Genomic DNA, 102259 nt, shown 5'->3' with positions numbered 1-102259 from the left:
CACCCAGTTGTGACACATCCACACGGGTTCTTGCTTATAAACGCGGTATCTAACGAATCACATCCCGGCCAGCGTTACCTGGACGTCCATGACACTAGCCACGTTGGCCCAATTAGAGGGTGCATGGTGAGGATGCGGCTACCTGGGAGGAACGTTGCTAGTAATAAGGTCTACAGTATGATGCTATTGGAACGCACCTACGTAGCTTGGTCTTATCTATAGCTTCGGTGATGTATGATGCTGGCTGGGTAGCTGCGCGGAAAGCAGCAGCGTAAGTTTTCTTGTATGTATTCTGTAGCGTACCTAGGTAGGTAGTATCGTTTGTAAGAGTTTAATGATCATACAACAAACCGAATGAGCAACATAGGAATAAACATACCTAGGAATAAAATATTACAGTAACGATCATAATAGATGAACATGTTCTTAGGGCACCACGAGATAGTCTAATGCAGTTTTCAATATCATAGACAATGCCGGTCTGATGAATACATATTATCTTTTCATCTTTTTCATAATATATAGGAACTAGATTCTGATAGCTATCTACAAATATTATAGACTGGGTAGCTGAGTATATTTTGCAATTCGATCAAATACGGCAAGTTCTATTACACAGGCAGAGAGTTATAGGTACACCAAGTAGAGGGAACGGACAGTATGTAATATTAAAGATAAATAACGCAGATCATAAGTACTGTTTTCGAAAAGCCAACGTCTTAGCATATATATAACATTACTCACATGCATCTCATTAAAATCGTATTCATCCACCTACCCCTCGACGCCGCCTAATGCACATGCCTTTCTCTCTCTCACCCTCTGTCTATCTATCGATCTATCAAGGTAGGTTATCCAGCTACCCACGACTCGTCTCGTCATGAGGAAACACAAAGTCTCGCTTCTAAAGTAGAGTACCTAGACATGCTGCCGTTCGCGTAATACAGGTATTATAATGTAGTAGGGGTGAATATTATTTATAATGATACAGCGCTCCCGTAGTGAACCGTGCTTATGCCCACGATCCTTTTGACCGTAAGCCACAGCTCGAAGACCTCGAGCTTTAGCTCCACACGCAGGTATCCCACCCACGCGGCCATAAACCGTAGCGCATTGCCAGGCCATAGCAAGGTACCGGGCCGCTCCCGGATTTCCTCGACTTGCTCGCGGAATACCGTGCGTGCGCAGTACCGGGCTAGGATCATAAAGCTCCGCATCGGGCCTTGGCGGGTGTGTAGATTTTCGTCGAGACTGCGTGTTAGGTCGTTGGTTTTTAGGATGAGTAGGATGATTCGAGGCACTTGTCCGAGCATAGTCACGAGATCTGATAGTAGGCCTTCTTGCAGCGCATCACCCATGGTCTTCTTTTCCTCGTCGGATCGTGACTTTAAGATAGATGACTTGACCACTGTATAATCGCGGCCTGTAATAGCGCTGGCAAACAGAGGAAATTGCTCATCCGTGATCCCGGCTACTTCGTGTGCGTATCGCTTCATGGCAGGCATGTTTCCATCGATGACTGCCAGCCACATCTTGGCATAAGATCGTTGCAAGCTCTCGGGAATATCCCGATACAGTCCGTGGTCATATATAATAATTTCGAAGTTGGCACCTCCTCGTCTCTTCGGGGTTGCCTTCCGGATAGCGAGGTTGCCACCATGGGGGTCGCAGTGTAGCGGCGCACCCTTACCAAAGATCATTTCATTGAAGATGTGGGCCAGCGTGGCAGAGACTTCGTCACGATCGATATGATTCGAGTCTAGGTATTCGAGGTCATCAAGACGATGGCCCGATTCATTCGCCATAACCAATATCCGCTTCTTCGCCCAAAGGACATCGGGAATCACGAGTGGTAGTTCAGTATGCTGCGCAAAGTACTTTTGCGTTCGAATCGCATTCGCGGCCTCGAGCTGAAAGTCAAGTTCTTGGGGTAGAGAGACTTCCATCTCAGAAGCTAACCACTCCAGATCGTACTCGGGGAACCACTTCTTCAAGGTTGAGAAAGTAAACTTGGTTAGGGCCAAATCGAGAGGTGCCCATTGCGCCAAACCTGGATGTTGGACTTTTACGGCAACTTTTTGACCATTTTCTTTCACCGTCGCTAGATGGACCTGAGCAAGAGAGGCAGCCCCTATTGGCTGCTCTGAAAATTCGGAGAAATAGTCTTTGAGCTCTTCACCTGTATCGGCGCGGAACATTTCTTCGATCGATTGGAACGAAGATACTGGGCATTTGTCTTGTAGCGGTATAAACGTATCGGTCCATTCGCGTGGGAGTAGATAAGTCATAGCACTCTATCTCGGAAGTCAGCTAACACTCTTATGTCGTGTGCAACTATGTATGAGGAATTACCAAGTGCTGTCCTAATTTAATAAATATCCCTCCATTTTTTTCGAGCACTTTGAGTGTCCGTTCTGCACACCTCTTGTGGCATGCTCTTAGTATATGGTCCTTTTCATCGAAATCCTCTGTATGGTCACGTTGGTTTAAGGAAGTTCGGTAACTAAGACGAGTTAGTTTTCCGCCCCCTTTTCTTCTTTTGGTATATTTATAATTGGTCATACTCATTGATGCATAATGCCAGTGTTGCAGCAACTCTTCCCGAACGTTCTGTAGCATCGTATCCAGCTTTAATGTCATCTGTGAATGCTAAGACACCTACTCCAGCCGCAGCCGTAGTAGCAGCAGTCAATACGGTAACTCTTGTCTTCGGTTGCTTATGTGTTTTCCCCGAGTATCCAGAAGAGTTGGTCGTATATTGTCTTGCGATAGATCGTTGTGTCGTCCTGACATGGGCTACGAGTAACTGGGTGCGGCAATTCGTACATGTCCATGACCTGTTGCTGGCAAGACGGCCGAGGGAATTGATCGAGGGGCATTTCATGGTGGCGTGGTTCTAGTCATTTGAAAAGGCGTGTTAATTAAATAGAATAATAAAATTAATACTATGAATAAGAAGACAATGAAGACATGTTGTTCTTCTCGTCTCAATCGGTGGAGAACTTGACCGCCCGCGATTGATTGTTGAACCTTCAATTAGGTGGTCGGTATGTTGGGATAGCGGACTAATAAAATTTCACTATCGTTTTTTTTTCTGTCGGACATACAATCCCGGGCTCGTGGAAGACCTCGGCGTCATAGGGACAGGGGTAAAAGAATGTTCTTTCTCCTATCGGTCGACGATCTGGATCGTGCCATGCAAGGTTCTATTTCTATGGGTTTCTATGGCTTGTCACACCTTCTTTTAAGTTACGTAGGTACCATGTATCTGCATACCTAAGTACAATATCACTAATCAGGGGGGTTTATATATATTGTTCATTAGCATATTACATAATGATAACTCAAAAGCGCGAACTATTCTAATATCTGCTAATTTATATTTCCCGCAATGCTCTTTACGCGTTAAGCCCCGCTTATGTACATTTGAAAGGACCGCGTTGCTTTCAAACCCGCGTTTGTCTTTGTTAAACTACTCGCATTGAAATAATCTAAGCTGTCACTTGACTCTGGCTTCGTCACATCATCTTACCAAAACATTTAATCTGCTCATCGTCCCGTTCAAATTCAACATCATATAATATTATAACGGACGAAATGTTAGCCACAATGCCAATTTAATATCGACTTCTCGACGCCACACCGCCTACACATTCATCGCCGCTTTCTGTCTTCTTCTCTCCCCATCAGGCCGAGCTCTCCACCATTATGTCACCGGGATCCTAACACGCTCCCTAGACTCGATACTCAGCTACTCATCTTCGCCTATACAAGCACCGCCCTCTAATTCAAATTTGCTTCGCGTATGCAACCAAACCGCTAAGACAGAACCGAGAAAATGCGCAAGAGAGCAGGCGGAATTTGTTTTTTGCGAATGTACGGAAGCGAGCGGACGATAGGAAGTGGGAAAGAAGAGGAGCGATCAAGAGGTACGTGGCCCTGCTGACTAGTTGAAACAGTATTATCGATATTAACAGACTTTGTAGGCCTTGAAGCTTGAGTGGTCCATGTTAGATAGGCAGCGACGAGACCAAAAGACGCCGATCTTGACGGTATGGTATTCGAAGATGAGATATCGAAGATATCGCAGAACTCCAACACGAAACAAGGACAACCCTGATGATATGATGATCGACGCCATAGCGCAAGAAGAAAAGAGGAACTAGACGCAATGCTATCCATGTTCGAGGCCCAGACCCAATCGTCTCAACCACCCATAGGAGCGGCATCGCCGGCGATTTCCGATGATGAAGACTATGACCACCTCTTCATGGATTTCTTATCGCAACAAGAGCAGAATAGTCAGGGCTTTATATCTTCAGGACAAATGGATATGTCTTGAAATTTCATTTGATTTTAATGGGTTTAATGGGTTGCATCAATCCACACACAGGAGTTCTTCGGCAAGGATAGGTTTATCGTTGCGGCGTATTAGTATTAGGGACTCTATGACAGGGTATGGTAGGGGTATGATATCACATCGTTTGTGTACATGCCAGTTTTGGTTTTTGGCCTCGAGAAGGTCATGTATAAACAGTTGAAGAATTAAATTCCTTGTATATTATCACTGAGGCGCGCACGACTCATCAGGCGCATCCAATACTTCTTTGGCTGATGGCATATCTCCAACTAGATCATGAGGAGGAGAGCCTGCTGCTTGCATCTATTGCTCTCTAGTTAGTAAATAGCATAATGACACAATCAGACAACTCACCTTTTGCATCCTGTCCACGATGTATTCCCGGTCCGCCGCGTTCGAATCACCATACGTGGGTTGCTCGAATCTGGCTACCATCTCTGCGACCAGGACTTGCTGTTCCTGGAAGCGCTTTAGATCATCCTTTGGTAAGGTGTCCTTGTTCTTCTCCATCCATGCGGGAAATTTGTCATTCAATTCCTTCATAGGTTCGTATAGAATCTCCTTGTTAGTGAGTTGTTCCATCATCCCCATCAATACTTTGGAGAAATCCTCCTCGTTACCTCCCTCATTAGGAAGATCTTTCATTGCCTTGATCATCTCAGCAATAAAATCATCCTCGGAGCCTTCAGCAGTAGCTGCTGCTGTTGCCTGCTCACCAGACTCTTGCATTCTGGCCATCGTTCGCCGGATTGTCTCCTGGAACGAGGCATCCTGACTTATGTCTGAGGCTGCTTTATCGGATGATTGTGGAATCGACTCCGATCCGCTCCCTGAGCTTTCTAGGCCATCTCCTCTGAGCCCCTTGAATATGTTCTCAAACTGGGCTTGCATGTCTGGCTGTGTCATGTTAGGCTTAACATGCTCTTCCCGTGGTTGGAGAGCGACTAACCGAATTGTCCAATCCGTTCATTAGTTCTGCCATCCCAGCCTGAAGATGTTTCTGGAATTCCTCCTCAGATAAATCATCGAGCCCATCTAGTGGATTCTCCGTGTCTGACGATGCGCCCGCTGGAGCAGATGTTGACGGCTTCACAGCAGCTTTCTCGGGGACACCAGATGCTAGGGTTGCTTGATTTGCGCCCAGTTTCACACTGGAAAACTCGTCCAGCATGTCATCGAGGTCATCGAGGTCATCCTCATCGGGATCTGGGACGTCTTCCAGGTCGGGCACTGAAGCTATGGGTTGGTCTACCTTTTCTGGTGCATTTTGCCCATCCGGGTTGGTACCCGCGGCCGCCTTTTCCGCCTCCATGCCGCCGTATCCTGCGCTTTTTGCAACCTAGACTTGTCTCCCAGATTACAAAACAAAGCTTAATGCTAAATCAACTTTTGTAGTTATTAGCTTAAAGGGATGGGCGCATAGGATGCCCAAGTCAGACACACAATAAGGTACCTTAGTCAATGATACGAAATGCCAATAATAGTAACAGATGATTAACCCTGACGGGAATAATGACGAAAGGGTACCATATACTTTAAGAAACAAACCTACTTAGGTGATAGATGAACAAAGTCGCAAGTAAAGAAGATCGATAGTTCGGGCAATGCGCTTTGCGACTTGGATCAACGAAGGTGCACGAGTTGCCGAGGCCTTTAAGTTGTGAGATGCTTGGCGGCAGCATCCAGAGTTTTGAATAAATATCAGTTTTAAAAACGTATTATAGCTTAGTTATACCTAGCTTATTTGGTTGTACCTATTTTGACACGAACCGTTTTAAAAGGTAGGTACCCACCTAGGTAATCTATCCGTTTCAAATCTCAGTTTCTTTCGGTGACTTCTAGGTGGGGTGTCTGATAAGATAAGAATACCTATACATAACCCCACTAGGTAGAGGCATTGCCTCACTCGGAGTTTAGGTAGAGGTAGGCAGGTATGTACCTAACCTATAACAGAGCGTTATTATGGGAGACTAGCCCCTAGGACCCCTGTAAGAAGGAAGGCTCGATTAACATCTATTCACGTTCACGCATCATCTTTACCCTTGGGGTCTTGCAACGCACTTGCCATTCTTTTCATCTTTTTCTCTTCTTCTTTTTCATTCTCGGGCTTGGTCCATCACCTCCTTACAGGCCATCAGAGCATTTCTCAGCTTCCTGCTCGTAGCGAAGTCCTGAAACTGATAAATTCCGTGGGCAGCCTAAGCAACTGTCTGGCCGATTCAACACTGAATTCTCACTCTCTTCTTTTTTTCGGCACTTTGCGCAGCCTCAGACGAAGGAACACCTACAACTTCACCTCGAAACTCCATCTCCCACTTACGAGGCAAGAAATTCGGCTGCTATAGAGACTACAAGATCCACGCAATCATCAGGAGGCTATCTATCCCATAAATATGTCTCTATGCCAATTACGCCTTGGAGAGGAGAGGTACGTCAAGCATAAGATCGCAAGTCTCTTATACGCCATATAAGAAGATTAGCCACTCATTTTACTAATGTATTTGTAATGTCATAGAAAGCAATGGAGAAAGGATCATCCTTTCGGATTTTGGGCACGACCAGTCAAGAATTCTCAAGGCGTTCTTGATCTAAAGATCTGGGAATGCGGTATTCCTGGAAAGGAAAAGACAATGTGGGAAGGCGGTCTCTTTAAACTGACAATGACATTCCCTGACGGTAGGTTTTGAGTGGGGATATGGAACACCGCGAAAACGAGTTGTGCTGACCGATACTGTTTCAGAGTACCCTACGAAGCCTCCGAAATGTAGGTTTATTATATGGTCCATATACAAACTTGTCAATCCAATACTAACTATCATACAGGAAAATTTACGCCGCCTTTGTTCCATCCCAACGTCTACCCATCGGGAACCGTCTGTCTTTCGATCCTAAACGAGGACGAAGGATGGAAGCCGGCGATCACGGTCAAGCAGATCGCACTCGGCATCCAAGATCTCCTAGACAATCCTAATCCGGAGTCTCCCGCACAAGCTGAAGCATACAACCTCTTTAAGCGAGACAAGGCCGAGTACGAGCGACGTGTGAGGCGAACGGTGAAGGAGAACCCCGCCTCTTAGAGCGCTCGACCGGTGCTGGTGGGGTGGTGTCTTGGGGAGGAAAATTCTTACTTGGTGTACTTTCGGCATCGGAGTTCAGGGTCACGGATACCAAATACGGATGGCTGCTTTCAGCATTTGGGCCCTTCGGAGTTAGCACAGGAGGGCTATGTGAAGATGTCAAGCAGCATTTAGCATTGCGGCTACGACAGTTAACTGGTTTTCTTAGCTGGGGTATTGATCTAGCCTTTGCCGTGAAGAATTGGTGCTACATGGATGCGAAGCAGTTATGTAAGTATAGATTTACAATCTATGCAATCGATGATTTTTATAACGACTATTATTATGCCTTACCTACCGTATGTTCATATCCAGTTGCCTTCATATTGGTATTCTACTTTTATAAGGCTATTAGTCGTAAAGCAACTCCACGGTTGGCTACTTGTCCAAATGGCATAGGCCGGTTCAGATCCTTACCCACCCGCCTGATGCGAAATATGGTTCATCCCGGCCTATTAGGAAGGGGTTTGATATCCTCTTGCAGATTTCGGGGGTTACGAAGAGTGATAAGGCATCCGATAGCACGTGGTTATCCGAATATGATGCAAACGTTACGTAGAGTTCCTACCTTTACCCTATAGTTTTTAATTGTTTTGATATTTGAATAATATTAATCCCGTTTCTTCTGATTCGTAGGGAATTAGAAATAGATGACATAAGATGAGCAGTAAGTCTAACTAAGGTAACATAGAATAAATACCACCTTTTGGGGCTTATATACCGTTTATAGTAGTATAAATATCTACACCCCCGTTTGTCATCTCATGTCTTGATAACGTGAATGTCACGACTCAATAGACACCTCGTGGTTGGTCAGTAATAGTATTTTTAGTCGTTTTTAAAGCTCCCGTCCGAAATCGGCTTTTTTTTCCGGCGTGACAGTTTTAACTAGCAAAAGATTGCCGTCAGGCTAAGATCCATTACCCCCCTACCTTTAGGTACCTGGGTTTTAAGTATAACGGGCCAAATTTAGCATTAGAAGGCGAATGTGATAATAAAAAGTACATCAAAAGTACAAACTGATAGCTACCTCCTAAATAAATTTTTGTGACTCAAAATCTCCGGGTCGCTCTTGCCTCTCCACGTTTCTCTAAGTTTTAGTCGCGAGGCCCGTCTTTTTTTATTCTGACAGAAATACCTTCTTCTTCTTTAGTTATTCTTTCCAAAAGCCCTTCGGTCATATCCTGCGTCCTACCAACTACACTTTGAGGCTGATAAGATGTGTGGAATATTTGCGTGTCACTGGCAAGTTTACCTTTTTCCCTGCATGGATTAAGCAATCAATGTCATGGAGGGGCAATTGGCAATTGCTAAAACCCCACCAAAAATAATTATCGATTGGATTTACTTGTGATGCCATTGGAAGATCGCCATATATACTAATAAGACGTTTGCGCCTAGTCATCCCGACGTCCAGAAATTCAAGCCGACGGCCTTGAAATTGGCAAAGCAGTACGTATAATATGTGCTCAAGCTCTATGACTTTAATTGACATGTTCTACGCAGAATTCGGCACAGAGGCCCCGACTGGAGTGAGTTGTCTCATAGCGAGCCGGTATAGTATCGTATTTCTAACCACTTCCGTATGTTACAGGTGGAAGCGTTATCTGCAAAAACACAAGTAAGATCTGAGATCTATCTATTAGAGGAAATTAGTATTGGGATGACCTCTAATTGAAGCGTTTCTAGTCTTGTGCCATGAAAGGTTGAGCATCGTCGGCGTCGGTATGTCTTATCAATTTTTCAACTTACCAAAACCTCTTTACTTACAAGGCCGCAGAGTCCGGTGCACAACCACTGACCAATGCGGACGAAACCATAATACTTGCCGTCAATGGCGAGATCTACAACCATCGGTTAATTCGAAAAAGCCTCAAGACCCCCTATCACTTCAAGACTGCTTCTGACTGCGAGGTTATCATTCCCTTGGTGAGAATGTCTTTAATATGTATTGTGTCTTATGATATTACATTATCTAATGTACGTGTAGTATATGGAATATGGACTCGACGCTCCTAAGTACTTAGATGGTATGTTCTCATTTGTGCTATACGACAAAAACCTCGACCGAACTATCGCGGCCCGTGATCCCATTGGTATCACTACGCTATACCAAGGTTGGTCCTCCAAGGAGCCGGGTACTACCTACTTCGCTTCGGAGCTGAAATGTCTGCACTCCGTCTGCGATGAAATTCGCTCCTTTCCCCCGGGACACATCTACGATACCAAAACCAACGAGACCACTCGATATTTCCAACCGACTTGGTGGGACGAGTCAAAAATCCCAGATACTCCCCTGGACCTGAAGCTCGTTCGAGAATCACTAGAACGGTCTGTGAGGAAACGGCTCATGGCCGAAGTTCCTTATGGTGTACTATTGTCAGGCGGTCTTGACTCAAGTTTGGTTGCATCAATTGCCCAAAGAGAAACACTGAGGCTCAAGAAGGCGGCATTGGCCGCCGCTAATGGCACCGCTACCGAGCCGACTGAAGACCCTGACAAGGGTGAGGGCTTAGTCGGTATTGACGACGAGAATGAGCTCTCCACCGTAACATACCTCCCACAGCTCAACTCTTTCTCTATCGGGTTACCTGGCTCCCCCGATAATGAAGCTGCTGTCAAGGTAGCTAAGTTCCTCGGCACGAAACATCACGTCATGACCTTCACTATTGAGGATGGTCTTAACGCATTATCTGATGTCATTTACCATCTCGAGACGTACGATGTGACCACAATCCGTGCCTCGACACCTATGTACCTGCTGTCGCGAAAGATCAAGGCCATGGGGATTAAGATGGTACTTAGTGGTGAAGGAAGTGATGAAATTTTTGGAGGATACCTCTACTTCCATGCAGCGCCGGATAAGAGGCTTTTCATGAAGAGACCGTCCGCCGAGTCAAGAACCTCCATCTTGCAGATTGCCTACGAGCTAACAAGTCTACTTCGGCTTGGGGTCTCGAGGCTCGTGTCCCCTTCCTCGACAAGCAGGTATGTTTATTATGGCCGTCCGTCTATCACTAATGTATGTGCTTTTATTAACATACTTAATAGTTCCTCGAAGTCTGCATGAACATCGACCCCCAGGAGAAGATGATTACCAAGGAACGAATTGAGAAATGGATTCTGAGAAAAGCGTTCGATACTTCTGACGATCCCAGCGCCGAGCCATACTTACCGGACGAGATCCTTTGGAGACAGAAGGAACAATTCTCTGATGGTGTTGGCTATGGTTGGATTGATGCTCTAAAGGATAACGCTGAACATCATGTCACCGATGAGATGATGAAGAACCCCAAGCCTGAGTGGGGCAACGATATCCCCGATACCAAGGAGGCGTATGTTTTCTTTATCCTGTTTAACTTTGGATCTTGCTAATTTTCCGATGAAGTTACTGGTACCGTACGATGTTTGACGAGCATTTTCCCTCCTCACTGCGCATCTACTGTGATGCGATGGACCCCGACATGGTCAAAACAGACCGATCCTAGCGGACGGTAAGTTGTTATGATTCTATATCAATCAAAGCTGTTAGGTACTAACATAAAATGTAGAGCTATCGCGACGCACGTAGCTAAGTACAATGAATCCGCGTAAATATGTTGGGTAAATGGCATGAAACAAAGGAGAGACGCATAGTTTGAGGCTTCAATAGTCTAGATAAGAGGGGCAACTTACCGGGGATAGAATCGCATGACTAGCGATGTTGAATTGCACCATTATGGGGAATCTCAAGCAAGTATGATGAGACTAATCTTTTTGTACTGGTGTGATGTTAGACTTTGGCTGTGACAATACCAATGGAAATTTGCCTTGCCAGCAACATATTCGTCTTACTAAATCCTGTAATTTGTGAAATAGGTTCTTCACTTGAATGTGCATAAGAACAACTGAGCCATTATTTTGCTTCGGGACGAAAATAAATCAAACCAATTCTTGCTATTGTGATGTAGTATGACAGCTCAAAGAAACTACTGCAACTTATAGAGCATTGAACCGACCCTAGGTAGTTATAATCTCACCGTTATGGTGCTTTAAAAAACCACTCCTGGTGTAGACAGTTCCCACGTGCACAGGGGTTGATTGGGTAGTAAATCTGATAATAAATGTAAAAGCCAATGTTTACTGGGACCGCCAGGTGTCACATTTTATCATTTGCATTCTGCCAGCTGTAACTTCTCCAATTAGCTTCCTCATCTAGTTGGAATTTACTGAGTTTGGGTGCCGATAAGAACCCGGCAAGGAAAGAGCCAAAGAAAACAAATTTGTACCTCGCTGCTGTCCTACGAAGTTGTTGAGGCTTGCGTTCTTCCAATCCGAATTTATCTTGTACCAATTCCACATCCACAAAACTTTTTCTTTCTTTCTCACCACCCAACCTTTCACTCAACCACGAATACTCGCACTGCGAACCGATCTGCCCAAGATGTCTATCCCCGCCTTCGCAGATATTTCCAAGTCGGCAAATGACGTGAGTTAAAAAAAAAAAAAAAAGTTAACAAACGACTCCGACGCCGAAGCTGTCCCACTTTGGCTGTTGCCGCTGAATATTCAATAAATTTCCCGCAGCTCGAGTTTCTGTTTTGTTGCGCAGACGTTCTAACCATGATAATTACAGTTGCTAAACAAGGACTTCTACCACCTCTCCGCGGGAACCATCGAGGTTAAAAGCAACACCCCCAACAATGTCGCCTTCAAGGTCACTGGCAAGAGCAGCCACGAGAAGGCTACCAGCGGTGCCGTACGTATCCTCAGTCCAACCTCTCCTCATCAGCTAGCTACCGACAGAAGACAATTCCTACGTGCAAGCCATGGGGTGAATCTCGCGACAAAGTACACTTAAGACTAACAAACGCGCTTGTAGATCGAGGGCAAATACGCAGACAAGTCTCTCGGTAATTCAACCACTATTTTTCCCACTCAGACCATCAAGTCGCACACCAAAAGACGCCAAGCGAGTTCGCTTACAGCATCGGTGTGGGGAATACAAGCCCCAAGCTGGCCTCTCGATTTCTCTATCTTCCTAAGTCAACATGGCTCACAATTACTAATACTATACCGACGCGCAGGCCTCACTCTGACTCAGACCTGGAACACTGCCAACGCCCTCGACACCAAGGTTGAACTTGCCGATACTCTCGCCAAGGGATTAAAGGCCGAGTCTATCTTCTCCTTCCTACCTGCCACCCAAAGAAGGGCGTTAAGCTCAACCTTACATTCAAGCAATCCGCTTTCCACGGCCGCGCCTTCTTCGACCTTCTCAAGGGCCCCACTGCCAATGTCGACGCCGTTATCGGTCACGAAGGTTTCCTTGCTGGTGCCTCGGCTGGATATGATGTCCAGAAGGCTGCTGTTACCGGCTACAGCGCCGCCGTCGGCTACATTGCTCCTCAGTACAGCGCTGCCATCACTGCCACCGATAATCTGAGCGTCTTTGCGGCTAGCTACCACAAAGTGAACAGCCAGGTCGAGGCTGGTGCCAAGGCTACCTGGAACTCTAAGAGCGGAAGTGCTGTTGGTCTCGAGGTTGCTAGCAAGTACCGTCTTGACCCCGTCTCCTTCGCCAAGGTCTGTTCAATTCCCAGTCTAACTGGGCTCTGTAACTTAAGAAATTGCTAATGAAATAAATTTAGGCCAAGATTAACGACCGTGGCGTTGCTGCTGTCTCCTACAACGTTCTTCTCCGCCCTGGCGTTACTCTAGGTCTCGGTGCTTCTTTCGATACCCAGAAGCTCGAGCAGGCTACCCACAAGGTTCGTATCTCTGACACTTGATTCTAGTTCTCAAAATCTAACAGAGAAACAGGTCGGCGCTAGCTTCACATTCGAGAGCTAAATTAGTTAGCATAAAGCTAAAGGAGTGTTTCGGACTTTTGTAGACGAATTCCCGGGAATCATGCCCAATACCCTCTCGTCATTATTTGTAAGCTTTACAAAACAAGCAGGATTCTTTGCATACGAGTCAAAATATCTCAATTGTAGACATTAGACCGCTTGGACGTTCGATGCCGTCCAAATGCTAATACTTGCATCGTTCTGAATATACAGAATTCTTTGCGCTTTTGTAATTGCTAGAGATTTCTTTGTCTCTGCATACAGCCTCAAAAATTTGCTTCCTGTGATGTATAGTAAATGCCGGTAGTTGATTCTACTGCGCCGCCGAACTAACGAATCCTATTTCCCCTTCCTCTCTAGCTTTTGTCCCCGCCCCGCTACCCCGATTCCATATCCTGCTGATCACGAATGGGCCCAGTACGCTCAGCACCAGTACACCGCCAATCAGGAAGAACATGCCGGTGGTGCTCCGCTCCGGCTCAATGTTGATGTGCTGACTATCGAGATGCGCGCGCCGCACTGCTCGCCGACTATCGATATGCCGGCCCGTGCGCTCATGCGATACCCGGTCGAAGTGCGGGACGTCGTCTTCGGCGCCACGGCCAAAGGGCGTTTGTCCTGGTCCCATGCCCCCTGCGCCGAAGGAGCCTGTACCTCCTCCGGAGGTATGAGAAGTGGAAGAAGATGAGGCATAGGACGTAGAGGAAGCGGACCCAGTACTCTCATCATGCGCGGCGCGACGCTTGGCGCCGTGGGCACCCCATCCGCCGCTGCGGAAGAAACTCGGTGGCGGGCCCTGGAAAGTGCCACGGCGGCGGCTTAGGCCCGAGGCGGGGCGACCGCCGGCGGGGTTGGTGCTGCTGTAGGAGCCGCGGTGGTGGGGGTGGGAGGGGGAGGAGGGGTGGTGTAGGCGCAATGTGTCCCGGTCGTAGGCGGCGCGCTTGGCGGGGATCGAGAGTATGGAGTAGGCCTCGCTGATGCGCATGAAGCGCCGCGAGGCGTGCGGGTTGGAGGGATTGTGGTCGGGGTGGTGGGATTTGGAGAGGGCGTAGAAGGACCTGTGTTTATGTTAGAGAGTTAAGGGGTAGGTGCTAGGTAGATATGGGAGGGGGTAAAGTAGTAGGTAGAATGGTAAGCTTATAGTGCTTATTCTAGCTTACAATGGGATATATGTAGGTAGCTAGTAGGGACGAGAATTGGAAATGCTCACTTTTTAATATCAGCAGGCGTTGCGCCCGGCTGCAGTTTCAGCGTCTCATAGTGGTTCCGGGAGTTGTCGATCTGCTCATCTCGGAGGCCTGCGGTGCTGTGGAACGGCTTTGCTGGTGCTGGTGCTCTTGACTGTCGAACTGGCAGTCGGTGCGACGAGAAAAGAAGCGTATAGCAGATATCGGCGCGGGCGAACTGCGTGAGCGGCCAAAGTGGTCCCGGACACTGCGCAGCGGAATGGCATGCCTCATCCCGAACCAATGCCGCTCTAATCCTGAGAGGGGCGTCCGGAGTGTTTCTAGGTATGAGGTGCTGAAAAGGTTGGGTGGTTTGGAGAATTGGGGAGGAGAATTGAGTGTACGAAATGAAAAACGTATAAACTTGATGCTGTGAAGCGACGCCACCGATAGTCGGCAACGAGCAAGTGACGACATCAATTGATGGGATTTTAGCGCGTTTAGTTCCGCTTTTATTGAGATCTTATCAGATGTGGCGGTGCGAATGTGGCTTATTTGTTGGAGTTTATGGTTTGATATAAGCTCGTAAGGTGACTATTATTATAAATAGTTTCATTATGAAAATAGTTATGAGACATGAGTTTTATTTAGATTTTCTCGATGCTCCTATTTACTTTACGTATATGAGGGTATGAGAAACCTATTATTATTGTTCATTTTTCTAAATACAACGCGACCTGGTATTATAACTTCCGTCCTTTGCTGACATAGTTACACACACTCAAAACATTACTATACAACTATATTCAAACTGCCTCCCAACTCCAACCGTATCCTCTAATAAACGATCGTCGCAGTCTTGTTAAGATATTTCTGGTTCCTCTCTATTACCAGATTCTGTGCTATCCACTTGCCCGCATCCTCCCTCGAGATGCTATATCCGATAGCTTTGGATTCAATCCCGGTTTTCGGGTCTTCGATGCCAACACGGATTGGCTGATCTGTTTCGCCATCGATAAGGAGCATAGCCGCCCGCACGATGGTGAAGTCCTCACTACTCGTGGCGAGCTTATTTTCCATGATTTTCTTGTCCGCGCCAGGGACCTTGAGAAGGAGGAAGCATAATGGGACGTAGGCGACAGGTATGTCTCGCCCGAACTTGGACATACCGGCACTACTACATACGATGATATGTGGTCTGCCGATGACACCTTGCTCTCTGAGTGTGATGATGGAATTAAGGATAGCTATAATTCCCTTCTCACAGACATGTGGGTCGTCAATAGTCATTTTTGACGGGATAGGCTTTCCTCCGATAGTGAAAACTATCTCATCAACAAGTTTACCGTCTGGGGTTTCGAGACAGCGAGTCACAACCGCCGAATCATGCGCGTTCCCTTGTATGACTTTAAGATTGGGCGTGTTCTCACTTGTAAATATTGAGGTAAGTTTGGACGGGTTCCTGCAAAGCGCGACGCATTGATAACCGGCAGCGAGAGAATGCTTCAGCGCCGAAAGACCTATACCCGTGCTTGCGCCGAAAAAAGCAACTGTCTTGGAAGCCATTGGTCCGGGTTGGTGAACAATGAGTAAAATATTAGGTTTAAAATGTAGTAGTAGTTTTAGCTGTACGGGTAGTGACTTTGTATAAGAGTGGTTAATACGTTGCTGTTACTGATATTTGCTATTGGACGAGTCTATCATATACATTTTATCTTCATCATACCTATATCTGAACCACTCCTAGAATTGCTCATACGCTTACGTGTTCATTCCATAAGAAGAGGTTATTCAGGCGCTAGGAAGTTCTCGCGAAGTTCTCGGAGCAGGTGCGAGTAACTCGGGGTGCAATTGCCCCGGCTTGGCACACTTGCGCCCGGGTGCTAGCCTCTATTCGGTGTGCTGACGCTGACGGAAGCCACCCTTATTTGGTTTCATGACAGGTAATTCGTTTGCATGAACTATATACTCAATTTTATAGACACGTCAGAAAAGACCACATGAAATTCAGGCGGAAAAGCTGATTAGTTGTAGCGTAATTTGTAGTAAAATAGACACCTATGTCGCACGTCCCGATTATCAAATATGCGACAGCTACCCCGGAAACTCCAGGGGAATTAGCGTTAACTAGCCATGGTACGGGTCCATCCTCCGAAATAAACGCGAACGCTTCCCGACCCGGCACCTCTCTAGGAACGTCCGCGACACCTGGACCAAGGGCACGCAGTTGTGTCACATGCCGCACACGAAAGGTGCGATGTGACAAGACGTCACCATGTTCAAATTGCCGCCGCGCAAGAATTCCCTGCGTTTTTCCTTCCTCCGACAAGCCCCCGCGATGGGCTCGTCGGCTGGAGCGCATTGCGAACAATGCTAAGGCTGAGCAAGAAGCCGGTTCGGATGTCAGTCAAGTTATGGACAGGCTTCGAAACCTCGAAGGCCTTGTGAAAGAACTTAGTAGTCAGTTAGAGCAAGCTCACAGCGCTGCAAATACGAATAGCCATGGCTCACCTTCAGCAAACTCACCGGGGAGTTCTAGCCATGATCACGATGCGGATAACCATACGATTTCGCTACCTATAACAAATTCTTCTAATCTATCGAAGCAGTTTGGTAGGCTTGTTCTCGGGGATGCTGGTCAGAGTCACTACGTAAGCAACGGCTTCTGGTCGCGTGTTAACGATGAGGTAAGTTAAGATAGACCATACCAACTATTGAGGCTCTACAAGTTTGAGTTGCTGATGGCTGAAATAGCTCGATGGCCTTAAAATGGAAACTGAGGGTCTGGCTAGTGGAGACTACGATAGTTCCGAGGACGAAGATTCACTTAGCAAGACCCCGTCTACCCAGGAACTAGATAGGACGCCCTCACAACGACACGCATTTCTGTTCGGCCACAATCTTAGCTCTCATGGACCTAATATCCGCGAGTTTCACCCACCACTATCCCAGATCCCCTTTATCGTGGATGTCTTCTATCGAAACGTCAATCTTCTAACTCAGGTGGTCCATATGCCTACATTGAATAAGATGGTGCAGAGTCTGCAAGACAGTGGCCCCTCGATTCTCACACCGGCCAACGAGGCTCTAATGTTTGCTATATATTATTCTGCGATAACCTCCATGGAGGAGGAAGATGTAAGTTTCCCATCAAACTATTTGCTTGTAATAAATACTTATCTATTATGTGTTCTATAGGTCGTAGCTAATCTCGGCCCTTCTAAATCTGAACTGAACCTAAAGTACCGTCTGGGCTTAGAGTACGCACTTGCGAAAGCAGACTTTCTAAATGTGCCTGACATAGTTCTTATACAGGCGTTTGCTATATTCTTATGTTTAGCTCGCCGATATGATAGCCCGAGGTTTGTGTACATGATGACAGGGCTTGTCATCAGGATGGCTCTGGCTCTAGGATTGCATCGTGATGGTAGCCATTTCCCTCACCTTACGCCCTTTGAAGCTGAAATGCGACGAAGACTATGGTGGCACATTTGCCTCCTTGATGTGAGGGCCTCTGAGGACCAAGGCATGGACCTCACCATCACGCCCGGCAGCTTCGACACGCGACAGCCTCTGAATATTAACAATGATGACATCGACCCCGAAACAAAGGAAATGCCGAAGGAACGAGAGGGTATAACTGATATGACCTTCTCTCTCATGACCAGTACTCAGTGCGAAGTAACGAGGGAAATGATGGCTGTGAGTCTTAAAAATGGGACACCGCAGATAGATGTCCAGGACCGCCTACTGAACGAGTACTACGGGAGGCTAGAGAAAGCATATCTTCAATACTCTAGCGCAGAGGGAAACGTCACATACTGGGTGGTTGTCGTCATAGCAGGACTTGTAATGGCTAAGATGAGTCTAATAGTCTACTTCCCCTTGCTCTTCTCACCCCAAAGTGAGTATGCTTCAGACGAGATGCGTAATAGGCTGTTTATAGCTGCGATCGAGGTAGCTGAGTATAACCACGCGCTCAACGCCGAACAGGCCTGCCGCCAATGGCGCTGGATTTACCAGACGTACACGCATTGGTATGCCGTCGTCTACCTCCTAATCGAGGTGACACGGCGCCCCTGGTCGCCTCTCGTCGAACGCGCATGGGTCGCGCTCCATAGCAACTGGCTTATCCCCACCCGCAGCAATACGGATAAAAACCTGCGCTTCTGGTTCCCTCTCCGAAAGCTCATGGCTAAGGCTCGACGGCACCGCGAAGCTGAGATTGAGCGGCTTCGGTCTGACCCGCAGGCAGCGCGGCAGTTGGAAACGGAGGACAGGGGTGCTACTCAACCGAGTAGCTCAGGCCCATTTCCGGGCCCCGATAGCGCCGAGACTTTCCGTGAGCGCTGGCGCCAGCTCGTAACCGTATCACAAAGCCTGGGGGATTATACCCAGACGGTTGCTCAGCTCACTAGAGGGGTTCTAGTGCCACCTAGTATTACCTATTCTGCTGAAACTAACGGGCCGGGCTTCGGCTCTATACCTTCATATGATTCAAGCGCCTCAGTACCCCAACCCGGATTCGCGTATCCCCAGTCTAGATTACCGCAGGGGAGCGGATTTTTTCCGCCAAACATTTCTAGCGGGAGTTTCTCCGAGCCGAACTTTGGGTTTCAACAGAATCCTCATAACGAAGCTGTACCGGGGACTCTATCAGCTGGTCCAGCTTGCGGATTATCTTCGGCGTCTATGGACTTGGGACCAGGCTTCGGAGCTTGGCTATGGGCTGATGCGGACCCGTCGGTTGACGTATTTGCTGATATGGATTTAGAAGCAGTAGATCTGAATTTAGATTTGGACGGCGAGGTCGATTGGAATAATTGGGTGGCGTCGGCGAATGGGATGAATTGGACGGGTGATTCAGCAGATGGAAATCAGAGATATCAATCTTAAATTGTAACTAACAAGTATAATGCATTGTGCCTTGGACTAACTCAATTGTAGATATATACTGTAAAAATATATACTGACTGGTCTACATGATTATGGCTCAGGTAAAAGCTATAAAGAGAACGTATTAAACATGGATAATGGTGATATCTCATGTGGTGTCGTATTAAAGAACTATATTACGGGTTTTAGTTACGGAGACGAACTCCTAAGTTTGCGGTTTACGACCTTTATACCGACTGATATGATCCAGTTATATTAGGTACCCTTCCACGTAGCTACTAAAACCCACAACCCGGAATCCGATGGCTGTGTCCCATCTTCAAAGTGAAATCCCGGGCTTGCCGTCTCAAACAGGTTGCCAAATCGACTATCTCGCGATCACCCGCGTTAAACATCATCATCATCATATTAAGATCACCAGTTCTTACAGCCGGCGCCAAGCTCGCTGGCAGTTCCTCGGGTCCAGGTACCATCGGATGATGTCATTAAGGATTACACGCGCGCCGTATTTTAACGCCGGAATGAGCGCCCGAAGCATACGCACGGCATACTTGTCGGACAAGTTGTAAAAATAGGCCCGGAACAGATACACATCGGCTCCGTGCACGGGCTACTCAGTAAAGAAATCGTACTTCATGAATCGCACGCACTCGTCAACATCAGCTGGCTTACGTGCATCCGCATCCCGAATAGTCTGCTCATCAATATCCTGTATGACCAAGTTGAGCGATGGAAAGGCGCATGCTAACGCTATGGCTGCCTCGCTGTGAGGTCCCCCACGTTCAACAGTCGACGAGATAACGCACGTGAAGATCTGGACGCGCAGCGTATAATTGCATACCTGCAGCGAAAAGGACGGCGCGGTCCGGGTGCGCCGCGAGGAGGTCGAACATCGCAATGTTAGCATTATTGGCTACAGTAAAACCAGTTTCGTTGGGCTCTTTAGACTTGGGCCAGCGAGCCATAGATTCGCAGGTGTGGTAGGCTGCGAGCCAGCAGTCATCTGCACATTAGCGGGCTTATGTGGCTAGGTCAGCATCTTCGGCGAGCAAATGCGAGGCGGCGCTGTGAGCGATCACGCCTGGGTGAGGCTCGTAGAATATGTGTCGCATTATTGCGTAGCGGATGATTTTATTTACGCACATGTGTCTCGCCTAGACCGGTGACGGCGGAGATTTGGGCGAAAGTTGTCTCACTGTTGATGGGAACATGATGTGATATCCTAAATTGCATGATAATTAGTTGACTAAGGAGGTGGGTAGAACTGTAGCTAAGTAGGTGCTCTCGCGGGCCGAGCATGAGTTGGTGTAGCTCAAGAGTGTCCTATAAGGCACCTTGGCGAGCAACTATAATGTCTGGCTCGTTAGAACGTAAATAAAATTATTGCGGTTGGCATATGAGTATTAAGAGGAAAACGTAAATAGACCTATTAGACTCTGGACGGATTAAGGGAGGCATATCTCGTATAACCCCTCATGTAAAGTATGAAGCTCCAATTATCGCAATCCATGCCGTTGATATAATAGATGAACATAGAGGAATCTTGTGAATATACCAATAAAATGCGATTGCGTTCATATACTTTGAATTTTAGCAGAATTGCTAGCTTTTAGCTGACGACAACGCTGGTTGTGTACCGACTTACAGTTACATAAACAGGTTATCACTCATATCTTCTTGACAAAACCAAACATTGAAAGCACAACTTACTCTATAAATACAGTTATTTTAAGCTATCAGATACTAACGTAAACATGAGTACCTAGTCACTGTTAGGTTGGGTACTTTAGGTATCTAATAAACTTACGAAATGTGCCCATGGCATCAGGCCCTTTTATGATATTGTTTTAGCTCTTGTCTTATTAGTTTAAGTATCTCTCATTATAGAAATTCAACGCCTTAAATAGACATAATGGTGTTTAAGTAACATATGAAAAGAAATATGAAGTTAATTAGATGAACCTTTGTTTTCATATGACCAAATGAAAATGCCTCTATTGCTATAAGTTGCAAATAGGCTTCCAGCTTGACTTGCAATTATCTTCATATCAAAAGTCAAGCCGCTAACTTCAAGTCTTAAGTAAGAATTGCCAGTTTTTACATCTCGGACCTGCACGCCACCGTTTATGCATTCGAATAAAACATCATTGCAGTCTGATCCGAAAACATAAGATTTGCCACCCGGCTATAAGATTTCAGCTTCTTGTACACCAAGTTTGGCTTTCGTAACAATAGACTTACGCTCTCGACATCAGAGGTTATGCTACGAAGGTGTTGACCCCTTATCGTCCGGACCTCAAATCCAGTTGTCGTAGTACAACAAATTATGTCCTCGTCGTAAGGAGAGAAGGAAATATCGGTTATAGCACCGTGGACATTTACCTCATGACGTTGGATGAGAAATCCTGTTTGTATATCCCAAACCCTGACTTCACCATCTGAGGATCCCACAACTAGGTCATTATCGTTCGGAGATATAGTAACTCCAGAGGTGTAATCTTCGGGCTTCATATTGAAGGTATTTCCTTTAATACCGTTATCAACATCCCAAATTTTAATTTCATTTGACCGGAGGATGAGGGCTAGTGTACGTCCGTCTCTAGTGAAATGGGTTGGCCTAATATAAGGGGATACAGTATTGAATATACGTCGAATCTGCTTGCTTGAAATATCCCAAACCTAGTAAAATTAGTACTTCAAGTACATAAATTTATAGGGGGTGAACTATCTTACGTAAATTTGAGACTCGTTGACGGCAGCTAACCATTTACTATCCGGACTGAATGTCTGAAGGATCATATTTCTGCTGTTATGTTCATTATACAACGTGTAGGACTGTCTCGTTATAATATCATAGAGCTTGACAGTCGCCTCATGGACTGAAGCGATATATCTACCACAATTACTGAATATGGCTGATATAGGTGAGATGATTTGGGGTATATGGTGCAGATCGACATCAAATAGGCGGGGACTATGCTGATTGAATATTACGAACCAGTTGGGTCCTAGATGTACGCAATCAGGAGGAAAGCCACACTCGTACGGGTCGTTTTGTGTGTTGTCTTGAGGCGAAGCTGCAATTGCCGACAGCAATTCTTGGATGAGAGATTCGTAGCCCTGAAAAACAGCAATGGCTAATATCTCTCTAGTAACTGGACGGACCTGCGCCTTCTGTATAAGATATCGGATGACAGGAGCATGTCCTTTCTGAACAGCATGTCCAAGTGGCGTTAATACATGTTCTGGTTTAGGATGGCTGTCAAATGCACGTCGATTAACTTGTATCTTCCCCGTCTCATATAGTAGCTTGACGATGGGCAAATTGCCGATTCGACACGCACTTATAAATGGCGAGGGTCCATATTCGTCAGGCTTATCTGGTAGGCATTCCTTTTGAGCAAGAAAAAAGTGAACAATTTCAATATTCTCCTTGCGTACCGCAGCATGCAGCGGCGTCATTCCGGGGGAGTCGCTGCGTACTATATTCATATCGAAACCATTCTTGAATAACAGCTTGCAAACTTCTAAGCGACCATTCTCTGCTGCTATTAATAGTGGATTATTTGGACTGCAGATGAAGAATGTCTTTTGGAGATTTCAGAAATGTCTGAACCGCAGCTGCGTCGCCGCACCTAATAGCTTGTAGAAATGATGGGCTCTTTTTGAGACGGATTTGAGGGAACTCTAGTTTAGCATCAGTCTCCTGGTGGTAAATTTTCATATGTCGGTCCAGTTTCGGCTTAGTATCAAATCCAAGTGTATATATAGGACATTCCTCAGAAGTACAGCGAAAGGGAAGGTCATGGAGATCATAATGCTGCTCGCGTTCTTCAATGCTTTCAAATCCAGTAGCAAAACGCCCACACCATGGTTTAGAACATTTATAGACAATTATTGCTCCATATAGGTTCATCAATATCCGCTGATTTGTGGAATTTAGATTGTCGTCTCTGAGTGTCTCTATAGTCTTCCGAATGTGGACTGTCTGTTGTTCGATAGTGAAATATGTGTTCCTCTCCTTTCCATCATTAGGAAGGTCCTTGAGGATTTTGACAATTTCTTCGTTATAGATCGTATCATGCTCATCCAGCATCAATAAAGAGCTGTAAGACGTGAGAAGAGTCCCGATCGCTCTTGTTACCACCTGAAATGTACTTGGGTCTAGTTTTCCGATAACTTCGACACATTCCCTAGCATGGTAGAACCAATACTGGACAGCATAGTCTTGAAGGCCATAGTATCCATTGATAGCGTGGCTATAAACTCTCTTCTCATCAATCCCACGCTTGAATGGTTCAGATGTAAGATACTTCGAGAAAAAGCAAGTAAGTCTAGCATGCTCAAGACTGGTGTCGAGCAATTTCCTTCGAACGAGATATCTTTCAAAGTTAGTTACGGCCTTAGAATTGCGTATACCGACTTACTCTCGAGCGGTTTCATGAACCATACTGACGATATGCTCTGGGCTGTCTCTTCCATCATTGGTAGGATGTACATCGACAAGGGATCCACAGAGTTCCTTGCATGTAACCCTAAGCCTCTGTTCTTCATATTCAACGACTCCATTATCCGGGATAATACAAAAGCTACACTGAATCTCGCGCCACCGGAGCGGCCGTGCGGCACAAGTTATCCAGCCCAGTATCTTCTTGACATCTTCACGTTCAGAAGGAGAAGACTCTTCAAAAATGCGCACTGCCACTCTTTCATATCTATAGCAAGAATATGAATTAGCTAGATTCTTTATTTGATCTTAAGAGCCAATGTCATTACGCTTTCTCAATCCCTTCTGGGAATGTGTCTGGTTGCATTCTCTCTTCAAGCTGGAGAGCTTCGTTTGACTTAGTAAGTTCTCTAAGACCACATGGGCGTAGAGGAACATGCCTAACATTTTGTCAACCTTAGTCAAGAGTCTGCTTTATTCAATGTATGTTACCCTTTGCGCTATTCGCAACACGGAGAGCAATGCTCTTTTGATCCTCATGGGAAATATCGAACTTTTCTCTTATTCGTTTGCAGAAATATGAGCAATATTCTTCGATATCCTTGGTATGGGCGGTATTCTCTAAAGTTATGGATGGTATATTGACAAGAAGGCTGTCCAGGACACCATCCCGTTGGCCGCAAAGCAAAATACGCAATGAGGTGGTAGTGTTCTCTGAGCGTCCTTTTATGAGTGATAAGAACCATTGTACCGATCGCTCCGATTCTTTAGGGGCGCTTTCATCAAGGCCGTCAATTACGATATATGAAATTTGATGACTTTCCAGTGCCTCCTTAACAAGTGCTTCCAGTGTTCTTGTTAGTCGTAGCGATGTTGGATCCATTGCCGATATTTTGCTGAACAAATGGTCCGACATGGCGTGGTCCTGGATGATGAGTTGATCTAAAATACTGCGAAGAAGACTATTGTGTGACTCTTTGCTAGGCTGCCGATACTTGAAATAAAAATAGGCGACAAAATAACTAACCGTCGAATCCCTACTCCTACTGTCTAGGAGCTTCCTAATCACTGCCGATACCAAAGTTGTTTTGCCTGGGATATGATCAGTCCTAATACCCTTGTACCGGGACTAGATTGAGATTGTATTTACCTGCACCTGGGATCCCGTTGATATATAGGATGCTATGTCCCGAAGCATGGCTATCCCAAGCTTGGAACTCCTTGTTTTCCAAAATCCATTTTCCCGAACTGTCGATAAACCTATTTTCCGCAGCCATCTCTTGGTCAATTGCATAGTTTGGAGCATCTAACTTTTCTCTTATGTGGGATACCCGACCCTTGTGCTTCTCTTGGCGTTCTTCATCCATTTTCTGTTGGTATTTCGTATATATAGACGAAATGTCTTTGCGCACTTGGTGAATCTCGTAGAGAGTTGCCGAGCTTTTCTCACTTTCCAAGAGATCCCGTCGCCTGTTCAAGCTATGCAAGATTGGGCTGAACTTGCTATCAAATGTTTTCCATATTGAGTGGTACATGTCTTTCCATGCTGCAGAACTTTAGTACTTATATTTTACTTGAAATATGATTCTCTGAGAGAAGAGAGGTATACATACTAGGTCGCTTGAAGACGGAAATGGCTATGCGATGGAACTCTAGAATATCTGAATAATAGTCTTCGAGTACCGTAGCTAAAGGGTGGTGTTCCGCAAAGGTCTTCTCGTAGCGTTCAAGGCCGGGGATAGCAGCTCCTATTTGCTCATACGCATCAAGTAGTTTATCGAAAGAACTAAGATGTGTGCTAGCGGTCTTAATTTAATAATAATGTCAGGTACCTCTTATTGTATTATAAAGATGTGGAAGTGTGTTTTCTGATACTCACGAGAAGCATAAATTTGATCGGCCCCTTTGCAAGTTAGAAATCGCCGAGTTGAAGGGCTTATAGAAATGACAACAATTACTTACCCATATGAAGCAAACGAATTCACTTGCATTCACAAATATGTCAATTACTTTACCAAACTGTTCCATTGCTTCAATAAAACCCCTCAGACGTCCCATGTATCGTAATTTCCTCTCGCTTCCATGTCTCTGTTGAATTTCCTTACAGACTTGTTGTACATCTGACAAGGAGCATATGGAGAATTCGTTTGTGAGATCCGGAGACAGGGATTGTTTGAATCGATTGAGCGCTCGCTGGAAGTTGTCTCTGTTTGGCCCTGTCATCTTTGATAAGGATGTTTCATAACGCTTCTTGACATACAACGAGATACGATTTCCAATGTTTCTAGTTGGGAGTGATTGGGATGGATCCAAAGTAAGACGGCTTTTGAGAATAAATACCTTATTCAGGAGAAAAAAAGCCTCGGTGCCTCGTTTTCCTCCCCCACCACATTACGAAGTTACATCAACCATCTGAGCCACCTCATCTCTCCTAGCCAATCAGTATATCCCTTATCATGCATATATGGTGTGAGTTGGGGCTGAGTTGCATTATATAATTAAATAATCCGTTTTTCACCGGTTCTATGGTACAGAGCCTTGCGCAAAGCCCTATGCAAAGCCCTGCGGGTCTTTCCGCCCCCTTCCCTGTGATTCGAAATTTTCATTTTATATGTATTAGGTACTTACCTAGGTACCTATTTGTGTGATATAATACTTCAAGACAGGACCCATCATCTCGCTGTTTAATATATGGGGTTGAAGGATAGATATAGCTTAATGTAAAATGATACTGGAATATTAAGGCTATATCTTGATACTAAGATGGATGAATATGAGATCTGTTATGGCTCTGTAGGTTGCAATGTTCATATCAGTCTTGGACCCTCGCACATCGTAGTAACTTATGTTTCTCTCTAGTTGTACGATGCGGTTGCAAAGGTGCTTATCAGCGCCGAGATGCCCCGCGAAATCGCCGGAGTATTCAAAAGATTTCCCTTACAGCGAAAGAACCATTACTATGCTCTCTACTCTGAAGCTGGTACCGAGTTCGGCATCTTGGATACGCGAACCAGCTCCAGTTTAGACGCTCTAAAAGACTATCCAAAAGCGCGGTTTGAAGCCGTATTCTTAGCTCAAGCCTTCACCAAGCGTCGACACAAAGGGAAGCCTGGTTCACAATTGTTTCCGGTGTCAATAAATATTTTTGGATTAAAATCAACAGCAAACGAGGCTGCATATCGACTGTCGAAAGCCTCTGCTTTTCTCCAACACCCCCAGTCATTGAATAAAGAGGCGATATATAACAATCCGCAGTTTCTAACCTTTGATGAAAATCTGAATATGAGTATCTTTATTGGCCAAGGTAGTGGAAATATGTTAAATTCAAAAACAAAGATTTCAGAAGAGATCAACGACATACTGGAGTCATTGACATATGTAGCCGCAGACGAGGACTTAGAGCCGCCTGTCGGGTTATCCTCAAAACTGAAAAGGTATTACCCTAGTTCAACAAAAGCTTACCAAAAAAACAAACGAACTCTACTAAGCACCTAGGTATAGACATCAAGAGGATAGCTTGCGTTTTATATATCAACGCGAAAATGAAACAGTTGCCCAAAACCTCTCGGTAACACTATGTCGTGAAGCTTCAATCGAGTGCGCGCGTAGCTAGTTTCCTAAGTTAATATGATGGCTAACTATAATCCAGGATGAATACATTACCATTCATATCTTTCGGGGGGCTCATCGCGGAGTATGCAATATTTTGGTTACCCAATATGTATCCCCTTTACCCTATACAAGATGTTACACCTACACCTTCGAGCTCTTTGAAGAATATTTCGAATCTACATTATTCAAAATCCTTTATATTTATGACTTGTTATTTATACTAATTTTGTCGTTGTGTAGTACGATGGGACTCGGGAAGACCCTTACCATGCTTGCGGCCATTTTGCGTTCAGTCCCAGCCGCGGAGCTTTTCAGCAGTTTCTACGATAAACCTGAAAACGAACGTCCACAGAAACTTCGTATAAAGGCGACTTTGGTAATCGTACCATCTTCTCGTTAGTAAAAGCAGTCATATGTAAAGTTATAGACTAATTACTCATAGAACTTCTTGAGAGCTGGCAATCTGAGATACAGACGTAAGCATGACTGGCATACATGGTATTTGTTGAATTCAACCGCTAATTCTCAAAGTCATATTTTACCAGGAGCTCTTAGCTTCGTTTGCTTCCATGGGAAGAAACGGCCTCGGAATAATGAGCTTTTGAGTTCATTTGATGTGGTGTTGACTACATATGCAACACTTGCCGCTGACTACGCCCATCAAGGGATACTCCACCAAATGGAGTGGTATCGTGTGGTATTAGATGAAGGTGGAGCCCAAGTCTCTCGTTGATTACACTTTACTTTTTACTATCTAGAATCAGTAACTGACGAAGAATAGCCCATTGGATAAAGAACTCCGGTACTCGACAATTCCGGGCATCAGCAGCACTATGCACCAAGAGGAGATGGTGCCTTACAGGCACTCCTATTCAAAATAGGCTAGAAGATCTAGCCTCTTTGGCTCAGTTCCTACAGCTTCCAAACATAGCCACTAAAGTGGTTTTCCAAAAACATATCCTGAGTCCGCTCTCTGAAGGCGGTGCGGATTTCGCAAAACCTCTTCGAGCGTATCTTGAGGCCTATTGTCTTCGCAGAAGTGAGAAGTGTCTAAACTTACCTACCTCTTCCGAGGTAAATGTAACGCTTAGCCTTTCACCAGAAGAACAGTGCCTCTACAAGTGTCTACTTGACGAGACAAGACGAGAAATTGACTCTCTAGTTAGCAAGGGAATTGAAACTCGATCTAACAAACTATTCACAGCTATGCTAAAGCTACGCATGCTTTGCAACTTAGGGACATTCTTCTCGGCCCGTAGTAACACCTCTACCCTGGGACGATCTTATCCCGAGACTGAGTGCGAGCACTGCCAACCTTCTAGCGAGGAGGCACGTTTGCTTCAAGACGACTATTCAGTATGCTCGTACTGTGGGAAACCGTTATACCGCTCAAGTCCCAGTCCCATTCAAAATTCAATACAGGGGAGCGATGCTGGAAATATTAGTGATGATTCGAATACACCCTCTAGTGGAGAAACTCAAGCCATGATAGAGCAAAAGAACCCTACCCTATCAGTTGGTTACTCTACAAAGCTTTCTGCCGTGGTTCAAAAAGTAACAGAAGGTGGGACGGATAACAAGAGGTATAAACTTCCCTTATCTGGAAACCCTTCTGTACTAACCTTCCCAGTATTGTATTTTCCTACTGGACATCGACTCTAGATATCCTACGCTGGCTATTCGAGCAGGCTGGGATTTCGTGTCGTCAAGTAGACGGCAAAGTAGGCCCGATAGAAAGATCTATACGTCTCAGAGCGTTCAAAGAAGACCCCCGAGTCCATGTCCTCCTCATGTCCATCGGTACTGGTGCAGTCGGGTACGTTCATCTAGGCTTGACACTCATTAGCGTCAATACTTATAGGGGTGTAGATTAAATCTCGCCGTTGCAAACCAAGTACACATAGTCGAACCCCAATGGAACCCTTCTGTGGAAGAACAGGCGATCGCACGAGCGTTGCGTATGGGGCAGACTAGAGAGGTGACGATTTTTCGATATATCATGGAGAAGACTGTAGAGCAGGTAGTTCATTCGAGCATTCATTTTAAGATCAGCACCTAGCTAACAAAAGGCAGAATATCGTCAGTCTTCAAAGGAAGAAGAAACATATTGCAAAGTTTACTTTCGACGCGGAGACACAAGAAACCCAATCCGGAGCACTTGAAGTGAGTGTCACATGAGTATAGCTAAAAAATCTATCACTAGCTAACAAACACACAGGATCTCAAATTTGTGTTAGACATGGGCTCCGTCTAGACAGGGGGATAATAGTCAGTAGTATTTGCTAGGGCTGTTGACCGCTCAATTTCATCACAAGAATTCTTGGCCATTTCGTGTTACTTGGGCCTCGTAAAGATACTTCTCATTCTTTGCATGTTTCTGAATTCTAAGTTTTCTCCATACTATCCCTTAATTTTCACTATAATTTTAGAGCACTGAAATGGGGTGATGAAAGATACTGAAGACCCCTTTTCCCCAATGATGTATGGCCATTGAGAACATTAGTTCTTCCATATGTAGGTACCAAGTTATAGCCTATTACCAAACTCTTCTCCTTTTCTTAAAAATTTCTGATTTGTTTGACCTGATCTATATGCCGCATTCGGACCCTGGCATACTCTTAGGCACCCCTAGCGTGTATACAAAGGTAGCTTGAAAGTTTCCACCGCCTTTCTAGGGTAATTCTCGCCTATGAATATCTCAAGCCAGTTTTGACTTCTCCTTGCTTTAATGACGCACTCTTGATAGAAGGAATGAAACCCCCAGTTCCATTTAGAGGGCCCCTAACCGTCTATCAAATGGGGGTGGCATTTTGTTACGATACCATGATCGACTTAACAAGCACAATACAGAATTATAGACCAAACCCCAGTATCCTTGCCAGGTATTCGTGGGGTCTTAAAAGCAATATGGGAACATCATTATTTTCCGCGTATCGGGAAATTCCTTAGTCCTTAGGATCCGTCTTTTTTTCAGCTAGATAAATCCCCATTAAAGATATTAAGTTGTCCTACTAACTACCGGTGATCCACAGCATATTTGAGGGGAACAACCAACCTTACCTAATGTATCTGTCCCGGCCTGTTGGAAATGTTTGCCAGCAGGGCAAGGGTTCTTCGGGATTTCCGTGCTAACTCTCATCAAGTAAACGACTTTCTCCCTATTCAATATCAATTAGCTATCTTAGGTAGGGTTACTGAATGCTTGACATTAGCTAGCGTTGGCGGAATTCGTAACCGATAATCAACCCCTGAACCATTGCACCTTTGCGTATAGAAACTTCCACATCTAGAAGCTCCAACATCTATTAACCCTATATAATCAAATTTCAACATTATGAGATATTTCTTATTTAGTTAGCAATCAAAGAAGAGGGCTATTTTGATACACATTTTCAGTAATGTTATTGGTTGTTGAGGGGATGCTGGATGAAAGGATGTGTGGCTGATAATGACTGTGGCTTGATTAAAATATGGCTTCATAGGGGTTTATAGGTTCTACGAGATATCTACCTAACCTTAGGTGTTGTTTGCTGTACCTAATAACCGTTCCCCAACTTCCGTTGTTTACAGTTCAGTATATTTTAGCAGTTATCAGAATTGTAGCAACGGAAAAGCTATCATTGATGATTTTCAAATCTTACCTATTCCGGCGACACCTAACAGTGTCGTTTTACTTTGTCCTGCATCTCCAGTATAATCTCACAAACCCAGCATATTCAACAATGTCTAAAGTTATTGCACGGACAGAAATCTATACCCTCAAGGGTTCGTATGCAGGAAAGTTCCAGCCCCCGGACCCATCCATAATTGGGGATAATTTGGTTCGGGAATATTGGGACGTCGCTTAATCGACCCGAATCAAGGGCCTGGGAGACGATCTGTAATGATTAGCACCTGATTGTTCGTTTAACAATTGTTTGAAATTTTTATGAGTTCATCTAACAGATTCACTATAAACTAGAACATATCCTCATGTCAATAATAGTAATCACTAGAACTTCAACTTTCGATAGAGAACACAGAAAACGTCAAGATGGCCGAAGTTGGTATTATGCCGCCTCCGGAAGGAGTGACTCCTGACTTCTATACTCAAACCTCTCTTCAGAGTACTCTAATCATCCTTTACGGTACCACCTTTGCATTAGCAACTATATCTGTAATTCTTCGATTATATACAGCTTTGGGGATCGTCAAGAAGCTAGATTGGGATATTCGTAAGTGCATCACTATCGGTTTCTAACAGTCTCCAAGTCGCTAACGCTGACTTGAATAGTATTCATTGTTGCAGCCTGGGGAACCTCTCTAGCATTCTATATTGGAACAATAATAGGTACGTTGCTATTTTGAAATAGTGTGGGATTTTGTTAACCGCTGTGATAGCCATACCAGCTGGTTTTGGGCGGCATCTTTGGGACGTTACGCCAACACAGTTGCTTGGATACTATAATGTAAGTTACCCCCATGTCGAGGAAAGCGCATAGTAAAAGCTGGTCTGCTAATATTGGTATAGGTCTTATCACTACTCGCTATCACGTATATTTGGCCGCCTTCCCTAACCAAACTCGCACTCCTCGTTCTCTACATCCGACTCAACCCCTCAAAACCTTTCCGCGCGTGTGTTTTCATTAGCGGATTCCTCATTTTTGCGTTCACCACCGTATTCACAGTTCTATTCGTCGGGCCTTGCAACCCATTATCTGTCGGCAGTGGTGTTTGCTTGAACAACGTAGCCATAGCACAGGCTGTTTTAAATATTGTATTGATGTTGTTATCATAGTACTTCCTATTCCTATGATACATAAGTTACAATTACCTCTGAAGCAAAAGGTAGTCATTGGCTTTTTGATCGGATTAGGGTCGGCGTAAGTATTTAGGCATAGCCAAAGTCCTGCTAAGTCGCTAACAGAGCTTCAGGGTCGTCATTGTTCTATTGCGCGAGTTGCCTACGTAAGAGCTATGGTATCGAACCCCGACGTAACTTGGACACAGGCGTCTGCTGCAGTCTTGTCAACATTAGAGTTGAATATCGGAATCGTAGGCAATTGCATATCACGTCTGAAACCTATGATTCAAAAGCATGCTCCTTCGTGGCTATCCTCCGTAGGCAGTTCGGCTGCACCTGGGAGTTACGCTCGGAACCAAAGTGGAATATTCCGCGGTCATGGGGAACAAGTAAAGGGAACCAGGGGTACAAATTAGAGAGTATTGATCGCGGAAACAAGTCTGGTGATGGAGAGCGAGGTGTCGACAAAGATATTTATGTCATAAATGACTACAGCGTCGAATACGACACGAAAGAATCGAACCAGACTAGGCCAGTTAGAACAGGAAGTACAGAGAGCATTCTCGCACCGGAGAGGGATGCTCGGCGTGTAGTATAGGTTCATGTTGTACTCGGGACATAGAAAATATGTTACACTTCAAGATAAGAAACATCTATTTGTACTTTTCAACCTATATATGTATTAGTAGAGGAGTCTAAAAAGTGGTTTGCGGATCTAATATACACAAGAAGCTTTATTTTTTCTGTTTGCTTCTCTAATTGATGACTACTTCTTCCGACCAGACCGTTTCTATTCATTGTTATCTTGCGATAAGCTACCTAATATTGCAAGATCGGCATTCAGAGAATAATGATTGGAAATATTAGTTTGCTCTGAATCACTAACTTTAGCCGTAGGTAAATGACTAGCATCATGAACATATTCAGCCATAGTTTCTTCTACTAACAGAAGTGCCTAATATCTAGGTAGGTATTAAACGCCTAGATTATTTCCACTAGTACCTAAATGTACTCAAATGTACGACAAACAAAGCTACCTCCTTGCATAGGTACTTAGAGTATCTACAACAACTTCAATGAGTTAAGGCTGAGAGATGTGTTATGCCAACATTAGATTATGTATCTAAGCTCTCTATGGTAACATCTAATACATTAAGAATAATTGCTAGTAGAAAGTCGGTGAGAAAATCTAGACTACTCTTTTACATACTCAGGGAGCGACTCCAACAACTCCAATGTTTTGTGATCTTCCACTGCTGCCGAGTGACGTTCCGTCATAGCGAAAACATTTTCGTCTGGCTGCATCCCTGGCCCCGTGAGTGCCCACGCTAACCCATGCAACGTGTGCTTCCTGTAGTCATCCCATATATCTTCCAAATCGAACTTGGGGCCACCCCCTTCGTGAAGTACCTTTAGATAGTGCTTGATCAGGTCGGTCTCATGCTTTCGACGCTCTTCGATAGTCATGACACCAGTAATGAAGTACGACACATCATGTAAGTTGACACCCGCGTAAGGTGCCTGCCAGTCAATGAATCCAGGTTGGCCATCAGGCCTGATGAAAGTATTTCCGATGTGTGAGTCGCCATGGACAATGCATTTAAGCTTCGGATTTTCTGTTGCCCACATGGTCTTGAAGGCTCTCTCCAATCGCTCCCGATTCGCCACAGCTTTCGGCAAGGGCGGAGGCGCAGAAGCATTGAATCGTAAGTCCCATGCTGCTGGGCTAATCAAAGAGAGAATCATCCCCTGAAGTGGGCTCCCACCCATAGCCTTGTCCCCGGAAAGCCAGGGGAATCGCTCCTCAGAAGCACCCCATGTCTCTGAGTGTAATGCTGCGAGCTGCTCAACCGCAGCGCGGACTCTGTCGACTGGCCATGGCTTCAATGGCTCGCCAAACTCACAGCCTTCAGTAGCCAGGTTAGCCATGACAACAAGGCCTTGTCCACTAGCTTTGTCGGTACCACAGTACCAGACTTTCGGTAGGTCCATGGTGAGGATAGGGCGGAGATGGTAATAAAACTCGGCCTCTCGGCGATATGTCCAGGATAGGCCAGGGTGAAGAGCTATCATAGGGGCGTTGAAGCCTCCCTTGACACAAGCCTGAGTCGGTACATCGGTGGTGTTTACATCATCTTCGTAAACCAGGTCGATAAGGATTTTGCTTGATGTCGAGTGGATTTCCTTTACAATTGCAACAGATTTGACTTTTTGTCCTATGATTTTAGAGCACCATTCTGCGGTAATCTCCTCGGTCTTCACAGGTAATGGGTCGTTCGAATTCAGTGCGCTCTGCGCGCTGTGGAGTGCCTGGTGAGTAGTTGACGACATTGTGTAGACTTGTTGATGAGGTGGGATGGGAATTATTGTGCTTGGCTTTGGTTTCTTTGCTTTAGCAGAGGGAGAAATGGCTTTGATAAATACTGGCAAATGAGAGAAGCGGTGAACAGTAGTATCGTGGCGTTAAGATGGAATAGTATTCCTCGCTTAGAGGACACTGACCGATCGCCACGAAGCAGTTGCACTGCATACAATATATCATACGTATACATATTATACCTCTAAACTAGAATATCACCTCGACACCTGTACCCTAGAAAATTATATCCCTTACCGTGCGGGACGTTCTTATGCGAAATGCCATTATGGACGGCTCATCACTTCTTGAGGTTGTACCTACCTAGGTACAGGAGCCTATTGAAGAAGTAAGCAGCAAACACGACGGTCCATTTAGGACATGGATAAGTTAGTATTCAGGTCCAACATGCATTCAGTGTCAAGTCACTACTCGTTCTATGGAGCAACATCCCTCTTGGGGAACCCCCTTTTTAATACGTGACACTACCTAACCTAGTACGCTCCATTTTCCGGAATCTCTCCCCACTTAATTGTTGACAATTGTTACCATCCATAACTACCTACATAATAGTGGAAATACAGAAGGTATTTTGCAAGGTCTTATCATATCATACATAGGCTAGGCTAGGCATGGAGGGTACCTACCTATATAACAAATAAGGAGAGGGGGATCTGGCTGGGTCTACGTAATTATTGTGGTAGCGGTGAAATCATAGTACATATTGATAAACTAACATCTTCTGGCGTTCTTCTAGCGCGCAGTTATGCAAGCCATTCTGAAATGGTTCAAATTGGGAGAAGGCCTTCTCCCCATGATTTTATTTATTCTTTCTCCAGAAAGAAATCACGAGAATGTCACTCTGAACGATTGTTTGACCTAGTTTACATGCAGGCTTATATTGTGGGTTAACTATCCCTTTTCATAACAAGTCACACCGAACCAGACACCTTATTATATTGGCGTCTAATCACCAGGGGGGAGGGGAGTTGAAACATGAAACGCTCAAAACACGATGGAGAGAGTCAATTGACTCGTATTACGATCAATATGGAAATAGCTCATCTAATAGTAGCTGGGAAGTACTATAAGTGAATACTAGATGTAGTAATGGCGAAGCTGGTGACTAGATTCTTGTAGAGCTTACGATCACATTTCAAGCGTCACGTCGAAGCCAAGTGGCACTTATTTACCAACATAATGGGGTATCCTGCGGAACAGGAATGTTGGTTGGAGCCTGCAGAAATTTGCATGCCTGTATCACTCTTAATGCTGTATCTGTGCTAAGTAGATCGTAAAGAGGGATAGCGAAAATGTCCCTGATTGGTCTGCTTCAACTGACTAGGAATCCCAAGGTCGATCGAACGTTCCGCTCGGGCCGCTCCACTCGATATTCAGCGATATGGTCCTTCGACTACGGTGGACTCTTATACGAGCACGTTCCATGACCACATCCCAATTAAGCAAACACAGCAAACAAATGCATATTCCACCCGGGTAGCACCAGTATTATCGAGCCTCGAATGTGTACTGGAGACACTACACAAGCTACAATTATAATAATATTCGAGAGAGAGAATGCACGCACATCATATTCTGGGAACATCTCAATGTCTCTACTAGAATTTGTTTGACCTAAGCTCTTACTATCGGTATAGGCTATCTGAAGTCTAAGGGTTAAAGTTCCCACATCATGTCACAATCCCATGACCATGATGGATTCACCAACTCCAAGATCCAGTTGCGCTATGGTCTATACCCTGGGCATTTGTGAGTTGACTATTTCAAATACTTATCGACGATCAGAATGGATCTTGAAAACATTGAAGCTATTCAGACGTACGTTGTTTCGAAACCGGAAAATGACCCGGGCGATCGCGTCCCCCTGTACTCAACCAAACAATCGTAATCTTGGCAAAGCTTCAAAGACTTGAACGTACGAATCTATGATTAGTCAGTTACTTTACCCCAGAAGGTCCTAATATGTAATAAGTGACCCATAACGTTGGGATTGCTTACCAAAAGAAGAAGCTTTTAAGACAATAGGCAGGGATAATTTGTTATTTCAGGGGCTAATTCGGGATCCATTTGGGTGGATATCGGTTAATTCAAGCTTAAAAAATGGTCAGACTTGAATTACGCTTAATTGAACCCACCTGAATGGGCGGAAACATTGGTTAGGATATCTCTGATCACTTCCTGGACTGTGTTATATCGTAGCTAAACGCATTCAAGACCAAGAACTGTACGGGAAATTACTATACGGTGAATACATAGGACCCTTAATCTAAAAGTGGATCTACACGAATTGCCCAGGCCCGAATATATACCAGAGCCGTGTCAATTAACATCTGGTTGAGATATAAAAGGAGGACGCCAAGTAACCTTATTGTAAACTTATAAGTTGAACGTATAAAAAAAGAGATAAATTTTAGCCCCTAACTACCTAACGTTAGTACTCGCTGGTTGGTGATTATTTCTACCGAGCGACTAAGCTCTATCACTCTAGAACATTCATTAGTCCCGGTAGTGAAAGAGCTTGGTATAACTTTAATTCTAGCTCCATTTATATAGTGTAGGTTCCATGACGTTATACATGGTATAGCATACTAGCTTAGCGGTATTACGGAATTAGCCTCACTCGTTAGTTCCTTGAGCTGTCATCCCCCTCGACCTCTTCCACTTACATAAGGTACCTAGGTAGGTAGGGTAGGTAGGGTAGGTAGATAACAGCACTAACTTGAATAAGCGGTACTAAGCTCCCGATTGCGTTGAACTTCAATGTCATAAGATTCATTCATGTTCGACTGTTGTCTTATTTTATCAAGACTTGACGCCAACGCAAACGTAATAGCCCACCCAGAGTTGTGAGCAGTCCAACTGTGGGGGAACAACACTTTATCAGCTATAGTCCTCATCTACATAGTATAGAGAAAAATTGACTTACACCGACAGCAGGATTCCAATTGTAGAACTGCTTCAATGTGAACATATCACCGTAATTATCGACGATTTTCTGGCAAGAGTCCCCAGACTGGACGAGATAATAGGAGTTGCCTAAGATTGAGTTGTTATCAACGAATAATCCATTGAAAAGGGGGGTTGTATAGTTGATAGGGGCCATTGTAACACGATAGATGAACTTAAATGCTTACAGTTTGCCGCGATACCTGTCTGTGTCGGTGTAGGCCCAGTCGCAGTGCTAGTCGTAGTCGTACTCGTTGCTGCGGGCCGGCTTGTGGGCGTCCCGGGGAACCGACGCACACATAATAACCGATGAAGAGTTGGGAGCAGTCCGAACCGACAGCCGGGTTCCACGAGAGGCTATATCATTTTGCACATTAGACGTATTCTCAAATAGTTACGAAGTTCTTATATTATATCTCGACAGGTATAGAAACTTACAAGTCTTTGAGGGTAAATGTGCCATAATTGTCAACGATCTGCGAACAAGTGTCTCCTGACTCGACCTTGTAGTAAGATGTACCTAAAATATTTATCAGCATATATTCCTTAGCGAGATGATTGGGCCGTTAGGTTTAGCTATTATATGTTCCTCGAGGAAGCTTACAGGTTGAAATGATTCCAGTTTGTTCCGGTTGAGGTGGACCCGTAGTGGTAGAACTAATCGTAGTCGTAGTCACGCTCCCACTCGAGGTTGTTCCCACGCAATAATAAAATCCAAGAAAAAGCTGGGAGCAGTCTGAACCGACAGCCGGATTCCAGCTATAGCTATAAAATGAGAGTTAGCTTTGGTAGACTCGACTAGTTCTGTGAACAAGATAGAATTTACAAGTCCGTAAGAGTGAAATTTCCGAAATCTTTGACGATTTTTTGGCAAGTATCGCCTGACACAGCCTTGTAGTATGCGTCACCTTTGAGATTCTCAATTAGCTTCTGTAAATACAGTGACAATATATACATAAACTTACAGTTGGAAGCAATGCCAGTCTGGGTAGGGGATGGCCCAGATGGTGCTGTAGAAGCCGTTGAGGTGGCAGTACTAGACGTCGTGGTGGTGCTAGTGGGTGGTGGTCTACCATCATCCCACTCAATACAGTAATTGGTATCGACTGTGAGATCCTTGGTGCAGTCGACACCTGGGTTGTAGCTTTGAAACTGGGTTAAGGTGATCCCCCAATAACTAGCAAGAGATGAGCAAGTATCACCAGTAGATGCAGCGACAGAAAATGTGCAGTCTTTCCGGATAAGATAACGACACTGTGCCGCGGACACTAAGAATACTCCCAAAAGGAAGGTAGTGAGCATCATCGTGATCACTGCAAAGATATAATATTTAGGCTGTAGGATCGACGCAAAGAAATACCAATATATATGTAGTTCGGTTATTGTGGAATAATAGGCCCGGCTCAAGTTCAACAGGACAACTGAAGTCAGGGGAACTTCTGGGAACTATCCCAGAGGTTTTATTAGTCTATGCCCTCAAATAAGATAGTCTTATAAGTACTTGAGATTATTCATCTAAATATACAAGTTAAATTCTTTGAGATTCTTAGAACAACTAACACATTATTGAAGACATGATACCACCCTTGAGTTAGCCCCTTTCCTAATGTTAACTCGGTGAGGTGAGACTAGAAGTTAAAAGCCTCAATGACGGACTAATAATCTACCAACATGGATGACTGAACTAATTCAACATAACCACACGACAACCATGAGTTAAATTAATTAAGCAGCTGACGTTGTTCACTTATTCAGCCGCCTGGTATTCACGTTGTTGGGGGAAGGCTAGCTGGCCTGTTTTCGAAAGAGACATTTTTAATCAAGCTTCTTGCCATAACAATAGCCCCTGGTTGCTTTACCATTACTGTTGCAGTGCATATATCAGTATTACCAACAAGCAAGCTCACTATCTGACCAATCTCCGGCTAGTTAACCGCAAATGGCTTATTTGTTGGGAGCACTGGTATAATGTGTAAGCGCTATCGGGCCATCCTAACTGGTATGCGGTAGAGAATCTATAATATGCGTTTATGCGACTTTCCTATATCGCGGTATCACGTATAGAAGGAAGTTGTTTCTATTGTCTCAATATCTAATTCGACATCTCTAGCTTGGAAGCTACACACTTGTCTTACACATCTTACACTCCACAGTCGGTATCTTAACGCTAGACATCGATGTAATGGCAGAGAACCTTCAAAACATCCAACCTGGGACGGACATATCCCCTCTATGGGGAGCTTTCCCCGCGGAACAGTATCTCATTGTGAGTAGTTCTCACCTATCTCTATCTAATTAGGTTCTAACATGTGCTTTTCCCCTTTTAAGCGTCATTGGGATTTCTCATCAACGCTATCCGCAGCTGACCAACGACGTGATCTGGTCCGAGCCTATCTCCAGCTTGATTCAATCCCCAAAGATTGGGACGCAACGGGTCGGGTCTACCTAACTACTACAATCGCGCGTATTCCCACAGAACATGAGATTCGCGAGATTCTTGTACCTTGGAGATCTCTTCGCTGGCGCGAGGTAGCCCTACACCTATGGAGGGACCGTAATGATGAAGAGATCTGGCTACGCACGTATTATAGTCAAGGCTCGGATGAAAAGTTTCACGAATTCCGAGAAACTGATGAGGATTATGACCCCGCATTTGAGGAGGATTGTCGTACGTGGACAATTCTTGATGATCAGGCTTTGTTCGAGGGCGATTGGTCTACTGCATTTGATGTACTACCTGAGCTGGCAGGCCCAACACCAAACTATGATCCATATGTCCACCGCCATCTAGGAAATCCCGAGGAGCTCGAAACATTGCGCCAAAAGTTGCGTGAGTCAGTGGCCTCGGCTCTTCGACTTGAAGGAGAGGGCAACACAGCCGAGCAGCTGAAGATTGACGATATTGAAGCTGGTGCCGCAGGTATGGCGCTACAAGCAAATGTTGTCACAAGTTTCCTCTTTGTTGTTGATGCTAAGGCTTTTGAGACGGAGAAGCTTGCGGCTGTTGTATCTTGATGTACGAGGTAATATTGTGCGCGAAACACGGGTGCCGTGCACAGAAACGTGGGAGATGCGGGACGCGTGGAGCGCAAAGAAGTTTCGGGATAGTCCGTTCTGGAATGACCGGGATAGGAGTGAATGGGGCGTGGCAAACGACCCTGGAAGCGTTCTGGGTGAGAAGTACAAGTTCTCGGGAGAGATTGGGCGTGTACTTTACAAGCTGGACTAAGTTCAAATTTTGAACTCTCGTCTGTCGTAAATAAGAGGTAGTTAGTAGGCATACATAGAGCGTTTACAATTGATTATCCACAGCGTAGATCTGCTGGGGTCTGTGCACTCTCTCGGATTATCCTTTCAGGTGTTAGAAAACCTCAATATTAGACCATGTGAGGTAGCTATAGTAGTTAAATACTTGAAATCTTAGATAAATAAAGCAAATATAGGTATGATAAGTATGTCTTTGTCTCGATATTCCTATCAATATTATAATGTTTTCTAGTAGGTAAGATGACACTGAACTACCCAACATATCGCCAAGGAAAAAGTCCATATCGTTTAATTACATAATCGGATGAACGGGGTTCTCCCCTTTTCCCCTTTACCCCTTTTCAGTCCGACAGACTATCACTTAGGCGCCAACACAAACATAGTAGCCAAGAAATAACGATTCGCAACTATCACCCACGGCAGGATTCCATCCATAAAACTGTATCATTCTTTCATCAGCGGGTACGACACGTATGAGGGATAGAAAAGTAGCAAGCGACAAAATAAGAGCACAATTGAAGACACCAGTATATCTTACCTGGGTCAAGGTAATCGAAAAGACATCAGAAATCTTCTGGCAGGTATCCCCGCTCAAGACTTTATAGAATTGTCTGCAGCCGGCAATCATACCGGGTTGATATGGTGTCGGCGTGGCGCCGGGCGCGCTACTGCTGGTCGGTGTCCCCGTGATATATGTGCTACGGTCCGGGGTACACTGGGAGGGGATGCGACTGGGCGAGGGCGGCACTGGGGCACCGGGCGTTGGAAAACAATACTCGTCCATCAGGCTTTGGCAGCCCTCGGTATACTCCTCTTCGTCAAGATAATCAAAGTCGTCGTCGGTAAGCCAACAGTACTTCGTCTGCTGGGCTACTTCAGACGCAAGTGTCTCGTTGTTAGAGGCTGTACTTGTTATGGAGGCTGTGGCAGTCGAGTTGAATACCGATGAATACCATGATGTGGTAAAGTTGGTGGTCGGAATCATGCCTGTAGCGGGGATCCAATTGGTGATGAAGGACGAATTACTAAGTGACAAAGTATGTTAGATGGTACCAATAGACTAAAAGGCTTTCTTTTTTAGTTACTTACAGTGTTGGCAGAGGCGCATGGCTAATGGAAGAATTATATTCGAACGTCCCACCTCCTGGTGGCCTTGATGCAGAACAGTCGTCAGTTTCTATTGATCATCACGATATAATACCATGACTACCGAGGTCTTGAGCTTTCATATTTGGATGGAGATTAATAACTTACGAGAGACAGATGCTGCGTCCTTCCATAGATGCAAGGTTGTCACAATTGGTATGAATTGTGCTGCCAGAATGTCAGCATGCGAATAAAGTGAGTGGCTTTGTAGGGTAAATACGGGTTCCAAGAGACTAGCTGAATAATCGTGAACGATTTACCCTTTAGTATTCCATCGCAGGTCTCATTGCCCCCCAGAGTGTAAATCGTGCAGGTATCCTGTAAGCACAGGGACATGCCCGTCGAAAGCGCGCTGCAGTTGTAGTCCAAATGGTTGCGATTTATCATGAGATCAGTGCCTACTCCATTCCCCTTGGAAACAGATTGGCACGTATCAGAAGACTGCACGGTGTACGTTTTCCCGGTACAGGTCGGAGTAGATGTTGCCGTCGTTGTGCTATTGTCCGTCTGTTAGTTTTCTATTTCAATTTGTGCGGGTAGAAATCCATGATATACGGAATAACGAGGGGAAATTTAACTAGGCTACTTACGTTCTAGTTGATGTCGATGTTGTTGTCGAAGAATACGTATAAGTATAGCTTTTCGGATCTGCACTGCAAGATGAGAGTGTAGAAGAAAACTTGTCCGGACTGAGTTTCGCTCTCCCATAATCTGAGCTTAGCATTGCGGCTCCATACTTGAGGGCACAGTCAGAACACGCCGTTTCATTCCCAGCGTATAAGTCCCAAAGACAAAAGCCCGATCTATTGCTATTAGTGGAGATAACTATAGAAATTCCGAGTATAAAGGATTACTTACGCATCTTTAATACAGGTTAGATTATATGCCCAGCTCAAACCGTCGGCAAGAGCTGCAGCAGACTGAGTATAACTGCTGTTGAGATACAGCGCATACTCCGTGCTGCCACACTTAGCATCGACGCTAGTCTGGAATGTCTTCAAAGACTGATAACAATTTGTTGTGCAATACGTGTTGGCTTCGCTGCTGATGAGTGCTAATCCACTGGCCGCCTGCTCAGCTGTGACGAGATTATTCTCGCCACTATAACCCCGAAATTTAGTAAATTCTTCTTTGGAATTTTTCTGAGGAAAAGCCATCCTCATCAAAGTTACCTGGAAAGGTAGGTAGTAGGTAGTAAGTATAAGAGGTGCTCACTAGTTACACGTGATGTTCTGCACAAGTGCCGCACGGCACGCTGCCGGCACGGCTGTAGGAATAGCAGCTGGTGCGGTCCAAAGTTGAACTGCTTTCGCCGCCGGAAAGAGAAGATTCCCTATAAAGACTACTTCGGTAACGAGGCCCATGATGTTGCCGATATCAATCGAGACTAAGTTAGAGTAATGGATGGATGGCAGGGCATCAAGGAACAAGAGACAGATGTGTGAAAAGCATACCTCAGGTACCTAAGGTACTCCATTCTGAGACCTAAGCACGGAGTATGTTCTTGTGTTGTGACAGATATAGTGATATATCTCATTTTCCGTTAATACTTACTCCCAGCGCTGCTTACGTCCGTTTCGGTCAAAGCATTGAAGATCGTACAAGCCGTTGTGGTCAGCATGCAATGTGATGAATAATATTACCAACAAGAATGTAACCAACAAAAAACGTCCAAAGTCATCTACAACAGCCTGTGACCAATTGACGCCCTGGCAATACCGTGTTGGGCTTACTTCTATAGTCTTCCTTATAAACCCTAGCTATCTAGTTGATATAGGTATAGGTATAGCTACCTTCTAGTCAGACACACGTAACATCTAACCGGACCTCGTTATACTAGTAATAAAGGATTAAACACTAGAAAACGCATATGAGCATTGCTAATTTAGCGAACTCTACGGCGATATGACATTGCACGGTATTTGATCCTTCTAGGTGTGAAGATAATTAATCTCACCGTGAGATTTCGGATCACTCCGAATATGGTTCAAGAGGGACGTGAGATTTGTAAATGTGTAATGTGATGAAGATAGATATCGTTTATACCAACCGAGGTAGGGGTATGTTCACCATTGGATACGTTCTATACCTAGTAGATTGGAATACCCGCCGGAGGTCGACATATATCAAATTATGGCTAAAATTCCCAGTTACGGCTCTTCGCTTTCTTCTTCTCATTTCTACTTATTATGTCCTTCAGTTTTATCTGCTAAGTTTATACTAGGACGGAAGTACGCCCAATATGCCCTTGAAGATGGCACGGCATGATATAAGTCTTTTCTTCATAGACTTGCAGAAGTCCTTTAGTCTAAATTTACTGCTTATGATAGTCATTCTAGCAGCCTTTTCCCTTTCACAAGATGCACCGCCTGCTTCAGGAGGTACATGCTCAGACGCTGTGCCGTGTGTGTCTGGGTGCTGTAATTCCAATAACGCATGTGGATTCGGCCCCAAATACTGCAGTCCTGAAGCTGGGTGCAAAAGTAACTGCAATGCCACGGCAGAGTGCGGTCAATATGCTGCAGAAGCCCCTGGAGATTGTCCTATAAACGTCTGTTGCAGGTATATATAATCCAGTGTCTCGGAAAAGGGGTCTTTGCTTAAGTGCCTAACCTAACCAACCCTAAGGAAAGGAGGTCGGTAATGGCGTGTGATGAATTATCGTCAGCTAACATGTGCTCCCTTTATAGTCAGTATGGATTCTGTGGTGTGACAGATGAATTCTGTGGCGATGGCTGTCAGCCAAATTCGGATGGTAGTGGATGTGGTGCTGCTCCGTAAGTACGATGCTTCGAGAGAAAAGCATGATATCTACCTGGTAGTTTACCTGCTGATGGAATCCTAGGCGGCCAAAGGACTGTACAACGAATACCGATGCGCTTTCCTATGAGCGCCGCATTGGGTACTATGAGCTATTCGCTACCCAGCATGACTGCAATGTCTTTGAGCCTGAAGATATAGTAGTTGCTGGTCTAACACATCTGAACTTGGCTTTTGTTAATTTTGGGGACGACTTTAAATTGCAAACGGGCGATGGGAGCCTGATTTATCGCTCATCGCTTCTAAAGGTCAACAATCCAGGGTTACACGTCTGCATATCAGTTGGGGGCTGGGATTTTAATAACCCTCCCGACCAGACTCTTTGGTCAGATAGTGAGTTTCAAGAATGAGATCCGTCTCCATAGATTTGTTGTACGTGAGAGGCCTAACTGACTATATCAGTGGCTAACGACTACACGAACCGACAGACGTTCATTAGCTCTGTCGTGGACTTTCTTAAAAAGTATGGGTTAGATGGCATCGACCTTGGTAAGATTATCATCTTCTAAATATGTCGTATCTTCTAATAGTATAACTCGTGAGCAGACTGGGAATACCCCTCTGCGAGTGATCGTGGCGGTATCCCCTCGGATGCAGACGCCTTCGTGCTGTTGGTGTCGGATCTACGCGATGCATTCGACTCGGAAAACCCCGGATGGACTATTTCGGCAACGCTGCCAACCAGTTACTGGTATCTACGAGGGTTCAACGTTGAGAGTATGCAAAAATATGTATCATGGTTCAACTTGATGTCATACGACCTAGTAAGTAGCTCACTACGCTAGTATTCATTCCGAGCATCTTGAAAATGTAGAAAAAGGAAGGTCGTCAAAATTTTATCCTAATATGAGGTTAATTTTTTATTAGCATGGTACTTGGGATCATGACAATAAGTGGACTGGGCCATATCTCAAGGGACATACAGACATCACCGAGATTGACTTAGGGCTCGATCTTCTATGGCGCAATGGCGTCGATCCCGCTAAGGTAGTGTTCGGTATGGGCTTCTATGGGCGTTCATTTACTATGGCTGACCCTAATTGTTACGAACCTAACGGCGTTTGTGAGTTTACTACGGGTGGCCGAGCCGGTACCTGTTCCGACACGGTGGGTATTCTCACGTATCAGGAGATTGCGGCACGCAATAGCAGCTGTAAGTTACTTCTGGACTCATCCTGAACCTATATATTCAGATAATAGCATAAGAGATTGGCTATGAGAAGATATTACTGACAGCACCTTTTGCTAGTGGATGTACAAACATTCTATAACTCTACCACTACGGTCAAGTTCAACGTATATGACGGTGATCAGTGGATCTCGTATGACGATGAGGAGTCATGGAATGATAAAAAGGCATTTCTCCAAGAGATGCTTGAGTGGCCTAATGATTTGGGCCTTGGACCAGGATAATTCAACATTTGAAGCCTATGATGGCGTAATGGGAGACACGTCATTGCTAGAACTTGAGGGCAGTGGCCTAAGCCCCGAGGCGACGGCTCAACTTGCCGACCAGTTTGCTGCATATACTGGACAGAACTGCTTCGTGACGCCACGTTGTACGGATGGGAGTCCCAAAGAGCAAGGCCCTCAGCAGGTCTGCCCAGGCGGATATCAAGTCAGTATTTAGAAGCTTATTTCCCCCTTCCGACTTATTTTCTCTGTTTTATTTGCCATAACTACCTACCTACACTATTTATATGACATTGAAATGTCCGAAACAGCTAAATAACACTGCAAAGAGAAATTGCTAATACTCTATTTCTTCCATGTACAGTCCGTCTCTACAGCCCATACACCCAGACAAGCCCAAGGTCATGACTACTTTGGAGAGTGTAGTGAGGGCTGGTGGCGGAATATTTGCTGCCCGAAAGATGCCCTTCCTAAGAACTGCCGCTGGGTAGGTGCCCCAGAGCGTAGTGAGATTGGTTGCTCGGGATCCTGCGGCAGTACCCAATTTGAACTTAATGCGGACAGCTACTTGGATGCCAAAGGCGAGGACAGCTGCTATTATGGCACACGCTCTCTCTGTGTGACTCCACCGATTTGGTCCGGACTGCTATTGGAGTCCATGCCAGGGACCGATCCTGACCAACCCAGAATGTAACGACGGCTATACGTTCGAAGGGTATCGATTAGACAAACCCGATGGCACGCCGTGGTGCTCGGATACGTACGTTTCCCCTGTTGGTGGGACTAAAGGAAGTCCAGTCCACGGTAGTTTCCGAAGTGCGTTGTGCTGCCCAGAAAAGCAAGCCTGGACTAATTGTGAATGGTCTAATAATGTCGGAATATTAGACCCTGAGCATGTATGTATACCTTCGCCCTGTGGAAAGAACAAAATCCAGATCGGAACTGCCCTTGATCCACCCCCATCGCCTGCGCTTGATTCAACATTTCCGTTTTCCTGTGATGGCGTTGTTGCCCCTCCAGGGAGAGATATGCACTATCCTCTGTGTTGTGACTTGCAAAGTAAATACAACAAGAAGTGGCCTGTTGACCCCGAGAAGGTCTTTCAGACATACTATAACAACCCTGGAGATTCGGATGTGATGTGGCAATATAGCGACGAGTACACCAACAATGACAAGGATGACGGCCAGTCAAACTCCGAAGATGGGACCGACGCCTACGGTTTCCTAATGCTCGATGGACCGGAAGGCTCTATCGACAGCAGTTTCTCTACTACAAACACTATTGTCCGCAAGGAGGCGGCAATACCGCGTGTCAAGCGGTCACTTGTGACTTATAACCAGACCGTCATGGATACCGTCTTTGATCATACCGAGGAAACGTTTCAGATCTACTGCAACTTCCCCGTGGGATCAGCCGAGTGCAATCGTCTTTGGATCGACGGAGCTGAGGATACCATTATCCGGATGCCAGATATGTAGGAGAGGGGCCTTTTGCTCGTGTTGTTTCCATTAAGGAACTTGTGGCGGACAAAAAAGACTTCGGTCTTCCTGCTCACCATATCGAACATCGGACTCTGCAAGGAATCCACAACACGAATCCTGTTTATGAGGTCAAGGTTGATTACAACTTCTTGGCCATAACTCCTAAGCGCGATGATGAGCCTGTCTACCTTCGCGTCGATTACACGAATTTGCTGGGGTACTGGGACGAAGTCGAAGCCGCTGACCCTGGAAAGAAAAGGAGTAATATGCCAAACTGGCAGTCACGCGTCAAGCGAGCAGCTGAAAGGGATAGGGCCATAAGGAAGAGGTCGGCTCCGATTAATGTCACAGTTCCTATGGATCCCATTGCCGCTCGTTGTAGTAATGGTAGTGCGGATATTATTACCCGTTCTGTTGATAAAAGGTTGGTGATCTTCTGAAGCCAGTTTCTATATTCTAGCCTTTATCCCTCCCCCCTTTTTTATAAATCTCCACTTTAAATTTTTATCATTAACCTCTTGGCAAACTTGACTTTAAAAGAGTTAACAAGATCGTCTTTATAGGTGGTGGGGAGTAATTGGAGACTGGATTAAGAAGTTGACCACCGTGGAGAAGTCTGATCTGGGCGTAATCCCGTTAGCCTGGGGAGATACTATCAATCTATTCTCAGCTCAATGGGGATGTCCAGGCCAGACCTTCTCAGCAAATCTTAGGATGGACCTTGAAGCTAATATCCAGATGGACGCCACGTATGCATATTACTTCCAGGGCCAATTTATTCCTCCCAAGAGCCCTGAAGTTTATGCGTATCTAGGCATGGAGCCTTCAGCATATGTCGGCCTTCACTTGGTGGGCAATGCCATGATGCAATATACCTCGGGCAGAAAGAAGATTATTGATACGCTTGCATACCCTGGATTAGCTGTTAAAGGCATTGCCGCCGTTGGGCCAACATTGGATGTTTACGGAGAGGTGAGTCAAGTTTGCTTAGTATCTGGTGAAGCTCTCAGGTTGTCATTGTATAGAATCTGACATAATTTTTTTTAGATTCGAGGAAAGATCACTATACATGGCGAAGCAAATGCTGGAGCAACTCTCAACTTTGGCAAAGCCGAAGTATATTGGCCCTCGGATGCCGCAGAGAGCGAGAGTGCCCAACAGTTGCTCGGTCTCGATAGTACGGCCAGAAAGCCTGCCCCCGACACAATCGCGCCGACATTTGAGGCGGGCGTGGAGCTCGATGCACAACTGGATGTAATTGTCACGCCCGAAGCTAATGTAGGGATAAAAATTGGCGGTGGAAGTCTAGTGAGCGCGACTATTATGGATGCGCAGCTTACAGGATATGTCATGGGTGACCTTTCATTCCAGGCCTCGGGCCAGGCGGACACCAACACGGGAGTTTTCCAGTACAGCTATGGCGTTTACGCTTTCTACAACATAGGGTATAAGGCCACGGCCGCTATCTTGGGCCTTATTAATTGGGTAGGTCATTTTTCTCTTGCCTTTATTTGAAAACGCAAATATTAACATCCCGTTCTTCAAAGGCAACAGGTCCCCAACAAGCATATACGCCAGATAAGCGCATTAATATATATGGTCCTATAAGTGGTGAGATCCCACTTCATTCAAAGAGGGGACTTGAAGAGCCGCACGACACCAGCGAAAACATAACCACGGGGTCTCGTCTCAACTTAGTGCCACGAGCCGATGGTGATGATGACGGTCTGTCCCCCAATACCCCTGACTTCACCCAGCAGCTTAGCTGTCCTCTGGGATCATCGGCAGACGTGAAACTGCCAGAACTCCGCTTCAATTGTGACCTCTTCGGCCCCGTGCAGGTATTGCCATTCGGGTCCGGACTGTCGTATCTACAGCGAGGCATGTGCGATGGTTGGAAGACCATGTCGCCGCGCCCCACGGTGCTAACCTACTCGACCGACGGTCCTCGCAACATGGCACGGCGGAACCAACAGTGCCCTCAAGGATACTGTGAAAACGCTCAGAAGCAACTAAGTGATACTACAGGACGTGACGGTAGTTCCATAGGAAGGTTAAAACCTTTACTCGAATGCGACGAAGCGCCTTGGGCGTCAAGCGAGGAAGGGGGAGACTACTTACCAAGTAACGAGCGCTCGGCTACTTGTGTTCCTGGATATCAAAATGGAGGATGGGGTGGAAGTTCGTGCCAGAGTAAGCTGAGTAATTCTCATAATTACTACCTAACATGTCGTGTGAGCGTATGACACGGTGGGCATATCGCTAACGTACGAAATATAGAGATGGTAGGCGATTTATCAACCAACTGGGGCCAGTTGGACCCAACCCTCGGCCTTGATGATTCACAGAAAGTCGACAATTGGCTCAAATGGAGGGCCGATTCTGATTCGTGGACTACAGTCAAAGCAGTGGGTGCTAACACACAGAGACCGGTAACGTATCCCAACAACCAACCCAACCCTGACGGCATGGCCACTCGGCCAGATTCTCAGACATCATGGTTGTTTCGCCGTAACTATACTTGGTCGCTCGCTGAGGACACAGCCGATGCAAGCCAGTGGTGGGGTGCAACTGGCCGTGCGTTTGTTACCAAATCCTACACTGGGCCTGCTGGATGGGACTCCGTTTGTAAGTTAAACTTCTGTTACTCCCCTTTACTAAAGATTATCTACCTCTAGGTTAGGTAGTTATAGAAGTTTTAGGGGATGCTTACAAAATTGTAGTGTGCGCCCTCAACACTTTTGGTCAGGATAATCTTTTTAAGATAGATGTAACTTCTGGTTACAACGGTTACTGTCTCCGCGGACCCCAGTACACCACCAAAGGCTGGCAATATGTTTACCACGCCGCGCAGTGTAAAATCACATTCGGCACGGTGACAAAAAGGAGTATCAACGGCAGCGAGGCAGTGGATGTTGAAGACGAATGGGGTGTTCGGGGTAAGTTCATCCTGATCTATTTAGGACCTACCCTTTGTCTTCCTTATTTATTCCTTATTATTTTATTGTCTCGGGACGACCGCTACTGATATGGAAAATAGATATTAAATTTGTAGACACGCCCGAGGATGAGAAGCTCTCCTTTGCGGTCCCGGTCGCTGAGCCCAACCCGTTAAACGACATAGACAACCCCGTTATGGAAAGAGGGAGATCGCGATTATAACAGACGATTTTCATGGAGAGGACGTTGCAGATTTCTAATTTTAAAAATATATCAACTATAAAAATTAAATAAGTTTTGATCCTGTTGGATTTATAGGGTAATTGTATAGTTACCTATATAGGTATGTTACGTGTCTTCACTGGGTCTTAATTTACGCCTGGCAAACGAAATGGAGGGGTCGGTATATCGCATATAGTTCTTAAATGGGGAATGAAGATACCTATTCCCCCCTATGTTAACATGCGTCAGTTACATGGAACTCGTAGGACAGATACAAAGCCCATAGATTCTTACCGTAAATAGGCACATTAAGCGACCTCTCCTATAGTATAATTATCTGCTCTAGATCGTTCCAACACACTAGAAGGTCAAGTCGCCCGCGATAGATCCACTTCACAATTCCCATGCCTCCGCACGCCCCCCCAATCGATCCCGTCGAAGAAGATCTAGAATCTATAGCAGAGCAAGCTAACCACTAGGAACAGGGTCCAAGCAACACCCATGTGTGAGCCTCAGCAACGGGACATTTCGCAACATTTAATACGTTAGGTAAGTGTACGTACGTGTAGTGGACGCGCGCCAAGACGTTGCAATCCTGCGGATAACACAATACCGGGTCAAGCTTATTTACCTAGACTCGCATCGTCTGGGCCAGCCAACCAGCGCGGGCGACAGTGCCCGGAATGGTAAAAACCCTTAGTTAGGAACATTTTCGTCCACATTGGGGGGTCCGTGGGGCAATAGGGGTAGCATTCAAGGTAACTGACCATACCGCTAGTCTAGATTATTTGGATAGCTGTCTTCCATAGTTACAAGAGCGGAAACTCTACCTTCTGCTATGATGGAGAATTAAGAATCAATTCTATTCGATTGTCAATACCTTACGTATTCAATATCAACTAAAGACGATGGATAGTAGCCTTTTTTTAGTCCTCTACCAGGGTCTCCACTACAGAAAAGCCTGGATAAACGAAAACGACGCTGTTCCAGCAGCTGTTGATCGGTCCGAGATAATGCAAATGTCCTCATTGATAATACGAACTATGCTAACCTAAGCAAAAGCTCATATCATCCTAAACCCCGCGAATTCTATAATGGGTTGCTCCCCGAGCCCCCGCCCGCGAAATGCCAAGAACGCCGTATTGTGATATCCTCACTGAGACCTGACCGCCGGAAACCGTCCATGTTTTACAAATATAGGCCGTGATGAAATCTCTCCGGTTCCCCCGGTCCGATATTTCTTCTATTAGTTTCGTCATATTGCAAAGGTGTAGAAAACGTTACTCGTCTTTCCGGTGCCAAGAGTTGTCTCCAAGCGAAACCGATCAAGAGTCGGGCGTCTTCCAGGCAGGCTTTTTGCACTCCCCCATTGCGTCAATCCAGTCGTTGATGCCCTTCAAGTGCCAACCACTGACCCATTTGGCTTTAGCATCGCCATTATCAGGCGGCATCTTAGGCGCACCCAATTTAAAGCTCTTTGCCGTACAGCATACATCCTCGTGCCAGCGGTACTGGAAGCAGGATCGATTCCGCTTCTTCTCGTTCATGGTCTTCTTCCACTCTTCCCGGGCTGCAGCGTCGCTAGGTGAAGTGTCCTCAGCAACCTCCGTGTCGTTAGCAGTGCTAGGGGCGTTATCTTCGCGTTCTATGATTCCTCGTATATCCCATTCTTCTTCATCTGGGACATCCTGGGACTCGCAGACCTTCGCACAGTTCTCCCATGATTTCCATGCCTCCTTTTCAACATCATTCATCTCTTCCTCTTTCTTCTGTCGGTCGCGTGAATGCCCATCCGCATGTTGTTGAGCCTCGGGATCTGGATTGAGGTAGCACACATCATCTGAGAGGTTATCCCAGTTTTCTCGCGATACCTGCATTTTTGGTCGGATCAGGCCATCGTATATGTCCTTGATCAGAAGAACGCGCTATCAAGCGGTTAATTTTGAGACTCACGCGTGATTTACCCGAGATTGGACAGGAAAAGAATCAAGGCGATCATGGAAGAGGGGAGATAAAACCACACTTACATCAGTCTTGCGCGTCTGCTCAAATTGCCACACGTTACTGATTTCCTCCGCATTCATATGATGCATAGTAAAAATCGGCTCACACCAATGGCCGGGTCCATAAGGGAGTGTACTCGGCTTTTCACCGTTGATCATGGGCCAAACCTGCCGGATTTTAACCTTCTCATACTCTTCTAAGGCCTGCGCCAGCATCAAGTCACCACAGCATTCATGAGCCCCCTTAACATTATACTGCTTGACCACACCTGGGTGATATTCAATCAAATGCTTCAATAGCGTCCCGCTAAGTATATACCCGGAACCTCCATGGGCAAATGGAGTTCCCCCAATAAAGCTTCGGCTGCCGAGATAGAGTTTCTCACGAGGGTTTAAGCCGGACTCGGTCTTCAGCCAATGTACAATATTGGCCCAGAAGATATAGGTATCAGCCTCAGCGAATATATACCAGTCTCGGCCTGGACGCATCCTCCAAGTCTGTTCCATCATTGGGAGAAATTTGTACTTGTCCAAATTCCACGCCTTTTGTCCGTCCCTCTTCGCATCAACGCATGACTTCTGCGATACGGGGCATTCCTTTTGGTCGCGGTAAAGGTCGAAATCAGCATTGTGGGCCTTGGCAGATTCGTCAACCTCGGCGAGAGCATCGTGAATATGGTAAGGTCCAACTTGTTGTTCCTATGATCCGGTTAGCATCCCTGAATATCTTGAGCTGTAATGTCGTTTCGATGCCGATATTAAAAAGAAAAATAGGATATAAGGCATCGCACCATGTCAGAAAAGATGAGAAAGTCGGGAAGACAGTTCATAGTTGTTAGAAGATGAACGGGCATTTTATCGAAGGTTTCTGTTGCGCCCGTCTTCATTACCAGGAGTATGCCGTCGGTATCGGGAAAACTGGCGCAAGGGTTGCTAGCATTGTAATATTGGTTGACCGTTTCCTCATTCCCTTCGGAATACAATGTGTTGTTGTATACTGAGCTACCAAAGTAGCTCGTGACGCTCTTGTAATAATCACGAGCATATCCGAACGAGGATTCATCCCATTGCGAACGAATATGGACGTAAGTCGCGATTAAGGTCAGGATGGCAACGCTGCCAAAGACCCTTAGCCGGCGAGAACTGGGTGGGACAATCATGATGATAGCAGGCGCCTTGATTGTTGTAAGGCGGGTGGCATTAAGAGGGGAATTATCGAAGCGAGCGACAGGGCGAAAACATTGATAAGGCAATCCCACTTAAACAGGCCTGCGGACTTGTGAGAATTAACGTAGGATCTAGGTAACTGCTACGTAGAATGAAGAATAATGGGGTCGAAAAATCCCAAAAAGAAGTCCCAGGTGGGATGGAAGTAACCTAGAAATCATAACCACAAGTCAAAGGAGAGGTTTGAAAGAGACTTGCGCAAAAAAATAAAATAAAATACGATCTGGACCTTTTGGATAGGCAAGTGGAGGTTTGCGCTTACCTACATGTACAGAATATACATGCCATACATCTAGGTACCTAGATTGACCTGACTGGGTAAGAGGTACGAAGGCACTTTAGATATGTAGTACAGCAAGTGCTAACAAGTGTTAGGTAGAGAATACTGCAGGCATAGCTTGTACCTAGCTTAGCGTCCTGGCGTGTTAAAAAAATAATAATATCTAGGCCTGCTAGGAAGACCTTGCGACGAGTATTGATTAGGCCGGGTTACCCGGTCTGGATCTGCGGTCGTACTTTCAAAGTGGAGATATACGGATGGTTAATGCCTGAGTAGGTTAGTTATTTCTATTGTCATCAGCTCGTATCGTCCTACAAATGACAAGAAATTAGGAATACATCAGCAAACCCCCCATTACATATGTAGGTGGTATGCATGTAAAAAAAAAAAAAAAAAAAGTATTTAAGATTTTCTGTACTTGATTGATACATGTAAGTCTATTGTACGCGTATGTCAAATTGATCTGCCTATATACTTTCCATTCCTATTATTCAAAATGCTAATTAAAGAAGTGATGAGGCGGCAGGGCGGGTAGCAGTTTATTACACTAATGCCGTGCTACCCACGGTCTCAGTTGTCCCCGGCCATCCCCGTATCATCAGCTCCAACCGCCAGTCGCACCCCTTGCCGATGTTGCTAGATTATGTCATATGTTTTTATTCGCGTCTTTGAGGTCTCACAATCGGATCACCTATATGAATGAGTAACGAGGTTCATACGGATAAAGTATACTATTAAATATTTCTCGCTACATCCTAAATACCTATAATTAACCAAATCCCAATTTCTCAAAAGTAGAGTAACCCTTAATAGCCCCTAACTAACCTTCAAAAGCTGCACGTCATAATCATACACAACATCGAAAAACTCAACACCACCCGTCACCAAACATTAAGTTCGACATTGTTAAGGTTTGACATTTAAACCCTAACTACATGTAGATATGCTTATTATTTAGTTTTTAATATGCTTCGTAAAAGCTGGGGAGAAAATACCTGTGCGTCATGATTCTTTCAACGCCAAGCGCTTAGTTTAATGATATACCCTATCATATACGAGATAGGAGGGATGACTATAACATTTCTAACCTACAAGAGCCTATCCATATTTCTAGTTTTATTAAAGCTGAGATGATTTTTATACGACGTCGCATTGCGTAACTTTTATAAGAGGTATCTAAAATGTCAATAGAACGAAAACGAAGCTGTTAACCTAAGGATTGCCAGGGTTTCAATCACGAATCCTGATGGTTTCAAAATGCGCCGTTTCTCTACCGAATTTCGTAAGATCTGTCTTGATCTAAATCTGAAAGCTGGTAATATCACGTGAATCAAGATATTAGATCTCTACAGTATCTGAAATTAGTATATACTGTAAGGTAGATACGGATCTAACTTGGCTTAGATAAGTGCTACATATATGCATATATGAGGTAAGCAGTTAATATGTATGGTCCAAGCTTTGCGGAGCCCCGTCTACCCGTAACTTGACGCGGTTCACGCCGTAGCTTCTATCTTCGCAGCTTGTGGGCAGGTCTGCATGCGGTAATCGCGTCACTCTCCCGCACCTCACGGTCCTCACCCACAGGTCCTCACCTACCACACCACCAGAGAAAAATCACAATTACACCTGACCTTACCTTTTCACTCCATTCGCATCTATAGGCGCAAATATCAACCACTATATTCTAGATCGTGTTATCACCTATACCTAGCCCATACCCTTATAATTGGTAGGACACTATCGTATAAGCTCTCCATTTCGCGATATCTCCAATTCCGACAAGCTCCATCATAACAATTACAATCCAATAACAATTCCATACAACTACTATCACAATGGCAGAGCCAACTCCAACTGATACTACTATATTATCAGCCATCCCATCTGCTGTCGCATCAGCGGTCGCATCAGCTGCCGGTACTCCCCAGTCTCTACCTCCTATGGATCCTGATGAGCGCGCCAAGTCCTTGCATGTGTCGCTGGCCGACCTGACGGCGAGGGCGAACGCGCTGTATGCGCAGAAGAAGTATGAAGATGCAGCCGAAGTCTTCTCCCAGGCTACCGAAATGCAGGCCGAGATCAATGGCGAGATGGCCCCCGAAAATGCGGATATTCTATTTCTTTACGGTCGCAGCCTCTTCAAGGTTGGCCAGAGCAAGAGCGACGTCTTAGGTGGAAAGCCCACTGGCGAAAAGAAGTCTAATGGTGCCGCGGACAAGAAATCGAAGGGGAAAAAATCTCAGACCGAAGTGTCGACTACCAATACGACCAAAAACGAGAAGACCGAGGCGGAGGGAAGGGCTTGCTAAGAATGGAAGTGAGAGCGAAAAGGTACCTGATGCTAAGAAACCGCTTTTCCAATTTACAGGTGACGAGGAGTTTGAGGACTCGGACGAGGAAGAGGAGGCTGAAGGCGAGGAAGAAGAAGACGATGATGATCTGGCTGTCGCGTTTGAGATTCTAGACTTAGCACGTGTGCTTTTCGAGAAGTCTTTGGAACGAGAAGAGGAAGACACTTCAGAAGGGAAGGGAAAGGAAAAGGTTGAAGAGGATAGCCCTGCCGTCAAGCATATCAAGGAACGACTTGCAGATACCCATGATCTTCTAGCAGAGATCTCCCTCGAAAATGAGAAGTACGATAACTCTCACTTGTCACCTCTATTCGCCTACTTGTACTAACAGTAGCATAGGTATCCACTAGCAATTAACGATTGCCGTGCCTCTCTAAAGTACAAAGAGGGTCTCTATTCTCAAGAGTCAGAGGTGATAGCCGAAGCACACTTTAAACTTTCGTTGGCTCTCGAATTTGCATCCGTTACTACAAACGCTGAAGACGAAGCCGGTGCGGGACCAAAACCAGTCGACGAAGACTTGCGGAAAGAAGCGGCTGAAGAGTTGGAGAAGGCTATCGCGAGCACAAAACTCAAGCTTGACGCCAAAGAGGTCGATCTCGCGATGCTCCACGCGCCTGAGGATAACGACGCTACACGGAAGCAGATCGCCGAGGTTAAGGAGTTGATCGTGGACATGGAGCAACGGGTGAGTTTTTCACTTCCCCGTACACTCCCTAGTGTCGCGGTATGAGAACGGTGTGACAAATAAGACTAACTGCTATCAATAAAGCTTGTCGAGCTCCGAAAACCCCCCATGGACGTCAACTCGGTTCTCGCATCTGACGACACCATGCTCGGAGTACTCGGTACGGCGCTGGGCGAGTCGACCGCGAATAAGGAAGCGAGACTTGAGGAAGCGAAGAAGGGTGCCAAGGATGTATCCGGCCTAGTGCGCAAGAAGGCTAAAGATGATACCAAATCCGAAACCGAGCAAGCGAAGGGGACGAACGGAAAGCGCAAGGCTGAGGACACCGCGCCAGGTGAGGAAGAGACCAAGAAAACTAAGGTCGAAGAACCCACACAGTCCTAACGGCCGAGGTGAAGCAAGCGGAAGGAGTGAGGAAAAAATCGCAAGCTTGGACACCAGAACACACTCTAGCCGTTACTCTCCTGAGTTCTAGGTGGGCTCTCTGGGATCGTAAATAGTCGCTAAAAGGGCAGTCAAAGGGGAGTTGTACATTATTATGTAAAACAAAAGGGCTTCAACGAAGAAGTACCATGGGGTAGGCATATCAAGATCTATACTATCAGACGTCAAAGGCTATGGCAGAAGAAGAAAAGGGGAAGATACGTATGAGGAATAGTGATCCCTGTTCTTAGCTTCCTTAGGTAGGAAGGCGAATCGCATTCTGTGCTATATAATATATTTGCTTTATGGTGCAGTGATACAAGTATTAAGCATTCCCTTCTATAACTTCTATAGGATGTATTGCTACTGACGCTGTGGCTACGAAGGAGTTATTTGCTTACACCTCCAACTACATATCTCACACATAGAGGTATAGATAGATAGTCACCGTAACTAAAAAAAAATTGATGGTAAATATCCTCTAATGATTTTCATTTCTACCAAGCACCCATAGAAACCGCTAAGTAGGTACCTTAACGAACACGCAACTCAGTTGTATCAGCCAGGGGTGTCAACATCAAATCAAAAGAATACAAATAAAAAAAAACCAGCAAAAACCGCAACCAGAAACGCCGCAGAACTCCCAGACAGTGCTTGCTGTTTTGCTATGTGCTGACCGCCCATTGGAAAACGGTGGCGGTAGCAGCATGCTGGACGTACTCATACAAATAGGCTAGGTAGGAAAGGCATTGTCTCCATATCTATGCCTATCCCCCAAAATATTGTAGAAAATGGAAGAGAGGTAAAGAGAAACAAGTGATGTAAACCCATGTCATGCCCGTCGTGCTTTCTTCCTAGAGATGAGACCTTTTTCATCTTGAAATCCGTTCTGCCCCTATTCGAGAGGATTCGCCAACCGTCTCGCCACCGTATATCCGCCGGTATCGCGACGTTGAAAGATAGGGTGACAGGAACCCGGATTCCCCTGATCTAGTCTCGCCTCTTGGAGAGGTATCAGGTTCAGACGTCAGTACAGACAACTCCGTCGACGACTCCTGCGCCACTTCCATAGCTAAATCATTCCGACTCTGCCATCCCGTGCTCCCAACAGGCGTCAGCCCGCGCAAATTCGTCCCCTACGACAGATCGCGACCGGTCGCCATACCTATCGTTGGGCCGGACGCCTTGCCTTTGCCCTTCGCGGCCGCGGAGGATGGGGCGTTGTTCCACGATAGATAGGTGTGGTCACCGAGCTTCCGGGGCTTGATAAGATTCGTGACGAGGAACACTAACGCTAATACGATACAGAAGCCACCGACAACGAGCCACAGAATACCTAGGAAGTTGTTTTTGCCGCCCATGACGGACAGCGTTGTAATGACAATACTCTTCCTGCCCTGGTACTGATCCGTACGGAAATCTGTTTTGGTGTGTTAGTGGGTTCATGCAAAGCTACGGTCAAAATATGCAGGGATAACTTACTATCAATAATATCCATAGAATAGATACCTATTCTCATAGGGCTCGTATCGTTCCGCATATACAGTTTGCTGAAAGTCGGCAAACCCGCTGTACGCATCCACACAATGAAGTGTTCGTCTTCGTGCAAGTTGGGCGGAGGATTTTCAGTAGAATAGTTGCCATCGGGATACCGGATCTGCCAGTTAGGGGGCGGGACGATTCCGGTATAGTCGGTGCTCACCCTGGGCTTATATAGCTCTTTATCCGATTCCCAGGCGATCGAAGTGTTCTTCATAACATAAGTCTCGTTACCCTCTGGACCATTTGAACCTGGTGGGTTCAAAAATATGGGGCTTTGGAACGTGTCGTTGAATAACGAGTTGGCAATCAGGCCACAAGGATAATAAGCTCTCGAGTTCGGATGTGTACCATTAGTTGTAGCTAGGGGCTCGCAATTGGAATCAAAAACATCGACAAGTGAGACATCATCGCCGGCAAGCTGTTTATCAAAGAAGGACTGGACGTAGCGGCGATGATTTTGGTAAAAATTTTCAAGGCGGTAGTAGAGAAGAACTGGAGGGGCCATCTCTTCAGGTATCGCAAATGTCAGAGTGCACTTGGTGAGATTCTGAACAAGGTGGTTGCCATAACTTTGGTTAGTTAAAGAATGTTGCCACATGGCGTTGATTGTATTGTTATCTCTGAAAGATGGAAAGACCAAACTCGTGTCCATTAGTTTGGCTTCGTTGGTAGGAGAATTCCGAAAGCAGTCGGTGTAATCGATGCGAAGTTCTTTAACCTTGAAGACAAGCTGTCAGCAGTGATCCAGACGTTCGCGAAAGAAGGCATATCATACTGTAGAGCTAGCATAAATCAATAGTCCACCAATAGGTGCGCATATAATTCCTATGACGAAGAAGAGCGGAATGACCGTCTTAGGCGTGAGGATTGGCTGCCATGCCTTCAATCGTTGCTGGCGAAACGCGGTATTCGCGGGTCTTCTGCTCTTCTTCTTCTCCTTGGTGTTGTCGATACTCTCGGGGGGCGACGAGTCGTCCATTGTGGACTATTGAGATATGAAATACTTTAGTTCTATGAAATATCGAGGAGAATGATGGTGGGGACAAGGCGTCAGGTAGTTCGCGATAGAGCTGTGATCGGGGGGGGCCTGGAGTTTACGTCGCCCGTCTAATGAGGGACTCGGGACCCGGGGCAGCCGGGAAGTTCGTCGCTCGGTCTCGGAAATTAACACTCAATCGGACATGGAAGCACTAAGTTTCAATATCGTATACACCAGTGCGACGACGAGAATATCGATTGTTGATAACAAGGTAATGTCCCAACGGTACGTTCGAAACAGAAAAGATTGATGTCGCAGACAAGAATCAGCCATGAATCTCCAGGGCTGATTGTCAGTGCGATTGCGTGGCTTAGCCAATGCCAGATACGAACTCCACTCTCCTTAATAAAGCACAGCCACCCTGCACAATTACAAAAGATGGACCCACTTGTAGCCAAGATGTGAGGTACCTATGTAGATCCACACGTGATTACCCCTGAGGCCACAGGAGACATTGTTCGAAGTGTAAACAACGTATTAGGCCAGAAGATTATAACAAACTGAATACCTCGTACTCATACTAGGTGTTATTTGAATATTCTAGGATTCCACTAATATACTAGCTATTTACAATATGAAACTTCATACAAAACATCGAAGGTCCCTACTGCCGCTTCTGGGACTCAATATTCTCTCCACCTTAAGTGATATAGGAAGTCTTAAAATAAGATGTTGTTAGTTTAACGTAGAACTTTCTATATCCCGGAAATTACAAAAACCAAAGGAACAAATACCTAAAACATTGAAGGATATACTTCCCCCCTAAGGTATGTTAAATATAAGAGGTAGCCCGTGTTATAACCGGTAGATACAAGTTTATACGTAATACAACTAACCGAAAAGCCCCAAGCCCTGAGTCATGACACGGTAGCATCAACCCCACTTGCTCAAAGTCGATAGGGGCTAGGAGGCTACGGGGTTTGACTTGGGTAGCCATATTCTATGGTTGATTACTATGTTAGATCATTGTACAACACCTAGGTAGGTAAGTATATTTAAAGGGCTTTGTTCTCACAGATCCAGTAGTTGGTTCTCGAAATTCGTTATGCCCTCAGTTTTCGCTTTTTAGGCATCTTACACCGTGTAAAAAAGAATGGCTTCAGAAATCCTTCTCAAAATTGAGGCTTTTCACTACAAGCTTGAATCCGTGACGGATGAGGCATTCGAAAACTATGTCTGTGAGGTTTTAATTCCTAAATGGGTCAGCATTATGAAGAGGCACAACGTGGTTCGCTATACATCCGTACGTCTTTCTTCCACAATCGTGTTTATAATGGATAGGAGTTCCAACTGACTCAGCACATAGACCATCACTCCCTCGTCCTTTGCCGAGCAATTTGGCCCAGCGCTTGCTAAAATCCGTCCGGATTGGTCAATGTTGGAGGCTCATTTCACTCGTACATATTATGTCCGCAACTTCGACGAAATGAAAGCAATCATAGGCGATCCTGACTACCAGGGGAAGGGGGGCAATATAGAAGTTGGATGGATTGATCCTTCCAAAGGATATGTTAAAGTCGGTTGGGAGACTGTGTATATAGAAAACGGCAAGGTTGTGAATATAGTTCTAGAGGAATGAAGTCTGCTTGGTGAAACTGGCATTTATAGCTCGATCAACATGTCGAAGAGGGGAATATAGGTTCCTATCATTACGGACAAACTACTGTTCCTCTATGATACCTGCGTCCACCTAAGTGTAAGATGATGCATATAGTCTCACGAAGTATATAAAGCCCGAAATGTACATGAGGACCTGCGAGATTGTCGAGCAAGAAACCCTTTAGCTACCGCGATATTTACCTACCTGATAGGTCTTGCTATTTTCGAAAAAGGGAAAGAGAAATTTAACGCGATTATTTCTCGGAATCTTGCAGTAGTGCTTATACGTTACGTCGGTATCAAGAAATGATATATGATAGATTAAATACTATAAGTTACTGCGGTTTCTGCAACGATGTAATTATACCATAACCCCTCGGTGGTATCCAGTCAAGTCATCATCTAGAAATTACCATTTAGTAACATTGGATACCCAGGTACCTACCTGTCTAAGATGCAGGATCCGGCAATTTACAACCCTATAATTGAGATGTATAAGAGTGCTCAGTAATCCATTTCTAGGTACATGACGCATATACGTCTCGCATATTTCAGGTAGGCTGATGATGGCTCCACAGCCGTATTTCCCTCTTATTTGCCCTATACTATTACTAGAGCAATTAGACGCGGAATCACAAATCGTGTATATTATCCCTTCTATTAAAGGGACTCCAAGCCTTATCACATTGCATCAAGCGACAAAGACGTTAAAGGGAGGGGAACATCAAATTGCTATACCAAATGGCGTTAACCTAAATATGAATATTAGGCCGTTTTAGACTATGTCCGCGCGGACCAACTGAATGCCCCTCGTTTCGTATACCGCAATTATCTCAATATTGATGCAGGACTACATGATAGAGGTATTTAGCGATGAGAATGTGGCAATGCTAGATCTATAAAAAAACACACACACAGGGATAGCATAATAGACATCTGGTCGCATTTAGATCAGCGAAGTGTGCTGGTATAACTCTGACCTACAACATTATCAACTCCTTCGCCGGAATCTGTTATTGCGGTATAAGACTTCATATAGATGCATCGCCGTCATGCCTTGACGCCAGCGTTTGTCTTAGGCGCGCCGTGACTTTTTGATATACCAGCCTTGGCACTAATCCACAATCATGTCCCGGCACAGGCCAGCTAGGTCGTGGGAGATTGATATCAGCGCCACTGTCAAGCAACAATTCAACAATTTCCTCATGCCCCAACTCCATGGCTAACTCGACGGGCCGACCGCATGAAAACCAGATCGGGTCTTTCCCTATGTTATACTCATATAGATCCCAAAGCAGACCATGGTAGCTGGCATTGACATCTGCCCCGGATGAGAGCAGCAGCCGAACTAGGTCCGTATTGCCTTTCTACCGCACGGACGAGTGGCGGTATAAATTCCTCCGATTCCGTCCGGTCGAAGAAATAGCAGCCGTTATCTTGGGGGTCCCAAGGAAGAGGCCGATCTGCTTCTTCGAATTCGCAACGGACGTTATTTTCCAGTAGAAGTTTGACCATTGGGATATCCTGCTGATATACGGCGAGGCCCAAAGCTCTCGTTGAGGCTACCCGATCAGTAGCTCGCACCAGGGCTTGGACGATTTCTCGATTCCCTTTTTCCACTGCCCTAACTAATGCAGGCCCTCCTTTATGCATTCCGCGGACGGCAAAATTCGGAAAATTCGCATCGGCCCCCTTTTCGAGGAAGAGCCTTACCAGAGGGAGGTTTCCTTCCTCCGCGGTCCATTCTAGTGGACTTACTCGCTTGGCACCAATCCTTATGTTCAAATCCATTCCATATTCCAACAGTTGTAAAACAGCACGATCGTGTCCGGCTTGCAATGCTACCTCGAGTACGTCTTGCTTATGGGTTTGACTAGGAATAGTGGGGTTTGCGCTCTCATCAATCACTGCACTGTCATGCTTTAGGGGTTCCACGTGTCGAAGAGGGACTGGCTTTTGTGCCTTAGTGAGGCGATTGTATAAGTCGAATTCACAGCGATCTTCGTCCTCTCGCACAATTGCTTGATGGGACCCCTGAGATGGAGAATTGCTAGTCCTAGGGGCCTTGGTAGATTCAAGTGAAGTTATCCAGTGAGATACAAAATCGTCCTTCTTCTCAGGAGGGTCGTTAACTCCATATTGCTTGAAGGAGCTGGAAACAAGTTTAGGGCGGAAAGTAGGCGTGTACTTCCGTTGAATGAGTTTATTCCAATCCATGCCGTCAAAAAAGGGATGAGATTTGACCTCTGAGGCACCTTCATTAGCCCCTAAACGCTGCTCGGGGTCGCGGTCAAGAAGCTTGGTTATCACATCCTTGGAAATAGGAGAGAAGGACTCGGGAAACCAGATACGTTGAGAGAGAATATTTTGGTGTATCTTATTGTAGTCCTCGTCATAGAATGGGGGTAGCCCTGTCAATATTTCGTAGAGGAAAACTCCTAATGTCCACCAGTCTGCTGTCCTGGATACAGATTGGCCAAGAAGTAATTCCGGTGCTGGATATTCAGGTGCCCCATGGTTTCCGCTCTTGATATCAGAATTGAAAAGACCGAAGCCGCATAGAACAATATGACCCAATAAATCAAGAAGAACATTTTTAGGCTTCAACCAGGAGAATACCTTACGAGTATCGTGTAGATATTCCAATGCACAGATAATCTCGGCAGCGTAGAGCCGTGATATATCGACATCGAAACATCTGACCTTCTGAAGTTGACTGAAAAGGGGCCCGCCGCCAATGTATGGGGAAAGGAGGATTAAACCCTCCGATGATTCGAAAGCAAACGAAAGCGGCGCTATAAAAGGATGGCTGACCTGGTAATCCCAAATGCTTTCCAATTTAGGTTGAGAATTAAACTGGGTTGTTCTAATCTTTGATTCGGCATATACCCGCTGGGTATCTTTCTTAATAATACCGGAGGTCCATACACCGAAGACGGGTCTTCCACGCTCGAAATCCCTCTCTTCTAACGCTCTATTTCCAGGGTTCGTATATTCAAAGCTAATGCGTAGCTTCCCCCTACCATCTTGTAGTTCCAGCCAACGTGCTTCGGACTGGTCAAGTGTGTCAAAGGGGTTTACCCGTGCTACACCCAGACAAATATCCTGACTCTTCAAAGAGTGACTAGGATCTCGAATGTAAAGATATATTGTCAACTCAGAAATGCTCGAAGCGTCAAATTTACATATCGCAAACTGGGACACCCATACGGGATTTTCAGTTGTCCCCCAGTAGCATTCGAGAGTCGCCTGAGATTTTTCATAATCTAAAAGCGCATACGGATAGCATCGCCCAGACACGAGGGCGGCGCCCCGCATGATGATTATGTTCCTCGCCGTTAAAGCGTTCCTTGTAATTATCCGCTACGGAAAGGCCGACGCCTTCATAAAGTGTTACTGTCAAAATGCCCCCTGGGCTTGGTGTAAAAGTTGATGGGCTACTCAACTTGATAGGACCGATGTCCGTCTCACTGATTTCTATGGAAGGGCATCAGCCACATAATAGGTACGTAGAATTGACAGGAGTTAACGTAGTGATAGTACCTACTTCTAGATAGTTTATAATTCATCTTGATGCTCACGTTCAACCATGTTGTGAAGCAAGAAAAATCTAGGGGGCTGGGGTCAATGGCATGTTCGGCTGTACGCAGCGAAAACATACCCCTGTAATTATGCAGGGTCTTGGCAGATTTAACGCAAGGTATGCATATTTTATAACAAGAATAAAAGGGCACGATATCATGAATACTTAGACTCGGAATATCCGAGTTGAATATACGTGCTGCAATTTCCTTCCATCCCGAAATCCAAGAAGCGCAGTCCAGTAAAAACTTCTGGAGATATTAATTGTAAGGCTAATGCCTTGTGCATATTTTAAGTAAACCTATTGACAACAACGTAACCTATAATGATCTGTTACCCGGGATGATAGCATTTGGGTAGTATGGCACGAGTCCCCAGAAAGACGACTGCCACAATTTATATCAAAGCCCAGGAAGTAAATAGCGGCAATATATCTTGATGCTCGTAAGAATCTAAACGTTAATGCTTTGACTTACAGATTCTTTTCTCTTATTAGAGTCGTAAGTATCATCAATACTACGAGCTCTTGGAAGCGTGAAAGACTCAACGATATCTCATGATAAGGTTCATAATAGATACCTGACTCGAATAGGAAGTATATTAGACTTTGAGTCGAATGAATAATCGTTCATTTAGACCGTGATATCTATCTACCTATTATATGATTCGACAAATCTACGTCAAGTATTCTCGTCTGAAGTATTCATGATATATTCTAGAACGTAATTGAGTACCCCGACTATGGGGTGGGATGTTTTAGAGACGAAAATAGGTATTTTTAATTCTTGAAGATGTTGTTTAGTAAATTTATCAGTGTAGCGAAGACTATGAGCTACTATAGCCTTACGACTTCAATAACAGGTAGGTAGTTAGTCATTTTCATATACTGGTATAACACTTGAATCGAGATGAATAGTTTCAAAGATGCGAACAGTCTATCTCTTAAAGCCATACGGTGTATGTTTATTGAATGTATATAGGATTCATCACCACAAGGCTTCCGTATTAGGTATGGGTTGCTTTCAACTAGAGAGATAAGCGATAACCTATGGAGTATGTAACTGCAGAGTTACAACGCATTACTACCGACGGCAATGAAGTTTCTGATGCATTTCGTACCTACCCACTTAGGCATGTCCATATGATCTATCTCGATCTCCAACACTTTCGGCAATACTCTCCCACGCTGTGATGTCAAGCCCGAAATCCCATATAGGAAGAAATGTGGGCAAGCCGTAGTAGGCACAGGTCCACATCATCAATCTCCACCTAATCCCGAAAACAAGCAAACCATTAAAGTGGACACTCCGCTGAGATACCCTTGTGATAGGAAGTTCTTAACTGATATAGGCATGTATGAAGTAAATGATCTTAAGGGGTCTATAAATGATCTTAAATCTAGATCTTAAATACCCTACTATACTTCAAATAGTCCAATCATGTATACATAGTACCATAGTTAGATTAAATACATATGTAGAAGCGTGAGTAGATCTGTGTGACGTCAGATAGCACGATCCATGTGACCCCCCATTGGGCGCAGCGGGTGCCAGCGGCATGCGCAGGTTGCAAGCGGGTACATACGAATTAGGCAATAAAATATCCCAACTCTGCAACTCTATTGGCTAACCACTCGTACCACCCTTGGTCGTTTTGTACCCCGTCCACCTCAGTGACAGACATCATTCAATTGAAGAAAAAAAAACCCCCTTTAATATTATCCTAAACCTTCAAGGGATATGCTTGATTACCTATGTGCTTAACCGTCCAATATTAAAGCTTCTGCTATTAACTTACGTTTTCATTTACTCTTCATGTACATATTATGACGTCTTAAAGTGATTTAAGTACTATCGTGAATCAATATTGCTGTAAGATATTAAGTACCTTGAGACACTATGAGTGCTCAATTGCCAAGTAAGAAAATCAGGACTATGATCGGATTTTATTTTTCAAATTTGGGCACAAAGCAAAGTTGCTTATACACTGATCATTAATACGGCTAGTTAGGTAGACTTAGCAGTAAGGGGTTTTCGTATTGCGTCACCATCAAGCAGGCAAAGGTAGAGTAAAGTAGTTCATAGTGAAATCAATCAAGCAAGCAAGGACCGAAAACTAGGCAGACCAAGTTAAGGTGAGAAATTAAGTATATTCGTATCAATTCATGTCCTTAGAGACTCCGTTCTATGTCGAAATAAGGCTGCGCCTAAAAGTAAAATCATTACTACCAAAGGGGTATCCTCCTGCCTAGTTTGCTGCGCCGAAAATCGTCTCCATTATTATACCCGTAATTTGGTACGGGTCAGCGTTTGACGCCGGACGTCGGTCCTCAAAGTAACCGTAGCCTTTGGCAGCACATTCTCGGGGAATGCGGATCGAGGCACCTCGGTTGGCGATACCGTAGCTGAACTGGTCAATGGTGCCAGTCTCATGTCTGCCAGTTAGACGCATCTCGTTGCCTTCACCGTAGACGGCAATGTGTTCCTTGTGTCGGCCTTCAAGCTTCTTGATCGCCGCTTCGATGTGCTATATAGGTTATTAGTAAATGATATAAATGATAGGCAGGCGCTTTTAGTCATACCTTCATGCCGCCTTCGACGCGCATTTCCTTGGTGGAGAAGTTGCTGTGGAGACCGGCACCGTTCCAGTCACCAGGGATGGGCTTAGGCTGGACTGAGATCTTGGCACCGAATTCCTCGGCAACACGGTGAAGGAGGAAGCGAGCCATCCAGAGCTGATCACCCATCTCGATTCCCTCGCAGGGGCCGACCTGGAATTCCCACTGGGCAGGCATAACTTCGGCGTTGGTACCCGAGATCTTGATGCCGGCATAAAGGCAAGCCTTGTAGTGAGCATCGACAATATCACGGCACATGACCCTGCCAGCGCCAACACCGCAGTAGTACGGTCCCTGAGGAGCAGGGTAGCCGTTCTTGGGCCATCCGTAGGGCCTGTCCTCCATGTCGAAGAGAGTGTACTCTTGCTCAAGACCAAACCACGGAACGTGCTCCGCATGGGCTTCCATCAGCTTGGCGCACTCGTGGCGGTGGTTGAACTTGTTGGGCGTGCCATCGGCGTTCCAGCATTCAGCAAGAACCAAGATGTTGGGAACACCTCGCATGGGGTCGGGGTAGACCGCAACGGGTCGTAGGTAGACATCGCTGTTGTCACCCGGAGCTTGGTCGGTGGAGGAACCGTCGAAGTTCCATACGGGAAGATCCTCGGGTTTGAAGTTACCGTCCTTAGGAATCGAGGTGATGGTCTAGATACGTGAATGTACAGTTAGCGCATATCCGCAGCCACACGGTACTGAAACGTGAAATAAAATCCAGCCTAGGATACAAAAGAGGCGGTACAGTATAATTGAATAATGATAGTAGTCGCCACTGGGCGCTGGATACGAATTATGACGCCGGTTGCCCACATGCCCACATGGTCACTTGCGCCACAATTAAGCGGGTGCCGGAAAGGCGCGCTGTCGACAAAGAATTACAGCGCGCAGCATTGTGGGTCGAGGGTATTCTCGGCAACATGAAGTGTAGCGAACAAGTGCCAAGTGGGCGAGGTCGGAGCAAGCCGGTTCTATTCTCGATCGAGTTTCGAACCAGTCAAGGCCTAAACAGGGATTTGCGAGCCTAGAAAACCCCCAAACTGACAACAGCCCACGAATTAAATCTCATGGGAGTTGATCAGAAATCAGGGTCCTCTCATATGTAGGTTCCGGCCAATTCCCGCGCAACTAGTAATGTGCCGAGAAGGGGCCTGACACGAGGGTATCATGTAACAGGAACGCAGGCCATTCGACCGAGATAATGGGAGAATGTACATAGATTAACGTACCTTGCTCTTAGAGCGCACATGGCCGTTAGCATCGATCCAGATGTACTCCGCCATGGCGTTTCCCTTCTGGTCGAGCTTCATGTACTTCATCAACTATCACGATAAGTCAGCACCATTGTTCGTAAGGCGGACAATCGCAGTCGTAGTCGCAACCACAGCCGCAATGGTGGTTGCCAATGGTGCGCTTTGTCCATGTGTTAGGGGTGATCGCGTGCTCACGTTCTCAGTGTACGAGACATAGTGGTTGTCGGCCTAGCAGAGGGATTCTGTTAGCAAATCTTCACGTAAATTGAGGGGTAATTGGCTGAGGATGGAAGGTCGGTGGGGTTTCGATGCAGGGAGAGGCTCACCATCTTTGCGGTATTGGAGTATTAAGTCGATTTAGGTGTAAGGTTTTATTTTCTGACGATACAAATTCGCAAACCGTGTGTTCTTGAAAGACAAACGTTGAACGAAAGAAGAATATTTATCGACGAAGGAGAGGAATGAAAGTTTGGGAGGAGAGGCGATAGGAGAGAATTAAAGAAGGAAGCAACTGCGGGGGACGCTGAGGCTTTTATGTGGGAATTTCCGTCAACCGGAGAGCGCCCTCTAACTGTGATCAAGGCAGGTACAACTCAAGGTTAATGTAAAAGATAAGGCGCCTTGTTCTAGCTCGTGGCGCTGAAAGTTCAGCGTAGAGGTACCTAAGGTAACAAATCGCACCTGCGTTGCCAGGATAATAGATGTATACAAGTGAATACTTAAATACATAAGTACCTCATATACAGGTACTAATATTGGATTGCACACTGTTACGCTATTAGTTGATACGCTGCAGGGGACTGTGGACTTCTATGCCCGCCTTCTGGAGCCTGGGGCTTAGGATGTCCCACAGTCCCATTTGCAGGTGCTCCTGCAACCTGTACACCTATACCGTTGCTGCCCCTCAATAGCTGATATGTCGCTTCCCATTAGTCCTCCCTGCCCTCCTTGCTTTAATCCTCCTACCCTTTTAGCAGTGGGGTTGATGGGGGTACATGATATGCATCTTAAGCATCTTCGACTTACACGCCGCCACTTATCAGTATCGTGTAGGTCAGCTTAGATACCTAACTTAACTTAAACTAACCTAGATAATTCGTGGTAGCCCATGGTCAGATTTTTAGCTGTTACTAGATTGGATGAAGTTATCTACCCAAGTTAGGTACCTAATGATACCCCCTTTTTTTGTGGCCTTCTAGAACTCTTGCCAACGTCTCTATTCCCTTAACCGCTACGATTATCCGGTTCAACTAACACCGCCTTGTGCCTGGAACATCGGATCCGATGTCGTGGAACCCGCCTCGAGTTGTCTAACACGTTGCCGTGCTGAATTCCCTTGCACCACGGATATCTAGAACGGTACCGAGCTCTATTATCGAGAGCCCAGCTTCATGACAACTCAACAGGACACCAACTTAACTTCCTAACTTCTCGTAACTATTATTTACCGTAACTACGTCTCTAAATTATTAATTTACAGAATTTAAGTATGACATTAACTATGCTGATCTTAGTGCCGGAACGGCTACGGGCTACGCAACATGTGCAGTAGGCTTTCTGCACACTCTATCAAAAGAGAAGCATCGTGGTCGATCACAACAAAACTGGTTCAGAGTTTTAAGACATGCGGTGGGAAACAGTCAATTCGAATTGGTTTTCAACAGCGCTTTGTAGGTATCAAGTCTGATATATGTTTACCTAACTACCCATCTCGCTGTTGGTTGACCCTTTATGTCACATTCAGTCCCTTGTATGTAACCTAGACGGGAGTGATTTCGTCACGTATCGTAGACTATCTTAGCACAGTAATAAAATTATTAGAAGTAAGACGAGTGAACTGACTCGAATATGGAGATGCCGCTTGACTTTTCTGAACCCGAATTGCCGCCGCCGCTAAGTTTCAATCTAACCATCTGATATTGTGGATATTTTCACGAACAAAGCAATAATGTGTGGGGAATATGGAAATATACTTAATTGTGTACTGAGCCAAGACTAAGGCCCGCGATTCGGACCATGGGGTTTTGAGTCATTAATTACGGTAATTCGGTGTTGTTCGAGTTTTTCTTTATTCAATTCGTCTCGAGTTGATCACTGCAAAGTCTGGTATTTGTTTGCTTATTGGTTGTGAAAGACGGAAAGCTAATGTTGAGGCAATATCTTTATATGCAGTTGTCCATAAGTAGAGGCGAGAGGCGTAAATTGTATCACCGAGATGTGTTGTATTGCCAACTTGCTTTTAGAATATAATAAATTTGCTCTCTTCTCGTTGTTTCTGCTTAGTTTGTTTGTTAGGTACCATGTATCAATAGTTGCACTGTAAACAAAAATTTCAGTTAATACAGTTAATATATTGTACTGTAACGATTGTAAATTTTGTATGTAGTTCGCTTAATCTCGAATCCTTTACTTTGGGTTTCGAGACATGCCTGGCCCTAGGCCGAACCCCCATTATCCAATTCAAAATTTGACAAATTGATTTCTTAACATCTACAGGGCTGTATGTAATTGAGTTACATTCAGATAATATTAAAGCCATGATATGACTTATTTTGAATGGCACCTTTCATCGTCCAACCACGAAACTCTTCTTTCAGCTTACGAAGTATTAAAGTATTGATATACATATATACATGGAAATAGCTGACCCCAAACTTTTGTATCAAGGTAGATTGCGGGGTTGGTGCGACACCAAAACATTTAGCGTTGTCACCGGCGTCTTATGTTATCGTCGGCTTGTAATTGGCTACTTGACCTTTCTATTGCTCAATTCCATCTAGTACGCAGTACGTAAGTATTCAGGGTGAGCAAGGTCTGCAATTGGACCCCTCCAACTCTATTTTTGGATAAGGAATTTTCAACTTTATTAATCCCTCACCGTTTGTTCTTGTCATTCCAGATCGTCTAAAAAATTCGAACTGTCTTTTTCTTCCACCTTCGTATTGCATGTTTTTTACCCAATCTGTTTTACCCCTTTTTACCACAGTTAGATCTCTTACCAAATGTCTTTCTCCCTTACGCGAAGCAATCAAATACGATACGGTGGCTTCAATCACCTGTTTCATTCTCCAACTCCCGTTAAGGAGCTGGCGCGTCTAAGCAATGATACATCAGGGCATAAATTTACTACCTTACCTACCAGGTAGGTAATATACGGTTATTCCTGATAATCGTAGCATCACGAGGACCTCTTCGACTACTTATCCTGGCTTTCTGGCCGCGAATTACAAGTGGTAAACCTCGAAATCATCATATCATATTATATAATACCTGGGATTTGCCTTTATAAGTATTGCTTTTCCCTTGTGACGAAAGAAATCACGGATCTGTGCAGTTGCACAAGTACCTAACCCCCTATTTTAAAGTATACTTATGTACGTTGCACGAGGAAGGAAGGCACCTGCAGGTAGGCCAAATCATGGACACGTGCTATACTATTCTACTGTTCCTGAGAGGAAAGAGAAGTCAAATTTAGAATTAGTAGGTGCTAGCTTGAAAAAATGGTAGGAACGGCAGCTGCATGCTGCCTTTATTTACGGTACCTAGGCAAGATATTACTTTAATCTTCGGGATGCATATGTAGGTATACACTCATTCATCAACTTACTGGGAGGTAATATACCACATTATCATCAATTTCCGTACATCTATCCCGATTCTTCCATATCGCCGTCTAGACATACTTTAATAACTATAATTATGTCCAAACTTCTAGCTAAGTTATGAACTGGACTGAAGGGAATCTCTCCCGCCATTCTAGGGGTAGGCAGCGCAACGAGTTACTTACGCGACAAAAGCAGCATTTTGCCAAGGTTCGCAATAATCTACTGAAAACCGACGTAAAGAGGAGTCCCGTGTCTATATCCTTCCTTGGAACTCAGTACTCGCGAGACCTAAAGCGCCGCAATGGTTCAAGTAGCGCAGCATATAAGTCACCTTCAAGTCCCCTTTTAGCAGAGAGGCGCAAGCGGGCTCATAGCTCCCTTGATAATCCAGATCATCAATCCTCCACGCAGGAGAAAAGAAAAAGGCTGTTGGATAAGGCAGACTGGGTTGGATTAAACTTGCAGCAGCCTATTGATATTACCTTCCCAAGGCAACTTCAGGCACCCACTGGTTCAAGATGGAGCAAAGTAGAACGCCCTCGAGTTCGCATGATTCGGAAGCACCATGAAGACTCACATACATCTCAACTAGGGGCCAACTATAATTCCCACGGCCCATCCCTGAAGATTCAAATCGGGAGTCAGGAGATCCTCCCAAATACTAGTATATCACCGCAGTCAAAAATAAAAAGATACAGTCTCGTACCACAGCCCATAACCAACTTAACACGGAGAAAATCGAATCTAACCTCAAGCCCGGGGCCCAGCCAAACCCGGCGCCCGTACGTAGTATCTAGGAACAGCCAGATCTCACAAGTGCGAAAGGGTGAACGTCGTAGGATAACAGGGGAACAGCCGGACGATGCGTACCCTGAGGCAATCAAGAAGTCCTTGTTTCCAGAAGAGCCAATCATGTTGTATATTCCTCTTCAATAATTTACGAACCGACTCCTCTCCGAGCCAATTATTTTACTGTACTTCGATGGACTCCCTCCGGCTCCGATGATCAGGGGAGCATGCAGGTGGAGATTGATCGCCCCTTGAGACCGGTTCCATTATCCCAAGAAACAGACGAGGAGATTTGGAAGAACTGGGTGTCTACTTCCTCAATGATCCAGTCAGTTAACGCCTCGGGTAACTCTCCAATTGCAGTATCATCTGTTAGTTCAAGAGCCGGTGTCTTGCCCTCTCACCTACAGAGACAGCTACCAAGCTATGATATCTCAAGCGAGGCAGAAATAAGCATAAGTTATCCGTCTCACGAGCCCAATATAGATGACCAAGAACCCCAAGTTACAACCCATGGAAGTCTCCATCAATCACCTGAGGGAAAACTAGATCATAGCAAAATCGAAACGCAGCCACCAGACGATAATGCCGTTTGGATGAAGTTTGCTTTGAGCGATAACAGCGATGAGTTAGAAGCAAGAGTGTTCGCAGAAGCTGCATATCAAGCTGCTGCAGAATTACGTCCTTCCGATACGCCTACAAACTTCAATGATACAGCTGAAACAATTGCGACTCATGGGACTAATCCGGCTAGCAATGGGAATCAGGATGAGAGCATTTCCTCTGGATACTCCGATGAAAGTCATGTGGCAACAAATGGCACCGTGGCCTCGGAATCGGTACCTAGCAATATAGTTACAATCGGCTCAATAAGTCAAATAGAATTGGAGCCTCGATTTCGCTTTGCGCAGCCGAGAACGTTCGTAGGGAAATTCGCTCATTCAAATGTCACTGCGACAGAAGGATCACACCTTCTATCTCATAGTAAGAAAAGGGGAGGTAGATCTAAGAAACGGGCCGCGGATGGGAGGGCAAATATCCGACGACTTCCAGATTTCGATGGGGATCCCATCGAAGAATTTGAAGATGACTAAAATACCTCCTATACTCGCTAAATTCTCAGCTATAAAAGGTAACCAATTAGTCGAATTTATAATGAATAGCTACCACAATGTCCACAATATTAAGCACCAATTGAAATTGGTAGAACTCGTGTAAACTGAGCAACTTCCTTATCATAAATCATGCCCTAAGATAGCCTACTGCCTTATAACCTACCTATGTTAGGTACCTAAAGTATACCGGAGTTTTTCGGCCGTTCAGGTTGGGACTTATTAAGACAACAATAGGGCGTAAGCATAAAAACCGGAACATATAAGTCAATATACAATATTCTTCTTCTTCTCTACATAACTCACAACTCACTTCCTAGTAGTCGACATTCATACGGCCAGGATCGTTACGTTTTTTTTTTTTTTTTTTTTTTTTTAAATCTTACACTTCATACTGCTTATCGCCAATTGGGCCGAGTAATTATGGCGCCCACGTCGGAGGTTGATTTATTTGCGCCCTTCGAGCGGGATGTCATACTCGAAATCCGGACGAGTAAAATGGAAATTATGCCAGGACTGAAGATTGAGACGGGTATAAACAAGAGGATTCGTACCGGCCGCATCCCCGTGACCTTCGTCGGACTTGATGCGGATGAGCACGATCTTGTATTCCACGGGGGCCCGGATAAAGCAATTCATGGGTGTAAGTCCGTGCGCCCCTAATTTGTAACTTGCCATGAGTTATCTACAACGATTCTAATATACTCTCCAGACTGCTGTTCTCACTATCCTACATGGCAAAAAGAGTTCCCTGAAGCTGCTACGCGTTTTAGGCCAGGCGGATTCGGGGAAAACTTTGTGACGGAGCGTAGTATGTACCTATTTTTTACCGTTATTTAATTGCCCCCCCTATTCAAGAATTCTGTCTTACCCCTCATAACTAGTGAATGAGCGTAATGTATGCATAGGCGACGTAGTATCCGTCGGTGACGATGGCGTATTGCTTCAGGTCAGCCTACCGCGGCAGCCATGCTTCAAGCTAAATCACCGGTTCCAACTCAAAAACTTCGCACCTAATACATACAAAACTAGCCGTACGGGTTGGTACTACAGGGTGCTACACGAGGGCACGGTACAGACTGGTGATGAGATCCGGCTTGTAGAGCGCAAATGGCCTGGATGGACTATCGAGCGCGTTCAAGAATATCTTCACCGAACTCAGGATAACGCTACTATGAACGAAGAGCTTGCTGCTATTTCTGATATGGGCGACGAGAGTAGGAAGGCATTCGAGCGACGCGTCGAGAAGCTTAAGTCTAAGCAGAGGCGCGCTGCCGCCGTACTCAACCAGAATGGAGATGAAGTAAAAGAGAAATGGCGCGACTTCAGAATCGTGGAGAAGAAAATTGAGACGCCACGTATCTCATCATTCATTTTAGAAGCACTACATCCTGACCCCGAGGCAGGGGAGATGCAACTCGGCGCGCATGCACGTCTTAGATTACCCAACGGGCTTCAGCGGTCCTACTCCATCGTCTCAGGCACGCCCAACCGCTTCGAACTAGGCATCGCCCTCGAGGAACCTAGCCGCGGCGGGTCCTCATATCTACATAGCACAGCGCAAATAGGCGATATCGTGCAGATCGGGCGTGTGACAACGGACGTCAAGCCCGCGGGATCAGCTAGCAACCACGTCTTCATCGCGGGCGGCATCGGTATCACGGCCTTCCTCAGCATGCTCGAGATGTATCGCAAAATCCACTGGGAGTCGACGCTGCACTACGGCGTGCGCGACGCATCTTCAGATGTTCCGTTCCGGTCACGGATTGAGGCGCTCAGCGACTCGGTGAAAATGTACGATCGCGCAAAGGGCCAGCGGATGGATATCGCAGCGATTTTTAGCGGCTTGCCGTGGAATTCCCACGTGTATGTGTGCGGGCCACAGCGCATGATGGACGAGGCGATACGAGAGGCGAAGGCGCGCGGGCTTGGCGAGGACGAGGTCCATTTTGAGGCCTTTGGGGCAGATACGAGCGGTGACCCGTTCGAGGTTGAGGTCACGTCGGCTCGGGAGAAGAGCAGTACAGTTTTGAAGGTAGGTGCAGAGGAGACGTTACTAGAGGTGCTGAAGAGGCATTTTGGGGATGATGATGTACCGTCTAGTTGTGAGGTAGGCAATTGCGGGACGTGTAAGGTGGTGCTGAAGAGTGGGCGTGTTGATCATAGGGGTACGTCGCTGATGGAGGAGGAGAGGAAGGATGCTATGCTGAGCTGTGTTAGCAGGGGTATTGGTAAGATTGCTATTGAGATATGAGGCGGTATTAAGTTAAGACCAGATAATACAATTCATAGTTACCGCAAGTAATTGTGGGAATTATACTCTTTTTGCTCCTCATCGTAGTCTCGTCTACTATGCCATTCTCAACCCCATTGGAATACGCCCCCTTTATAAGCCTAATAGCTAGTTATATGATAGATATTGATAGACCTATAAGATATCTCTTGACTGAGTTTAGCTACATATAAGAACTTGAGTACGCTTGAAGCAGATAGTTCAGACTTTTCTTCTTGAAGTGACTACGAGGTGAGAAGGTTTATTTTTCTACAAGATAGGTGCCCTTGCAGATATGTTATTACACAAACAGTCGATTCACAGTTAGCAGTCGATCTAGTTGCGGCCTGCGCAAAGGGCTTTGAATAACGAGGTTTTAACTTTATGAGACCGGATCTACGCCAGCAACTCTAGCGACCCCGAGTTGCTAGCAGTATGAAGTAGATTTTCTTGTCCAACATGACACTAGAAATATGTAGTAAATATATAGTATAAATGTGACCTCCTGTGCCGATTAATAGGTACCTAGGTAGGTAGGTAATGAGTTCAAGTGCTAATTCAATCACTCCAATGCCTCCTCTCTACTAACTGTAATACCCCACAACTCCCATTGCCATTGTTTGTTTCCATGCCACAGTATTCATGAAGCAAGTTAATGATACCTTTATGTCCGGATATAAGGGCCAAATCAAACGGTGTTTCATCGTATTCGTTTGGAGCATTAACATCTATTTCCCTAGTGTCCAGTAGTAATTTCACGATTTCTTCATTTTCTTCTTTGATGGCTATCCCCAATGCTGACTCCCCATATTCGTTTATAGCATTGACATCGGCTTCATTAGTATCAAGGAGTAATTGGACGACGCTGTTCTCGTTATATCCAACAGCCATCTGTAATGGTGTATTATGACCGTTTCCGTAAGAACCATTAGCGTCTATTTTCTTGGCATCGAGAAATAATTTGATGGTGCGTTTATCCGCGTAAGCAATGGCCAGCGCAAACACTGTTTCGATCCCGTTAATCCTTCCGGTATCGAGGAGTAGTTTGACGATACCTTCATGTCTTTTCTTAACGGCTATTTCAAGCGGCGTTAGGGAACATTCCGTGGCCTTAACATTAATATCGGCCTTCCCAGTATCAATGAGTAATTTCATAATGCCTTCATTCCCAGCACTGGCTGCCAATAGGATTGGATTCCTGTCGAAGTTATCTCTGGCGTTAATATCGAAATTTGCCATTTCAAGAAGCATTTTTACAGTATGCTCATGTTTTCGCTCGATAGCATATGACAATGTGGTCCTACCGAAAACATCTGTCTGGTTGATAGGGGTTCTCTTGATAAGTATTCGTATGGCATCGTCGAGTCCAAACCAAGCCGCCAAATGTAATCCAGCTCGAGGAAATCCTCTCCAACACCTGTAGACACCACCAATAACCTGACCGGCCGACTCAACCTTTTCATTGGATTCGAGGAAGCTAATGACAGCTTCGTTTATATACGAAGCTTTCCGAGCATGATAGGCCCAGTAAAGAGTAGAATACTCATAAAATGGGTTTGAAATCATCCGCTGCTTAAAATCTCTTATGTTTTGACAAGGGCCACTTCCAAATACATCGAACGATAGATAAGTAACACAAGCATCCGTAATATGAGCTTCCGCCTTAGGAAACCAGCTGTCCCTGGTTTTGTCAAAGTATTGCCTTGCTGTATAATGCACTAACCGAATGTTGCCGCTTTCTATGTCCATCGTAACAAGCCCAGCACATACTGAGATTATTGTATCAATATGCGGCAACGACTCTTTTTCAAGTCTTGTTGCTTTAGTTTCTATAGCGATAGCATGCTGAAGCTCCACCACGTGAGCGTCCTCTTCGAGTAAGTAATCCAAGATAGAACCCGTTTAGCAAGGTCCTGGTGGCTCGCTGCCTGTTTTTCAACTCGGATCATCGCCTCCTTATATGTAATATCGTATGCATTTGACCCATTTGGTAGCTTTTTAAGGGCGCTACGAACTTCTTTTTCCGAAGTCTTGTTTACAAGAGAGTTAAGATGAAGTCGCGCAAGAAGGAACCTAATAGTATCAGCATGTTTACTTTACTAACTACCTACTAAGGGCATTGACTTACATCCCCCTTGCTGAGTTGCATATCGTATTTATGATGTCTGCTTGAAGGATTGAATCGTAACGGACGGAAGGTGGTAATTCTGACATAGTATCTCTACGCGATGTTTGAGATATTTTCGCACGTCCGCATCCTTAGCATGAACTCTCAGTACAAGGCTACCTTTGAATAATTCCACGATATCAAATATGTGCCTTGACGTTGCAAAAATGTTGATTCCACACTCGGCTTGAAGACTAAAAATCCTTTCGAGAAATTTCTGCCGATTCCCCTCAAATATATGGCATTCATCTAGAGCATCAATAAGAATAAATACTTTCGAATAAAGTTTGGCCGTAGATTGGATGGTATCCGAAAGTTCTTCTAGCGACGGTCGTGTCCGCCTGTTTTCTGTGGTATTCGTGTAGTAATTTTAAACTCTCTGGGAATGTGGGCAGATTTTCAGCCAATTGTTTAAGAAGCTAGCCAGAAGTTTATCTGCCGTTTGCTCATGTTGCCGTCCGAAGTCGAAATAGACGTATGCATTCCGATATTATTTTGATTTGAAAAGCACTCCCTAAATTGTCAACTACAATCGAGGTAAGAATTGACTTTCCAGCGCCTGGAATGCCTGGACAGAATAGAGTTTTGCCGCTTATATTTAACCAAGTTCGAAACTGTTTTGTATTAAGAAACCACGTACAGGTTCCTGGCTGTCGACGTGCGAAATTATCACTTTGTTGAGGGCCGTAGTTGACTAGACTCAACCAGTCTAGGATAGTATCGCTTTTCAATTTCTTGATGATGAATAATTGTGTCAGCTTTCTGGGATGTAGTCAAAACCTCTTTTTGTAACGTGCTAAGGCTATGATCTATTAGTGATTCAAGTATTATACACTAATAAAGTGAAAGATATATAACTTAATATATGGAGTTAAACTATTAGTAGGCAAGTAGAAATATAATTCTACCTAAGGGAACATAATGGAATAGAACTACGTACTATTCTCGAATCTCCCTGCCCAAGATGGTAGAATTTTGATCTTTCGAGGTTTTAGCACATGAAGAAATTCCCTTGCGTATGCTGCCGCTGCGAGCGCCGCATATTTGTGCCACTCATCGTTTTTGTGCGAATCAGAATAATCACAAATTCCTCGGATCACTAAACAAGGGAAGTTGTTCATTAAGCCAGCAGCTTCCATTTCAAAGCATAAGACTTTAAGCTCTGGATCTTGAGCAAGTTGGTCTCTTACTTCGGAGCTCTTCATAACCGAGTTAGCGGATGCGATGATACCGTAATGGACATTAACAGCTCGTTTGGCCACCCTGGGAAGTCTCTGCTCGAGTCCATCTGCTAGACACTTTTCGCATGTGATTCCACCCTGGTGCTTGTAATTTGCGCGGTATAGTCGATCTTCATCAGGGCGCTGATATTCAAGCATATCATCCATTATCTTAATATGTTCAGCCAGTTTATCTGGCTTCCTGGGGTCGTTATGTCGACGCTGCATCTCGGGAATTGCCCCTAATAGCACCTCTGGGGGGGAGTTCATTTGGCCGGTTTGTTGGAACCGGCCTCTTGATAACCTTTTCCCAAAATCATACTGTATGACACCTCCTAATCTACCTTGTGGTACACTGACAACCACATCGCCAAGGCGTATGTCTCTCTTTGGTGTTGGAGCACCTCCGCCAATGCCTACCATTAAAGCGAATTTCAAAGAAGGAAAAGATCGAATCATATCCTTAGCAACAGTAGCAGCAGAACTAATACCATATCGGCCATGTGGGAGACATCCAATTACCCACATTATGTTCATGAATGCGACCAAGCACGTAGGTATTGTTGTCATTTTCGTTGGCCACATCAGGACCTTCGAACTCGTCGTCAAGCATACGGCATGCGGCTTCGTACTCTTCCTGCAAGGCGCAAATCCAGCCGACAGTGTACTCATCGGGGTTAGCCATGCCTAAGAGTAGTTACTAGTAAATATATTGTGTTTAAAGCTTGGCGTAACTACGCTACTAGACTAAGAAGTGAGTTCAGCTATCGAATATGACCACGCCAAATGTTGGCTACTAGGAAGACTTGAATGGTCCTTTTTAAAGCAATTTGAGAAGGACAAATACTAACGGGAAGTGCTAGGGGTTTTAAGGGGATAATAATAAGCTGAGAGGCAGAATTGCGTAAGAAATGACCTACCAGATACGGCTGACGTGGTTACATCAAGGCATTCTTCTTCATATATTCTGCCTTGTAATATGTACTTAGGTAGGTATCAATGGAAGATATAGTGGTGTGGGTGGGTATATTGAGTATTCGCTATATGGATCATAAATACCTCTCAATGGTATGTGCTTAACTTGCAGTTTCTTCCGGTTGACTTGTAACTGACCTCTCTATATTTGTGCCTTTTCCGCCAAGCCAGAAATAAGCCACTACTGCCCCTGATGCTCCCCAGATAGCAAAGCTCCAAGTCAACGTTCCCCATCCTGCTGACTCTACAACGTAACCAGCCCATAAAGGCCCTACAACTCCTCCAAGAGAAAACGCCACGTTAAAAAGCCCATAACCGAGTCCGTAAACACCTTTCTCTCCAAATATTCCTGGTTGCTTAGCGACTTTCGCCTCGATAACGTAGGTGATCTCGGCCATAAGAGGAACATTTGCGAATGCTAGTGCGATGCCTAACAGGGCAAGCAAGAAGCAGAGAAGTACCTTATGCTGAATGGTGTTCTGCGTGACAAAACGTAGACATACAAGTAACGGAATTAAAAAACAGAACCCAAAGAAACACGGCCACCTAGCACCATACTTATCCGCGAGCCAACCAACCAACGGTGAGATGAAACCCGGGAGAAATACTGCTAGAAATAGAATTCCGGCAGCTGTGGAATTCCAACCAAAGGTGCGCTGGACGAACAAAGCTAATGTAGCATCAAATCCCATCCTATCCAACGTTAGCCTAGATTATGACTACCATTTAAAAGCATAAGTATGATTGCATGGACTTACATGATGCCAGACTCGACGACGAGACAATATAGTGCGGCAAATAGCCTCGTGGATTTCAAAAGGCTTTTAGAAGTACGCCATATGCTAATAGTTTCCGGGGGAATCGCCGAGTCTTGGTTTAGTATATCCGCTGTTTCGATCCGTTTTTCTTCATTATTATGATTATCTTGAAGCTGGCTCTTATCTCTTGGATCCGGCTCTGCAAGATTGTGTATTCCGCTTGCTTCAATGGAATCCGTGCGGCCATCGATACTTGGCGTTATGAGTGAGTTGCCCGTCTCTATGTCGACCTGATCTGTCCCTTCTTCTGAAGGACTAGGCGTCTCATCCTCTTTTATCCATTGCTTAGCAACCTTCTTCTCGATCATCAGCAGTCGTAGTAGGATATCTACCGCAACGACGCCAAATGCAATATAGTAAACAGCATAATAGCCTGCTGCAGCGTAGACCGAACCGCCGATCACGGGAGCAATAAGCAGTCCGACACTCATCGCTACGCCGACGTACCCCATAGCAACTCCTACCGCGCTCTTCATAGTATCGACGAGCAATGCACATCCTACACTCCAGACGATAGATGCACTAAAACCTTGAAGAATTCGGCCCAAGACCAGGAGGCCTATCGAGTTACCGAAACATAGCAATAGAGTTGACGCAGCAAGTGCGATTAGTCCGATCAGCAAAGGCCATCGTCGCGACGACGTGTGATCGGCATATATTCCAGCAATGGGACTACCGATGAGTAAAGCTACACTATAGCAAGCTAAAAGAATCGATGTCCAGTGTTGCACTTGATCCTCAGCGATTCCAACTTGAACGGTGAGCGAAAAGGGGATGACCGGAACAATCAAGGCATAGTAGAAGATATCGGTGAAGATAGCCAAGCCCACTTTTTATCATCTGTTAGCAGGTCTAGGTTGAATGAATGTTATAGGATTCGTTGAAGTAGATGTCTGTTCAAACTCAAGTTTATGGATATTAGGTATACAAACCGGTTAGTACTATCAGAGTCGTAGATGATCGGATCGAAAGAAGATAAGGAGGCTTGGATTTTGAGTCCTTCTTCGTCCCGGAGAGGAACTGCCAGGCAATGGTAAATAATCTCATCTTGAACACCACCTAATGCTGTCTATCTATAGTTAGGTGTCTATGAGAAAAGAGAATATATCACTTGGATATCTTGTCAAGAGTTAAAAAAAATAAAATCAAAGTAAAAAGCTATCTTCCCCGGAGGTAAGAACTTTCATCATTATGTAGTAAAATTGGGTAATATCAAGACGAGACACAGAATTCTCAGATCCTTGGCCGAAGTGGATATATGAAGAGGCAAGCTAGGATTCCGCGGGGTCCGTCTGGCAGTCGGGGGTAGTTGACTACATACGACGGTGGTATTGATTAGGTTACATACTTCGGATCGCCGCATAGAAGGCATCGTTTTGTACGGAATATTTGATTTATTTTCATAGTAAGACTCTCCTTACTAGAAGCTAGGAATAAAAAACTAATATTATTAAATTTAATATTATTAAATTAACACGAGGATAGATACCTAAACTAAGGTAAGAAATTCTCAAATTAACTAACCAGAATTTTATAAATTGAAGTAGTTATATAAAAGTTAGGCCAAGATATTGGATAGAGATCCGCGGGACCCGACCAAATAGGAATGACTCACGATCTGAAAGAGATTAATACGAAAATTGTTCATTGGGTAATATTTAAGGTAGACAACTAAAAGAAAAAGATTAGTCTTCATCAATATGTGAAAAGTCGGTGGGAAATGCGCTAATGTCATTACTTCACTCATCTGCATGCTATGGTTTAATAAATATATCTACTACCTTTAGATGCATGTTTAACTGCCAATTCTTATCTGTTTTACCTTGACCCACTAAATCTTTTTTCTGTTTTCTTCCCATCAATAATCAATGATCAACAATCCATTATCATCACGCAAGGCTGATTCTCTTCGATTCAAGGTCGCAGATTTGCGACGATTTACTGTCAAAATGCTTCGAACATCTACCGCGACCGAAGAATTTACCGAACTTCCCATTTCTATTCCACCACTTCCATCCTTTCCGATCGAGGCAATACATTCAACCTATCTTCGGCGGAATACCCCTAAAATACCAACTCCAAATGATTCCCGAAGCCTCTTTATCGCCAACGTTCCTTGCGATAGTACTATAGAGCATTTTCGAGCTTTATTTGCCAGCCTAGTCGGACCTGGTAAATTCGAGACCATCACCTTTGAGCATGACAAAAAACCCCTATGGCCTACCCATGAGCCTGCCCAGGCCACAAGATTAGCTTCGCATGGGAAGAGGAAAAGAGAAGAGGAAGAGATGCAACACGTTGAAATCAAAGTCCGAGCTGCCTTACCTCCCACATGGTCGCGAAAAGTGTATCCCAGTGGCAGTTCTGCCGTCGCCTTGTTCGCCGACGAGAAGAGCGCTGTATTAGTCCTAAAAGCTGCCAAGAAGCTGAAAAAGCCAAAACATTACCCTATTTGGGGCAAAGGTGTTAGGGATAGCGATAACGCGCCTCTGGGTTCTCAATGGCTAGTAACCCACAACATCCTGGCCTTCCCAGATAAAGATGAAATACAGGCCTCGACGGATGCCTACTTTACTCTTTTAACAAGATGGAGAAAGAAGCGCGTCAACTCGCCAAGAGGCTCCGTAACGAACCAGACGAAGATGGTTTTGTAACGGTCACACGAGGCGGTCGTGTTGCGCCTGCAAGAAGGGACGAGGCCGAAGAGGCTAAGCAGAAGATGATCGAAAGAGAGCAGAAGAAGAAGGATGAAATGACAAATTTCTACAGGTTCCAGATGCGTGAGAAGAGGAAAGCTGAGCAGACCGATATGCTGCAGAGATTCGAAGAGGATAAGAGGAAAGTACAAGCTATGAAAGAGAAACGAGGGAGGTTCAGGCCCGAGACCTAAAGTAATATCACTATTAGGAGTAAGCTCGTGTCCTAAGCTCACCTTACGGGTCACCTCCGTGTCCAGCCCTTGTGCTGTCTGAAGGTTTTTAGCCAATTCTTATCCAAACCTACTCCAAGTAAGCCCCTTTCCAATTTAACCCCTATCCCTCCTAAATGATGACGAGCACGGGGCCAGCGAAATGCTGTCAAGTCTGGTAACCCGGATCCTTGATGGTGCATGCCGAAAAAACCGTGTTATTATTATATCTTCTCAAACTTGTCTGAAAAGGATTTTTATTACTACCTATTTTATACCTATTACCACGTGTGGCATGTTGCTGATACAGTCTCTAGGTCTTCCAGTAAGATATAATGAGAGGGAAAGAATAGCTGAACGCTATTATACCGACGATGTAATTAAGGCAAGATGTCTTGCTGGTAACCTTGATAACTGCTACTGCTGCTACTAAGACTTGGATCTGGCGATTCTGCTATGTAACGCCATTAATACTATTGGTTGCTAGATGATCCATAAGCGCACTAGAAATAGTATCGATCGGATGTAACCATTATGATGGGACCGGAGGTAGTACAGAGTAGTTTAATCTAATGCAGCTAAATCTCTCCAAGATTCATCAAGAGTATCCCACCACTATATTTCCGATACCTGTCTTACTCTTACGCGTATATTTGTGTGTGTTTGACGCCGTGGCTGGCCTCCCCCAAGGGGGTATGCGGCCTATAAGGCTACTAATCTCAATACACAATCTTACAAATATAACCTTAAGAGGCATACATGACTGACCAAGCCCTTCCAACGTTAATCGCCATATAAAGGTCTTCCAGGTCCCCTAGTCGAAAAAGTCTTACTCCTATATGAGAATCTCTAAGGAAATTTATAGCTGTTAACGCTTAACTTCCCACCTATGACATCTAAGTAGTGATATGAACTTGACTATACGATTGTATAACTACCTACTTTGGTTGTCAGTTCACACTAGAACATCTCAATAGGTACTTCAATTTCTATTAGCCAGTACTGCCTTAATTTAAGACATCAAGATACACTACTAGCCAACACATCTATTTACGTTTAAATTATAGTATCACTAACACTGTCGCGCCCTACTAGTCTAACCAATGACGAGCCTCTATAATCGCGGAACTGAAATGTATATATTTGTCTTTGAGACGGCTTGAGGGCCAAAAGTTTTGTATAAAAGCCTTTGGGGCAATGACGAGTAGTGACCTGATACCAAGGATGTGACACTGCAGCCCTATTCCTGCACGAATATGCGAGGTGATCCTGTTAATAGCCAGCCCGGTTTATGGCGCGTAAGTTACATTCCGTCATACTATCCCTCGACGTTATCTACATGCTGTAGCGGCCTTTAATACCCGCTCTCCCCCTCCCCCCCTTCAAGACGATGCCAACTTGACTCGCCTGTCTATATCGATACTCATCACTAGTACTTAGCGAACGAGGCAAGTTCAAGCCCACAAGCGCATCAAAAATGGACTGTCTCAACTTCTGGGGCGGTCGCAAGAGTGGCTCCAGCGGCTGGAAACAGGCTGCTAAGGTCAATTGCGTTACTCTTACTTGTATGTCGGTGTTCCTGATCAGTTGCTTGATATCTGCCATATCCAGGAGTGGCGGTCTTGGAAAAGCATTGTTCTTTTACGATGGTGACTGCGACGGAGGCAATGTGTCCCAAGTCAATATGACGCTTCACTTGCTTGTAAATGTCGTATCAACACTTGTGGTAAGTTCTCTTGGTACATTGATATTTATCACTTGGAATAGTTAATGCTAATTCAGACCTATGCAGTAAGTTAGCTCCATTGTCGAATCATGTATGAGATACAAGACGGGTCGAAGCCAATTGCTACCCATATCACCCTCCTACGATATTATGTACGACTATCCCTGGAACGGCTCGGCTTAAGATTTTGCAGAGGACTAGTTCAATTTTCTACCTCTTAAGTTGACTCTGATTTGTTAGGTTGGCTTCAAGTAACTTCTTCATGCAAGTTTTAAATTCTCCGTCAAGAGAAGAACTGAATGCAGCGCACTTCCAAGGTTCCTGGTTGGGAATCGGCATACCGTCAGTCCGCAACGCCTTCAAAGTCTCTAAGTTCAAGACTGTGTGTTGGATTTGCTTATTTATCAGCTCTATTCCTATCCATCTTCTATTTAACTCAACGATATTTGAGACAGACTGTAAGCAATATTTCTTGACCCCTTCCCTCTACCTTTCTATTATAGGATTGGTAACATAGAGGCATTTTGTGCGGCTCAGCGTTGCTTTCCTAATCGTAAGATTACTAATGATCGTGGTTATAGATAGAGGATCTGATTTCCACCTAACGATTGCAACTGAGGAGTTTCTGAACGGGGGGGACTTCTACCCCCCTGGAGGAAGTTTAGCCCAAGCCGGCTTCGAATTGTGGTACCCCGAGACCATTCCAAATTCATACGTCCTAGAATACGATATTGAATACACTGGTATCTCTTTTATCAGATATGGCTCACCAGTCAACCTAGCCGAATACACTAATAAGGATTCTGATGTTATGAAAAACATATCGACTACGGCGAGGAATGCCGGACAGTGGAAGAAACTTGAAATAAGCGACTGCAAGCAAGAGTATATTAACTGTAGTGGACTTAAACGTTATCGTAACCTAGTCCTCGTCGTCGACAAGCCAGGTGGTTGGATAAGAGACGAGATGTGGCATCTAATGGACAATCAAACTGAAGTATGGGATCGATACGTCCCTGCGGACCAGCCTAATCACTTATTATACGATGCACAATGTTTAATGTTCGCGTCACACACGGAGGGGCCAACGGAGTGCTGGAATAACTGCTTCGGAGCCTTTGGCACATACAAGACTGATACAGTGATGACTACCTCATATACCAGTATCACGGATTGGCAATACTCTTCTTCGATGTAATCGACAATATGTGGCCCAACAAAATGACAAGTCTACAGCCGGGAGCGACAATATATCTGTACAATACTGTCTTGCAGACGACCTCGACAGAGTCTGTCATATTGGCTTGTCACCAACTCTACTACTAACGGTCACATTATGCGTTATATTCAAAACTTTCATAGCTATCGTCATTATGGTAGTTCTGAGACACCAGAGCCAGGCGCCGTTAGTGACCCTAGGAGATGTCATCGAGTCTTTCATCGAAAAGCCAGACCCTGTCACTGCCGGCATGTGCACTATTGGACAAACGGAAATCCGAAGGTCGATGAGATCCTATAAATCCTTATTATTACCAGGGCCAAGGCAATGGAAAAAGTTGCAGAAGCGTCGATGGGCAGTTGTTCCTCTGTTAGTATGGATATCAAGCTACATACTATTCGGTATAGGCATTACTATTTGTGCTTACTTCTTCGCGGATATAAAACGCCACAATAACCTGTGAGTACTCCTAAACTGTGCATAACACCGAAGAAACCCCCTGACTTGAACGACAGTGTTGGCTCATTCTACGAGAGCGAGATGAATTCATTCGTCGACTCCCCTTTCACCTTCACGCAAGGTGTTCTGATTGCTAATAGCCCTCAACTTCTCCTTTCATTCTGCTATCTTGCTTATAATAATTTATTTACTCGGCTTCAGATGGCTAGAGAATGGTCATTGTTTAGTGAAGGTTACCAGCCGCTGCGAGTTACCGACCCTAAAGTGTGTTTAAATAAGATATCAGTGCCTGAACGTCATGTTAACATGTAATTAGGGTGGCCAATACTCTACATACCGACTCCAACTACCTTATAAATATAGCCTCCCTCTTATAGCTACTAGTATATTCCTTCATTGGCTGCTCTCGAATACTATTTATCTATTCATATCAATCGGGGGTAAGTATCTCTAACACACTTACTTTCCAGATAATCCATTGAGGTTTATCAAGCTTACCAACTTTTAGGTTACTTCAGTACCGATGAATTCCTTCGCGGAATCGAAGCCGACCCGAGTCTGCCACCTAACACTGCTATCGCCTTGGGATATTCGGGCTATTCCCTTCTGGTTATGCTTGTAGTCTCCTGTTTTCTTGATCTTGTTACCCGCAATTCTGAGCATCAAAAAGCTCCCTTCGAACATGGTGATAATTGGGAGCAATTCACTCGCGCTGTCTGCTGCGTGCCAACGTCTCGAGTTTGTCACACGCGGTCAGTTCCCGCGCAGCATCATCATTTACCGATTTTCCAGCACTGTCGCAAGTTGATCCTCTACCGACCCTAAAATCGTCGAAGCGATCACACACTCCTCCCACAGACGAGATATATACCGATAAGGGTAACAGGAGCGACAGTATTGAGATGCAGAATCTCATGCCGATGCTAACAACCACAAACTGCTACTCACCATTGAAATCAACATCAAAGAAGTCGCTACTTGAGCGCACCGAAGAGGATTTATCTGACGCGGGAGATGAACAGCAGAACAGCCAGTTCACGAAACTTGCTAGGAGCAAGATCCGTTGGGGTGCTGTGGAGATGCCACCTGAATGGTACGCTGAGTACGATAACGAGGACGCTACCGTTGGACACCTTAGCTTCGGCGTTGAGGAAGACGACGTTACGCCCCCGGAACCGGGACGTATGTATGCGTAACTAGAGTATGAAAGTCTAGACTTAGACAATGCGTTTTCTTATCTCAGGGGCTCTCCTTATAAAAGAAGAGGAAGAGTGAATAAGCCTCGACGATGGGAACGTCGATATCACATACGATCCGCTCGGCCATTCTCGGTAGTGTGCGGCCTCATCCGCTTAAGGTGTCAAATTTTCGCCTAAGCTTATTATAATCTCGGATTCATCGAAACGGATATCTTGCTTGACACCATACTTGGCTCCCACCTGCTCCGGGTTGTTTGATCTCTCACCTTCTACCACGAAGAGAATAGGAGTTCGTGCTCTGGATTTAAATCCTTCCATCCAATATTTGCTGTTTTAAGTATGCACTCAAACCTGCTATTCGTAAAAACCCGTCATAAACGTTGCGAGGCAGTCCAGAGGTTAGACGGTATTCACACTCTATTCTAGTCGCTAGTTAACACTTTTAATAATCGAGCTGCTATTATATTAGTGTATAGTGAAAACCCACTTGGACTACGAACTGGATGCTCGAGGACTGACCTAAAGGAGGATATCAAGCTATATTTGTATTTATAAGCATTTGATGGGTACTACTGGATTTAAGTAGAGCCATTGCGCATGTTACCCGATTGTGTTACTACCTACTAATCATAATGTCGTTATGTGACAAAGAGGCAACAAGTGATACACCAATAAGTTGAATAAATCATGCTCAACAATACTGGTGACATCATGAATCCCACTTAAGAAAAGACCGGAGGCATAAATGAGTGTAATGAATTTTAATACAGATAGATCATGCTATACATCCACTAGGATTCGAAATTAGCTCTGCTGAAGAAGGTATCGTGGGCTTCAAATTCTACTAAAGCGGATAGCAAAAATTATGATTTTTACGAATAGCCGTCTTACCGTCTCACCAATCTCATCATGGAAAGAGAAATGAGAAAGTCCGGACTAAAGTCCCCAGGCTTGACCCGAACTGGTCGAATTGGTGGGCGGTGGGTGGTAACGCCAGTACCGGACAAGGGGGTAACTGCCCAGCGGAATCGATTGGTGGGTCGATCTGGTCTAGATCATGTAATAGCCCGCATGGGCTTACGGGGATTAAACCCCGACTTGGTTTAACCCCAATTAGAGATTCGTTCCAAAATTTCGTAGTGCTTCGCCGCTGCCGATTCTTCTTTTCTTTCTACCTCGCGCACATCTCACCCCGCGAGTCCAATCGAGCACGAATAACAGCAGATTTGGTATTGCTGCATGGCCCCGTACAGTACAACAATTTAGCACTTGTGTAACCTTATTCTATACATAGATGTACGGATCCTGTATAGTAGATCTCATAGGGTGCATACATGTATACCTACACATAAGTATATGTCAAAAAAAGAGAAGAAGCCACGCTTTCTTTCTTTCCAAGTTGCTACCTTTTGGTAAATTATTTCGTTTACATAGTAGGTAGTTACTTTATTATTTCTAGTTACCTATATCGTTTCTTCTTATTTTTTTTTCCTCCTTGGCGACGCTTGGCAAGCTTACATGCAATACCTATCTCATTTAATGTATGCCGCATAAAATTGCTTTTCTCTTACTGGAACCTCCTGTTTTATACAGTATATACTGTGCCCTTACGGTGAGGTCTAGATGCTTATGTAGTTGTCAATCTGTTACCTTTTTTATCCTCTAAGATCTTGCGAATACACATGGCATGACATGGTCAATATTTTTCTTGTCGATCAGCAGGCCAAAAATTCACTGACAACTTCAACATGCACAATATGTTAAGTACCTGTTAAGTAGGTATTTATATAAAAGTTCAAGACAACAGAGCGTTCGTTACCAAATGCCAATTATCCAAGCAGATGTAATTGGAGTCGATAAGGATAATGTACGGGTCTAACTAGAAATGGGCTGAGCTGGAGCTTTAGCTGGCTTTTAAGTACATGTACGGTGGACCATTATTACAACTGTGCCAAAATCAAGAAAATAGGTCAGATCTGTCCAAAAAAGGCTAGTATGAAAGGTGCACAGTATACTATGCGGGGTATATACAAGTTTTCTCATTACTTGTTTATATTATTAATAACTTTTTGAATATTCTTTCTAAAAATTTAAATAAAATATCTTTATTTCAATTAAAGTATGAAAAAAATTATTAAAATTGTCTTGTAATATTTCTGATTTATTTTGTAAAGATAATGTGTAATATATGATGTATATATAGGATTCCAAAGTGGTCATAAAGGGTATCACGTGCTAGCTTATCTGTATAAGACTTAACCTCTTTGTATAAGACTTAGTTAACCTTTTTGTATAAGACTTATTTGATACTGACACAACACGCCAGCCAAAGGCCATATATAAATGCAACCTGCATTGTTATTTTCGCATTGAATGAGGCTATAATATCATACTAATTATAATATTTGAAATAGTATATTGGTAAAGTTATTTGAGTATGTGTATACGTGTAAGTAAGTGTTATTATTGAATTTACCTATGTATCTCGTATATATAAGGCTAAGGCTAAGGCTAAGGTAAAGGCAATATCTGATTGGCTAATCTTTTAAACTTTTGGAATAGGAAAGACTACCTACCTAGGTATATAGCTGTCTTAATATCTTTACGAATATTGGGTCAAATTACATGCGATTTGGATAGTAATTTTTATCATTTTTGAATCGAAATATTGGTGTATTTTGAAAAATATTTGGATACATATTCGTAAAGTTATTGTGGTATAAGGTTAAAAGGGGTGTTAACTGTGTATACAGCGCATATTAATTGAGCTTACACTGTATTTTTGCCTTACTATTACCTTATTAGACATAGTGCCACCTATTTTCTCGATTTTGGCACAGTTGTAATAATGGTCCACCGTAACATGCATAATAAAACGAAGGAATGAACGACTGCCACTACCACTGTCACTGTCCTTGTGTACATATGGTACAGGTTGTGTGGTAGCACCGCGTTCTATTACTCAAGTCCTTGCTAGGCAATACCCAAGCAATACCCATGTATGTAGCGTGGCAGAATACTAACCTAGGCAATGGGCAGTGGGCATAATAGTCTATTCGCCGTTGCACCTGCACCCAAATTCAGTACCCCCTTCCAATTGACATTCCCCTACCTTGCATGGAAGTACCGGCCAAAGACAAGGGTACCCTACCGAACCTACCGAAGTTCCGTGAGCTGCGAACGGTGATCAATGTTCCTCTCCGAAGTTCTTCTCCTTCCAATTCCACTACTATCCACTATCTGAAGGTAGACAAGCTTACCTTACCTCGAACTTTTTACCTTAGCACGTAACCATACCATCGTTACTTTTCACCTTCTTACCCTTCTTCCCTCGTTGCACTAACACGACATTCTTGACACGGCAGGGTGGGTGACCGTTGTATAATATTATATTATATCTGTATAATCATATTATCTTTCTTACCTTTGTCAGACCTGCCTATACTTCGGTGTGTGGTGTGCTGTATCTTAGACGAAGTAGAATTCGTTAAGAGATTTGATAGCTCGTCTTTCATCGTCGCGTCGCTTTTTTATCCCTCCCGACTTGCGATCGAGCTCGACTAAACCGCGACGTTCGGAGGATGCATAGGTTACGGTATCCACCAGATTTCCCGTTATAGGCCGGAATAATGAGAGTTGCGATCCGGGAGCAGTTGGCAGCCCTCGTGCTACTTGCTGTGCTCGTCGCGCTCGCTATCGTCTCTATACCTACTTGGATTTACGTCAACCGCTTCGTTATTGGAGTAGAGACTAATGGTCTCTCCTTAACCGCTTCTCTCAAAGCTGCTCGCGTTGCCTCCGAAATCGAATTGATCCAGACGACATGTAATCACATAGCAACGAGACTACTTATTCAAAACGCTCTTGTATCTTTTTATCGCGGTAACGAATCTGATGCTCTTTGGGACTCTGCCTCCGCCGATATTATCAGCGCCTTGATCACTCCGCCGGGCGTTTCTACGAATCTTCTACAATCAAGAATCTATTCGCGAAATGAGACTGGCGCAGATCGATCTGGTGGACTTCTAAGTGTAACAGGTAGCAACATTTCCGAGGTTAGACTGCCTTATAAGGCACCTGATGGGTCACAAGCTATCTTAGGTGATAACCCTTCGGGTTATCCGCCGTCACTGTACCCAAACATAACATATTACAGTTCAGCAAATCCCGACCCAGGCTATCCTAACCATACTGCTGTCGTAGCTAGGCCATTTCCAGATATACGAATTGACTCGAGTGTTGATGGCATGGTATTAGGACCGCTCGTAATCAATGAGACATACGCCCTCATCTCATTGACTATCCCGATCCGCAGCAATCGGAACGATGAGGTGATACTTGGATATATGACTACGATCGCCGATGCTACCTCGCTCGTTAAGATCGCTGCGTCTAAAGAGGGATTAGGAGATACTGGCACAGTTTTACTCGTCGGTCCTTCTACAGGTTGGAATCGGTTTAGCAAATACAACTTACCTGCGAATGCGAGCCATGAAGCGGCGACTAATTTCTCGAATGTCGACGTCAATTTTGTCTTACCACCGCGGGTAATGCCTGGTCAATCAGATAGGCATACGCTGCATAATTATGCCTCTGGAAATTTCAATCAGCCTTTCAAAGTCATAAGATACAATGCGGCATACAGGGCCTTTACTAGTCGAAACCCCTCGATCAATAATGCTAGCAGTATACTTTCCACCAAAAATGAGCAGGGGGTTGACGTTGCCGTCGGATATGCTCGGCCGCAGACTTCGCTGGTTAATTGGACGCTCATCGTCGAACAGGACAGGTCCGAGGCTTATATTCCTATCGATACACTCCGACGTATACTGTTAGGTTGCGTTTTCGGAACCGTTGGACTCACCCTACTTTTAGTTATACCTTGTGCTCATATGAGCGTTTTGCCTATTCGCAGATTAAAGGCTGCCACCGAAAAGACCATTGCTCCTCCCGGCTACGCCGAAGCGTATATAGACGATCTAGACTACGATGAAGACGAGGACCATGAAGGATCAGGCAGCGGGAGTCGAAAATCTGTTAAAGGGGTTGTAATTCGGTTGAAAAGATTGATTCGAAGATCTACGCGATCAAGGACTACGCCATCGACCCATGACAGCGAGCCGCGAAGACGGATTTTCAAGATTCCAGGCAAAGTTAACGATCGCAAGCATTATGTAACCGACGAGCTTACAGAGTTAACTACGACTTTTAACGAAATGAGCGAAGAACTATTAAGGCAATACACTTCCTTAGAAGAGAAAGTTGCGGAGCGAACACGCGAACTCGAGATTAGCAAGAAGGCGGCTGAGGCCGCCAACGAGAGCAAGACTTTATTCATTGCGAACATCTCTCACGAGCTCAAGACCCCCAAACGGTATCTTAGGCATGTGTGCTGTCTGTATGGAAGAAGACGACTTGCCTCGGATCAAGCAGTCTCTGAAAACCCTTTATAAATCTGGAGATCTGCTCCTTCATCTCCTGGAAGATTTGTTGAGCTTTTCGAAAAACCAGATTGGTCAGCAATTAAGCCTAGAAGAGAGAGAATTCCGACTAGTTGACATTCGGTCGCAAGTAGCAACCATTTTTGACAAACAAGTTCGTGAAGGCTCGATCGATTTCTCAGTCGAATTCTTAGGCACCGAACCAGATATGAGTCCCGGTTTCGAACGAGCTGAAGTGGATAAAAAGCTCCCGGCTATTGGTCCTCTAGGGACTGGTAGGTTGAAAGATATGTGCTTGTGGGGTGACCAGCATCGAATTCTGCAAGTGCTCATCAACCTTGTGAGTAACAGTCTTAAGTTTACGCCGGCCGGAGGGAAGGTATCAGTGAGGATAAGATGTTTACGTGAAATTGAAGCCTCTTTCGATGTAAGCAGAACTTCATCTTTATCGAAAACTGGATCTGGTCGCCTAGGTAGGACAAGACATAGAATGGGGTCGGGTTCGAACAAGTCGAAAAGCTCAAACGAAATTCCAACTCCTCAGTCCCAATATAAGGGAGGAGGTACAGCATTGTCGATTAATCCTTTGGATCCTAAAGCAACACCCTACGTACGCATACGTGAGAGGTCACCAACACCACCTCCGCCAAGCGCGAAGTTATTCTTGTTCGAATTCGAAGTAGAGGATACCGGTCCCGGAATTCCGGATCATATGCAGCAGAGAGTTTTCGAACCTTTCGTCCAGGGTGATCTAGGTCTCAGCAAGAAGTTTGGAGGAACTGGCCTAGGGTTGAGCATTTGCCAGCAGTTGGCAAATCTGATGGGTGGAAGTATTTCTTTAAGAAGTACTGTCGGTGTTGGCACTACTTTCACAATGCAAATACCATTGAAGTACACCAAGGATAGGTAAGGTGAAATAATTTAGACGCTCAGATCGCCGGCTAACAGTTTATATTCTAGGACCTCCAGTACAGCTTCGAGTAGTGTCAAGTCACGCCCGACTAGCATTAGTTCGGTCGATGGGGATACCAGAAAAAACTCCCTAACATTAACTCAAACTGCAGCGGGTGCTAACGCCAATGTGCTTGATCAAAAACCGCGTCTTGTTGGACTTAGCCAGCCTTTCTTTGCTACTACCCCCAATGCTAAGGCACAGCCGACCCCGACCCCAGATGATCGAATGAAAGCTATAGAGATGGCTAAGGCAAGTAAAGGTGACGGGAAGCTGCGAGTTCTCGTCGCCGAGGACAACCCCACCAACATTGAGGTTGTCAGCAGGATGTTAAAACTAGAAGATGTATACGATGTGACCATCGCAAAAGACGGCCAGGAAGCGTACGAACTCGTAAAGGCGAACATGGAAAATAATCTTTATTTCGACTTAATTTTCATGGACATTCAAATGCCTAACCTTGATGGGCTACAGAGCACTCGCCTCATTCGGAAGATGGGATACTCAGCACCGATTGTGGCACTGACAGCCTTCTCGGAAGAGAGCAATATTAAAGATTGCATGGAATCCGGGAACGAATTCTTAAGCAAGCCTATCCGTCGACCCGCACTTAAGCAAGTTCTTAAGAAGTTCGCAACAATTCCTGAGGAGCCAGAAACGGCATCCCAATTAACTAGGAAGAGTACCCCTGAAAAGGGCGACCGACCCGCCATGGCCCGGGCACTGAACGGAGAAGCCCCTACGCCTTCAAATTCAACCCCCACCCCTAAAGAGCATCCCATTATGAATGGCGTACATCCAATCACGAATACAAAAATATGATCTCACCACCGCAATATTTATTTAAACCTGCATTTACTTACACATACCACGTTACACGATATCTCTAACGCTTGTCTATATCCCATTTTTGACTTTACCTTTAATCACTGCTAACCCTATTGTCATACTATTTTTTATATTATATATGCTATGTCGGTGCATCACGGCATTCTTCTACCGCATTCTTTGCAGCAGTTATATTCCGAAAGGGTATTCATACGGAAAGGCCTAAGAAAACGGCGAACCGGGAGCAGGGACACAAAAGCATCTGGCGAATCTGATTAAAAGGATGGCGAAGGCGTTACGGTTATTCTTTATTTTTATTTTTTTTTTTTTGGTTACGGAACCGAATCTCTCGTAGTGAAGTTGCGGGAGACGGCGAGAAATTTTCGGTTTCTTTGACCTCGCTGTAGGTCTAATACACGTTCCCAACATGCAAACAGGGAAATATTTTACACGCCATTTTAGGGGGAAGGCAACAGCTGAGTTTTTGGAAGAGTCACCACTTAGGCTAGGTAAACGACTTTTTAGGCCAGAGGTTAAACAGTCACAATTTGGCGATCAATAAAAAGTCCAATGGCTACCGAGAGAGATATAGCCGATCTGATGCAATGTACATATTTATCATATACAACAAGTATATATACTGATTACTGTATCAACTTGTCATATATCACAAAATTCCAATTTATTTGCTCTACGATGATCTTTTGGAGGTTTAAAACTATCATTTACAGCTGTAGTAAAGGTGCCGGTTAACTTGCCGAACTAGTGAAGTAGTCAAGACGAAGAACCTATGATTGGCGCTCCCCGATCTCGATGTACCATGCGGTCCGATATTCGGGATGTGGAGAGTTGCGGATTGATTATACCCGAGGATGTCATTATCGGAGATGTGACACATCCAGCTTCAAAGGTAGGTTGGTTAGTGAGTTTTACCCGTCCTATTTTATAATATAATTGATATATCGTATCTCGACTCTACGTATTCTTTGTCATACACATTTACATTATTTACATACTTACACGTTCACTTCATCACACACACTGTATACATACCTCCTATCTGTCTATTTATCCAGCAGCAATGCGTCTCCCTACGTCCCCAACCCGCCGCAGCCGGCCTCCGAAGACGACGCCGCCATCGTAGCACGCATCGCGGCTCGTCGGGCCCCGCGCCCCTTACAGGCGCTGGATCTGACGTTGCTACACTCGCCGCCGGTGGCAGACGGTTGGAACAGCTTTCTAGGCGCAGTGCGCACAAAGACGTCGCTCGACGACCGGGCGCGCGAGATCGCGATCTGTCGGGTCGCCGTGTGTAACGGGGCGTGGTACGAGTGGGGACACCACGCGCCGCTTGCTAGGGCGGCGGGGGTTAGCGAGGAAGGGATGGGGGTCGTGGGGAGGGATGCGTTGTTGGTGGAGGGGGGAGAGGATGGGGATAGGGAGGAGAGGGGCAGGAAAGAAGCTGAGAGAGCGGGGTTGGGGGAGAGAGAGTGGGCGGTGTTGAGGTATGCGGATGAGATGACGCGGAACGTGCGGGTGTCGGAGGAGGTGTTGGGGCGCTGAGGAGGGTGTGTAGTGAGAGGGAGGTTGTGGAGGTTACTGCTACGGTGAGTTGGTTTTATTTTTACCTATGTGCTAGATTTATTACATACCTAGGGATGCTGGATACGGGATGGGTGTATTGGAACTTTGTCGTATTTCACCTGATGAGAATTATGAGGCTAATGAAATTTATATAGGTTGCGGCGTATAACTGCGTCAGCCGGTTTCTAGTCGCGTTGGACGGTAAGTTCCCCCTTCTCTTGCATTATATCTTCTTCTAAAGGGACAGGTTGGACGAGACGGCTCTAGCTAACGGTTGTGATTATAGTTGGTGAGAAAAATGGTACTGGGCCTGAGGCTGGACATTGAGAGGAATTGGAACTATTACTTGGAGTTGACAAGATATTAAAATTGGTTGCTTCTTTTTATATGTGAGGCAATGGTTGTGAGCGTGTAGTATAAATACATATGCCAGCGAGACTCTTAACATCCACACCCGTACCCTTTATCCTACGAGAAAACTCAGTATTGAAATGCTTAAATTAACCGCTAGCTTAGCTAGAGCTTAGCTAGGTACCTATATTCTCGACAATGTAATTCGATTTCCTTTCCTTAATGACCATCCACCCAGTTCTTTTACACCCACCCAAGCCTACACTAAACCCGTCCAATACATATGACATTCCTGAGGGATAGTAACCAATCCCTATGAGGCCTAGTATCTAAATATCCTGATATGTGAAGATACAAAAAAGAGAAGCAAGTTGAAATATACCCGTGAAATGTGCGGGGGGATGTAAAGTAGTAATAGTAGTATGTAGCGAAGAAAAATAAATAAATAAATAGATAAAAAAAAAAGAAGGGGTATCTCGTGAAGTGACCAGAACTCCGTGTGGAATAGAATAATATAGATATGTGTAAATGCTTATAAGTAAGCTCACCAGCATCTCGAAGGGTCGTGAAGGGTGTCGTTATACATGGTCATCGTCGTCGTCGCGTATGCGATGTGCTCTTGCTCGTGCTCCTGTTTGTACTGTATTCGTCAGGGGGTCGTCTCAATCGCTCAGTTCTTAACTCAAGTCTTGTTCTTTTGTCTGTGTCTTTATTGTATCTGTATCTTTATTTTTATCTTCCGGAATAGAGTCTATCGCGTTGCGAAACCGCCCGTTGTCCATCTCTGGTGTTAACGATATAGGGCTACCTAGGGGCGATATGAGGGGCGGCGATCTCATGGCTAGTTCTATCGAGGCGTGCCGCTTTTGCATCCGTGGGGATCTCTGGAGCTCCTGCACGACACCCATCCAGTTCATTTGGTGCGGTGGTTTTTGCGGTGTCCTGTGCGGCGTCTGGTGGGACGCTTGGTGGGACGTTTGATGCGGGGTCTCATTCTTCTCGTGATGTCCTGTCGTCGCCTGTGTTGTTAACCTTCTTAACGGTGGTTTCTGTTTGATGCCTTCGGTCAGCCCCTTTGGAAGACACGGTCTAGTAGGTATCTGATGTTGGAAATGCAGAGCTGCCTTCTCCGAATCTTTCGGCGTTGTCCTCTCAGCCTGTTTCGCACGGTCCCCCGCTATCGTCGCGACGATACCCATATATACCACTAGGAATCGCATGCGCAACATGTCGAGCCGCCGTACCCTCTCTTCCAATTTTTTCTATGACCCGCCCAGAGTAATCGCGCGCTGATACGCAAGGTCCGACCGCCCTCGGCTAGGATGAGGCGGTTTAGTTCCTCCCGCAGATCGTCTCCGCTCTTCTGGATCTCGCGCAGCAATCGGCCCAATCGCAACTTATCCGCCAGCCTCGGCACCTTCTCGACGTCTCCATCGAATCCCTCATTCTCTTGTATAGAAGAGTCTACAGCTTCGAGAAAGGTGGCTATCTCGTGGGGCGCGGCTAGGTATGCGGTTGCGTAGGAAGTAAGTATGTGGGCAGCGACCAGAAGGGCAAGACAAAGGGCGGTGACAAGGAGGAGCAGGGTCCACAGCAGCAGTGAAGAGGGGTCAAGCATGATGAGTTGTTGCTGCGTGGCGGATGGAGACGGGGATGGGTAACGGGACCATAGAGGAGAAGGGAATTTTTGACTATAAATTCATGGTTCGTGGGGTTTGATGCGAGATGAAAGGTGAATAGCGAATTAGACAAATCTAAGATATTCTTAGTGGAGGGTAGAAAGTGGTGACGTCCGTCTAGGTCCCCTTTGGTTATTTGTGGTTGGTAGATCGGTTGCGCGCGTGGGAGGTCCGGAATAAGAGAGACAACTGACAACTACCTAAGAACTTGAGAATTGTTGAGGGGGCGTTTCTACTTCGAGAAGCTACTTCGAGAGACCTGCTGCCGCTTGCCGCTGCCCGCGCGAACTTCAATAAACTCTTGCATATTAATTATGTACAATTCCGTGTCCAGAGGCTAGGGTTGCAGTCTATCGCCCAATAGCGGAGGCCACGGGATCGGTGGCGCAGTGGTACCTACAGTAGACCAACCCCTCTAAGGGTTAGGGGAAGAAAGGAAATGCATATATGGTTATCTTATCATACGACACCTCATTATAGGACGAGTTCTCGAGAAGCTTTATTCTACATAGTGAGCTGAGGATGGGGGTTCATTGTTCTATAGGGCTTTATCTAGCTACTATGATCATATGTTATCGCCTGACATAGTAGAGGTTGTATCTATACCATAACTAATAGGACAATATTAAGTATAACTACAAACATTAGTATCCCTCGAGTCTTTGTTGTGTTGGAGTGTATAAATCTTAGTAATAGAAGATGGTATAAAACTGATGATTAAGTAATTCTCGCTTACTGCTATATTCTACGAAGCGGTAAATTTTGTTAGTGTATGGGACTTATATAAGTGCGAGATCGAAGAGAATCTAACGTCTCTGGCAAGCCCTAAAACGAGAAGAATCTTTAACGACTCCTGTATCGGACTTTGGTTTATTAAATACTAACTACTATTTAACATTAGTTAGTAATCTTTTAAGTGTTAGTCGTTTATGATGGTTCCCTATCCCGATAAAATACCCTGTAGCACAACGAGTTGTGCTAATTGGAAAGCTTGCCGGCGAGGCTTTCCAATTAAATACGTTGAAAACCAAAGCCGATGGCTTCGGTTTTTTAAGAAAGGTACGTATCTGATTTTAGACTAAACTATATTTATACATTTCGGGTAAACTTCAGCCAATAGGGTAAATGCAAAGTCGTAAGGTTTTACTAGCTTGAAAATCCGATCCCTCTACAACTCTATAGACAGACTAAATTTAACTTAGGAAAGCAAGCTTCCAATTACTTAGATTGAGGACATGAGAAATCAATAATAAGGTATCAAGGCCTTATTCAAAGAGCACTACTCCTTTTTAGATATGTCTAGGTAGTTAGACCATCTTCTAGCTTTCCAGAAAAGAGTATATCGAAGTTTACTTGATCTACTATTAAGTATTTCTCATTGGCTTAACTACTACCTTATACTTGGTAACTACCTGTAGATGGGTTAATGGTAACTATTGAACTCCTAGAACTTCTTACAAGGCAACTCTAAAACTCCATAAATAAAAGATTAAACCACCGACTTGGCTTTACTTTAGTTAAACCTACT

General features: G+C 45.0%; 28 protein-coding genes across 38 annotated transcripts; 15 read left to right on the top strand and 13 right to left on the bottom strand.

Annotated features, from left to right (window-relative positions):
* Positions 1-977: 977 nt before the first annotated feature.
* On the bottom strand, positions 978-2884 carry GL218_05341 (ABC1 family protein MCP2 like protein; the record flags this gene model as incomplete). Its single annotated transcript, XM_033582003.1, has 3 exons — positions 978-2294; positions 2353-2503; positions 2565-2884. 3 exons carry the CDS (start codon positions 2882-2884, stop codon positions 978-980), a joined length of 1788 nt encoding a protein of 595 aa, XP_033434628.1.
* Positions 2885-4564: 1680 nt separating this feature from the next.
* GL218_05340 (Peroxisomal biogenesis factor 19) lies at positions 4565-5672 on the bottom strand (the record flags this gene model as incomplete). Its single annotated transcript, XM_033582002.1, has 3 exons — positions 4565-4663; positions 4715-5257; positions 5310-5672. The coding sequence occupies 3 exons, from the start codon at positions 5670-5672 to the stop codon at positions 4565-4567; spliced, it is 1005 nt and encodes a 334-aa protein (XP_033434627.1).
* A 1081-nt stretch (positions 5673-6753) lies between these two features.
* Positions 6754-7437, top strand: GL218_05339 (SUMO-conjugating enzyme ubc9; the record flags this gene model as incomplete). The annotated part of the gene is made up of 3 exons (XM_033582001.1): positions 6754-6788; positions 6876-7036; positions 7184-7437. 3 exons carry the CDS (start codon positions 6754-6756, stop codon positions 7435-7437), a joined length of 450 nt encoding a protein of 149 aa, XP_033435000.1.
* A 1258-nt stretch (positions 7438-8695) lies between these two features.
* GL218_05338 (Asparagine synthetase [glutamine-hydrolyzing] 2) lies at positions 8696-10964 on the top strand (the record flags this gene model as incomplete). The annotated part of the gene is made up of 9 exons (XM_033582000.1): positions 8696-8721; positions 8878-8928; positions 8983-9008; positions 9071-9097; positions 9166-9201; positions 9257-9405; positions 9467-10468; positions 10528-10811; positions 10865-10964. The coding sequence occupies 9 exons, from the start codon at positions 8696-8698 to the stop codon at positions 10962-10964; spliced, it is 1701 nt and encodes a 566-aa protein (XP_033435001.1).
* Positions 10965-11899: 935 nt separating this feature from the next.
* GL218_05337 (Mitochondrial outer membrane protein porin) lies at positions 11900-13308 on the top strand (the record flags this gene model as incomplete). Of its 3 annotated transcripts, none has more annotated exons than XM_033581997.1 (6): positions 11900-11944; positions 12092-12214; positions 12338-12368; positions 12620-13041; positions 13107-13226; positions 13279-13308. In XM_033581997.1, the coding sequence occupies 6 exons, from the start codon at positions 11900-11902 to the stop codon at positions 13306-13308; spliced, it is 771 nt and encodes a 256-aa protein (XP_033435006.1). The 3 variants fall into 3 exon arrangements, with proteins under 3 accessions (XP_033435006.1, XP_033435004.1, XP_033435005.1); XM_033581998.1 differs by having other exon boundaries at positions 12338-12431; XM_033581999.1 differs by lacking the exon at positions 13279-13308 and having other exon boundaries at positions 12338-12431; positions 13107-13247.
* A 312-nt stretch (positions 13309-13620) lies between these two features.
* On the bottom strand, positions 13621-16039 carry GL218_05336 (Chaperone protein DnaJ; the record flags this gene model as incomplete). The annotated part of the gene is made up of 3 exons (XM_033581996.1): positions 13621-14365; positions 14518-14741; positions 15320-16039. 3 exons carry the CDS (start codon positions 16037-16039, stop codon positions 13621-13623), a joined length of 1689 nt encoding a protein of 562 aa, XP_033435007.1.
* Positions 16040-16533: 494 nt separating this feature from the next.
* On the top strand, positions 16534-19369 carry GL218_05335 (uncharacterized protein; the record flags this gene model as incomplete). Its single annotated transcript, XM_033581995.1, has 3 exons — positions 16534-17160; positions 17228-17611; positions 17672-19369. 3 exons carry the CDS (start codon positions 16534-16536, stop codon positions 19367-19369), a joined length of 2709 nt encoding a protein of 902 aa, XP_033435002.1.
* Positions 19370-24125: 4756 nt separating this feature from the next.
* Positions 24126-26039, bottom strand: GL218_05334 (uncharacterized protein; the record flags this gene model as incomplete). Its single annotated transcript, XM_033581994.1, has 6 exons — positions 24126-24256; positions 24309-24908; positions 24967-25362; positions 25430-25622; positions 25696-25719; positions 25779-26039. 6 exons carry the CDS (start codon positions 26037-26039, stop codon positions 24126-24128), a joined length of 1605 nt encoding a protein of 534 aa, XP_033435003.1.
* A 540-nt stretch (positions 26040-26579) lies between these two features.
* On the top strand, positions 26580-29682 carry GL218_05333 (putative SWI/SNF-related matrix-associated actin-dependent regulator of chromatin subfamily A member 3-like 2; the record flags this gene model as incomplete). The annotated part of the gene is made up of 11 exons (XM_033581993.1): positions 26580-26609; positions 26676-27250; positions 27466-27510; positions 27669-27823; positions 27871-27904; positions 27960-28156; positions 28210-29011; positions 29059-29244; positions 29298-29448; positions 29502-29591; positions 29647-29682. 11 exons carry the CDS (start codon positions 26580-26582, stop codon positions 29680-29682), a joined length of 2301 nt encoding a protein of 766 aa, XP_033435011.1.
* A 3723-nt stretch (positions 29683-33405) lies between these two features.
* GL218_05332 (uncharacterized protein) lies at positions 33406-34542 on the bottom strand (the record flags this gene model as incomplete). The annotated part of the gene is made up of 1 exon (XM_033581992.1): positions 33406-34542. The coding sequence occupies one exon, from the start codon at positions 34540-34542 to the stop codon at positions 33406-33408; it is 1137 nt and encodes a 378-aa protein (XP_033435012.1).
* A 2848-nt stretch (positions 34543-37390) lies between these two features.
* On the bottom strand, positions 37391-38839 carry GL218_05331 (uncharacterized protein; the record flags this gene model as incomplete). 2 transcript variants are annotated; one of them, XM_033581991.1, is made up of 8 exons in its annotated part: positions 37391-37447; positions 37515-37624; positions 37723-37741; positions 37786-37891; positions 37973-38054; positions 38139-38299; positions 38361-38442; positions 38500-38839. In XM_033581991.1, the coding sequence occupies 8 exons, from the start codon at positions 38837-38839 to the stop codon at positions 37391-37393; spliced, it is 957 nt and encodes a 318-aa protein (XP_033435009.1). The 2 variants fall into 2 exon arrangements, with proteins under 2 accessions (XP_033435009.1, XP_033435008.1); XM_033581990.1 differs by lacking the exons at positions 37391-37447; positions 37515-37624 and having other exon boundaries at positions 37711-37891.
* An 877-nt stretch (positions 38840-39716) lies between these two features.
* GL218_05330 (uncharacterized protein) lies at positions 39717-40549 on the top strand (the record flags this gene model as incomplete). The annotated part of the gene is made up of 2 exons (XM_033581989.1): positions 39717-39800; positions 39863-40549. 2 exons carry the CDS (start codon positions 39717-39719, stop codon positions 40547-40549), a joined length of 771 nt encoding a protein of 256 aa, XP_033435010.1.
* An 815-nt stretch (positions 40550-41364) lies between these two features.
* On the bottom strand, positions 41365-43311 carry GL218_05329 (uncharacterized protein; the record flags this gene model as incomplete). Its single annotated transcript, XM_033581988.1, has 8 exons — positions 41365-41375; positions 41432-41826; positions 41891-41953; positions 42056-42115; positions 42168-42443; positions 42538-42750; positions 42806-43048; positions 43163-43311. 8 exons carry the CDS (start codon positions 43309-43311, stop codon positions 41365-41367), a joined length of 1410 nt encoding a protein of 469 aa, XP_033434658.1.
* A 1309-nt stretch (positions 43312-44620) lies between these two features.
* On the top strand, positions 44621-50826 carry GL218_05328 (the record flags this gene model as incomplete). Of its 3 annotated transcripts, XM_033581986.1 has the most annotated exons (13): positions 44621-44724; positions 44793-45100; positions 45170-45256; positions 45314-45531; positions 45635-45920; positions 47066-47608; positions 47662-48088; positions 48228-48636; positions 48712-49149; positions 49212-49857; positions 49945-50292; positions 50388-50603; positions 50705-50826. In XM_033581986.1, 13 exons carry the CDS (start codon positions 44621-44623, stop codon positions 50824-50826), a joined length of 4152 nt encoding a protein of 1383 aa, XP_033434657.1. The 3 variants fall into 3 exon arrangements, with proteins under 3 accessions (XP_033434657.1, XP_033434655.1, XP_033434656.1); XM_033581987.1 differs by lacking the exons at positions 47662-48088; positions 48228-48636; positions 48712-49149; ... (2 more) ...; positions 50388-50603; positions 50705-50826 and having other exon boundaries at positions 47066-47661; XM_033581985.1 differs by lacking the exons at positions 44621-44724; positions 44793-45100; positions 45170-45256; ... (2 more) ...; positions 47066-47608; positions 47662-48088 and having other exon boundaries at positions 48379-48636.
* A 1325-nt stretch (positions 50827-52151) lies between these two features.
* Positions 52152-53989, bottom strand: GL218_05327 (putative glycosyltransferase family 31 protein; the record flags this gene model as incomplete). The annotated part of the gene is made up of 3 exons (XM_033581984.1): positions 52152-52751; positions 52854-53528; positions 53621-53989. The coding sequence occupies 3 exons, from the start codon at positions 53987-53989 to the stop codon at positions 52152-52154; spliced, it is 1644 nt and encodes a 547-aa protein (XP_033434660.1).
* A 2185-nt stretch (positions 53990-56174) lies between these two features.
* Positions 56175-57762, top strand: GL218_05326 (NASP-related protein sim3; the record flags this gene model as incomplete). Its single annotated transcript, XM_033581983.1, has 4 exons — positions 56175-56590; positions 56658-56972; positions 57030-57378; positions 57463-57762. The coding sequence occupies 4 exons, from the start codon at positions 56175-56177 to the stop codon at positions 57760-57762; spliced, it is 1380 nt and encodes a 459-aa protein (XP_033434659.1).
* Positions 57763-58937: 1175 nt separating this feature from the next.
* GL218_05325 (Meiotically up-regulated gene 89 protein) lies at positions 58938-60322 on the bottom strand (the record flags this gene model as incomplete). The annotated part of the gene is made up of 3 exons (XM_033581982.1): positions 58938-59221; positions 59284-60061; positions 60119-60322. 3 exons carry the CDS (start codon positions 60320-60322, stop codon positions 58938-58940), a joined length of 1266 nt encoding a protein of 421 aa, XP_033434662.1.
* Positions 60323-61475: 1153 nt separating this feature from the next.
* GL218_05324 (putative dimeric alpha-beta barrel protein) lies at positions 61476-61961 on the top strand (the record flags this gene model as incomplete). The annotated part of the gene is made up of 2 exons (XM_033581981.1): positions 61476-61625; positions 61689-61961. The coding sequence occupies 2 exons, from the start codon at positions 61476-61478 to the stop codon at positions 61959-61961; spliced, it is 423 nt and encodes a 140-aa protein (XP_033434661.1).
* Positions 61962-63259: 1298 nt separating this feature from the next.
* On the bottom strand, positions 63260-65299 carry GL218_05323 (the record flags this gene model as incomplete). 2 transcript variants are annotated; one of them, XM_033581980.1, is made up of 1 exon in its annotated part: positions 63260-65299. In XM_033581980.1, the coding sequence occupies one exon, from the start codon at positions 65297-65299 to the stop codon at positions 63260-63262; it is 2040 nt and encodes a 679-aa protein (XP_033434665.1). The 2 variants fall into 2 exon arrangements, with proteins under 2 accessions (XP_033434665.1, XP_033434664.1); XM_033581979.1 differs by having other exon boundaries at positions 63260-64198.
* Positions 65300-67810: 2511 nt separating this feature from the next.
* Positions 67811-69756, bottom strand: GL218_05322 (Glutamine synthetase; the record flags this gene model as incomplete). Its single annotated transcript, XM_033581978.1, has 5 exons — positions 67811-68089; positions 68145-68825; positions 69404-69496; positions 69623-69655; positions 69754-69756. The coding sequence occupies 5 exons, from the start codon at positions 69754-69756 to the stop codon at positions 67811-67813; spliced, it is 1089 nt and encodes a 362-aa protein (XP_033434663.1).
* A 5600-nt stretch (positions 69757-75356) lies between these two features.
* Positions 75357-77187, top strand: GL218_05321 (putative dioxygenase subunit beta YeaX; the record flags this gene model as incomplete). Of its 2 annotated transcripts, XM_033581976.1 has the most annotated exons (3): positions 75357-75576; positions 75646-75744; positions 75818-77187. In XM_033581976.1, the coding sequence occupies 3 exons, from the start codon at positions 75357-75359 to the stop codon at positions 77185-77187; spliced, it is 1689 nt and encodes a 562-aa protein (XP_033434671.1). The 2 variants fall into 2 exon arrangements, with proteins under 2 accessions (XP_033434671.1, XP_033434670.1); XM_033581977.1 differs by lacking the exons at positions 75357-75576; positions 75646-75744 and having other exon boundaries at positions 76108-77187.
* Positions 77188-80304: 3117 nt separating this feature from the next.
* Positions 80305-83432, bottom strand: GL218_05320 (the record flags this gene model as incomplete). Of its 4 annotated transcripts, XM_033581975.1 has the most annotated exons (4): positions 80305-81279; positions 81843-82260; positions 82326-83214; positions 83318-83432. In XM_033581975.1, the coding sequence occupies 4 exons, from the start codon at positions 83430-83432 to the stop codon at positions 80305-80307; spliced, it is 2397 nt and encodes a 798-aa protein (XP_033434669.1). The 4 variants fall into 4 exon arrangements, with proteins under 4 accessions (XP_033434669.1, XP_033434666.1, XP_033434668.1 ...); XM_033581972.1 differs by lacking the exon at positions 80305-81279 and having other exon boundaries at positions 81669-82260; XM_033581974.1 differs by lacking the exons at positions 80305-81279; positions 83318-83432 and having other exon boundaries at positions 81669-82260; positions 82326-82861.
* Positions 83433-84972: 1540 nt separating this feature from the next.
* GL218_05319 (Ribosomal RNA-processing protein 7) lies at positions 84973-85275 on the top strand (the record flags this gene model as incomplete). The annotated part of the gene is made up of 1 exon (XM_033581971.1): positions 84973-85275. One exon carries the CDS (start codon positions 84973-84975, stop codon positions 85273-85275), a length of 303 nt encoding a protein of 100 aa, XP_033434249.1.
* Positions 85276-89379: 4104 nt separating this feature from the next.
* On the top strand, positions 89380-89893 carry GL218_05318 (uncharacterized protein; the record flags this gene model as incomplete). The annotated part of the gene is made up of 2 exons (XM_033581970.1): positions 89380-89449; positions 89490-89893. The coding sequence occupies 2 exons, from the start codon at positions 89380-89382 to the stop codon at positions 89891-89893; spliced, it is 474 nt and encodes a 157-aa protein (XP_033434250.1).
* A 3632-nt stretch (positions 89894-93525) lies between these two features.
* GL218_05317 (Two-component system protein B) lies at positions 93526-95349 on the top strand (the record flags this gene model as incomplete). The annotated part of the gene is made up of 1 exon (XM_033581969.1): positions 93526-95349. The coding sequence occupies one exon, from the start codon at positions 93526-93528 to the stop codon at positions 95347-95349; it is 1824 nt and encodes a 607-aa protein (XP_033434245.1).
* Positions 95350-95827: 478 nt separating this feature from the next.
* On the top strand, positions 95828-97111 carry GL218_05316 (Two-component system protein B; the record flags this gene model as incomplete). The annotated part of the gene is made up of 2 exons (XM_033581968.1): positions 95828-96243; positions 96298-97111. 2 exons carry the CDS (start codon positions 95828-95830, stop codon positions 97109-97111), a joined length of 1230 nt encoding a protein of 409 aa, XP_033434246.1.
* Positions 97112-97907: 796 nt separating this feature from the next.
* GL218_05315 (uncharacterized protein) lies at positions 97908-99028 on the top strand (the record flags this gene model as incomplete). Its single annotated transcript, XM_033581967.1, has 5 exons — positions 97908-98035; positions 98194-98622; positions 98694-98724; positions 98857-98902; positions 98988-99028. The coding sequence occupies 5 exons, from the start codon at positions 97908-97910 to the stop codon at positions 99026-99028; spliced, it is 675 nt and encodes a 224-aa protein (XP_033434247.1).
* A 1231-nt stretch (positions 99029-100259) lies between these two features.
* Positions 100260-100670, bottom strand: GL218_05314 (uncharacterized protein; the record flags this gene model as incomplete). The annotated part of the gene is made up of 1 exon (XM_033581966.1): positions 100260-100670. One exon carries the CDS (start codon positions 100668-100670, stop codon positions 100260-100262), a length of 411 nt encoding a protein of 136 aa, XP_033434248.1.
* Between the last annotated feature and the right edge of the window lie 1589 nt (positions 100671-102259).

Source organism: Daldinia childiae (assembly GCF_008694065.1).
Source record: "Daldinia childiae strain JS-1345 chromosome Unknown Scaffold5, whole genome shotgun sequence".
Taxonomy (NCBI): domain Eukaryota; kingdom Fungi; phylum Ascomycota; class Sordariomycetes; order Xylariales; family Hypoxylaceae; genus Daldinia; species Daldinia childiae.
This window is presented reverse-complemented; position numbering and strand designations above follow the sequence as displayed.